Genomic DNA, 144179 nt, shown 5'->3' with positions numbered 1-144179 from the left:
CTTTATATCCATTAGTATTTAATCCTCGCAGCAACGTTAGGAGTTGTGTGCTCTCACTGTTCCCGTTTTACAGATGAGGAAATTGAGGTGCAAGGTGTTAAATAACTTGTCCACTGTCACACAAGTCATAAGTGGCCAGTCCTGGGAGATCCCCGGGGCTGAACATCCTGAGATGTATATTTGTGTCCCCGTATTTTCACATCTCTGAAATTGCGATGTGTCTTTTAATGGACGGCATATCGTAACTAAAGAATCAGCATTTTTTTTTCTTGGTGGTATATAAAATAATAATGCATCTTAAAATTGATGACCCCCTACTTAGCATCAATGAAATATGAGACATGATTTCTTCTCGACCTGCCCCTCCCACTTCCCCTCACCAATTTTGAGATTTAAAAATGAGTCTCCCTTCTGGATGGAGGGGAACCTAGACCGGGATTCTATCAGTATTCCTTCCCCATCTCTCCAGCCCTCTGGGCAAAAATGCAGGAGATAAAGTGACCTAGTGAGGGTTCAAGACAGCAAGAATGGCTGTGGACTGTGCGCAAGATGGGGTGTTAGGGAGAGAGTGGAGCTGTGCCAGCCAGCATTTCGTGGAATCAGAGTCCTGGCTAGAGGTCCCTGCACACAGTGCCATTTGTGTCCTTGTGCTGAGAGCAGACCAGTCTCCAGTGTGCAGACACGCAACCGGGAAACGCAAATAGGAATTCGGGGGCAGCTGCAGAAGGCGTGTCTAAGGCTCTGCACTTACTGAACAAGACACGAATCTGTGTCCATTTCTTGGGGGGTAAATACTACCACATGTGCCTAAAACTCTCACATCATTTAGTCTGCGCTGACATGAATCCCCTTGGAAGAGTTAGCATTTGGTTAGGTAAACGTTTCCCCTCTCCCTCCCCTCTTCACCTCCCTCATTCTCCATCAATATCTTGCAGATGTTGGAACAAGCCGATGACTGTCTCGGTTCCCACACTGGAATGCCGGCCAGGGGAGAATGCAGGCGAGCTTTCTGGCCGCCTGCGACCCTCGGCTACGATGGGCCTCCTACATTCTCTTGCTTGTACATCAAGCCTTCGGCTGCTCACTGCCAAGTATTAAGTGCTTGTTCCACAAACCTGGTGTAGATTATCACTTTGCTGTATAGATGTATCTAATAGAATTAAATAGTTGGCTCCTGACCAGTAACAGATGTGCTACGTATAATGCAACAATAATGAGATTGAAACCACCATGTAATATCGAGGCAAGAGTGGAGGGCGACTTGCATTTCTCCAGTTTGGAAGCCGGCTTGAAGGAAAAAGAAACTGGAAGGAATGGCCATTTATTTGCACTGAGTGAGCCATCTCTGTGTGTTTCAGATTCCCCAAGGGGTGTCTTTCACGGCCCGGTCCGTGTCCGTGACAGGGGGCAAGAAGTTAAACAGTGGAAACGGGACTGGTTTGTGCTGGAGGCGGACTGATCCACCTTGTTGACATCCTACCTATCCCCCGCCCCCCCCCCCAACCTGGTGCTGTCTGGTTTGGGGACCCAGTAATGAGACCATAATGAAATACAGTCATGCAGGCTGCTCCGAATGAGAAGTAACCAATGAAACCAGAGCTCAGGAGGCCAGCCACGTAGGTAGGGAGAAGACAGAAGTGCAGACAAGGACAAAAGAGCCCTCAGTGATCCCAGGCGGGGTCTCCAGTGCCCTCTCCTGACGGTTGTGCAGTTCTAGAACCCCAGAATCAGGATAGGCTGGTCCCTGGGGATATCTCCAAGCGTGGACAATTCTGGTTCCTGGGACTGCTAATCAGAAGACCCAGAAGGGAGGATGCCTCCACAGCAAGGGTAGCCAAGCTCAACCCTGGAGGTCAAAGGGTAATCACAGGGGTGGGATTCCTGCTATACAGTGGTGCTTAATGTGAATTCAGAGCTGGGGCTTTTCTGAGTGTTTTGGTCTGTCGCGGTGCCTTCTGCTCGCCTTTTCCCCCCACTGCCCCCCTTTCTCTACTCTTCAGTATTAATGTCTCTATCAGTTAGTTATTGCTGAGTAACAACAACAACAATAACAAAAAAAAAAAAAACCCAAGGCTTAATATATGGTTTGTTTTTTTCCCCTCAGGGCCTAAGGGTCAGTTCAGCTGACCTAAGCAGCCTCCACTGAGCTTGGCTGGGCTTGCTCGTGTGTCGGCAGTCAGTGGCAGAGTGGCAGAGGACTGGCTGGCCGAGGATGGCTTTAGGTTCTCACAGCTCTTATAGTCCTTCGATAGGCTAGCCTCACCATGCTCTTACGACAGAGTGGCAATGGAGAGGGAGCCCAATTATGCAAGACGGTTGTGGATGTAGATCTGTGCTTTCAAACCTCTATTTGTACCACATCACTAGGATCCCATTAGCCAAGTAAGTCTTATGGCTAAGCCATAATCTGAGTGAGAAGGGACTACAGAGTTACAGGGCAAAGCACACAGTGAGGGAAGCCATGATCTGGGGCCATCAATGCAACCCACCTACTCTAGTATCCTTGTAATTTCCCAGAGGTTGCCTACAGATTAGGAACAGTTAACGGAACAGGTCAACGACATGCCCTAGAAACCCAAGTCCTCCTTCAGTCCATCCCAAGAAATGGTTGAGAGGGAGGTGGGCCAGTTTCCAGTTGTCCCCACGTAGACTTTCATCTTCTATCTTACTGCAGGCTGACTTTGGGATTGCCTGCTTCTCCCTTTCTCTTTTGCCCTCCAAAGTACACATATACTCCCATGGGGAGACCCGGGTCCAATTTCTGGGGACCCTTCCTGCCATAGTCCTCAGCCCCTAAAAGAATGGTAAGGCACAGAAAGGCTGGGTGTGAGAGCCCAGCACACAACCTCAGAGTTGGAGTAACAACAGAAGAAAGATCGAGATGGAACAGACTCGATACAGAGAGGCATTCACATAAGACCGGGTTTCCCTCATGCCCTGGACCCAAGGGCACAACTGAGGCCAACACACATGGGGGTAAAGAGGCCCACTTTGTCAGGTGAACGAAACCGAGTGTAGCATAGCTGAGAATTCCTAACAGTACCAAACCATCAGGCTAGAAAAGCAAAAGAAAATCTGCTGGGCACGTAATAATTGCTCAATGGATATCTGAGGACTGACTGGCTAGGAAACTATTCTAAGAAACCAACAGAATCTCAAACAAAGATTTAGGAACAGGGAGAATCACTGAGGCATATTTGTAAGAGTGGAAACAAACCAAATGTTCAACAATAGGGAGATGATTAAATAATTTATGGCACATCTATATAATGGCATAGGATGCAGTTATTTAAAATGTTTTAAATTAAATATTTATGACCGGAGGAGAGGTTCACCATGTAATTTGAAGTGAAAAAGCAGGTTGCAAAACTCTATGCAATATGATCCCAAGTAGGCATAAAGTAAGTGTGGTTTTAACAGTGGTTTATGGGAGATTTTTGTATCTTTACGCTTTCTATGTTTTCCAGGTTTTCCATAGTGAGTCTGCATTCCCTTTATGACTCTTAGTACAACTGAAGTTCTGAAAAGAATGCAGATCTTAATTCTGAAACGGGGACCAAAATGTTCACTTCCTGTTCATTTTCAGGCATCCCTTATATTCTCTCATATATGCTTCCGTATTTTCACTGGTAGCATTTACCACATGTTATATGTACTTGGCGGTCTTTCACTTCTCTTCCCCCACAAAATGTAGACTACCGGAGGACAGGAACTTTGACGGCTCGTTCACTGATGTGGCCCTAGCAGTCACCACAGCTTTACAGACACCAGGCCCTCAAGAAATATTTGTGGAATGAATGAACGAATGAACAAACGAGCCAACGAATGAATGAACGAAAACAGTCAAAGGAATTTCCATTCCCTTTTACTAAGTTAACTAAAATGTCCTGCAGCATCAGTATCAGGAGCAACTTGACTGATCCACAGAGAGAAATGTTCAGAGTAACTTTGATCTGCAAGTATTCCGTGCCTCCCATGGCTATAGATTGCCTACTGGGGACTTAACACGGTCCCAACTATGATGGTGGACAAGAAGGCAATACTTACCTAGACACAGCATATTGCAGGACAGGGCATTCATCATATCAAAGCAGGGGACTTGAGCACAAAACACAAAGAAAGGCTCAGTTGAACATGGCTGCCATTTTCTCCCTCGAGATGTACCTTCCCGGAGATCTTCAAGAACCAATACAGCGGTACTTGGTCTCCTCCACCATTTGGGGGTCGGCACCAGCAACCACACCCATGTCCTCCCCACCCATCCCCTTGAAGGGAATGATGCATGTTCCAGAACCCCACTCTGCCACATGGAACTCATGTGGCATCTCAGCCAGTGTCTTGTCTCACATACACGTCTGAGCAGTAACGATGCTGTTAGTCAACAGTTAGAGTAGTTATTCCTTTGTATTCTTCATCTCTGTCTGTGGCACTCTCCTCAGACACATCAAGATAACCCTTTTTTGCTGCATTTTTCTTCTTGTCTCTTCTCTGTTTTCTCCTAGGTCCTATTTTGAGTCCACCCCTCCCCCTTAAAAAGTCTCAGAAACCACCTCAAGCAAATGAGTATTGTCAGCAAGAGGTGAGTGGAGGTGGTGGGAGAGAAGCGACCAGCAAAATTAGCCATAAAGAGGACATTCCTGCGTAAGGTCCTTGAAACTGTTCCCAAGACTACATTGGAATATTTTCACCCTTCTTTAATTAAACCTACCCTTCTGCACCTGCCAGTGCTTGAGATAAAGAAAAACAGTGTTTTCATCACTTACTGATCTTATTGGTTTCCTGTTTCACTAAAAGTGAAGCTTGCCACTATTTTTTAAGACCCAAACATGCAGTATTTCACTTTCCACTAGCAATGGCTACTGTTTATTGAACTTACTGTTACCCAGCAGGTGAGCTAAGGACTGAATCTACCCGAATTATTTAATAACCTCAACATGAACTAGCCCCATTATTATTCATTTTACCCATTGTTACTCAGTATTACTCATTATTCACTTTCCAGACAGGGAAACTGAGGGTCAGAGAGCTAAGTAACTTGCCCATGGTCATCCAGTTAACCTCTACTTAGATGGATCTGGAAGAATAACCATTACTCATAACATTATTTCTATAAGGAAATATCTATTCCAGTTCCCAAGGACCAACCCAGACACACACACACGCGCACACACACACACACACACACACACACACACACCAGGAACACAACCTGCTTCTGCTCTTTAGAGGAGGGAAGGGTCATTGTGCGCAAAACTTTTGTCATTGTGGAAGATTCCAATTCAAGTGGCTTCTGGCGATACAGCAATAGATCTACTTCTGGATAGATGCAAGTTCTTGTCCCTTCCCAGCCAGAATGATTGGTCCACAAGCTGAACCTGTCATTTAAGCTGGACCAATCAGGTCTTCTCCTAGAATTTAAAAATTGTCACTGCTGGAGGGGGTACTGGATGGCTCAGTCAGTTAAGCCTCCTACTCTTGATTTCAGCTCAGGTCATGATCTCACGGTTCCTGAGTTTGAGCCCCGTGTCCAGTTTCAGGCTGACAGTGTGGAGACTGCTTGGGATTCTCTCTCTCTCTCTCTCTCTCTCTCTCTCTCCCTCTCTCTCTGCCCCCCCCCCAAATAAATAAATAAACTTTAAAAATTGTAACTGGGAGGAAGCCCTACTTGGCCATCGCTGAAAGGCTATGGATATGGGGTGGCTGAAGACTGCCTATTTGTAGAACAGCCTATTTACAGGAGGATAGGAGGAGGCCAAGAAGAGAGAAGCAGAAACTAGCAGTGTTGGAGAGGCAGGAGAGAAGGAGACTGAACCCAGCTGTCCCCAAGCTCTTCCAGTTTCGTGAGCTGCCCCCTTAACCGCTTCCTTCTCCTTACAACTGAAAAAGCGGAGCAGGGACAGGTCAGATGTTCCCAGGAGGTTATGCACTGAGCTAGCTCCAGAGCCTGGAGCACAAGTCCCCGGCTCCCAGGCCAGTCAGTGCACCTGAGGACACCCGTGTGTCTGGGGGACTGAGGGCAGGAACAAGCCGAGGGTTGAGAAGAGACGAGGGGAGATTGCTCCGTGCTTTTGGCCATGCCCACGGCCTAGTCATCCAGGGTAAGCGCATGCCCCAGCTCCGGGCCTCCGTGCCTGGCTGGCTCAACGGCAACCCAGTTGATGGCCTCATTAACTGGATCCACCTGTGGGCACTTTATTTAATTATCTCAACTGGAACAGAGTCAAGACGCTGGAGCTAATGTCCTTCCGCTTTCTGAGAGCTAATTATCACCTGTGGCTTGGCCCCAGGCGCAGGTGCAAGGGGTTACCAATAGCACCGTAACTGTGTTGACGGGAGTCGAGAGCATTCCCTCTCATTTTGGTGGGAAAGGGGAGTTAAACATGACAGAAGGTCAGAAAGCATCTGGTCCGCTGCCTGCCTCCAGAGACTAGAGCCCTGTGCCCTGGGTCGTCTATTTCCATCACCAGCCCGGGCCTAAGGGGGTGTCCGGGATCCTGGCACCAGAAAACAATAGCTACATCTTATGAAGCACTGATAGGATTGCAAGCGTTCCCAACAGCTTTGAGGGTATTTTCACCTGCACCTCTGCCTGGGGTGGGTCTGTTGGCACAGAGGTTACGTGACTCGCCTGGTGCTTCTCGGGCAGCTGGGCTAGGATTCAAACTTCAGTCCAGTCGGTGGTGTAGCCAGAACGTTCCCTCGTCCCCTCTGCCTCAAGCTGGGTAACTGGTTACCTACTGTGTGCCAAGCACCGTGATCAGTTTGGGAAATAGAAAGATATTTACCTTCTACATATATCCATTTCCTTCCAGGAGTTCACCCTCAAGTCTTTTTGGTATTGAAATATTTACACTATCCTGACACCGTAAGAGGAAGGTGCCACAAAAGCACATCGAATGGGGAATCAAAAGGTACAGATTGGGGGCGCCCGGGTGGCTCGCTCGGTTAAGAGCCCGACGTTGGTTCAGGTCATGATCTCGCGGTCTGTGAGTTCTAGCCCTGCATCAGGTTCTGTGCTGACAGCTAGGAGCCTGGAGCCTGCTTCCTTTCTGTGTCTCCCTCTCTCTGTGCCCCTCCCCCACTCACACTGTCTCTCTCTCTCTCTCTCTCTCTCTCTCAAAAATAAATAAACATCAAAAAAAAATTTTTTTTAAGGCAAAGATTTGATTTTCCGCTCCACCCCTCCCTAAATGTATGATTTTCCATACGTTTCTTATCCTTTTCTCACCCTGGCCTCCCCATCATGGAACACGGAGCACGGAACTTGTCTTTTCCACCCTGTTTCACGGGGTTGCCAGGAGCGCAAGTCGGATGACACATGTAAAAACTGTTTACAAACGCACGGCTTTGTTTGTTGTAGAAACTATTATTATTGGATGGACTCCAAGATTGACTTTACTCCTCAAGGAGACGGAGGCTTGATTACAGCATAATTCACAAGTGAGAGGTCTCGGCTCGTGAAGTGGGGGCCCGAAATTGGAATGAGGTCCCTGCTCCGGAATTCTTCCTTCTGCCTCACACGGATCCAATGGTAAGCACGAAAGGGTACCTCTGTGCCTTTAAATTGACCCGCCGGTTAAAAGTAATAAACCAAAATCATAATTTGCTTACAGACACTCTGGAACTGGAATGGAAGAGGATTTCTTCCCGTCTTGGCCTAGGAGATTGTTTTAGGGGAAATTTTGGTCTTGTTAAACAGTAGCATGTGTCATTGTTGTTATTTGCTTCTTCCTTTGTCATAAATCAGGAGGGTATGGGGGAGGGGCTGCCCTATAGGCAAAAAAGTACGATTGCCTTTACTAGGCCGACTTGCCAGGTGACCTCAGACAGAGCTACAAGCGTCGAGTGCCTGTTTTTCTGAAAACGTTCTTGATGTAAATGCCTAAGGAGGTTCCTCAGCGTCAGACCATCCACTCACAGGATGACCAATGCCTCCCAGTTTGACTGGACAGCCCTGGTTTTAGCTTTGGAAAGCCCCGCTCCCCAGGACCCCCTTCAATCCTGGGCACCCTGGGACAGGTGGCCACTGTACCTACACTTCACATTCAACCGTCTGGGGCAGACAGCACACAGTGGGGCCCAGTTGGCTCTGGTACCCAACAAGGGCCGCGCCTCTTCTCCATCCTGTGGGGCAAGTGGTATAACTTCTCCGAGTCCTCGACTCTCCATCTACAGAAGGGGACAGCGGCAGAACCTGCCTCCTAGATCACTGTAGAGAAAAAAACGAACATACGTGGCAAGTGCTCCATAGAGCGCAGGCGCACGGAACAGTTGTCCCTGATTCTTATTACTGCCTGGGGCTGGCCGGAAGAAACTTCCGGTCAAGTCCAGGGGACAGGACAAATATCCCAACAGGTAGCTGGATTTCTTCCTCCTCTTCCCTTTGTACCTCCCTTTCTGGTTTTACGTCCCCATCTACCCCCCGACTCTGCCCCTCTGTTACTTGTTGCCTCAATAGAGATTCGTGGTGCTGGGTCTCTCGCAGTACGTTATTCACCTCTTGGCAGGGCATGCCGCGCTCGTAAGAATTAACATTTGGGTTTTATTTACTGGCTTACAAAGTGCCAGAATTGCATCGGGGATTCAGTTGCACAAACTCTCTTGATGGGAAATCAGTGACAAATTGAGAAGAAGGGGGTCTCGAGGATCAAACAGCAAACCCTTCCCAATCCTTGTTTGAAAACTCAGCCCGGGCTGATTTATTGCCGTTCCCAAAGAGGTGTGGGGGAGGGACGAAGTCTCTCTCTGGAGTCTTCTTGAACAGTTAGGCCCGTTCCCGGTCTTACATGAGATTAGTCACAGGATATTTCATTTTAAATCCAATGGAATGTTTTCCCAAATCAGACAAGACTCTTTCAGTGTTTATGGCTGGTTCGCTGGAATTCTCTTTGGCTCCAGGAGGGATTTGAAAATTAGATACATTTCCTTTTGGTGACCTGGGGCTGAGCTGGAGGGAGATCAGGCCTTAGGCTGGGGCCAGCGGTGACTTGTCAGTCTTGTTCCAAGAGGTCTCTCCCATTGGCCAGCCTTCCCAAGCACCTGCGGCCCACCGTATGGCCAAGCCAGGCGCCTCATCCCTACAGGCCCTCTTTCCCCTACCGGGCCCCCTGGTATACCATGGAGACATAACACAAATGTTTTGCAAAATTAAAAAAGGTGGGGTGAGCTCGATCCATTTGGCGGTGAGAAGGCTCACGTGGGACTTCTTTTCGTTTCAGAACTTTCTTTTTGCCTGCATGGTAGGGAAAAATATAGAATTCTTATCAAAGTAACTACGGTCAGACGCTGCAGAATTAGTCTGATATGGTAGGTTGCTATTTCGCTTGTTCTGAACACACATGAAGAGATGAAAAGAACAACAGTCACAGAGAAATGATGGAGACGAGATTATGAAGAAATAGCAAGAAACAGGGGTAATTGCTTCAAACTAATGCTCTGTTCTCCAAAGGCTGCAGTGGCTTCCCTGGAGACTGATGAAAGTCTAAAGGTGTGTTTTTCCCATTTTATAATTTCAAGTGAGTTCTATTTTAATTGATCACTTCTGCCTCTTCCCTTACGCACTTTTATCTGTGGATCATAGAACCACCTCGAATGAGAAACAATTCAGCTAGTGGCACAGAATCTGAAGCCAGACGACTTGAATCCAAATCTAGCTTCAGCCACTTAGCTGAAGTAATGTGAAGGGCTTCTACATTTCTGCTCTACATTTCTGCTTCCCTGGCCACAAAATGTATATAACGCTGAGACCCACCTCACAGGGCTGTTGAGAAGAGTAAATAAAGTATATAAATGTCTCAGACGTGGCCCTGATGTACAGAAAGCTCTGGAACAGTGCTTGCTCTTATCAAACCTGACTTAATCCAGAAGCCTGGTATCGCCACAACTTGTGTCTCCCACAGGGCTCCATCCACACAAGAACCAGAATCCCTACAAGCACCGCCCAGGCTGTAAGATAGGCAGGGATTGGGTCGAGCCGAGTATTTTTCCTTTGGGAAGGACCCAAGCCCCGATGAAGCCAACTGGAGGTACAAGCACAGAAATAAATTTCTGGTTCTGTTTTATCAAGTATGTCCATTAGGACATGCTAGAGCATAAATAACAGAAAACTCCACATACACAGACCTACACACTGAGGAGTATAGTCATATCCCAAGTGCAGAAAGTCCAGAGGGAGATGAGCTTCCAAGTTGGTTCTGGCTGATCAGCTGGATCAAGGACCCAATGTTCTTCCTTTCCTTCCACGTGGCATCTCTGGAGTTGGCATCATCCTGAGGCAGGCTTCCCTTGTGGTTATAACATGGCTGGTCACGGCGTCAGGGTAGTGCAGTGTTTCTCTGCTGTGTCCATCAGGAGATAACATAGGGAGACGTTCTCTGGATGCTCTCCATTAAGAAACAAGACAGACTTTCTCAGAAGCCTCCAGCCTACCTCTTCTCATATTGTGTTATCCTCCATTGAGTCCCATGCTTGTTCCTGAACCTCTCATCGGCTAGAAGGATGGGCTTACCCCAACAGCTGTAGTAAAATCAAAAAGAGCACTTCTATGACTCAATTAGGGGAGAAGCAGAAAGACGCTGACGAGGTGGCCCAATTGTCCACCATTCTGTAGTTTCGGTGCCCTTCACATTACATTAGATGGTAATGTTCAGGGACGTATGACTTTCTAGGAGTTCCAGAAAGTTCCATGATGTCAGTTAATTCCATAAACCACACCGCATGGTGAAATTGCTAAGAAGGGAATTCTGAAGATAAGATTTTCGAAGGTACGTGATGGTGAGCATTGGGTCCGTTGTCTGTCCTGTCCATACCAAAGCCCTCAGCTTTGACTTAACTATTGTTTTGGATCAGACAGAATATTCCAATGCCTTCCCCCAATTCTTCCTTCACAATGACCAGTGAGAACAGTAATCGCTTCTGCCTACTTCTCCACTGTATTCCATGTTGCCTGGCCAATAGTAACTTAATATTTATTGAATGCGTGAACCCTGCCTGCCCCCAAAATACTGGAGTTAGTCCTTTTTATTAACTGGTATTCATATTCTTTGCTCCTGTTGCTCTAAATGTTCTCTCTTTCTCTCTGCTCCCTGTGAGGCTTTGGTGACCTTGAAATGACCACTTCCCGGGGCGCCTGGGTGGTGCAGTCGGTTAAGCGTCCGACTTCAGCCAGGTCACAATCTCGCGGTCCGTGAGTTCGAGCCCCGCGTCAGGCTCTGGGCTGATGGCTCAGAGCCTGGAGCCTGTTTCCGATTCTGTGTCTCCCTCTCTCTCTGCCCCTCCCCCATTCATGCTCTGTCTCTCTCTGTCCCAAAAATAAATAAACGTTGAAAAAAAATTTTTTTTAAATAAAAAAAAAAAAATAAAAAAAAAGAAATGACCACTTCCTCCAGAAACAATAATAGCTTTCATTTGTTTACTGAGCACTTAAACTATGCACCCTGCCCCGTGCTAAGAACTTGATGGCTATTACCTCACTGAATGTTCACAAAATTCAGTAAGGTGGGTTTATAGGTGAAGAAAATACCTTACCAAAGGCCACATAATCCAGAAACAGAAACAGAATGGAGGGTCAAGCCCAGAGGGGCACCAGAGCCTGGCATGCCAAGCACTCTGTGTATGCCTTCCCAGACTTCTGCAGCCCTGGGGACACCTTTCCAGGGCTGGTGTCTTGGCTGTTCTCTCCTGTTGCTTTCCAGTGTCCGTGTGTAAATCTCACTTCCCCCATGCCATGTTATTCCCTGAAGCCCAGAGGGCTGTGTTTATCCTGCTGAGCCCCCAAAACTCATCCTAGCAGAGATATCTTGAGTAGATATCATTTGAATTGAATTGCATCTAGGGCCCTGGCCTCGGGATGGCCCAACTGCATTCTATATGTGGAGACTGCTGAGTGCCACCCCCCACCCCCCGGCTTAGCCTGTGTGTGTTCTATGTCTAGGCCAAGCCAGCTTACAGCAGGCCGCTGCCTCAGAAAATCACTGGAGAGCAAAACTCAGTGTCCATCTGGATAAAGCATGAAGTCAGCCAGTCCAGTCAGACTGGCTTGACTTGGTTTTCTTCCGTATAAGCGAGCTCAGCGACCCTGGCCTCCTGGCCTTGCTACAAACCTCTCTGCCTCATACGGTCCATTAAAGTATTTGTCTACGTGTGCATAGCTCGTCCAGGCTAGGGAGGGGCACCCAGGCTAGTGGGGAGCACCAAGGCACCGGACTCTTCCCCCTCCATTAAAAGACTACAGCAACTCTCGACCTCTGACTGGAGACGTAATGATGGAGCAATTTACAAGTGCTTGTTATGGGTCGTGTCTTTCGGGGCATGCTTTAAGAGCTTTCGGCTGGGCCACACATACACACACAATCTGCTCAACACAGCCCTGACCACTTGTTCCTAGAGCCCGGCCAAATTTAGGGCAAGTGTGTGGCCACTGGTCTCCTGGGCCAGCTATTGGAGATGCTGGCAGAGCTGGGGGCTGGCTGAGTCTTCGGGAAACCGAAAGGAATTGCTGACATCTGGATGCCGTGGGAGTGGGTTCCAAGTGCTGGATAATTAGTCACAGTCATGGGAGTAAAAAGCCGATAATGAGGGCAGGAGCAGAGAGAAAGCCTACCCGCTTCCTACCAGTCCTAAAGACTCAGAAGGCTGAAATCCCTCTGCCACCAAGGCAGAGTCCACAAGTTGTTGTGAATCAAGTTCTACCATTGAGATTGTGACGCTTTCCCTGGCTCTGTCTGGTAGCTCTCTATGCCACCTGCTGTCACCTCCTCTGTTTGCTGCTCTCTCTGATCTCATTCTTTGTCTTTCTCCCCTATTATTACGTGGGCAAAAGACCAAGGGAGCAACACCCCATTCTCTCCTGGCTCTGCACCCAGTTTTTTTCCTTCCTACACTAGATCTCCAGGCCTCGGGGAAATAAAGAGATAGGGAGACTCAGGACACAAAGGATAGAATTTCCTAAGGAGGTCAGGGAATCGCTCATATGTAGTCTTTGTTTGAGATAAAAAGGAAACAGAATGTTTTCTCTCATCACTAAGTTCAATACAAAGCAAGTTGGGAAGACAGGAAGATTTGATAAATGAAAAAACACAAAAGAAAACAGTTTGAATAAACCCAAGCTGCTGAGTGATCACAATAAATGTGAATGGATCAAAGCCATCATATTTAAGAATGAAGACTTCCAGACTGGATAATAAAAATACCCCAAACCAGCTTTTTAATACTTAGGAGCGGTACCTAAAATAAAATAACACAAGAAGAAGGTCTGGAAATTAAGGGGTGATAGAATAGGCTCCTAAACAATGGGGAAGTGTGGATGGAAAACAGAGAGACAGTGGCCACCAGACCTCTCCGTGCTCTCTGAGAAACAATATATTTAGAAAAAAAAAAAAAAAAAAATGCTGCCTGATTCTATCCTCAAAGTGAGCTTGAAGAAAAGCCTTTAGGGAAAATGGGTCCTACCGGCATCTCCAGGGCAGGCTCAACATTAACGTTTCTCCTCCATTTATCTCCCATCCCCTCCAATTTTAGAAGTCGGGAGAAGGACAGAGTCTCTTGAATGGGCCGTTCAATCTGTCTGTCTCCTCTCTGTTTCCAAAGAAAGGCAAAGATGTTAAACTAAAATCATGTTTAGAGAGGGAGGCCTGGGTGGCTCAGTCAGTTAAGTGTCCGACTTCGGCTCAGGTCATGATCTCACGCTTCATGAGTTTGAGCCCTGCATCAGGCTCTCTGCTGTCAGCGTAGAGCCCACTTCAGATCCTCTGTCCCCCTCTCTCCCTGCTCCTCCCCAGCTCGTTCACTCTCTCTCTCACTCAAAAATAAATAAAAATAAACATTAAAAAAAAATTTGTAGAGGTCTCCCCATGCTTCTTCCCAGTACTATTCCCAGAAAATAGCTTCTGGCTGGTCGGTGTAGATAATTCCCCAGGCAAAGAAGTCACATAAAGGCCATAGAGCCAATTTTGTGAGAGGACTAATAGGGCCACATATTGAAGCATCCAAGTGGTACCAGCACAAAGAAACATGGTGACGACCCAACAAGCCAATGTGTGTACATGCAGATATTCCATAGATGGGTCTCAAGGAGTTCAGAAAATCCCTTCCTATTATATGAAAATTATGAATCTAGGAGCCCTCCCCACCCCACGACCCAGGAACAGAATTCATAGCTTCCAGCACATTTCCAAATGGATTCATGTCTCCAAGTGTTTTAGAACCACGGTCTTGCCCAGTAATTTCAAAACATGTCAAGGCTTGAGGTCTCACTGCACTTTACAGAGCAGAGATGTCCCCAAAGTTGGTAAAACTAAGCACGGAACCAGCTCTCAAGGAGTAGGGGTTGAGGGGAAGTACAGTAGTGGGTTTGAGGAGGGTAGGGGTTCATGTAGGCCTCATAGGGAACTAAGAGTAAAATTCGTTTCTCACTGGTTCCCTTCCCCAGTCACTTCCTAATTCATGTATATGGGAAAGCATTTTCTAGAGCTAATCTCATTAACCTCGCCTCAAAAAAAAAAATGGATTCATCGGTGGAATAAATTTGGGAAATGCTACATAGGCTATCCTCCCCCATGAAGATTTGCAGTGCGTATCTTTATAATAAAGTTTCTGATATATCCTGTAGTAAAAAGAAACAATTTAATTTAATTTAAACAGTGTTTCCAGAAGTTATTTGAGCAGACTTTTCTCCTCCCCGGAACCCCTCTTAGCATAATGCCACTCGTTCAGGGTTCCACTGCTCACACTTTGGGAAGTGCAAGGGAAGTCAAGTCCAATGAGCCTCTTGGCACTCTGGGCTTACGCTCTGGCCCTTCCCCTTCCAGCCAAATGTGGTGCCCACTCTCATGCCCTCCCACCTTGACCTTTCCCACCTCTTGCTTCCACTGGCATTATACTTTTAGTATGCATAATACTTTTTTTAATTAAAAATTGTTTTTGTTTGTTTTTATTTATTTCTGAGAGAGAGACAGACGGCAAGTGGGGGTTGGGGGGGTTGCAGAGAGAGGGAGACACGGAATACAAAGCAGGCTCCAGGCTCTAAGCTGTCAGCGCCAAGCCCAACATGGGGCTTGAACTCAGACAGCGGGGTCATGACCTGAGCTGAAGTCGGACGCTTAACTGCCTGAGCCACCCAGGCGCCCCAACACTCGTAATACTTTTAGCACCCCTTTTAGGATTCTTCCCTGACCCTCTTGAAGGCCGCAGCTCTTACCCATGGGCAGCCCTAGCCCGCATCTCTCCTTTTTTTCACAAAGACTTTCCAGCAAAGAGCGGATGCAAAATAAAGTATGCTAGAATGGGAGGGAACAATACAACAGGGAGGGTAGCCCTCTGTGGCCATCCCCTGCTATCTTCCAGGCCCTCCGGGACAGACTGTGTCCTTGGATGTGAACATCTGACTTTTACTTTAACTCACGGAGCTGTCACCCAGCTTTCTCTCTGCATTTCTAGGCTGGAGGTGAACAGGAGGAGGGGGAAGAAAGAGAAAATAAAGCAAATTTAAGCAATGGATGTATCAAGTTCAGGCGCAAAGCACACTTGACCCAACCCTGCCTTGCTCTTGATATGGATTAACCTTTGCCTTCAGGATGAGGCTCCTCCATACCCAATCCCACCACTCATACCAGCTCCTGCAATGCACCCATAGTCTGGGCCACAGGGCAGTTAGTGTTCAGCACAGGCTGGACTCCAGTCATCCTCAGACAGTCAACAAAAGGGTGCACCGGGTACTGAACTTAGTAAAGTACTGGTGCCCTTGAAAAATTGTCTAGATCCCCAGCCAAACTCAGAATGAGTACTGAATACAGCGGACAGGTCTGTGGTTGACCAGATCTCCAAGTTCAGAAGCGCCCTTTGCTGCAGAAACCATAGCCACGTCTTCTTCCATGCTCTATGGCACAAAATTTTGTTCCTTGATCTCAGGATGGGAGGGTAGGCACTGACCCACACTCGAGTCCGTGGGAGTTTATTGTCTTGAGAAGACCCAGAGCAGCAGAGACTGGTCCTCATGCCTAGCCTGGCAAGCAGAAGAGAGCAAGAGGAGTGATACGCACTCGGGTTGGTGCCCTTCCTTCACCACTTGCAGGCTGTGCAACTTTAGGCAGGGTACTCAGCCTCTCTGTGCTTTAGCTGGTTCATCTGTGAAATGAAGATAGGAACTGCATCTATATCACAGGTTTATTGTAAGGACTACATGAAATATAAAACCCTTCATACAGACCACTTGTGAGTTAGCCATTGTCGTCATCATGGCCATCACTATTAACTGTATCGTGCCCCGGACTTGGGAGTCAGTGCGCCCGAGTTCTTGGCCCAGGTCTAAAACTAATGTACATCTTGGGCTTGGGACATTCTGGGCCTGCTTTTCCATTTGGAAAATGAGACTTCCATACTCCCTCCTCAGGAGAGTGCCCCAGGGCCCAAATGAAACGAGAAGTGTTGAGGTAGTTTGAACAACGAGAGACTCTAAGAGGTTGGGAGCAAGCAGGCAGTCACCACACGCAGCTTGGGTCATCCTTTATTCATCCTTTATTCATCCTCCGCAGCACCCCGGGACTTGACTGGCAACTCTTCCTTCTTGCTGGGACTCTCGACTCCGATCACTCGCACTGAAGTACCCAGTGTCGCTGCCAGGACTTTCTTTGCTGTGGCCCCAGCCTTTTAGGAATCCTCAGGAGACTCAAGAGTTGAAAACCAGGGGCACCGAGTGGCTTAGTCGCTTAAGCGTCCGACTCTTGGTTTTGGCTCAGATGGTCTCATGGTTTCGTGAGCACATCACGCTCTGTGCTGGCAGCATGGAGCCTGCTTGGGAGTCCCTCTCTCCCTCTCTCTCTGCCCCTCCCACACTTGCACTGTCTCTGTCTCTCTCAAAAATAAATAAACTTAAAAAAAAAAAAAAAGAAAGAAAGGGTTGACAACATTCTTCCAGAATCTCGGAAGACCTCACTGACTTTGTTGACTTCCCGTCTGGCCGGACACCAAGGTCTTTTGAGTAACTCCCAAAATGGACCTTTGGAGCAAGGCTTACGCAAGAAGGAAAAAAATGCTTCCTCTGACAAGACTTATTACTACTGTCATTACTATTATTCTTAGCCAGTATTATTGTGGTTATGGTCCTGATGGCAAGCACTTACTGTAAGCCAGGCACTGTACTGAGAGCAGACCGGTTAGACATTCATTCCTGACAGAAGCCTATGAGGGACGTGCTGGCATTACCCCATTTTACAGATGGTGAAGATAAAGGCCAACCTACTCCTGGCCCCACAACAACTCACATCACAAGGCAGGGGAAAAGTGGCCAGAGTCAGGGAAGGAGAAAATAGCCCCCTCTGACACCGACATCTTCCTCTGGAAGGTGCTCGCCCTGGGAGCATGTCTCCTGTCTTCTGCTGTGTCCTTTGCATCTGGGTCTGAAGCCCATGGAAGGATTTGGGCTGAGCTGGTCATCTTGGCATCGTGGCACCACTTGGGCACCAGTCTCAGGTCTAACATTAGAAGACCGTCAAAATTACATTGCTTTTCATTATTTTCACTAGCCTTAGGATGCAGTATTGAGTTAATCATACTCGAGCTCATGACGCCTCATCATCATTGATAGATTGATTCATTCATTCATTTTACTTCTTTTTTAAAGAAAAAATTTGTAAGTTTCTTTATATATTTTGAGAGAGCAAGCATGCAAGTGAAGGAGGGACAGAGAGAGAAGGAGAGCGAATCACAAACAGGCTCTGCACTGTCAGCACGGAGCCTGAGGTGAGGCTTGAACTCATGACCCGTGAGATCATGACCTGAGCCGAAATCAAGTGTCGGATGCCCAACCAACTGAGCTACCCAGGTTCCCCCTTACTTCTTCCTCTTGATCCCTAGATTCCATTTCATTCCTCTCCTCTGTAGGCGCTCTTCTAATGTGTTTAGGGAAATCTTTTTGTTTTACATGTACGGCTGCTTTATGTGCACCTATTTTAATTTATGTAAATCATAGTGTCTTATCTACTTCCTTCTACTCCTCTTTTTTTTTTAACCCAGGATTGTGTTTTTAAGATCCACACACATCAATAGATGCATACGCACACTGACTCCATTCATTCCAACAACCGGGTAGCTTTCCAAGGGAAGGATGAGGCTAATAAGACAAAGGGCACGTAGGTTGTTTCAACGAGTCAGTGCCAAGTCTGAGGGAACAAAGGAGAAGGTTCTACCAAGAGAAGAAGCTCTATGCTCTCTCCGGCCAACACACTAAAGTCCAGAAGGGACTCCCCCAGACCCCACGTTCAACAACGTCAACCAGAAAAGGGAAAGGAGAATAGGGAGGGGTGGAAGTCAAGCACAGTGGATGCTGACCCAGTCCCTTCCTCTCTGACAAACCCGCGTTTTCTAGAATGTCTGTGGTGCCCCGCCTCGCACAACCCCACCCAGGCTGCAGTGCCAACAATATCAGGAGTGTATGTGTGGCCCCGTGCCTCCAGGCCACTTGTGTGTCAAGGCATGGGAGAGTTTTCCACGTGTCCTGGGCACAGCAGCCTGGCCTGAGGGGCTGCCGAAGCTGGGGGACGGGGGTCGTCAAATGTGACCCAGCCTTTGGCAGTTCTTTTTGTCCTCTCTCCATCTACACAGAACCAGAGGAATGGGCTGGCTTTTGAATAAATCAAAACCAGTTTCATTCTTTAAAATTGAAATTTCACAGGTCATCAGCCTAGCCTATGGCCCGCTGCCCTTGGAGAGGATGGAAAAATAATTGGAATCATATGAGCCAGTTTGATTAGAAAAGTGAACGTGGTTTGGAGCGAAGGCCTGGATTCCCTGTCCTCGGTGACTAACGTGACCTCCCCTTCCCTCAGCAGAAATTCTTTAGAGATAAAGTTGCTTCTTGCTCAGGGACATTATCCCCACTTACGAAGCGAGAGGTCACCTACCACTCCAGAGGTCAAGATGGTTCACCACCAGAACAGACAAAATTGGAAAGTGAAAAAGTCAACCCTATGACGGAGTGTTTCCAAACCTTTGACAGATGGCTGTCCCCTACCCTCTACCCTCTTCTCGCCCCACAGAAGTGACCAGTTGTTGGCTGTAGACACCAATGTAAACACACAACGTCATCGATGACCCCAAGGATTGGATTCGGCCATGACAAGCTACTTCATGTTTACAAAGCAGCTCCAGAAATGATAATATAGGAAAAGAGGGACAGACTGCATACAAGGTTCCTTGTTAGGCCTCTCTGACATTTTCTGGGAGATCTGACCAGTTCTTAATTTCGCGGCGACTACATCCAGTCAGGTTTGGCTGGAGGAAGCAATTAGTTTGCCATGTCCCACTTAACACATCAAGGAGTTAGGCGAACTCCCAGAAATCCAGATCCTACACTCTCTGGATATCTTAAGCTAACATGCAAAGCAATACGTTTCAGTGGTTAACGGATGAACATGGGTCTCCTCAATGGTATTGCCATCCAGAAGTTTTGGAAGTTACGCTTCAGGAGTTGAGTGACCCTTTAACTTCAGTGGTCTCTTCTAAGTTCTAAGACATCTTCCTCTCAGCTGGTCTCAAATCCCCAACGCTCCCATCCACCCTCCCTCTAAACCCAGGAATACGTCCATGTATTAGGACTTAGGGCTTGAGTGGCAATCTTCCTTCACTGACAAGAAAAGGTTCTCCAGTGAGGCTCTGCATCTGGTCACAAACACAAAAAAACCTCCCTTCGAACCAAAGAATCAAGTCGTGTCTTCTGTGAACACCTTGGAAGCCTAAAATCTTCCCGGTTCCAAAACTCAAGAGTGGGGAATTGGTGAGTGGCCACAGAATTGCCTCAAGCTGCCTGAGCTTTCCTGATAACCTGTTCTGACCCACAGACCAGTCCCACAGCCATATGGAATGCAGACCAGCCATGACCTCTACCGACGTGGACTTTCACAGCCAGGTGTCTCAGAGCCAGGAGTGGCTTAGGCCAGATGTGCATGCAAAATAGAGCTGGTAAAATACTGAAGGCTTTTTTTTTTTTTTTAATGCCTCTTGTTAAACATGTTTTCTCCAAGACCTCCAGCTATCTATTGCTTTTTTTTAGGCTTAGTGAGGTCAACTACCTTTCCCCCATAGACCTCCCCTGCAAATTGCTTTTCAATAATCCCAGCACAACCTGCTGGCAGCCGCATTCTACATAACAATGCGACTTGCAAATGCATCACCTGCAATTATAACTCCAGCTTTGATGTCAGACCAATTTAAAGATAGAGAATCTGGGTCTAATTAAGGCAGCTCAAGCTCAGGCTGATAAGGGCCACCTTCATTACAGCTCAAGTGAGCTGAAAGCAGTCCCAAAGACTCAGGAATTGGTTGGGAATATGTTCCTAGCATTTCAAAGCACATTTTATTGTAAATCAGGATGCCTCCCCCATTTACTTCCGTGTAAGGTGTACTCCTTGGCGGGGAGTTTTTCCCTCCCTACTTTGGTCTACACCTGCAAAACAATTTCTTAACATTTGAAAGAGCCCATGACAAAGGGTGGTCCTGTATTCAAATGTGTTCACTCTGGGTCAATATCCATGGTGTCACCCTTACTTAAAACCCTCCAGTGGCTTCCCATTGCTTCCGAGCAAAACCCCACGTCTTTGCCACGGTCCCCAAGGCCCTGCGGGGACCGGCCCCATCTGCAGGTCCAGCCTTATCGTATTGCCCCCTCCCCTTGGAGCAGGATTCAGCCCCCAAGCCTTATTTCTGTCCCTTGACCCCATGGAACTATTCCCACCCCACGGTATTTGCATGGGCTGTTCCTTCTGCTTGGGACAGCAGAGCAGACACAAGCACTTCTTCATCTTTCTGCTGTTTGCATAACTGGCTCGGCTCATTGTCTCAGACCCAATTCCACCTCTAGGGGAGATCTTCCTTGCCCACTCTACTTACAGTAAGCCGTCCCCTTCCCCGGGTCTTCCTCTTCCATTCATTCACGTATATTTTCATTCCAATGCTGATGGCTCCTCTCTCTGAGTCAAGTTCCATGAGAAGCTCCTGGGAACCTGGTACAGCACTAGTAGAAACTCAATGAAAAAAAAAAAATCTGAAATGACAAAATTGACAAAAGGCCAGTGGCCCCTGGTCAATGGGCTAGTACGTAATGCTACGGTCTCCATGGCTGCACGGATCCTGGGGTTTTGAAGGGAGGAGGCTCAGATGTCCCTTGCCAGGTAAAAACTCCCTCTCGAAGGTCATAAATGAGGGTCCCCCGCCTCTGCGGGGACACCTCTGACGACATGTAGTCTCATTGTGGGCCATAGGAGCCCGTTTTCTACAAAGCTGCTCTGAATCTCCATGAAAAAAAACCCTCTAGAATGGACATTGCTCACAAGCACTTATTACAGTGATAACTTGCCTGCACCAAAACCTCCTGGCAGTAAGCAGGATGCGGGGGTGGGGGGGGGGAAAGGCTGTGGGTGGTGTGGGGGTGTCATCATTTTGGTTCCTGGCTCTTTCCACGCAAAGAACCTTAAGGCCAAATTTAGAACCGTAAACGAAGAACTTGGTGCTGGCGATCTCGAACATTTACTGAGCACATAGCAGGTGCCACATTCTATGCTTAGTGCTATAAGCATTTGTATCACTTAATCCTCATGCGCACCCTAGGAGGCGGGTACTAGTATTATTCCCATTTTATAGGTAGGGAAATGGCGCTCAGAGAGGTGAGGTAACTTGCCCCAGGTCACACAGCTAGCCCAGGAGTAGCCCAAGCCCAGTTCTGCCTCCATTTCCCAACCCACCCATCCCATTTTGCCCCATTTTCAGTCTAAAGACCTTGGAAGCCAGGCCTCGCTCTCCATCCGTGTCAGAAGGAAGCTTCCAGAGCCAAAGCAGAGGTTTCTGCAAAGTTGTGGACATGCAATTAATTTGCAGGCATGAGGCAGTTCAGTGCCCTCCTACCGGCGCTGTGAGCACTAATGAAGGAAGTCGGAGAGGGGAGGCAATGGTCAGGAAGAGCCAGCTGGGCCTGGGCTCGGCCTGGGAGCCCGGTGCCTGCCCCCGCCCGGCGTGCAGCGTAAATGATTTCACACTTCGGTGGTCCAATTGGGCGTTTCTCTGCTTAAAAATCACTGGGATAAAATGTTTCCTTCTCTATAGTCAGGGCATGTTCTTGGCCCTTCAGGGGGCCTTTGAAAAGGGCCGGTTTTGTATTTAAGAGTAAAGCATCGCTATCAAGAATTTTTAATATATTCGCCGGCAACTGAGAGATGACACCCGCCTCAGAACCTCCGGAAAGAGATGCCTCTGAGGGGATTTGGAGGCATCCTAGGGAGGGGGAAGGTCCGGTTCAGGCTCTTGGTGGAGGAGGGGCCACTCTGGGGCGGGGAGGGACGTCAGAGGTGGGGAAGGGAGGCCTAATGTTCAGAAAAGTAGGAGGAGGGCAGGGCCCTGGGCAGCAGGGCTCCAAGGGGTCCTCATGGGGTCCCTGTGCAACAGGAAGCCAAGCAGGGGAAGGCCGCGTGGCCCACTGTCTAGAGGGCCTCCAGGGTCCATATAGTGCCCTGAGCAGAGACGGTGCTTCTCTTCAGCTCTAGCACCTAAGCACCCTCAGGGCTCCCTACCTACCTTAGAAAATGTCTCTGCAGGTTCTGACGCAAGAAAACAGTATGGACTCCAAGGCAACACCAGAATCTCTACATAGTAGGGCTTAGGGGTAGTTAGATACGACTGCAGGGGGTGGGAGGCATTGTTTGGGGGTAGGGTAGAAAGGCCCATGTGTTGGGGGTAGGGTAGAGAGGCTGGAATTAGGCTTGGCTTCGCCAGGGCCACAAGGGGTCGGGCTCCTCCCTGAAGCATTTTCTTCATGACCCTTGATAGGAAGGGGCCAGTGTGGCTATTCCTGTGAAGTCGTTGCCTCTTGGTGAGGGGAGCAGGGAAGGGAGAGAGGGAGGGAGAAAGGGAGGAGAGGGAGAGAAGAGATCTAGAGAAATCCATGGCATTATCCTTCAGGGAACTCAGACACTAACCTACCTGTGTATAGCTAGAATAGACAATTCAGGCAAATAGCTGATCAATTAATGGAGAAGCCCAGACCTAGTCAAAATACTTGTTTTCCTGGAGAATCTAATCAATTCAATCAAGGAGATTGATTCTTTGTCCCTCAAGGGCCATGGAAAGTAGCTTCCTATGTGTGTCTGTTTCCGGAAGTACCCCCACCCCTGCCCCAACCATTGTCAGCAAAAGAAGCACACCATTTCCCTCACATTGAAAGTAAGGGCAGTTATCTTTTCTTTTTTTAAGGGTAAAACTTAGAAAAGAGAGAGATAAAGCCCACTAGAGTGCCACTGACCACCTCTGCTCCTTAAATTCTTTCTAGGTCAGGAAAGAAACCTCTGGAACCCAGTCCTCTGCATGCTCAGAGGAGTTAATTTCCTGATTACAGGTCTCACGCAGTGATCTGAACCTAAAATAGTAACTGCTGATCTTGAAGTCAATCACTGAATTGACTGTCATCTTTATTAAGAAGAAAACAGTGGTAATTTCAGATTTCAATAGAGTTTTTGAAGATGAAAATAGGACTTATGGTAGTTTAGAAAGATGGCAAAGTCTAAGAAAAGGCAAACATTCAACTGTGTAGTGAATTTTTCAAATGAATGGCTCATGCATTTGTATAAAAAGCAACAACTTAATAATACAGGTGAATAATTATAAGTAAATAAATAAGACAGGAAGTAGAGGAAATCGTCCATTTCCCAAAGATGGCAGACATGATGCGGGCATGGGGTGGGGTTGTACCTACACCTACAAAGTAAAACCAAGGAGATAACTATCTGTGTGGCCAGATCCCATTCCCCCCAGTATTTAGATAATTGGAGCTACGTTTCCTAAACGGGGTGGGGTGGGGAGAGGCGGCCTCAGAGGATTATTGACAAAGGCCTTCCATGCACTGGAAGATCACTTCAAGATTTCTAATGCCTCCTTCCAGAAGATCATTAGTGAGCCTTCAGTATACTCAGTATTCTCAAAGTAGGAGAGAGAGAGGGGAGCCAAGTCGATACCATGGTGCCCACTTATTTCCACATAGAAACTTTACAAATACCAACCACGTTGGACACTATTGCACTCCAGTCAAGGCCTTCTTCCGGAACATGAAGAATGGAGCCCACAAAGCCTGTCTGACATTCGGAATCTGCACAGAAGCCAATCTTCCTGAGCAGGAAGCAGAACACAGCTTTCCTTAAGGTCCAGTGATGTCTGCCCAACGAGGGGACCCACTCCCACAGGGCTGAAGCACTCTTACCAGACGTGTGGTGTCATGGAGCCCAAACCCCTCACTGGGCAGAAGGTTCACTCTGTTTGGTGACATTGGGCACTATGTTCACTGAGAATTTGAAAACACCCAGTTGTCCTCTATCCTGACGCTGAGGTGGCCCTCCACGGTGTGATTGCTGAGTTGCCCTAAGCTCACTGCCCTGCACACGAGTCTGGGCCTCAGTTTCCCCGTCTCTCAGGTACATTTAGATGAAAGTTTCCAAGGTATCCCCAGAATTTCCCTTCTAGCAAACCGTATTCGATCTGTAGGGTTTTTCTAATAAATTATCACAAATTGGGTGGTTTAAGACAACAGAGGGGTGCCCCGGTGGCTCAGTTGATTACGTGTCAGAGTTTGGCTCAGGTCATGAACTCAAGGTTCATGAGTTCAAGCCCCCTGTCAGGCTCTGTGCTGGCAGCTCAGAGCCTGGAGCCTGCTTCGGATTCTGTGTCTCCCTCTCTCTCTGCCCCTCCCCCACTCGTGCTCTGTCTCTCTCTGTCTCTCAAAAATGAATAAACATTAAAAAATGTTTTTAAAAAACAACAAATGTTATTTGCTCACAATTCTGGAGACCACAAGTCCAAAATCAAAGTGTGGGCAAGGCCATGCTTTCTCTGAAGGCTTCAAGGGAGAATCTTTGCTTGCCGCTTCCTAGCTTCTGGTGATTGCGGGAACCCTCGGCATTCCTTGGCTTATGCATGTCTCCAGCCTCTGCTTCTGTCCTCACACATCCTTCTTCCCTTGTCTGTCCGTGTCAGTCCAAATTTTCCTCTTCTTTTTTAAAAAAAAATTTTTTTCAACATTTATTTATTTTTGGGACAGAGAGAGACAGAGCATGAACGGGGGAGGGGCAGAGAGAGAGGGAGACACAGAATCGGAAACAGGCTCCAGGCTCTGAGCCATCAGCCCAGAGCCCGACGCGGGGCTCGAACTCCCGGACCGCGAGATCGTGACCTGGCTGAAGTCGGACGCTTAACCGACTGCGCCACCCAGGCGCCCCATAAATTTTCCTCTTCTTGTGAGGGCACCAGTGATTGGAACAGGGTCACCCTAATCTTATGTTGATGGTATCTGGAAAGACCCTACTTCCAAATAAGGTGACCTTCAGGGTGGTACCGCATCTTTTGGGGGGATCCCCAAGCCACGCCAGAGACCATATGTTTTCTTTCCATTCTGTTGCATTGGGGATTAACTTGGCATTTATGTTGGCTCCCAGGTGACCACGAGGAATGTTAAGCTCACGCATTCTGTCTTCTAGGCCAAGGGAAAAGTTAAGCCACTTCCGCGGGGATTCAGGACAGCTACCAAGATCAGAAGGTAACTCGAGACAAAATTCCCCCTCGCCACCTTTCTGGAATCTTCTTCAGCCCTCCACTTTGCGAGATGAGAAGTGACTTGAGTTTGCACGGATAGCTACAACTGAAGAGGCAGCAGAGCCCCAGTGGCTCAGGACGCTGTGCTTTCCAGCGCTGGCTTCGCCTCCTTCCGGCAGCGTGACTTTCAGCACAGGACGCCATCCCCCAACGCAGGGGATGACAAAGATAGAACAGGACTTGACTCAGCGGGTTAGAGTGAAGGCCAGATAAGCTCATCAACAATAAATGCCATTGTTGATGCCCCTACAAGTCAGTAAGGGTCGGATCAAGTTTAGTGACCGTCACTGGCAGACCTCTGCTTGTCTGGGAGGGCACACTGTTGGATCTGGGAGCGTGGGTCAGCAGATTTCCCCAAAGGTGCCAGGTTGGACTGATGTTATGACCCAGAGATCCACCTGAGTAGGATCTGTTACCAGTAAGAATTCTGAATGCTTAACGACAGTTAATGAACCCCGGCCACGTGTCGCAGCTGTTGCCGAATGCTTTACGCTCCTCCTCTTCGTACACAACGAGCCTAAAAGGCAGGGCCTCGTGGTTATCCCCATCCTACAGATGAGGAAACTGAGGCCCAAGCATTTTGGCAATTTGCGCAGGTCACACGGCCAGCCCCACAGCACCAGGCTTCAAACCCGGACAACGTGAACTCTTAATCCCTAAATTCTGCCCCGGTGCGACTCCCACCCCAGGACTGTCTTCTGGAGAAGAACTGGGTCTGGAACGGAGCAATCCTGCCTCGGGCTTCAGGAGACAAGCAGACCAAGCTTAGAGCGCGGACCCCCGGCGGGACCCAGCCCCATACACACGCCGGGGGGAGAAAAACCCTCACGCACGGCCTGGTGTTCACTCCTAGCTGGCAGCTTCCTCTCCAGCCTCTGGGTCCACGGACCTCCCTCCCTGATCCCTCTTTCTCACAGTTCTCTGCCGGGGGGAGAAGCCACGATCACTCCCGGACACCCTCACGCCACAGGCTGGGGAGCACCTGGGAGCAAAGAGAAACACAGGAGTGCCAGCTCCCACCCTGGAGGCCGGATTTCTCCCCATTCCCAGGCAGAAACACCGGGGGTGTAAGCGGAGCCTCCTGGGGTCCCCCAGAAGCACAACCTCTGGCACCACTGGGTGGTCACCCTTCTCCATGAGGCAGCCGCAAAGCCGAGGCGGGGGGAGGGGGGTGCTGGGGGAAGGGGGTCACCAGGTTGCAGCCCAGAGCCACCGCCGCCCCTGACTGCCCACCCTCCCCGGCCCCAGCGTCCTCACGCATCCGTTTCCTTCCTGCCTGGCTGAAAGCTCTGACTTACCTCCACCCAAGTGCCCAAGGTGACGTGAGGCAGGAAATCTGTTCCCAGAGCAGCGGGGAGGAGCACCTCGTCCATCAAGAAGCTGGCCTTTTGCCCAGAATGGTGACTGTTATCCTGCTGCCTGGGCGAGTTCGCAAGCCGTCCTCGAGGGTCAGTTTCTTCATCTGTTAAATGGGTAGAATACCATCCTCGCTGTGCGAGAAGCAAAAAGATTCGAAGAACACCCCTAAAGCACGCAGGGCAAAGCCCACCACGAGCACTGGATGCTGTTCGCATCCCCCTCATCAGAAAAGGAATGTGCGCGAATCCGGAAAGGGCACTTCGCCGCTGCAGTTTTGGGAAAAGGGGTGGAAAACGGGAGAAGGATGCTTTCCCATGACTCGTGCCTTCCTGGTCTGGGCTCTGCCAGAAAGGGAAGGGAAGAGCGGAGCGTCTGGATGGGGAACAGAAGCTGGCGATGGCGAGCGCTAGAGGCTACAAAAGAGAAACCGACCTTCCCCAAGGCCTGGCTAGTGCTGGGCTGGACGCTGAAGTGTCCCCTACCGTTCCCCAGGAGGGCAGGGAAGGTTTCTGTCACCTTGCAGGAGAGAAAGCTGAGATTTGGTGATAGCGAGAGACGTACCCCAAGCCCCTCACCTGGCCAGGCGGTTGCCTTGAGATCTGAATGCCCCTCTGACCGGCCTCCTCCCTGTGATCAGGCGTTTCACACCACGAGGTGGACACAAGGCTCGTCGGGCGAATAGCTACCTCCTTGACATAAGCATCAATAAAGGCAAGAACTGGAAAGTGCCTCCATCACTTAGCCCAAGGCCCCTGTTGTAACTGAGGACACCAAGCTCAGAGAGGTTAAGTAACCTGCCCAAAGATGCACAGAGAGAGCTGGTGACCGATTGAGGACATCATGCTGAGTCTCTTCAGAATGGCCTCTGGACTCTTCCTGCTCGGAAATACGGACCTGGATTTGGAAGGAAAAGAGGTCTTTAAAATGCGCAGGAAGAAAGTTCCAAGGGTCTCTTGGTGAGAAGTTTGGGTGAGCTGTCCCTTCCAGACTCGTTTTCCATGGCACATCGGGGAGCACGCCCGCCCACAGAGCGCCTTCCTCCCGCTGCTCCCCAGGGATCACACAGCCCACTCTGACAGGGAATTTTGTTTCCTCGTCTCGATCCTTTCTGAGAAGGATCAGACACCTCACTTTCAGGATGCGTGGACCATTGCTGAAAGGGTAATAGAGACCCCTGAAAATGTAATTTTTCAAGAATCATTTGTATCTTGAAAATACACTTTGTGTCAAGAGGCTGCGTCATTTGAAAGAACACTCTTGCCAATCTTTGAAAGGATTTTGGTACCTGTTGTTGAGAGCCGTGTCCAGTGAAAGGGGCTGGGTTAAATGCTCCTTATTAAGCTAACCCTAAGACCCCAGCCCTGGTCTGCATAGGTGCCTTCAACATGAGTCATTATTACCACAATGACAATGGTATTATTCATAATAATAACTAGTTATCGGGGCGCCTGGGTGGCTCAGTCGGTTGAGCGACCGACTTCGGCTCAGGTCATGATCTCGCGGTTTGCGAGTTCGAGCCCCGCATCGGGCTCTGTGCTGATGGCTCAGAGCCTGGAGCCTGCTTTAGATTCTGTGTCTCCCTCTCTCTCTGCCCCTCCCCCGCTCATACTCTGTCTCTCTGTCTCAGAAAGAAATAAACATTAAAGAAATTAAAAAATAATAACTATTTATTGAGGGCTTATTTATGTGTCAGGAATGGTATGAAGTATGTCACAATTTCCTCTCTGTCTCCCATGCACTGGCAGACTCCCCACCGCTTGATAGTGTAGTTAACATCACCACCTGACAAGTGAGAAAACTGAGGATCAGGGACGCCAAGTAATTTTCCCAAGGACACAGAAGTTTAGGAGCTAGGTTTTGAACCTGTGGCATCTGCCAGCAAGCTGCACCCTTACCCATGAAGGCATTGATTAGAAGACCCCATAGTTCCATAGGAGCATCAGAGGCAGACATATCTGCCTATTTCCTATCTCTCACTGGCCACTCCTTTCTACCTGGTGTGGCCAGTTGTCTGCTCTTACCTGTGAGTTCAGGCCTATCACAAAGCCTTCCTGTATTCAGTCAAAAGACATCACCACGTGCTGACTATCTAACAAGGAGACGGGCACCATCCAATGCTTTACGGACCCACGGATGAAGAAGGTGATGTTCTGCTTTCAGGGGTCCCATTGTCTACCAGGTGACCCAGGTCAGAAACAGGCAAATGATGGTCCCGAATGACCGTAGAACAAATGGGGCCAAGTAGGGAGCAGCTCGCCGAGTAGAGCATCGACACCTAAGCTCTAGCAGCTGTGGAGGGTAGAAGGGAGTTTACCGGACACAGAGGGGAGAGCATTTCATGCAGAAGAAGGTACAATGGCACAGGGGCACAAAAAGGACCAGGTGGGACTGAAAACTGAGAAGAGTGGCTTGGATTTCAGGCATGACCTGACTTTGGTACATTCAGGGCTCGCAGCCCCCTGGCCATGCTGTCCCCTTGGCTGGGATCTCTTCCGGACAGGGAGCCGGCTCTTCCATAGATTCAAGTGTGCCTGTTGGCTTGACTGTTGCCCAGGCACCAAGATTCTGAGCCACAGCATCTCTTGACTGTTATACGACCAGGCTCCAAAGCTTGGAGGGCCGAGATGGCTTGGGATCCACTTTAGGATCCCTACACCCCAGCACCAGGCTGGACACACAATAGGTGCTTATAAATAATGGCAATAAAGAAGTCCTATCCCTCCTGGTTTCTACTGGGTCCTCTGAGGACAGTGCCCTTGTGTCTGGAGCATCCTCAGGACCGCTCCCCAGACTAAGGGCTCCGGAGCTCCACCTCTAGCTAGAGTCCACTTCTCGCAAAGTTCTTCTTCTGCGGCCCTCCGTCACCTGCCCTGGCCTCCTGCTCACAGCTGTCCAGGTTCACTGTCCCTACAGCCCTGGATTTCTGAGTCAATGCCCCCTGGATGGGAAGGGAAGGCCACTCTTACCGCCTAATATTTCATAGCAGGCTTCAAGGGATCCAGACACCCTTGGCATTGCATACAATTTTTTGGTGCATGTGTGTATGTGTGTTTTTATGGAACTAGTTCAGTACGGTGGTTGAGGGGTCAGGCTTTGGAGCCAGGCCACCTGTCTAAATCCTGACTTTACTACTCACTAAATGTGATGGGTTGGTTGCGTTTGGGGTGGGGGGAGAAACCATGTAGAAGTCCTAAGCCCAGTACCTCAAAATGTGACCTTATTTGGAAACAGAGCCCTTGAAGTTGTAATAGTTAAGATGATGTCATTATGTGGGCCCTAGCCCAGTATGACTGGCATCCTCGTAAGAAGTAGGGGAAGAGAGGCATAGAATGACAACACACACACACACAGAGAAGAATGCCACGTGACAACAGGGGCAGAAGCTGAAGTAATTCAGCCGGGAACCAAGAAAAGCCAAGAATTGCCAGCAGCACCAGAAGCTAAGAGCAAGCCATGGAACAGATTCTCCCTTAGAGCCTCTGAGAGAGCACGGCCCCGCCATGGACGCTTTGATCTCAGACTTCCAGCCTCCAGAGCTGTGAGAGAACAAATTTCTGTTGTTTTACGTCACTCAGTTATAGGTTGTTATGGCAGCGCAAGAAATTAATGCACTAAGTATAGCTGTGGCCAAGTTCACTGAACTTCCTGTGCCTCAGTATTTGCACTTGGCAATAGTAAGTCGTATCTGCCTTCTAGGGTTGTTCACAGATCAGACAGTCCATGGAGGCACTTAGCATAGTGCTTGGCACATAAGAAGTGCTCGGGAAAGGTTGCCAGCATTCTTACTTTTTTCTTTCTTTCTTTTTTTTAATATGGAGAGAAACCATGGATTTCATTTGATTCTCTCACTCTCTTTAAGTTTGTTTCTTTATTTTGAGAGAAACAGAGAAGAGGAGGGGCAGAGAGAGAAGGGGACAGAGGATCCAAAGCAGGCTCTGTGCTGACAGCAGACAGCCTGATGCGGGGCTCGAACTCACGAACCATGAGATCATGGCCTGAGCTGAAGTCAGATGCTTAACCAACTGAGCCACCCAGGTGCCCCTCAATAGATTCTCAAAGGGGTTACGTCACAAAGAAAGAGTTAAGAAGCACTTTCCATCTACAGGTGACTGCAGCCGAGGATGGGGTCCCTCCACCTTCTTCCAACACCCTCACCCCGTCATATGTGTGTGGGGTCCTGCCCCGCCACAGGAGAAAGGTGCTGAAATCCCTGTGCACCTGCTCTCTGCTGGAGTGACACTGCTCCTCGTGATTCACACATACCGTCTCATTGTGCGCTTATAGCCACTCCAAGTGGCAAGAAAGATCATCCCCATTTTACACACGAAGAAACCAAAGAATCGATTACTCTTGCCCCCTCTTGTTAGAAATATCACGTATCACTGGCCCAGCTAGGGACACATCTCAGGAGACCACAACCCTTGGCTGATCTGACCCAGGGGGTGGACAGTATTGGGGATCTCAGAATCACAAAATCTTGGGAACGAGTCCTCAGCAAAGGTCACAGCTTGGCCAAAAAGAGGTGCTAATTTGGTGTCCAATAGAGAGTCAAAAAGGCTTAGGAGATGGAGGTAGAATGGAGTTATCCTCTGGCTTTTCGAGTGATAATGGAAAATTATGTCACAGCCCACCAAGTTAAAGACTGTTCCTACTAATTCTGCTGTGCCTGTGGGCTTCTCCATTTCCATCTGCAGCCACTCGGCCGATGGTACTAATGAGTGGGTAGGTTCCATGCTATGTATGAGGAGGCAGACACCGTGTCGCCCAGGCATTTCCTTTTTGGCTTCTGCTGCTAAAAACGTCCAGCCCAGGTCATTGCTCAAGTCCGAAAATCTACTCAGCCATGTTCCTCAAAGCCACGACTCTTTTTTCTACCTCCATGAAATGATCTTTGCTTCCTTTTATTTGGCTGAGCACAGCGCTTTCTTGCCTGAACTTCATAGAGCCATCTAGGGAATAGCTGGGAGTAAACTCCAAATGCACAGTGACAATGAGACAGATCATTTGCTTAAAGTCTCCAAGAGATTGGCAGGAAAATGGGTTTTCCTGGATGGCAGAGACATACCTGGAGGAGACAGACAGGGCACAGGAAGCATGATAGGATAGAAGGCATCTGGCCAAGTGGCGTTTCCTCCACCCCCACCCCATAGATAGGTGTGTGTGCCAAGACTGGTGGCCTGGTATGCTTGGAGCTTGGCAAGAATCACTGATTCTTTCTCTAAGTTGGTTCAATCCTTCTGACTGATCTTGTGGGTTGGTTCAGTCCCCCCAAAGTCAAAACTTATTTTCAACTTTTCATTAAAAACGGCCACAACCACTTTCCTCTCTAATGTCTTAATTATCTGCGCAAGGAAATAACCACACCTGTGGGGGGTATACTTACGCACATGGGCAGCACCCTCGTGTGTAGATTCGAGTGGATCACAATGGAGACGTGACTGAATTTTTTTTAAACATGGCGGGAAATCTGGTCTTGTTCTTGGGATGGAAGAATGAATTTAAATACGAATCATCCAAACTGGGTCTCGAACTGGGTTGAGGTCACAACATGGGTGCCTCCCCTTGTCCCTGTACCTGCCCCACCTGTGTTGATTTGGACCCCGATCTTGAACTGCCTATGGTTTGGATTCTGATAGTTTGGGGTCACGTTTTCTAGGGAAAAAAAAAAAGGTCTTGAGAAGAAATGCTCTGGGAGATGGCATTTGGGCTCCCTCCCAGATGTGTCTGTCCAGAGTTCGTTCAGCCCTTCCTTCCTGCATGTGCGGTAACACACCAGATGTGAGCAGAGACCCGGTCCCCATCCGGAAAGCACGCTGACATCAGTGATCTCCTCAGTGGTGGTAGAAGAGGGTTACAGAGAGCTCACCCAGCTTCCCCAGATAGCCCAGCATCCCCGCGCAGCCAAGCCCAATGCAGGCCAAGCAGTGAGCCAAGAGCAAGGCCTGCCCCAACACCTCTGAATGGTGATCGCCAGAGTACTCTGAGACTCAGCTTGGCAGAGAGAGAGGTGTGAAGCCATATTCTCTGAGCTGGATATTTTATTTTATTTTATTTTATTGTATTTTATTATTTTATTTTATTTTCATTTTATTTTTTTAACATTTATTTAATATTGAGAGACAGAGAGAGACAGAGAATGAGCAGGGGAGGGACAGAGGAAGGGGAGACACAGAATCTGAAGCCGGCTGAGCTGTCAGCACAGAGCCGGACGCAGGGCTCGAACTCATAAGCCACGAGATCATGACCTGAACCGAAGTCGGACCTTTAACCGACTGAGCCACCCAGAGGCCCCTCACCTGGATATTTTAAAAACAAGAAAATTCTCTGGACGCTTTGGACCCCTTTCTAGTGTGGCTCATATCTCAGGTTGCGGGTCTCTCTTCACAGCTGTAGTTTGAATGTTTCTGTGTCCCTATCATTCATTATGTCAAAACCCTAACCCCCAAGGGGATGGTATTAGGGGTATAGTATTAGGGCGGAGCCTCGTGAATGGGATTAGTGCCCTTGTAAAAGAGGCTCCAGAGAGTTCCCCCAGCCTCTTCCCTGCACGGTGAGAAGTCTGCGGTCCGGGAGAGGGCCCTCACCTGACCATCCTGGCACCCTGGTCTCAGACTTCCGGCCTCCAGAAGGTGAGCAATAAATTTCCGTTGTTTATAAGCCACCCAGCCCGTCGTATCTTGTAATAGCCCAAATGGACTGAGACATTTATCATTGGCCCACCGAGTTATCACTTCCTACCGTGAGCTGGTCACCAAGCCAGGGAGTGGATTCACCTCGCCGTCTTCTCATGCACTTGCAACTTAAAAAAAAAAAAAAAAAGAAAAAAAGCCAACAGCATTTATAATAAACTTTAAGAGGCTGAAAGACATAGATCCATTGACCAGATCTCCCATCTCTGATGCACTCAAGAGCTGTGCCGAGAAGCACCAGCTCCCCACAAATCCAGTACCCACACACGAAAACTGAGCTTCCAAGTGCCAAAGTAAGAAAGGGCCTGAGCACCAATCTTTCCCCAAACGGGATGTTTCATTCTCCCCTGGCTTCATTCTAGACGTTTGGAAATAGAATGACGATGATCTTTTTTCTTCTTTACAACCAAGCGGCCACAACCACTTCCCCACAGCCCCCTAGCCATCTATCCAAAACGCACCGTCTAAATATTTACCATAGCGTAACACGGGGTCGGCTTGAGTTCATTCGTGTTTCTGATTATCCCCGGCATGTGATGTGAGGAATGCCCCAGATACTGTAAATATTTACAGACTGCTCAGATCGGTGAGTCTGGCCATGGCTCCAAATGGCTCACCCTTACTCTCTCCCACAGGCAGGACTGGCACCAGGGCACATACGTCGAGTGAAAACCCGCAGGAACATGCGAAAGCTGAGCCTGCAGGTTGGGAAAGCCGCTCACAGAAGGCACAGCTAAGCAGAGGTGCCCTGAGCTTTGTGTTTCCATAATGGAAGCACCTTTAATTATTCATAAACATGAGGGTTTAACACTATTTATAGTATTAAAGTTAATGATTTATTTAGTATAGTTTCTCCAAAAGAGTTCAAGATAACCTTTATCATGCTCATTAAGCAGCAACTTATAATAATTAGTACTTGTTCCTTTGCTGTCTTCCTGGCTGGACCATAGATGTCCCAAGGGCAGAGCCAGTATCTGACTGGTTTGCTGCTTCGTCGGTGCTTAGAACACAGTCTCTTACATAGTAGGTGCTTAATCCATATTTATAGATTGAACACATCAATTGAGACCTTTGCTTTTCATTTGACTTTCAGAGATGTACAGGCAAGATATTATTTTGAGGTTTGAGCTCAACTAGGTTAAGCTCCTAAATTTGAGCTATTACCTTAAGTTTCTCTGAATGGTAGACTTTGGGGTCCTCTAATGAGCCCTGAGCAGAGAATTAGGGCAGCCTGGTGCCCTTTCTGCCACTAACCAGCTGTGTGCTTTGAACAAGCACTTACTGAGAGCATTGATCAAGAGTTCTTTGCCTGGGAGGGGGGGGGCGTCTTTGAATCCCCTAGAGGTCCATGGCCGGACTTCAGGGGCTATAAAACCCCTGAAATCGTATTCACAAATGTGCATGACCCAAATGTACACTTCTGTTTGATGAGAAAGAGTCCGTAGCTTCAACCAGATTCTCTAAGGGCGCCACACTTAAAGTTAAGAACCTCTCTCTTTGTTTCTTTAATAATTGAGGATGGTGGTGGGACAGATCAAATCAAGCCTGCCTGACCCATAAATTGGGGTTGCCCTGTATCGTGCTCTCCTACTCCTAGCCCTAGACATCCCCTCTAGGGGTTCTGCTGGCCAGGACTGAGGACCCACCAACTGGCTCATCACCATGGGCCCATCCAGCTCCATGTACAAGCTAGTGCTGGGCCTTTCCCTTCTCATCTTAAATAGAGTTCCCAACATTGAATAACCCTTATTTGTTAGATGAGAAAATAGTAAGTCTCTTCTCTCCACACCTGCCTACAATGCTGTGGGATGTTTTTGAGAAAAGAAACATGGGTATCTTTCTAGGATGATGAAGCTGGTGAGTCCAGAGTCTACTATTTCATTCTGTGGAGAGCAGCAGTGAGTGGAGTGGAGCCTTGGATCCTTGCAGCCCAGAATCCCAGCCAGGAATTAGGTGTTGGGGGTGAGAGGTTGGGAGGAACCAATTAGCCCCACTGATATTCAGTCATTCACATATCTGCCCTTGAAGTCCACACTTCCCCATTTCGAAGATGCATTTAAAAATGCAATGATATTGAGGCACCCGGGTGGCTCAGTCAGGTGAGTGTCCAACTCTTGATTTTGGCTCAGGTCATGATCCCAGGGTTGTGGGATGGAGGCTCTGGTGCCGAGCACGGACCCTGCTTGGGATTCTCTCTCTCTCTCTCTCTCTCTCTCTCTCTCTCTCTCGATCTGTCCCTCTCCCTCACTTGCATGCACACACACACTCTCTCTCTACAACAAAAATAAAAAATAAAAACATATAAAAATGCAGTGATATTACTAGGGATGGTGGAGTTTGGGACTGGTGATGCATTTTGAAGGTTATCAGCTAACACTCTAAGTAAGTTGTCACTTGGGCAAGCCCAGGAAAATCTAGTACTTTTAGGAGGGTGAGTCATTTGACTTCTGTGGGCTTGTGTTTTCTCATCTGAAAAATGATATGGTTGGGCCATATCAAACACACAGGCCTCAACTCCAATGTAATTCTAGTTGCCTAGACCCGTGTTTCTGAAACTATTCTGTATACAGGTCATCTAGGGATCTCTGTTAAATTCAGATGCTGGGGTGGGGCGTGAGGTTCCAAGTTTCTGTCACATTCCCAGATGAGGCCACGGAACACTTTGGGGAGCAAGGTTCTAAACCGCTCTACTGGAAAGATTTTTGAGGTTAGCCAGGTCCCATGAGGAAAGAGAAGCATGACTGATTAGTGATGCCTGCCCAGGAAATGAAGGAGGCGGAACATGGCTCTGGAATTACCATCCTGATTAGATGCTTCTTAAGGGAACTTCAAAACCTAACGCCGTCATTGCCAAAGTTGATCTCTTGACCAACAGCAAGTGTATCACCTAGGAACTTGAGAGAGGGCCAAATTCTTGGGCCACACGCCGTGTCTACTGAGTCAGAAGCAGGCTCCAATCATCTGGAATTTGGCATGCCCTCCAGGTGATTCTGGCACACCAGGTATGAGAACCAGTGATCCAATATGTAAGTCTTCTACAGAATCGGTGGCTATCCACCGAGGTCAGGAATGAACACAAGTTCAGTGTGAGAGGTAGGGTGTCCCAAGGGAGGAAACAAGTCCAGATCGTAGATCCAGATAACACCCCTCCCAACGTACCCTCTTTTTCAAGTGCAGACTTCTTATGAAACATCATTACATCAAATACACTTCACACTGCTTTGGTCTCCTCCAATTAAATGTATCATCCCACCCACAAAATGTACATCTGGTTCATGTCTTTAAAAACTGATCATAATGTAACAAAGTAGTGTGATCTACCTGTCGCTTCCACAGCTTTGAGAAGCGGGCCAGATGAGCCTTGAATGAGATTCCATTTTGTTCACAGCTGGTACATGAACTGAGTCTCAAGCTTGACCAACGGTTTTTTCTGGATCGGACTATTTCTGTATTGCTTAGCCATTTTAAACAGCAGGCCCTAGAGAGAGTTAGATGCTGAGACGTCCAGGTCAAAGTAGAATCTTAGCCCAAGGGAAGTTAACAATGACAGTTCAACTGCCAGTGACTCCTTCAAATAAAGGAAAAATCATCTACACACTGGAAAGTGGGCATGGGCTCTCTCCTTCTACTCCATCTCCACAACTCTGGGAAAAGTCCTAAAACTCAAGTAAAACAACACTCAGGTGTGAAACAGATTATGGTTCACAGCTGGAGGCAAAGAAGTTGCAATTCCATGCAATTACACCAATTTAATTGGGTGTGAAAAACATCTTAGGTCCCAACAGTAGTTCTCTGGCCAGACAGCAGTCTGTAATGAAGAGAAGTGGCACCTCCATTTGTTAGGACTTGTGATTCAGGGCCGAGGAGAGAAAGCCCGACACACTGCTTGGCGTGCCCCAAGGTGGGCGCCATCTTGACTTTGGCGATGAACTTGATGTCTGGCTTGAATGTTGAGGCTCTTCTCTAGGGACTGCAAGAGCACAGTGTGAGGGTGGGGTCTGCACATGCTTTCAGTCCATGGGCTAGTAGGAAAAGCCCTGTATTTGGACTCTCCCATTCACTTCTTACAAATCTAAAAACAAACGCCAAATGCATGAAAAATTTGGCAGAAGCTGAACGTCCAACTCTTGGAGGAAGTCTGAGATACTTACAACACTATCACGGCAACAACCGCAACCTGTATAAATTTTCATGAAGAACTTCTGGTGACGTGGTGAAATGGTGAAATATAAAGCTATGCTCTCAATAACGGTCCAAAAAGCATGAAAAGCAGTGAACATTTAAAAGTGATTTTGAATGCTTTTTATCGTGCTTTATTGTACTTAGTAAAACTCCCACAACTTCATATATTATTTTGATACACATAAATGAAAACAATTCAATAAAAATTTTTGCTTTTACTCAGAAGTGCTGCCTTAATCTGACTGCTCTGTTTTCTGTCACTGGCTTGCACATTTTTTCTACTCGTTTGCTCCAGGCCATTTTTCGTCCCCTGGAAAACTGCTTGCTCCTCTCTCTTTATCCAGACCTTCACCCTGTTGGGTTCCCTGTTCATCCAGGGAACTGACTGGGGCCATTCCACTCATAGAATATTCCCTCTTCTGAATACCTATACCACTGTTTCATATACACCAGTTGTGAAGGCTTGGAATGTGAGAGATCTTCATTGTCAGCGTGTTATCCCCATGCCTAGGCCACACCCCAGACTAATGATTTCAGAATCTCTGAGGTAGAGCCCAACCCTTGGTATTTTTTTTTTTTTTTATGTTTTATTTTGTATTTGAGAGAGAGAGAGAGACAGACAGAGGCGGAGCATGAGCAGGGGAAGGGCAGAGAGATGGAGACAAAATCTGAAGCAGGTTCCAGGCTCTGAGCTGTCAGGCACAGAGCCTGACGCAGGGCTCGAACCCATGAGCAGTGAGACCATGGCCTGAGCCGAAGTCAGACGCTAACCGACTGAGCCACCCAGGCGCCCCAACCATTGGTATTTTTTAAAGCTTACAAGACAGAGATGATTCCTATGTGTCGCCAAGGACTGGAAATCACTGGTCAGAAGTCAAAAACCACCTCCTATATATACAGCAACAATTTGGCCAATTCTAATTCAAGCCTCTGTCCAGTTGATCCTACATAAACCATTCAAGCTTCACAGAAATACTGGTGTTCCGGTGTTGAGCTAATATTATTATTACCATATTAATTGTGTGTCAGAGAGGCACTTGGATGCCAGAGTCACATCACATTTTTGTTTGTTTGCTTGTTCAGAAACATTTGTTTTGAGTTCCAAAAGGATTGTCAGATTTCATAAACAAAAGTATGGGATGCCTAATTAAATTCGCATTTCAGATAAACAATGAATCGTTTTTGAAGGATAAGTATATCCCAAATATATCATGGGGCATATTCATCTTAAAATTGTATTCATTGTTTATCCAAAATACAGATTTAACTGGGTATCTGTATTTTATCAGGCAATCTCTGGTTCAAGAAATAAGAGTTTTTGTACCTGAGGACTTTGCTTTCCTGTAGTGTTAGCATCATGGAGCCTTCACAGAATCCAGGCTGAACCCACCATGTGACTGAATTACTGACTGCAGAATAGACTCATCCCAGATTCAACTGGGAGAAAGGCCCTACCTTCCAGGCTGTGTCACCGAGGGCACTTACTCGTTAGTAACATTTTACTTGCAAAAGTATAGATGATACCAAAGTACAAATTTTGCTTCCAATTCGCACCTGGAGTTTGAGAATCACTGGTCTACACTGGGTGGCAGCTCAAAGTACAAGGTTCTGAAATGAGAGTTCTGGGTGTGGCTGTCACCTCTCCCTGCTGATGTATATTTTGAGGCAAATTAATGAACTTCCGTGAGCCTCAGCTTTCTCATCTGTAAAATGGGGCAAGTAACATACTTTAACCTAACTGATTAGTTTTAAGATTAAATGAGATCATGTTTCAAAGCTGTTGGCATAGTGCTTGAGTCGTTATTATCATTAATATAAAAGGAACATTCTGTTCCACTTCAGCCAATAAAAATACTGACGGGCTTACTGCTGCCCTAGCCCAGCTACCCTTCTGGTCCTGATCCTGCCACTCATGATATAAACAGACAATAATGACTGGGAAGGAGCAGGAGAAAAGCCTGCTGCACGAACAGAGGGCAAGATAATTCTAGAATTTAAGACTGAAGGTTGCTTAAATAAGGTAGATCTCAGTTGGTGGAATTTTATGCAAATTACAAGCAAGTAGCTGGCCTTTGTAGGTTTGTGCCCCTGAGTGTGGTCACCAGCACATCCGAATAGGAACGAGTGGCCAAGGTCACGGCTAACACTGGGGTCTTTGATCGGCCCTGAGTGCTGGAACCAAGGACCAACGCATCTCCTGTGTGTCACTCCTTCAAATTCCTGCAGGTCAAAAACCATGTTTCTCTCTCAGCGATTGTTTCTACCCTGGGGCAATTCAGGATCACCTCGTCTGATGCTACCCACAGCCACCCCTTCCGGAAGAGCGAGACACTAACCAGATTTGATTTTTCGGGTTTTCAAAACCAAGCTTGAAAAATATCACCTGGGACAGCCCGAAAAAGAACGCCTGCCTGCCTGCTCCCCAGTAGTCCACAAAGAAGACACGTCAGCCGCCAATCACTGTCAACTTTCTGCTTAGACCATGACAAGTGTCTGAGTGGGGAGGAGATGAAGACCATGTGACTAGGACATCCTTCCTGCACACATCCCAAGAGGGGACTGAAAATGGGGCCTAAAGGGGAGAGGGGACAGGAAGGAGTCAGGAGCCCAGCATCTGGCAGTCATTCGTCCAAGACCAGGCTCTGCCCCATTAACGTCAGATTATTGGGAGCTCTCTGGACATGTCTGGGGGAGAGAGTAGAGCGAAGGAAGGCTAGCTCCACCCCAACGTGAGCAAACCACTCAACCTTCCCGAGTCCCAAGATCCTCTTCTGTGAAATAGGAGTGGTATCTTTGCTCTCCTTACAGCAGGTAAGAGGTTAAGAGGAGGTCACTAATGTGCAAGGTCTTGGCAAATTGTAAAGGTCTGAAATGTTCTGCGTGTTACTATTAGTGCGTCCCTTTGTCCACTGGGACAATGAATCCACCCAGATGTTGAAACAGCCAAAGCTGTGAGGAGCACCATGATCTCTGCTCTCCTCAGCCCAAACCAGGAAAGCAGCTCATGAGCCCATGATAAACAGTTGTTTCCAACCTGTTCTGTTTCCCCACCGTGTACCTGAGTTCTTTTCCAGCGTCTGTCCTATATCAGGGAAGGTTAAGCTGGTGAACCAATGGCTCGTAGGTGGTCAGGCTAAGGACAAGACTGGGCTAGAGACTCACGACAAGCTAGGTGTGGAAAGCCATTGCGTTCGTTAAGGCCCAGCTCAGAAACGGAGTTGACCTCACTGGGCTTCTCACTCGATGCACACCCAAACGAGGTGACAACACACTGCAGAGGACAGGGGACTGGCCTTGTGGTTTCCCATCTGGTCTCGTTTGGCTTTGGGGGCTCGGTGCCTCTGACAGACACATGGAGAACAGTCCTGTCATCTTGAATCAGACAGCCGGCCTCTGTGCACGAATACGTGTGAGATTTCACACATGTTTGCTGGGGGACAGAGGCCACGGAGCAGGAGAGGAGGTATATTTACGTTCTCTGCGAGTGTTTAGACTTTTAGAGAAAAAAAAAAAAAATAGACATTTCACAGGGAATGTTATAAACCAAGGTCAGCTCTCCCCCTGCGTGGTATTGAAGAAACGTGAACAATCTGAAGCAGGAGAAAAACCTGCTTCTGACCTGCTGGGATTGGGACTACCCACCTGATTCATTCAGGAGATTCACTTTCCTTATTCACTCTGCCTGCTATCCTCTCACAACAAGACTCAAGGGCAGGATGATATTCGTAGGTTTTAACAAGAATCTGTTTGGGGTGATTTGGAGTCTATACCCCACATGCAAAGGACCAAAAAGTGACCGACTTTGAAAACCAGAGGTGAGTGTTAAAAAATATGGGCAATTTTACTTTCTTGTGTTATTTGACTTTTCACAATAAGCATGAATAACTTAGCAAAGGCAAATAACATAACGGTTAAAAAAGGAGCCATCATAAGGACGGCCATGGACACAGAGCCACACTGCTAATGCAGCTGGAGATGGGGCATGCGGACGAGAGCCGGCGTAGGTAGCTTGGTGGGAAGAGCCGCCACCATCCCCCACCCACCCCCAACTCTGATGGGAATGACTCCTCTCATTTAGCATGATTCTTCTCAGACGACCCAGCCAAGCATGGCCATCTTTATGATGCTGTGAAATTAGCTAAGTAAGAGGCACTTGTGAACACGCTAGAACGTGCTAAAGTTGACCAGACAGTTCCGTGTACAGTTCCATTTAGTCACCACAACAACCCTGTGGGGTGACGATTATTATCCCCCTTTAGAAGGGATGAAACTGAGACTTGGAGAAATTCAAGTGTTTCCTGTTCCCAAAGCTGAGAGGGGAGGAGCCGGGACTCCTGAGTCCACATCTCCCCTTCTTAGACTTGGCCGGAGGCCAGAAGAACCGAGTGATGAGGCTGGCAGGTGCGGGTGCTAGCTGTCTCGGTCCAAGTCCTAGCTCCCACACTCACTTGCTTTGCTGACTTGGGAGCGAGATATTTCACTTCTCCGACTCTCAGTTTTCTTATCTGTAAAATGGAGGTGATAACAGTAGGACTCACTTGGCAAGGTTGTCATGGAGACTGAATGGACAACACATGTAAAGCACTTAGCTCCGTGCAGGTCATGCAACATATACCAGCTACCTGAACTTGGGAATCAGTGAGGATCAACGCCTTCACATTATGTTTTCCATTCTACTGACATTTCCTGGTATACCTTGTCTTCCAACCATCTTTATAACCCAACAGTCACCACACCAATGGAAAGTTCTCTCCAGACTAAAACCCATTTCCCAGGGCTTAGAAGTTGTGGCCAGACCTGTTTTATCGCGACAAAGTAAAAAAATCTCTTCCAATGCATCTTCTGGGTTTCTTGGGAAGTAAACAATGACCTATGAACTCCTTCAGACCTGCCCAAGGCTCCCACTGAAGTGAATAAAGGAGTCGGCCTCTTCCTTGTGGCAATGTAGATATATGTTTTTGGGTGGAATAAAACATTACTTAAAATAATTTAATCCCTGGGGGAAAGGTATACAAAAACTCTACCAGGAGACACTCTCCGTGACCAAGGTTTATGCCTACAGGGTGGGAGTAAGGCTGGTAACCTGTAGTGCTTGGGCATTTCAGCAATGTTTGAACTTCTTACCACAGATATGTAATCAGAAATTACAAGATGGCGCCCTACCAAGGCTGGCGAGGGGGTGCACCTTGTAGAAACTCCCCCCGGGCCCATCTCAATAGGGAAACTCTGGCTTTTTCCTTAAAATCCAGCTAAATGACCACTTCTGCTAGAAAATACTTCCAGTGGAATCCATTGTCTCTTTGTTGACTCAACAGCATCTGCACGTACCCGTGTTGCAGGACTTTCTTAATTCAGTCTTCCATTTGTTCATCCACTCGGCACATGCACTATGGACAAGGCCCTGAGGGAGGCTCTGGTCGGCAAAGGCCAACCAGACAGGGGAGGTACCTGTTTACACGGATCATGTTCTGGAAGGGGTGAGGGACAGGAACCCCCCCCCAGCCCTGGACTCGTTAGCTGTCTGCAGGGCTCTGATGGAGAGAGGACACTCTCGAGAGACCTGATGTAGGCCCAGAGGCCCGGGAGGCTTTCTCTGTGCTAGTGACCTTTCAGCTGGGAGCTGAGAGATAGGAAGAAGCATTAACTAGGTGAAGGAGTTGGAGGAAGACCAGTGGGCTTTGGGCTGAGTGCCCGGAAGGGCATTGATATGAGAAGGAACAGAGCTCACCAGGGAGAAGAGAGTAGATCCAAGCTCGCTCATGCCTCAGAGACCGGAGGAAGGACGGAGACGAGATCAAAGAAGCAGGCAGGGGCCGGATCACAGGATGCTTTGCAGAATATGGGATTTTCAACTGTACCCTAAGAATAGCCAAAAGCCACTGAGAGATTTATCCCAGGGACCCCATTGGTTTTCTTGTCTGTCCTCGCCCACTTCCACTTTGACACCCCAGCTCCCTGCTCAGTGCCCAGCACTTAATGGGAGCCTGATAATTACCGGTTGGAGGGCTGAACCCAGACACCCTAAGGAGCAGGAATCTTCAGGCGAAGAACATGACCGCACATCCTACCTCTCTCCTGCTCTCTTGGTCTTCCCCGGTCGGGGCCAGCAGGTTGCTAAGTGTGAAATCCATACAAAGAAGGAGCCATTAGCAATGAGATGCAGAACGAAGCCATTTATCCCACCTCCCAGCCCATCCAAAATGTTCACAACTGGCATCCGATATCATCATCCTGACCAACGAGACCAACAAACCCAAACTGGAGAATCGGGAAGGGCAAAGCATTTCTCGAAGGCTGTACTGCAAAGCTGTCGTTGCTCTGAGAGTCACGTCGCGGCCAGTTGTCAAGGACCGACTACTCCATCCTCTGGCCTAAAATACGTATTTAGAGGCTTAATTATGTGAATTTGCTTTCCTTTGGCTCAAAGAGAGTAGGCGTGGGGACATTTTTTAATGTGGCACTAAAATGAAAGTATACTGAAACCATCCTGACCTCAAACTGGATGTTAAAGCAGTTGGATTCCTCAGCGGCAACTGAACACTTTTTATAGAACGGGAAGTCAATTGAGAAATCATAAAAAATTGGAGTTGGACAGGACCTCTGCGCTCACGGGGGCCAGGTCCCAGGAGCTGCCGCAGAATTGTTCCCTGCGGTGAAGGGTCTAATGTTTTGTCCACTCAAGTTTTAAATATCTCTCCAATAGCTCGCCCCCGGGGGACGCCTCTCCACAGGGCAATAGATCTTGCTGTCAGGACTTTTTTCCTGCTATTCAACCTCACTTTTCCTTTCCTCCACTTCATCCCATTTGTCTTTGGCAATGATTTAGACGAGAAGTGTGCTGACGGTTTGAAAACAAAAAGCCCTGTCTTTGCCTTCAGCTGCATTTTTTCCGGACCCCTCTCCCTATGGAAACTTCGGGATCTGGGAGGAAGGGAGGAAAGCAAACAAGCTGAGATTGGTTCTGGAAGAAGCCATTCCAAAGGGCCAAACCCGAAGCGGACAGGCCTCCAGGCGGGCGTGAAGAGAGAGGCACGAATGCCTCGGGAGGGCACAGGTCACCCAGGGCCTGACCCTTAAAGGCAGAGGGGATAGTCACCGAGTTTTCTGGACAGCCCAGAGTTGAACAGCCTCTCGGCGTCAAGGCTGGGACAGAAGGTGGCAGCAGAGTATCAGGCTCTGTGGGGCTGAGTGGTCCCTGCGACTGCCGTGAAGTCCCAACTACTCCGCATCCAAACTCTGGAGAGCGTGTTTCACGGGGCCAGCGTGGCCACGCGTCCGGAGGCCGGGAGTGAGCTTCGAATCAAGGCTCTGGCCGGTCTGCTAAGACAAATCCCAAACGGTCAGGAGTCTGTGAAGACAGTCCGTTTTCTTCCGAAGAACTTCCTGCAACCAGAGCTGACTCCAAAGTCACTTCTGCCCTAAACACGCATGTTGATCCAGGCCGCTCTAAACGCAACAATTTATTGCCTGGCCTGTGCATATGTTGGTGTGTTGGCTAAAGAAATTTGGGATTAATGCATTTTTTGTTCTTTCTTCTTCCTAGCCCTGAGCTGTTTCTTTTCTGCATTTGTCTCTGGTTTTCCGGTTTCCCTTCACTCAGTTTCTTACTGACTTGGTCATGTTTGCATGCGGTCCTTTGGAAGCAGAGATCTAGAGAGTGAGCCTTTCTGACTTCAGGCTGGACTCCTGCTGGGGAACCAATTAAATGTACTACCCACCAGGGAGAGTGTGATATTTTTTATTACTTTCTAATTTCGGGCCCTGAAATGGCTTCAGTGATCAGAACATTCTTCTGCTTAAGAACCTAAAGAAGCCAGTGGAATGACGCTTTTGATTTGTATTTTATTTATAACAGTCCATACTGGCCATGAGTACTCCAAGGGTTTCCATGGGGCCTCAGATCCTTGAAGTGGGGAAAAGGCAGGACAGAGCAAACAGCAACAAAAATGTCCCCCTCCCTCGCCTTATCGTACTGGAAACTGCCAGCTACTTTGGAAAGTCTTTCTTTGAGAAGTCAGTGAACTGAGAAAAAAAGGATAGAATTAGAACAAAACCATTTCACTGGATTCCAAATCTATTTAAACTACAATAGTGAAGCAAAGCCATGCCTCTCTCTCATTACCGATGGCCTGATCGCAGGGCCTCCTAAATGCTCGTTAAGGCAAAAAGGAAGAGTTGTGTTTTATTTCTAAAAACATTCACAGGAACCCCCACCCAAGGTTCTCTTGCTGCTTGTTTTGTGCCTCTTTCTTTTCTTTAAAGAGTTAACATGAAACAGAAAGTCTTGAAAAAGAGGTGGGGATAGGGGTCTAAATACGTTCTAATGAGGAAGAAGGAAATAAAAGTCCAATTCTCCCTGAAAGTCTGAATTTCTGTTTATTTATCTTTGCAACAAGGAAGGATGCCTTAAAATCCAGAATTGCTCTTGGATAAAACCAAATACTAACAACCCAGCAAAACAGCTGAAAGCCCAAATTACGAGCTCTTCCAAATCCTTTCCACTTGCCACGGGGGTCTTGGGTGAGATTTTTTTTTCTTTTTTCTTGTTCTTTCCTTTTTTCTTTTTTCTTTTTTCCCCACTTGCTTGCTTAGCCAGGAGGTAATTCTGAATGTTTATCTGAAGTATCTCCCTGATATTCTGAGGGGACTTCTCTCAAGCAAAACCTGCCCTGAATGGTCTTGTTTTATTCCCATTAAATAATGCTCCGTGTTGAGTCTTTCACTAGCGAAGGGTTTCTTTGGGTGAGACTGACGACAGAAACTGACATATATAACCGTGCCTGGCGTCCACGTCTGCAAAACGTGATTCAAAAATTAACATTTATAATTTTATAATCAGCTGGCTACCATGCTCGTCATTATATGATGCTCTGTTAAAATTATCTTTCCTACTTTTAAATAGAAGTCCCACAAGAGCAGAAATGTTTATCTTTATTGTTTATAGCCCTGGTAAGTACCACTTTATCACAGGATTTAAAATTCAACAATGTAATTTAGCAGACAGTATTTATTTATTTAAAGAAAGAGTATGTTTCTTCAGTTTGTCTAATTTTAAAATCACAAACCAAACCACCTCTCTTCCTTTCTTTCTCCCTTACGTACATTCATTTTAAAACACAGCAACTTATATGTTGTTGGGTTTTAAAAGTCCAAAAAATCAATTCCCTTTCAGAAATAAATATTTATAGATTATTTAAGATGACCAACTTCCTTGACATGCCTTTAGGAAAAATACTCTGTATAACTTTGACTAAAAAGGCAATGTTCCAGGGGTTCCTGGGTCGCTCAGTTGGTTAAGCGTCCGACTTCAGCTCAGGTCATGATCTCACGGTTCATGGGTTCGAGTCCCGCATCGGGCTCTGTGCTGACAGCTCAGATCCTGGAGCCTGCTTTGGTTTCTGTGTCTCCCTCGATCTCTGCCCCTTCACTGTTTGAGCTCTGTCTCTGTCTCTCTCTCTCAAAAATAAATAAACATTAAAAAAAAAAAAAGGCAATGTTCCAGATCAAAATCGAGTCAAGACCTATACTGGCAAAGGGAATCGAACCAATTACACAACAAATAGAAGCACAAATGCATGAATCGAGGGATACACAGACAGACATAAAGCAGCATCAAAATACTCCAAGCATCCAGTTCACCGAGGCAGTCAATTACCTGGACAACTGTCTCTATTCTCCATGAGACTCTTGCCTGCAACTAAGTCAACACTCATCGGGTAACCTCTTGCCTCCTGCAAGAAACAACAGATTGTCAGCCTCTGGGAAGTAGCATTATTTCAATCAACCAATTTGGCATGTGGTGTTTTACAGTTTCTAAAATTAACATAGAATCCAAACAAACACACGGCTGGTGTGGAACCATATGCAAAGGATGCTGTCGCCTGTTTGCCTCGAATCTGTTCATTATCAAAATTAGCTGCCTTGTTTGTCCTACTCCCGTTTTTGAAGGCACACTATCAATTAGCCAACCTGTCATTACGCGCTGGCAATGACCAACTTTTCCAGGATTCTGGTTTTAAATACAGGATTTGACAGGAGTCCCAACACTGGGGGAAGAAGAGGCAGGGGAGGAGGCAGAAGTGTTGGCGAAGGTCAAGGAGACCCACAGGTAGGTAGGTCCAGAGTTACTCGTGGCCACTCTTGATTGCTGAAGCAAGAGCTGTGCCTGGAAACAGGGCCTGTCTGTTGCCTTGCACCGAACAAAGCTAAGATTTTCCAGGTTTCGGCAAGGAATTGTCCTCACAATATCTGCATGAATGACAAAGCTGATTACCAAGCAGGTGTCGGCCGCTCTTTCCCTCCTGTTTGCTCAGGGCGCATCGATGTTTAAGTCATCAGTCCCGTGGTGTTTGTCTCCTTTTCCAACCCATCTCATTTGGAGGCTAAAAAGGAACGGGGGTTTCTTTGTTAGTCACTTTGATTTTACACCGTTTCAGCGAATAGATAGATCCATGGAATCCCGAAGAGAATGTTGACAGAACTGACGTGGGGAAGGAAGGAAAGAGGAAGAAGGGAGAAGGCAAGACAGATGATAAAAACAAACAAATAAACAAGCGAACAAAAAAATACACGAGCCAACGAATAGTTAACAATGCGTTTTTCCCCAAAAGATTTCTGTCCACCTAAACTGAAACTGTTTCCTGGGGGTGAACTATCTTCGGGAAACACATCCCGGAAGGCCTTCGCAGGAAGCGAGTTCAATGTCCAAAGGAGCCAGAGCAGATTCTTAAAATTCCGTCTTTTGCGCCCTGATTTTCCACTTGGACACACTTATTAAAAATTTCCTCTATCACCCTTACCATACACAATTTTCCAAGGCAAAGAATGACTTTTTAGAGTCTCTGTGCGCCCATAAAATTCTGTCTCAGAGATTTTATTAATAATCATAAAAACATCAGTATCCATCAGGATCACTTGGGAAAGGGAGAGCAATTTTTCCTACAAGCATGTTCAAATCGTCTGAGTCCCGTGTTAAAATAAAAAGGGGGTTAACTCGTGACTGATGATGGATTGACCTTCCTGCTTCCCTACTGTTCTGCGTCGGGGACACACCGGCCGGAAGCTAACGCGAACTGCTTGGAAGCAGCTTCACGTAGGGGGGAAGGGTTCCCCACGTCACGGCTGCAGGTTGTGCATTTATCCATGACATGGGGGGCGAGGGAGGGACTAGGGGTTCAGCACTACATATTTTTTAATGGCATGAGGATATGTTTCTCAGGACTCTGGGAAGTCAGTTAAGAGCAACCAAAATAGCAAACGGTGAAATGATCCCTGCAAAGGGATATGTAGGGTGGTCTCCTTGGCTCGCCTTTCAGAGGAGGCTGGTCGTGTGATTGCGAACCTTCTTCCCCAAAGGCCCTCTTTTTCCTTTTCTTTTTCTTTTTTTCCACAACATACCCTCAGCCCTGCAGTCAGGCAAAATTCTGATCAGAGGAATTCAACACTTTAAGAACCAAGTATTTGTGAGGGGTTGTGAGCGATGGGGTATATAGCTTGATGCAATGGTCCCACCAATAGGGCAGCTACTGGGAAGCCATCAAATGATCCAGTAATCCACCAACATGCAGGCAGCGTGGGGTGGCTTTGAGGGCATGAGCTCTGGAGTGGGACAGCTTGAACTCTCCATCAGTTCTGTGACTGGCAGACCTCAACCTCTCTGCACCTCAGTTTCCTCGTGCACAAAAAGTAGGGTGATGATATTTACTCCAGCAGACTGTTAGGCTTTCGGGAACCCATGCGTAGAAAGCACTCGACACAGTGCCTGGTGTCTAGGAGGCCCTCGGCTTATGCTCGTGTCTTCTCTTAATCACAGCCAAGAAGTGTTTGGTAATGACTTCCTGTAACAAAAAAGGTTCGCTAAACTGGCTGGACAGCAACGTCGACTGAAGAGACACATATTCCCACGTACTTTCAGGGATGAGACCCAGAAGTCTCCCACAGGTGGGTCTAACTGCAGCCCGATACTCCGTCCCATCACTACCACAGATGATGAAGAAGCATTAAGGGCAGCCCCGTCTCCAATGGGGTTATGGTCTGGTTGTGAAGGCCAATGCATCGGACGTATCAGCACAATCTCTTCATGAGTAATACGAGATAGTAGAACTGAGGAGTACCTTGTGTGGCATTATCGAGAGGCTCTGAAAGTCTTCAGAGAAAGGAGAATCCCAGTAATTGGAGTACACCAGAACGACTCGTGGATATTATGAGTTCTGTGGTGGTTGGGATTCACAAAAATTGCGAAATTTGGCACGCGTGTGCATGACTGTCCCAAACACTTTACTTACAGTATCTCGTGTAGTCCTCACCACCCCCCTTGAGGTACCATCTTCATTTTCTAGATGGAGGAGGAAACAGAAGTCCAGAGACATTAAACCCCTTGCCCTTGGTTACCCAGTGTCTTAGACTGAATGTTTGTGTCCCCAGATCCCCAAAGTTCGCATACTGAAACCCGAGCCCCAATGTGATGATACTTTGGAGACGGAGTCTTTGGAAGGTAATTAGGTTTAAATGAGGTCTTGAGGGAGGTGCTCATGACAGGATTAGTGCCTTCATAAAAAGAGGAAGATCTCCCTCCCTCCCTCCCCCCCCCTTCTCTCTCCACACACACATACACACACACACACACACACACACACACGAAAGATTACGTGAGGACACAACAAAATGGCAGCCACCTGCAAGCCAGAGCTTGCAGAGCTCTCACCAGAACCTGAATCTTCATGCACCTTAACCTTAAACTCTCTGCCTCCAGAACTGTGAGAAGTATGTTTGTTGTTTAAGCCGCCCAGTCTGTGGTATTTTGTTATAGCAGCCTGAGCTGACTGAGACACCCAGCTAGTGAGTGACAGACAGTTGATTCAGCCCCTGGCTCCAGGGCTCATGTTCTTACAGATGCTATTTTAATTCAACATGCTTTGGTTTGACACTTGCTCCATTTCTACAACCATCTGGATCTTATGGCTCAGACTTGGGAGAGAAAAGTAGGAAGGACCAAGAACCACTCCTACCTTTTGAAAACCAACCCTCTCTGAGTAAACAAGCATTCTGGATTCCCTCATTTACTCATGTACAGAGAGACTGGTGGGGGGGGGCAGATATGAGAGAAGGAAGAAAAGAGGAGAGCAGAAGAGAAGAGTTGATTTTCACAGCCCAGCTTCCAGAAGAAGAGGAAACACAGAACCTGAAGACGAGAAGGGGTGGGGCTGAGGATGCTTAGGAAGTAGACATTCCTTGTTTTGCCAATCATTGTCCTGGATTCTGGTTAAGCCAATTGTTATCAACTCAGTTTAAGCCAGGGTTCTCAGTCTTGACACTATAGACATTTGGGGACCCATAACTCTTTGTTACGGAGGTCTCCCATGTAATGCAGATGTTTAACAACACCCCTGGCTTCTACCCACCGGATGCCAGGGGTACCCTTCCCCCAGATGTGACAACCAAAAATGTCTCCAGGGACTGCCAAATGTCCCCTGGGGGGCAAAATCGCCCCTATTTGAGAACCATGGCTTAAGATAAATGAAATATGTTCTTAAAAATTATGCAATACTTTTCCCAGGAAAAGCTTCCACATTTTCCTGTGTCCCTTGAGCCACGATCACAAGGTGAGCTAAGCAAGTATATTCATTTGACAAGCAACTACCATACAAGTCTGATTATAAGGCAACATGTTTCCCTGACAACTGTTCCATAGAACAGAAGCTCTTGCAAAGTTCCCTCATTCTTGACACTTTCTCAATTACTTTTTTTTGAACATCAAGGAAGCATTTGGAGGAAGACATCAGCCTGAAGTGACCTCAGCTGGTGCTGGTTGGTGAGGGAGAGAAGACTGGAGGCCTACAGATGTCACCTGATAACATCAGGGGGAAAAGAGAGGTAAAAATATTTAACACAGATTTTGTTGTTATTTCTGAAGATATGACTTCATCATTAAAAATACTGAAGATATTTTAAGCAAGCCTTTTAAAATTCACTTTTTAAAAAAAAGCACATTGCCAGTGGTGACCTTGTGGAGATCATAAATATCCACCCACAAGACAAACGTAAAAACCTCTTGAGGCTTGGAATAAAATTTTCAGTTACAGCATCTTACCTGGATTCAAAGTGCTGTGTCTTGAACAATTTAGAAGTGGGGGTGATACGCAGTGTTAGATTATTCAAAAACGGCCTTAGTGATGACAAAGGCAAATGATAAAGGCGCCTGGGAAGAGTCTGAATGCAATTATTTTAAGAAAAAAAAAACACAAGAAAAAGGTTGGGGAGAATGATATTTCTAAATATAACTATTACTACTTTATATAAGATGCAAGTAAATTGATCCATTCAGTATGGAAGTAAACATTGTACTATTTCATAAAAGGGCCTATATTCAAGTAGGCTTTCTCTGTGGAAAGTGAGACATTGCCTTCCACTTGGCTTTGCCTTATTATAGTCAGGTATGTGCTCCCTCAAAGCGCCTACTGTTTTCAAGACTGTGCGTCACTGTGGGTAGTGCACGGAGCACACATCTCTGGCCCTTGGAGGGTCTGTGATCTCTGCGGGAAGATCAGACAGAAGCCATGGAAGTGGCTTCCACATAATTCACTGTAATTTGGCTGTGAGTGGTTGGGAGGATGAACTGAGAGGAGGAGGCAGAACCTCTGCCTCCATAGGACCTTCTTGAAACTCAAATCAGATGTAGCACCTCCTGCTGGAGGAGTAAAGATCAACATCCTTAATGTGGGTTCCGGGGCCACCATAGTCTGGACGTCTCCCTCCTGCCGTTCCTCTCTCCATCTTCAACCTTCCTGTTGCCAACCCCAACCCTGGCCATGACTCAGAGGCCCTCACCCCCATCTCCAGCTTCAGCTGACCACCTGCTACCCACCCCTCCCCGGGCCGGCAACTTGCCTTCGCTCCTGCCCTTCTCTTTGTCTTTGCGACACGTTCTCTCCTCTCCCCTTCCCTCACAAGCTTCCTCCCAATCCTTAGCCTTCAGCTCGGTCTGCACATCCCCTGGGTAGCCTTCCTGGATGCCCAGTTTGGGCCAGCTTCCTTTGCTTTGCTCTCACCGAACTGTGATCCCTCCTTTGAAAGTATGTCTCTCCATTTATGCTCATGGATCCACAGTGTCACTGTTGATTGATATATATCTCTCCTTTTATGCTATAAGCCCAGAGAGAGCAGAACCTTCATTCTTTTCCACTCGTCAGTGCATCCCCAGGGCTGGCCCAAAGTGGGTACTCAGTAAACAGTTGTAAATGAGTAACTAAATATGTATCTGCTACAGCCTTTAACCCTAGGCCTATTATCACTACCCATATACAATAACTAAGATCTATGGGCATTACTATAAGTCAACCATTTTATGTGTGTTATCTCATCTAATCCTCACAAAATCCTGTAACATAGGTCCTGTTGTTATTATCAGTCCTGTTTTCCATGTGAGGAAGCTGGGGCTTCAAAGAGAAGTTCAGTAATTTGGTCAAGGTTGCAGGCACAGCTACTGTGTGAAGATGGGATTTGATCCCGGTCTGTCTGACTCCAGAGCACTACCACTATTGTTATTATATCGTATTGTATTATATTGTACTGTGTTGTATTATATTACGTTACGCATCATATATCATATCATGTTATAATCCCATCTCTGATGCTCATTTGGAGTCTACCCATATGATCTGCCGAGAGATCTAATGCCTTTAAGGAGCCCTCGGCCATGCCTTTCATCTTGGCCCCTGAAATTATTTTTAGCTGGTCCCCATCATTTGGTGATAGATATCCCGACTGATTGAGTCATTCTTACTATTTACAAATGTATCAGTCTATCGTGGTTATATCACTCCCTCCTTGAGACTGAATTAGAAGGTCCCTTCAGGGGGTCAGAAAATGCATCTTTTCTTACTATCTGATTCATGACATCTGGCAAATGTCAGACATACTGGGTTTTCACCTATCACTCCTTTGTTGGCTGATGGCATTATGAGGATTTCCTTAGAAGCAACAACACAGAATGGAAGCATAAACTAGATATTGTATACCTTTGATGTTATTGCCTTCCCTAGCATTTTACCAACATGTTGTCTCTAGTGGATACTGTTTATTTTAATATCTCACGCACATCAACCCTTTAGCAAATATCTGTTGGGGGAGGGGGACCAGTTGCTGGCCAGATCCCCCACATCCCTCCAACCCACCTTCTGGTTATGGAAAGAGACACTCGTACAGATGGTCCTCATTCCTGCCCTCTGTCTCAGGTATCTGAGTGACTTCCTTAACTTTCTCAGACCACCGGGTGACTCTGTACGAAGCCTTTCTTTCATTAACACGACTAAAACCACCAAGTTACCAGAACACATTAGCCTTTCAACCCTACTCTCAGATGTCTCCCCAAGACATAAGGGACGCCCAGGAACAGGCATCTGTGGAACTACAGAGGTTTTATGTGAGATCAAAATAGCAGCAGAACTTAATTGTGAAACAATGGATCGAGAGAGGAAGATTCAGATAGGAAATGGCAAATATTCAATAAAGAGCATGATTAGAGTTCTCCGGCAGGGAATACCCACAGCTATCTTTATTCTAACTTAAATTAAGCAGAAGCTCTAACAACAAGGATAAAATGAAATAATGGATGCATTATTTCTAGTGGGACTTGCATTGCTATTTGGCATAATGATTTGTGATATTGGACCCATCGGATAAGAAGCTTCTTCAGAGGGAAAAAAAAATAACAGTTTGTCTCCTTGAGAACAGAGAACAAAGGGCTTCGGTGGTCTCCAGAAGCTCACCCATCATTAGGAGGAGAAAGAATCTGTCCATTAGCAAGAAATCCTCCTAGAAGTCTTGAATATCTCCCCAGATAATCCCTCAGTGGACTTCAAATGCCCACAAGGAGGAAGATACAGAAGCCACAGGCCTTGCAGCAGATGTAAGAAAGAAGATGTAGTTTAGAGATGATGCAAGCCAAAGAAAGGCTCTCTCCACCTTTGCTCTATGGTGACTGTGTGTGTGTGTGTGTGTGTGTGTGTGTGTGTGTGTGTACATGAGCACGCATGTGCACCGGAACTATAAAATACGGAAAGGCAGCATATTCCCAAGTTTGCTACCTTGTATGCCCTCTAGTTTAAAGGACGAGGTTTGGCTGAGACTGATAGGAAACCCAAACAAGACAGATGTTTGTCTCTCTGCCTCAAGGAAGTCCCTGAGCAGTCCTGGCTGGCACAGCTGCCTACAGTCAGCAGAGTCTCAGACTCCATCATAACCTCCGCTCTGCCATCATGAACGTGTGGTTTGTACTGGTTCAGGATGGTTATTTCATCTCTAAACATCATGTCCAATCTGCCATGAAAGGGAAGGAGATAGCATCGCTCCTCCTGGTAAAGACCCCTCCCTGGAATTTGTATACACCACCTCTGTTTATATCCCATTGGCTGGAGCTGAGTCACATGGGCTTAGCTGAGAAGTCACAAGGGAAGCTGGGAAATAGCGTCTTTATTCTGGAAGAGCATATCCCCCAGGAAGCATCAAAGGGCTCTACTGCTGTCGAAGAAAGGGAACAGAAAGACTGGGGAGCAGCCAGCAGTCTCCGCAACATTCTCCAAGGTATCACAGCTTTGGGGATTTCTTTCCAGGCCACCCCGCTCCCTTCCACCCGTAGGACTTGACCCATGCAGCTGTGGTCGTAGTGGGGATCCAGATTGCCTGGCGGCAGGGGATGGGACCAAGAGTTTATAGGAAACTGAAGCTGGATAAATTATATGCTCTCTCTCAGGAAATGGCAATTAGGATGCAGCAATTGTCATTAGTCTTTCAAACTGGACTCCTTGTGGTACCATCTGGTGTGGTTATCCTCTGCCAAGTTTGTCCAGAAGCAGAGAACTGGTCTGCAGAACCTCAGAGAGAAGCAGAGACAAGATACCATGGAAGCCTGGACCAGAGAAAGTCTGAAAGAGTAGTGTCCCTGATACCTGATGTCTTTCTGGTTCTGGGGCTCAGCTGCCTTGCCTTCTCTGGGGTTGCATAAGAAACTCCCATGTCCTTATTGAAGGCCTCCACTTAGGGCTTGGTGTAGTTTGAGCGGGTTTCTCTCCCTTGCAGCCAGAGCAACCTTGACAATGACAATGTCTCTATGTGGCTGTGGGTCTGACGAGGGGACACCAGTCAGCTGAATGGTCCCCTCCCTCTGGCTTCCTGGACAGGGACAAAGCACATCCCTCTCCCTAAGAACTGTGACCTCTGGGACCAGAAACCCATTAAGTTGATTCACTTTTAGAGTCTAAACTGTTCTCCTTCCTTTGCAACACATTTTCTTTAGACCTTGGACGACCTGGAGACACCACACTGTAAAAGGAAGGACTATTGTTGGAAATATTGGGTAGCAAGGCAGGGGTTGGGAAACACATTTTAGGACCTGTGGGCCATCCGCTGGCCTTCAGATCTCCACTAGATGTAATGTTATCCATTTGGCTTAGGTAGAAGACCAGACCTGGGAACTCCCAATATTATCACAAGCCTGGTGGTAAACAAATCTCACCCTTCTGACTGTATCTCATATAAACAATTCCCATCCAAAGAACAAGGGACAGGAACTGGAATACTAGACATTACAGCTATAACCAAGGGTTTTCTCCTTTGCGTATTTCCAATTTCTAACACTTGGAAAAGCTACCAGATGAATGATGCTGATTAATAGCTTGTCTGTCTAAACAAGCCTCCCAAACATACTCATCTAGCTTGATCTCTCACCTCTCTGGGCCTCAGTTTCCTCTTTTGTGAAACAAACGGTTGGTATTAGAACCCTGTTCCGACTCAGAGGCTGTAGGAGTCTCCACTCACAGAGAAAGCGGGATCAGAAACCCAGTGGTTTCTGAAGATAGAAGGAGAGAGTTCAAATGTTGGCTCTGCTTAGTAGCTACTGGCACCTGGGAAATATACCACTAACCCTAAATCTCACTTTCTAATCTGTAAATGAGGAATGGGGATGGGGACAGAGCGCCTTCGTGCTGGGGTCTCCTGGGGCTCAATGGTCATATTAAGCGCTTAGCACAGTGTGCTTGACGCATGGGGTATGTGCAATGGGTATGAGTCATCGCAGCACTGATGACCTCCAGTCTCCCTGAAATGCATCCATCCTGCAGATTATCACCTCCCCCCAACCCCACGTGACACGTACATAGACTGACTTGTCATATTTGATAAATGTTGCTTTTATTAATTAACTCTGTGAGGGAAAAGCTAAAGGGAAGGGAGGCAGGGCGTAGAGGGGAGGGTGCTTGAGCTGTGAAAAATTCCTGACTTACTTTCCAAATAATCTGGCTTAGCAAAAAAAAAAAAAAAAAAGAAGAAGAAGAAGAAGAAGAAAGAAAAGAAAAGAAAAGAAAAGAAAAGAAAAGAAAAGAAGAAAAGAAAAGAAAAGTGGGGGGAATCCCTTCCCAAGCACACATTCTGTTAATTTTCAAACCCAAATGTGCATTTCAATGGAAATTTAATCCATATGTTTCCAATTCTTTTGTGCTTAACCTATCAAAGCACTGTTTGAAAATAATTATTTGATGTCCAATAAACAGCCTTTCCTGTTGATTTTCCCATGCAACCACCTGGGTGATAGTTACCTGAAAGCCAAATGGCCCCAGATGAGACTCAAGGTACGTTCTGCACAGCGTGAGCTGTGGACGGAGCAACCGACCTTGTGACTGTCCCCTCCTGCTAGAGATGACAGGATCGGGGGTGTTAGCCGGCGGGGGTGGCTATCCATGGCGTCCCGGCCATCTCTCAATGCAGCCTGACTTAAAAGGATGAGCTTAACTCTCACTAAAAAAGAGGGTCAATCTCTCTCATTGGAATTTGCACGAGGTGAGACAGAATGAAGGTGCCAGTGGGCTGGGGGTCCTCAAACTGCATGGTCATGTAAGCCCTGGGGTAGGGCCATTATGGGCTGTTTTAAGGTCTTCCCGCAGAGGTAGACCCTTGAGTTTACTCGAGAGGCAATCCCAACAAGCACTGGTCAGGGAACGGGGAAGCGAAGGGGAGGGAGCAAGCCAGTCAAACACATTTCCAGAGGGGGCAATTGGAGTTTCATCTTGCTGGGGAACTCAGCTGTGTGCCTCAGAGTCATCTTGGCCAAGAGGAGAGGGAGCCAACTCCTGGTCATTGGTTGAGGACGGCTCCCTGCTCCCAGGGGCGTGGACTCCCTAGTACCGTTGATCTGCCCTGCAACAAAGGGTTGTAGGTGCTGGCGGCGAAGACGTGTCCTGTTGTGCCCAGAGGTGAGGAGCGCCGAGGGCATTCATGTGGGGCAGGTGGCGTCACTGCACGGGCCTCCGTGCGAGCTGAAGCAACGACAGTGAGGCAGACAGATGGGTCGGCAATAGAACAGAACAGGTGCAGCGAGAACGAGCCGGAGCAAGAGCACTTACCTCCCCGACTTGCCTCAGTTCCTCTCCACTTGAGACGTGGCCGTTCCACCTTTCCTAGATTCCCACAAGAGCCGTATCTTTTCAACGACCCGCCCCATTTCCTTGAGCTGCTTTGAGTGAATTGTTGTTTCCTGTCCAAGAAAGAAAGAACCCTCCCGTTCTTCCAGCACTGCAACTACAGAGACATGGTGCCTTCGAGAATCTCTCTCAGCTCTCTCCTCATCTCCTTACAGCAGCCAAGGGTTATTTTGGTAGCAAGCAACAGAAACTCACACCAATGAACTTAACAAGGAAAGACTGAATCTACTGGAAAGATTTGAGACAGGAAAGGAAAGCCACAGCATCTGGCCAGCGACGGACAGGAACTAGGTATTAGGTCTCTGTGGAGGGAGCCTCTGGATCATCTCACGTGGGGATTGGCACCATGCAGGAGTGCTAGCCTTTTCTTTCATCCTTGCCATTCAGACAAAATTCAGAGGTGGTGGGGCCAGCTTAGCCAAACTTAGGTCATACAACCTCTACTTGGCTGTATTGGGCAATGAGAGAAAATGCCTACAGAGGACTCTGCGGAGTGAGAATTCTTAGAAGACAATGTCGTGAAGGAGGAATGAGTGCAGGCTAGGGGGGAGCACACACGCACACGCACATACACACACACACACACACACACACACTATACCTATGGATTCAGGAAGACTACTTACTATTCAATGAGGGGATAGGAGATTATAACGCAAGGTAGGGAGTGCTGCAGTAGAGGTCTCTACATTCAAGGAACGCTGGGAGGCCAAAGGAAGGAGTAGCTGGGGCCACAGGAAAGGCAGAAAGGTTTTGCTGAGACCCGTCTTCAATATTCAATGGGTGACTGTTATATGAGGCGTTGTGTCCACTGTGACGTTTAAGCAGAGTCTGGAAAGAGAAGCAAGAGTTCCACAGTGGAACCGAAGTGTGGAAGGAAGCGTTGCAGGTAGGAAGAATGGGTGTAAAAACGTGGAGGTGTGAGACAGCAAAAGCAGGGAGCCAGGCTGTGGGAGAGGCTGGTGGAAACAGTGGGGGAAGCAGACAGATCTTAGGGATCTCAGGCCAGGACATCACAACAAGCTTTCCGTGCCAAATTTACAAAACTGGATCTATCCAAAGGCAGTTGGTCAGACAAAAATGATCTGTGATGCATCATAAGACCGAACTCTATTGTGGTAAAGCATATTGTGGGAGGGGCAGTACAACTGTGGCCAGAAGGTCAGTTAGATGCCTCATGCGCTGCCTCAGGGCTTAGAGAGGGAGAGGTGACAATTATGAGAGACATTTGGAGGGCAGAATTGCAGAACCTGGTCGTCAGCTTCTAGGGGTGGGCAGACAAAAGAGTATAAACAGAGAAAGCTCGTACAGTGACCATATTCAGCAGTAATTACAAGGCTTTTCCTCTCCTCCCATCATGGAAATGGGAAGGTCTAGTCCATACGTTCTTCCAGAGATGCAGTGGTCATCCATAGAACCCCAACCTGGTTTTCAGACCTCAGCTAGGGAGTAAAGTAAGCCAGGAGGGCGTCAGGGAGAGGAAGGAGGGGAGCAGGGTCCAGATGGGCTGACTGTGGAAGTGTTTATCCCCTCCGTGACTGCTTTCCGAACTCCCTGACTTTCCGTTCAGGACCTTTCAAAGACTGATGCCAACCTGATGCGTCAGCCTTACCTCCTACCCCTGTCCTATACACGCACTGTACTGAAAACTAGATTCATTGCTTTCCACCTGCACACCTTTGTTCAGGCCATCCGGAAAGCCTTCCATGGCTTCCAAGTTCCAACACCACCTGCCTCTCCCATGAAGCCAGGCAGATAGCCCCCAGGAAATAAAAGGCCTCTCGGAAACACGATCTTGGCTCTTTTTCTGAGCAGCCTGGGAGCGAGGGTGAAACAGGAAGAGGTCTCTGCTTCCCGGGCCATCTCCCACTTGCAGAGGCCTAGGAAGCAGGAAGCTGGAGACACAGCAGGAGACACATGCTGGGAAAGCCTCCATTCCAAGTGCCAGGAGAGAAAATCTGATCGCCCTCTACCTGGCCCTGCGTGGACAAAGAGGCATCTAGAGGGAGGAGCCCATGCCCTCAGCTTCCACATGACAAGTGGGCACCTGGACTTTCACCTTTGCCTAGATTTCACATAATGGCAGATGGAGAAAGGGGGTAATTCCCCATAAGAAACTCAAGGTGCTGTAGGCAACCAGAAAGCAAATGCCTCCTGCAGTGGGGAACGAGCCAGAGGTTAGGTCTGACCAGAGGGCTTCAGGGGGCCAGTAAAACCACTTCCTGGCCACATCTCACTAAGAAGCCGGGCACGATGGCTGCATTGCAGGAGGCTCTGAGGCCCCCTTCAGGGCTGGAGTGGAGCTGGGAAGCAGGTTTTTCTTGTAAGTTTCCAGTCTTGCTGCGGGCAGCAGACGTGAATGGCTTATACTGATTGGGATCTTTCCTTGGGAGATCACACAGATGGCTTTTTCTTTCTCAGTATAGGATATTCAGAGTAAGAGGGAAGTAGAATTGAATGCGGAAGCAAAGGTCGCAGAGTGCAGACTCCTAGTCTTGTCTTTCACCCTCCGGTTCTGTGGCTTAAGGCAAATCTCTCAGTTTCCTCCTGTGTAAAATAGGCAATGCCAAATCCCTCACCTGATTCATCAGTTGGCAAGGAGAGAAACAAGTCACAGCTGTAAATGTGGCTGAAAACACAGCATGGCAATCGATCTGGCTATCACTATCAGAGGCACCCCATGAACAATGATCCAAATTTGTGTGTGGTCGTAGCCAACCTCTCCCTGCAATTCGCTTGCAAAAAAGATGCGTGTATATGCATGCCTATATACTCGTACACACAGACACACATGCATATGTCATGGAGACTTTTGCACAACCCCTGACATTCTTGGGTTTCATCTGAAAAGAATCCAGCCCTCTAAATATCTCCCTGGTGACATGATCCGTTCAGGAGGAGGGCTGAGAGTTTTATCACTCTTCCTGTAGCAACGTAAGTTTCTCTGGGCCTCTCCCAAGTCAAGTAAAACAGTCAGAGTTAAACGCTGGCTCAGCATTTCAGTTTTTGCGAGGACATGTGCCAGCGTGATATGGATCAAGAACCCAGGGGAGTTTTCAAACCAATAATGCAAATGAAAATAAAATAAGTTTGGGCAAGCAGCCTGCAATGTTAATACTACATTCAGGGTTATGAGCTACCTTTCCCTGAAAATTATTGCCCCGAGAGGTACTTGCTGGAAAACCAAAAATTGCTCCCTTAACTTGGAGGTTTTAATCCTTGAGCTTGAAATCTACCAGATGCCAACATATTCAGTGGGTTTCTTCCAACCTTTATTTGGATGTTAATTGCAACCCTCCTTGTTTTTATCACACATTCCCTTCCATATTTCCACGACTCCACTACTCTGCTTCCCTGGCATAGATTCGAACGTCCTGGGTAGAAACAGTTGTTCTCTGTCAGTCGTTGCTAAACATGTTGGAACTCCTTCCAGATTGTAAAATCTCATCTTGCTCCCAACTCTGGCCCACCCTTCTGGTTGCAGCAGTTATAAAGCAGGTTTTGTGAAGGCCAGTAGGCAAAGATGAGTAATTAGGCCCTAAATCTATTGAATTTAAAAGTTCTCTTGGCCTGAAAAGTGAAAAATAATTAATTTTGTGTTGTAAAAGAGGAGGGGATGCCATGTGTCGCTGTGAGGCCCCCCGAGCGGGCTCATCCCCTTTAGATGGAGATCACTGTCTGATTATTATTCCCTTATAAGTGGGGTGGGGGTGGGGGTATACACCCTGGGGCTCAGGGAACCAGTCAGGTAGGGTCTAGACAAAGAAAGAGATTGGGGTGCTTGGCATGGTCCAAGGGGGTACAGGGCAGAAAAATGGACTCCAGTGGAGATGGGAGGAGAGGGTCCACTTCTCCTCTGCTGGGGGAGCACACGGGTGACTTTACAAGGAGCCTGCATGAAGGAGGTGAGAGTACATGTCTGCCTTCCCCCAGATGAATTTCTTTTTCTTGGTTCTACCTGAGAGCCGAGGATGCTATCAGGAAGAACCACAGTCTGAAGGGAGGAGCTTCGGAAGCCGTTCGGCAGATTGGAGGAAAACCAACGTACTGATTGGACCAAACTGGCCTGTCAACAGGAGTTGAGTTCTCAGGGGAGCCTAGGGGCTGCGCACCCTCACGGAGTCCAGGGGTGGCACACTGGTCTCCCACCGAGGCAAGAAAATTGTGCCAACCCCATGCAAGTTCCCTGAAATGAGCCACAGACATTGTGCCCCATGCGACACCGCTGTGGTATAGAGTTTGGGATAGCTGCCTTTTCTGGCGTCACTGGTACCCGCATCTCCCACCTACTGCATCAGCTCTGGCAAGTTCCTCCATCCTCCACTTTACAATGGGGTTGATGATGGCACCTACTGCAAAGGATAGTTTAAGGACTAAATGATATATGTGAAATGCTTAGGACAACACCTGATCTCACAGCTCCAAGTTGCAAAACTTGATTCCTGAGAGAAAACCAAAACAGAGGATGGACAGGGGTCCTGTCCTCTGATGAGACCCACCAGCACCACATCCTGTTTATCTGTTGTTCCCTCCTGTCCCCTACTTACCTTCGTTCTTGTTCTAGACCTCTTACTAGTTGTACGAGAAGAGTTGTTGTGTCGGCTTTTCCTGCAAGGTGATTCGTCCAAAAAGCGTAAGTGGAAGATGATATATGACAATAGCTCATGGATATATTAAGCATAAACAAAGCAATTTCCTTACGGAATCCACACCGTTTAATGTGGGCTAACATGTGTCCAGCACTTCCCAGATATCACTTCGTTTTATCCTTTAAAAACTTTGCAGGGTAAATATTATTCCTGCTTGTCACAGAGAGAATCCCTTGAGCGTGGACTGGATTTACTGACTTATCTCTAGCGAATGGAATATAGCGGGAATGATGAGAAGCCCCTTCCAACATTAGGTTATAAAAAGGCTCTTGCATATGCCCTCTCCCACGTCCACACTGCTAGCTCTAAGAGGAGTCAGCCGCCAGACTGGAAAGTGTCCTGCGGAAAGATCTGCATGGTAAACAACTGAGAGGGGCTTCTGCAGTCCGCAGGGAATCCAGACTCTCAGCCCAACAGCCCATGAGAAACCGAACACAGTCAAGTCCACACAAATGACTTAGGTTAGAAGTCATTCTAATGAAATGAAAAGGTTAGAAGTGGATCCTCCCCTGATCCTCAGGCCTTCGGGGGAGAGTGCAGTCCTGGGTGACAGCTTGGCTTCCAACTTCATGACAGATCATAATTCAGGGGCTTCTAGCTGAGCTGCACTGAGATTCCTGACCCACAGAAATTGTAAGGTGATAAATGTTTGCTGTTTAAGACTGCTGAGTTTTGAGGTTGTTTGTTGTGCAGTGTTAGAGAATTGAAACAGCCATTTAAAAAAATTTTTTTTAATGTTTGTTTATTTTTGACAGAGAGAGAGACAGAACATGAGCAGGGGAGGGGCACAGAGAGGGAGACACAGAATCCGAAGTAGGCTCCAGGCTCTGAGCTGTCAGCACAGAGCTCAATGTGGGGCTTGAACTCACGAACCACGAGATCATGACCCGAGCCAAAGTCGGACGCTCAACCGACTGAGCCACCCAGGCGCCCCACGAGGATGTCTAAAGTTCAAAACTCTAATTAGAGTCCTTTCTTATGGCAGGCATAATTTCATTGCGTTCTGGGCCTCACCCTCACCCTCACCGCTGGTTCAGGAGAATAACGAAAGTGCTACGGAATCTGGCTTAACCTTGAGGGGTATACACCTGTCACGGGTCAACGTCCCTTCAGAACACCAGCTGGCCAGCTGGTATGTCCCCACTTGTATGCTCTCTGGACGCACAGATACAACTGCTAAGAGCACTGATGAGTATTACCGCCTGAAATTAACCATGGCTCTTGGGTAAAACTGGGAAGACAGATTGTGGCCGCGTTCGCCATCATGTCCCTCAGCGCCACTGAGGTCCCACTGGCACCTGGTGCTGATGCAAGCATTTGGCCCTGCTGAAAATTTCAGTTCCCTGAGATTCTCTCAGGCCGGGCCATACGATACTGTTTTCTGGGCCCGCCAGATTCTTCTACCGAGTCACGTTTCTTCATGTTCTTTATCTTTCACCTTTAGACACCACTGCCCCTGGGACATGCTTCCTGACCACTGAGCCCAGGTCTGAATTGGGTGCTCATCCAAGATTCTCCAACGGTGCCACTTCTCACATGGCATGATATTGTCCGGTTATGAACCTCTTTCCCTCGCTAGACGTACACTGCAAGATAAGCCATCTGGTCTCTTTGGCCACTGTTGCATCTTCAGTGCTTAGCACCGTGTCTAGCACCTCATAATTGAATAATAAATATTTGTTAAGCGAATGAATGCTTTGGACTCTTCAAGGCAAAAATCTGCGTCCAGAATTTACCGAGCATCTGACTCTCAAAACCTCAGAAAACGGCAACCTGGATGAAGAATGTAGGCACTAAAAGGAAGGTGGAATGCCAAAGAACATACATATTCCAAGGAAAGTGGAAGAATGAGACAGCTGTCCAGATAATGGAAGCCATCAGATGCACTTGGGCTATAAGTCGCTGATTAATTCGGCCAAGAGTGTTCAGTTGGCCTAAATTATCTGGAAAATTCCTCCTTTTGCTTTGGTCCAGAAACTCTTTTCTCTCCTTGACACCTGGATAGTTGGCAAAGCTTGTCACTACCCCCCAGAGACTGTGGATGGCTTCCAAAGCACTGACCTACCTACCTCTTACCCGGTTTTGTGTCTCTTAGTTCCGGTAGGGTCCTGGGTTCAGGGTTTCAGAACTGTTTAAGAGCGACTTTCTGTTTTGACTCATCTTGCCACTGAACTTCAGTGAGCTTCAGTGTTTGGTATTTTCTTTTGCATGTTATTCTGGCTTTGAGAATGTTGATGGCAAACTTTAGAAATATGGTGGAAGGAAAAACTTTAACACATCTTCAGAAAAAAATCTCATTGAAGTTTTATATCTCGGCTTTTGCAGTTATCTTAAACTACTAAACTGTTCACAAGAGCTGCCGGAGATGTTGCCATTCCCCCGTCCATCTCCACAGAAAGAAAATCTTCTGAACAAAAAGGCATTAAAAACTCAAATTGAAAAACTGGTTGATCTAATCAACAAGGCGAATAATAGGATGGATGCCACCTGTATCGATTAGCTTTTGCTGTAGAACAAGCCACCCACGACAAGTGGCTCACATCAACAACCACGTTTTATTTAGGTTCCAATTCTATGGGTTGGCTGGGTGGTCTTCTGCTCCCGGCTCCTGGGCACTCCCCTGTATCATGATAGGTCAGCTAGTGGTTGAGACGATCTAGACTGGCTTCCCTTACATGTCCGACAGTCTACAAGCTGTCCGCTGGGTCACTGTGATTCTCCATGTGGCCTCACGGTCCAACAGGCTGGTTCGGATTCAGCTGCAAAGCAGTCCCTGGGATCCAAGCCCGGCGAGAGAAAGAAAACTCTGGTGGACAATTTTCAAGTCTCCGCTTGCTTCGTTCACATTTGCCAATGTCCCAAGCCACACAGCCAACCAAAATTCAAGGGGTGGCCAAAGAGACTCTACCTCTTAATGGGATGCCTGCAACACCACAAGAGTGGATGCAGAGAGGGGAAGGCTTTGTGGCCACTCTGACGTTCTTTCATCGTAGCGTTTCCACGCGACTTACCCAGTCAGGTCCTCGTGGTGGCTCACTGAGGGAGCATCCATTTCCATTTGATGGATGAAGCCACTGAGGCACAGGGAGGTAAAGCAGCAGGTTCACGGTTCTACCACGAACAGAGCGGGGACTTGTACTTGGTTCTGCATTGCTCTGAAGACTGCGGTCCTAACCATTGTGCTTTGCACCTAACACGGTACCGGCTGTTAACAGGTTGCGAATCTGAATGTGAGGCTATTTTCTTTCCGTGTGTTTAGGTGGCAGCTTCAGTCTGTGTTTATCAAATGTTTTCAAGATATTTTGCAAAGATTATTTTCATTACCAGTTCAATAAAACCTCAAGTCCCAGATGCGGTTAGTCAAGCTCTCTTCTCCTGAACTTTCAAACCCTGAGGCACTTTATGGTCAGGCAGCCTCAACCCCCGCCCGCCCCCACCCCCAACTCCTTAGTGACATTCCTTCCTGCTTATAAACAAAAAATATCCTCTTTTTGGAAGCCATGAAATTCTGCGGCAGGTTCCACCCTTGAAAGAGACGAGGCTCGGAACCTCTGGGCTCATTCCCAGCCCAGGCCTCCTCTCAAGACCAAGGGGGGAGTTCAGGGCCACATCCGGGGATGTTGCCTCAGTGCATAGATAAGAGGTGGTCATGAGAGGCTTTCACGTTTCGGACAAATTATGAACCATAAAGAAATGAAACCAGAGCCACAGTGAGCCGTGCCTCCAGCGCTACTCTCTGGCCAGTCTCTACAACGTCAGATTTTCTCCATTTCTCACTTCTCCTCCGGCCTCTTCCATGCCCTTGCTTTCCACCCCTTCCACGTCCATTTCTTGGGATCCAAACATCCTTTCCTCTCCTCTCCATACCCTTCTTTGGCTGAGGAATGCCATTTAGCAGTAGAAACGAGCCCAAAAGATGCCTTCAGCTGCACTTTGAGAAGACGGACGACCCAGGAGGTGAATTACAGCCACTTGATGAATCTGGTACCCGTTTATTTTGAGGGGAAAGAAGCACATTATTTTTTTTTTTACTTACATCTATTCTAATTCTCCTCTGAAGTTTCCCATCGAGTAGGAATGAATTTATCTTCATTTGACAATTTTATGACCCAAATCAGCCAGTTCTGTCCATTTATCTGATTTAAAACGCAACCAAAGGACTGGGCTGCTTTCACAGAAATCCAAGCATGACCAGCAGTGTTCATTATCAACACAGATTTTTCATAACTTGTGAGTTTCCCAGCGTGGCTATTGGGGCCTGCTGGTTAAGCTTACCTCTTGAATGACCATTATTCAGCAATAGCAAATGATTCAGTAATGAAAACAGGGGCCTGATTTTTTTTTTCTTTTTAAAGATTTATTAAAGCACCTCAGAGGCTGTTTTTTATAAAAAACTCAGCCCTTAGAGTGGCTGACCTTAAAAATCTGTTTATCTAAGCTATATTCCCCCCAAACGCTGACCAACATGATAAATAATTTATTTAATGTTTCCTTAAATATTATTTTGTTTGGTTTAAACCCAAAGTAGAAACTCCTTCTCCCCGAAAGGAACACTGTCTCATTTTTGTATACAATGGAAACATTTGGGGACAAATAAAAGAAATAAAATATTTTTCACAAAATTTGGCTTACTGAGCGAATGCTGGCTAATCTAGGGGCTGTGGAATAAATGTGGTGATGTTAGGGTAGTTAAATTAGAAGCTGGGACTTTGAGTGAAGGTTATATACTTATTTTGAGCATTTCCTTATGCCCATAAGAAAATAAATATCCACAAATAAACACAGCCAGTAGGGCACAAAGGGGTAATCAATAGAAAAATGGTCCCCACCCAAGCCACAAGCAACACAGGGGCTGTGTTCATCTTGACAAGAATTCTTTCCCGGAGCTTTCGGTAAATCTAGAGCTCTGCCATATTGTAACCGTCCTTTGAGGAGAATCTGTTAAAGGTTCCCATTTCCCTTGCACAATTGTCCCTCAATCCACAGGACCAGTAATCCCAGAATTCCTACCCCCGGGCTATAGAAGCTGGCCCTGATGCAGGCTAGACAATCAGATTCTACTCCCTGAAACTCTGTGACTGGTTACATCACACATGGGCTCAACCTGAGCTGATTATAATCTTTGGCGTTTCTTTTTAAATTAAAAAGAAAAAAAAACAGGAGAAGAAGGGGCCTCCCTCTTTGAGCCATGGAACTGGAAGCAAAGCAGAGGCTGCCCAAGAAGGAGAGGGAAAGGAGGCCATGGGAAAAGCAGAGCTAGACGGTGGGAACGGTGATTTCTGATGACGACGCTACGTTAAGTTCCCAAAGCCTGACCATAAATTCCCCTCTCGCTCTCAGAGGCTGGCTGGAATCAGGACTGCCATGCTACTTCTAATACCCAAGAGTCTCGAATAATCCAGTGAATCAAGGATGAGACACAAGGGGCCCTCGGGGGATGTTTGTTTATTTGTTTGTCTGGCCTTAGTTTTCTCTTAGTAACTTAGATTTATGTCTATCTGCAATCCCAGCATATCATTCTGCTCATCTTTTTTTTCTTCTTCTTTTTTGATGGAAAGTTCCCTATAGAAACAGGATGGCAGGATGCCTAGTCAGATGCTTGCAGGGAAGAGTATGATGAATACATCCTAAACAAGCGAGTCCCTAAAAATACTCTTGCTGATTTTAGAACGTATCTTCGGATTAACATTAAACACGAGCGTGTTGCTCAATGACCTGGGAATCCTTACACTTTAAATATAATTATGAAACATGTCTGTGAGGGCTTATCTCCGGTCCAGCGAAAGACATCCTTGTCACCTTAAAACAGTCACCCTTTGAGTGATTGCTAGGTGCCACGTATTGTGTGGAGTGCTTTACATGTACAGCCTTATTATAACCACCCACAATCCTGTCTGGCCGCTACCCCCTAGGGTACCGTCCAACTTCACAGATAGAGAAAAGACACTCAGAGTGGTCCAGACATTTGTTCAAGGTCACACGGTTTATGAGTTGTAGAGGCTGGATGAGGTTCTGGGTCTAAGGAGCCCCAGCCTTCCTAAACCCTGGCCACTGTGAAGAGAAAGTAAACAGCAGAGGAAGAGCCACAGAAGAGACCAGCTCTGTCACACGAGATCCAGGAGGGGCTATTACGAAGAGTCATCAGTGAGCAACAAACACCGAACGTGAGGTCAGACTATTCCAGGCTGCTACCCTGGTTCTGCTGTTTTCTTCCCACGTACTTTTAGATGCATCTTTTCATCTCACCAAACCTCAGTGTCCACGGCTGTGAAGCAGGCTGATAATACTGCAACACAGAGTCTCCAGATACGATCCCGCCATCTGCAGAGGCAAATGCCACTCCTGGCGTCAAGAGGGAGGGTCCATTTGCCTCTCCTCGAATACCGGCTGGCCTCAGCACTTGTTGGGGCCGACGGGATGGGAAGGAAGTGATGTTGTGGAACTTCTGAGCCCAGGCCCGTAAGCTTCTGCTGCTTCCCTCTGGGGGCCCAGACCCCATGCTGTAAGGAAGTCGAGGCTCGACTGGCACACAATTAGGGGGCCTGGAGGATGAGCAGACATCTTGAATGTTCAAGCCCTGACCAAGCTCCCAGTGACGTGCAGCCTCGTGAAAAGCTCTAAGCAAGACCGGAAGAAAAATCGGCTCAGCCCAGGCACAAAACCGTGAGAGATAATGAATATTGTCATCTTAAGCCGTGACCCTGCAAGCTGATAACTTATGCAGCAACAGATACCTAACATGCTTATTTCACTGGGGGGTTGGGGGGATTAAATGGGCTCATATATTTATGTTTTTTAAGGTTTATTTATTTTGAGAGAGAGAGAGAGAGAGAGAGAGAGGGCAGGGGCGGAGCACAGATGAGGGAGAGAGGGAGAACCCCAAGCGGGTCCTGCACCGTCAGAACTCATGAACCATGAGATCGTGACCTGAGTCGAAGTCAAGGGTCAGACGCTCAACTGACTGAGCCACCCAGGCGCCCCTGGGCTCATGCATTTAAGAAGAGCATGAAGAACAGTGCTTGGCATTCATGCATTTCCCGGGCAAGGACTTTGTGCCAACACCGTTCTAGGCAACTGGGATACTGAGGAGAGCCAGACAGAGCCCCGCCCTCTCGGAGCTCACAATGTAGGAGGAGGAACAGTAAACGGCAACAAGAAACAATCCCAGTGCTGACTGCTGCTCTACAGAGTTGCCTATAGCAACTGTCTGTGCCTGCCGCTGATGACCCTCGGGTCGGGTGACCCTCGGGTCAGGCCTCCAGACGTCAGATGGCCGTGAAGCAGGGGAGGAGGCAGAGCCCGAGAGGCAGAAGACCTGTATCGCATGGTGGGGTGGGAGGCCTGCACCGACAGCTGTCCGAGTGACGCGAGGAAGTGAGCCACGCCCTCGTGGTTCGCCCACGATCCCTACAGCACCCACCCCTCCGTGGATTTTAATCGCTTGTCATCTGCCTACCCTCACCCACCGCAAGCTCTCGGGGGCACCCAGAGGTGTTTCTCACTCGGGTTCTCTGCGGTTGGGGCAGTGGTTGGCACCCAGCAGGTGTCCAGGGAACATTCTTGGAAACCGCGTGAATTCAGGTCCTGACCACACACTGCCCAACAGTGGGGCAAAAGTCACCGAGCTAAGAAGCGGCCCCCAAACACAGCAGCCACCCTCTGCAGGAGACACCCACAACACAGTCCGGCTCCTCGCTTCGCAGATAAGCCTGTGGGCCCCTGGGCTGTCGCGTGACCCCCCCACACACGCAGCCTGAGGAAGCCCTGCGTTACTGGGGCCCGGACGCTGGGGACAGCCCCGGTCCCCATTCCCAGGAGGAAAACGCTTACCTACACCTCCCTTGAACTGATCCCCTGCAGAAACTGCTAAAGTACAGAGGGCCCCTAGACCGTCTCCTCCTTCACCCAGCAGCCACACTGAAAGTTCCAGAGAGGACTCGTCGGGAAGGAAGGTTGATGGAGGGGAGGTTTCTGCCCGGCACCCCCCACCCCACCTCATCTGCCCCTGGAAACTGTGCTGCGGTACAGCGGGCCTCCTCAAAAACACCAAGTTCAGTTTCAAAGACAACACCTTGGTTGTGTGCCCCCCACAGGCCCATGGGCTGTGCCTCATCCCCCCCTCTTCCCCCCACCCTCCTCTTTATCCTCCCAGGACCTGATAGCAGGAGGGCGCCTCGTCCTCGGAGCGCCCCCACATTCCACAAAGGGGGCCTTGCTGTTTGCCACTCTGGGAGAGAAAGCCCATCACGGGCCTTCCCGATGGAGCTCGCTCTCTCTCTCTCTCTCTCTCTCTCTCTCTCTCTCCGCCTCTCCTCCAGCTGCTCCTGGTTCAAGCCGCTGCCTGCCCTGGCTAATAATGCCTTGTCACGCAGCGACAGAATTATGGTCTCACACTGGCTTCACATGTCACAAATAATTGTGCTCCTTGCACATCATATTGAAGTTGTCAGGACTCTCTTACGCCTATAATTTGTGTGAGTTGATCATACTTTGGTAAATCAGCAGGTCATGACCTGTGCCCTTTAGCCCCAGTGGCTGGCTGAGAGCGACCTACAAATCTCGTGACAGGGACAACAGAGAGGGTATGAACTGTTCAATTGCTCGTGTCTATCACCCGCCACGGAGAAGTGCTCTCGCCTTTTGCCGTCACTTTAAATGGACCAGCGCGGCACCCCATGACATCCTGCCTTTGTTTCTTCACATCTGTTTCTCCCCCTTAGGTTATTTTGAGCACTTTTGGATATTCCTCTTTTTTTTCTTTACCACAAGACCTTTTGGTGCCAAACCCAACTGTCTTTTCTTCCATGTGTTTTAAATAAATAATAATAAGAAAAAAACCTCTGGCATTTGTGATAAAGTCAGCAGACCTCACTCTGTGTCCAGCCCAACTGAATAGTGTTTCCCTCTCGTTCTAGCAACGGTTAAATCCCTCTGGCAGCTTTATGGGCTCCTTTGCTAACACTTTATTGGGTACCACGTTCACAAATAGTGTTCCTGAGCCTTTGTTTTCATTAAGGTACAACATGTACCATCAAGTTGCATTTAATTCACTGCTTCTATATTTTATACACTGTATCACTGACCGAGACCTTCTGTATCTAATACTGAAAAGAGAGTAATAAAGTTTAAAATGCTTTTACTACCCAATATCTTCAATAATTGACTTCTAAAAAAAAAAAAAAAAAAAAAAACCAGTGAAAAAGAAGTAAGACGACCAAGTTCTGGCCAGACTGATGTTCTGCAGATACACTGGAGTGAGGTCAAGAATAAAGTGGTTTTATGTGCATCTGTTTCCAGGAAAGCTGTGGTATGTAAGTTAGGTGCTTAGAGAGCTGCTAACTCTCTCCTTGGGTTCAAGACAGAGAAGATGATGGGAGTGTGCATGTGGATATCCACTCCAGTTGCTTCTTTGGCCATTCTTTGGCAAAGCTACTCCACCCCCACAGAAAAGTACACTAATCCGGCAGGTCCAGAGGCAGATGGCAACATCCAACGTCCCATCCTTCGATGCCAGAGTGTGTGGACCATGCCATCTGTTGGTACAACGGCAGGTGTAGGGCGATGGGTAAAATGGAAACCAAATGAGCCAAGCCCTCACTCCACCCCGTACAAGGCACGTGCATTTAATTTCTAAAGGCATCAACCGAGGGGACGTGAACCAAGAAGGGTAATTAGCAGCACACACAACCAACACCAAGTTCGAAGGGGGACACGAAGCCAGGTCGTTCCACTGTTTTGGAACAAGTGGCTGTCTGATTCATAGGCACAGACCGGGACTGATTCTAGGCACTAAAAGATATTTCACTTTTGACTCAATTTACAGACTGCTAGTCACCAGTGTAGGGCAGGGAGTGGGACAAGAAGCGGGGTGGAGGAAGGAAATGTAGAGGCCAGGTCACAACTGTAAACCTGCAAAAAAAAAAAAAAAAAAAAAAACCCATCTTCAAAGCTAATTCAGTGCAAATGTAGACGGTCATGGCTTCTACATTTACCTTTTAGCTCTGTTCGCTGAAAGAATTCAGTGGAAAGGCGGACAGGGTTTCAAACCACTGCACCACCTCTAACCAGCCTGGTGACCTTGACAAATGACAGCCACTCTCTGGGTCTCAGTCTCCTCATCTATACGGGATTTGGCATGTAGTGGGCGGTGAGCATATCTTGATTTTGTCTCAGTCTGGATTCTCATTTGTGAGCAAAGTAGCCCAATGGCTAACTGAAGCAGAAAAGGAATTTAAAAGGAAGATGTCACATGGCTTACAGAGTCTACAGGAAGCCTGGAGAGCTGAGATGGAAAATGACCCCGAACCAAGAGAGCTGCAGGGCAACAAACACAGTTGAGGTCATGCCTTGGGCGTTGTCTGGTTACGATGCTATCCTCGACACCACGACCACCGGCCATTTGGTGCCACCACCCAACTCCAGACTTCTCTATGAGCCTCTGCTTTGTCCCTTCCAGATTCAAAGTCCCTGGCAGCATCTTTGAATGGCCAACCCCAACATGGCCATGCCTAAGCTGTTAGAAGTCAGAAGGAGAAAACAGACTTAGAAACTTGGAAGATGTTCACCATAGCTCCGGAAAATCCTTGACCAAGTATTCTCTTCATTCTTGTTCACTATACCGAGCTCGGGGAGAGTGGCGTTCAGGTTCCAGGTTTTCCTCACAACCACTTTAATATAGTATATTTTTTGTAACCTCTTCAGCTTGTCCAAAGCCACATAAAGACAAAGTGACAATGTTTGGAAGGAAAACCCACACATCTCTGATTCCTGTTGTGTCCACACTAGTGCACATGGAGTGACTATGGAAAAATTCCAGAAGAAAGTGTGGGACGATGGCTCCCCACTGAAGCTGCAAACGCTGGCTACCAAGTGCAAAGTCACTTTTGACTTCCGAATCCGTCGCCGGTGAGACACAGTTTTACAGAAGTGCCTCAGCTGGAGAAGCAAAATGGCACCTTGGCCAAGTCTACAGATAGGGAGAGGATGCCAAAAGTACCCTCAAAAAACTGGAAGATTCAGTTATAAACTCCATTTTGAGCAGTTATGTTCTAGGCATTAGGCTAAGTGCTTTTGTGGCATTATTCTACTTAACGGTCAAAATACATCAGCAAGGTATTTATTATTATCCTTATTTGACAGATCTGGAAATCAAGGTTCAGAGGCTAAGAGCATGCGGAATAACATAGACATGGCACAAAACCTGGGCCTCAGAGCTTTGGCTTCAAAGCAGCACATGCCCACAGACGTCGTTGAGTAGTGGCAGGGTGTAAGAAGGACACCGGAATCTCAGGGTGTGACAGCACGGGGACTTAAGAAATTCCTGACGATCTCCTAATCTCAAAACCAGTATTGTTTGGACTGAGCAATCAAGGGACAAAAAGCCAAGGAAGATTTCATGATCTGGAAACTCTCAGTCCCTTTAATATGAAAATGCTCGACATAAAGTATTAAAGATGTAAGGATTCCTAGGTTGCAGGCTGCCAAGGGAGATTAAGAGCTTCTTTCCCCAAATGAAGTGCATAGTGTATCCATTACGGGGCATGGAGATTTCTCCTCCCTCCCCCCCACCCTCTCCACTTAATAGGCAAAATGCTAGAAACTTTGAAGAAATGTTTTCTTTGTTCTTCAAGTTCCAAGATTAATTAGGTATAAGCCATGTTTCAAAATGTTTCGTCATTTATTTGTAATTCTCCCCAGAGCATGTATAGTAACTTGGCTCAGAAAGCATAGATCACATTGCAAATACTACTCACACGCTGAAACTTTTTGTTTCCTTCTCTCCCCCTCTCTGCTTTCCCCTATGACACTGGAGTTGAAGAACAAAGCCGGATTTCAATCCGAGAGCACGCCCCACTCTGTATGGATCTCCCTGGCCCGTCTGTAACCTCCGGAAGAGGGACTGCAACTGGAAATGGCCAAGGGGGGCAGCCTGGGACCCACACGTGGATGGAGGCTTTGGGGTTGCTTCAGTCCCTGGTCAAGTAAAGATGGGCATTTGCTTTTAGACCACCTTTATCTCTCTATCTCCATCCATGCCACCCCACCCTCCTTCCCGGGAGTAGCTCCCAAGTAAAAACTAGCGAGCAGTGTTAGTACAGTGGTAAACTGTGAGGGCCTGACTCAGCTCTTGGAGCTTTGTTTCTCCTATCTGTAAAATGGGGACAATAATAGCCTGTGAGATGCATTAGGGCAATCCTCGGATTGAATACGGCTTCGTGCGGTACTCCATTTAGAGCATGCTTTCTTTGAATATTTCCTGTTGCTTTTATTACTGTCAGTTTGGCTCAACTCCCCACGCCAAACATGCACACGTGCCCACACACCCCCCCTCGCCCCCAGGGCTGTTCCTTCCTCCTCCTGTCAGGATCCCTCACCTGCAGCCTCTCACTTTGAGGCAGCCCCTCACTTTGGAGTACCTTCGTCGCCACATTTTTTGCTTCCCTTCACTCTTACCGAAGCAAATACTCCTCTTCCAAAGCTCAGATCCAAAGTCGTCGCCTCCTCCTAGAAGCCTGCACTAGTAGTCCCAAGAAGTACCAATTATTTGCCCTGTGCTCACTGTCCTCACTTTGCAGACTATTAGAACTAGTTGAACAGTTTGGTCGCCCTTATGGGCAGGGTGCGGCCAAGGGTGACGCATGGGCTGGATAAACTTCACCTGCCTGGAGTTTCGAAGTATGTTACACTTGGGGCACCCGGGTGGGTCTGTTGGTTAAGCGTCCGAATTCAGCTCAGGTCACGATCTCGCGGTTCATGGGTTTGAGCCATCGCCCTACCCATTGAAAAAATGGAGGGGTGCCTGGGTGGCTCAGTCGGTTGAGCGTCCGACTCCAGCTCAGGTCGTGATCTCATGGTTCATAGGTTCAAGCCCCGCATCAGGCTCTGGGCTGACAGCTCGGATTCTGTGTCTCCCTCTCTCTCTGCCTCTTGCCCGCTCACGCTCTGTCTCTTTCTGTCTCTCTCCCAAAAATAAACATTTAAAAAAAATTTTTTTAAGTATGTTTCACTGACCCACTCGGTGCATTAGTTTCCTAGGACTGACATACAAAAAGTGCCACAATCTGAGTGGCTTACACCACAGACATTTATTGCCTCACAGTCCTGGAGGTTTGAAGTCCGAGATCAAGGTCTCAGCTGGGTGGGCTCCTTCAGGGCTCCAAGAAAATCTGTTTCCGGCTTTGCCGCTAGCTTCAGATGCTCTGTTGCCAATCTTTGGCATTCCTTGATTTGTGGAGCATCACCCTGATTTCTGCCTTCATCCTCACATGGCGTTCTCCCTGTGCATGTCTGTCTCCATGTCCAAATTTGCTCTTTTTATAAGGACACGTTACATTGGTTTAGGGCCCACCCTAATGACGTCATTTTTTTTAAATGTTTACTTATTTTATTTTGAGAGAGAAAGACTGCACGCATGAACAGAATAGGGGCACAGAGAGAGAGAGAGAGAGACAGACAGAGAGACAGAGAGAGAGGGGGAGAGACAGAATCCCAAGCAGGCTCTGCATTGTCAGCGCAAAGCCCGACACGGGGCTCGATCTCATGGACCACGTGATCACAACCTGAGCCGAAATCAAGAGTCAGACGTTTAACCAACTCAGCCCCCCAGGCTCCCATTTTAAAAAAAGTTGTTTAAATTTATTTTACCTAATGACTTCATCTTAACTTGACAATCTATAAAGACCCTCTTTCCAAATAAGGTCACATTCACAAGTGCTGGGGGGGGGGTCAGGACCTCAACATCTTTGGGTAGACACAACTCAACCTATAGCACGGCGAGGTAACAGCTCTGAGGCTATATTTGAAGTCAGAGGATAAGTCAGGGCCGCATGGGTTTATTCCTCGCCTAATTATAGCAAGGGCAGGGTGCTGAGTAGTCTGAGCAGGTCTCACCATAGTAACACCTGAGCCTGTATTTCTCCTCAGACTCAGGCTGGTGGTTCTCACCCTGCCTGCTACAATAGAATTACCTGGGAATCCTAAGGACAAGACAAATAAAACAAGACAAAAACTACCACTTCCGGAGGTGGGGGAAGACAGAGTCGATCTGTCTTCAAGCATCATCATTTTAGGTACAGCCAGGGCTGGGAACCTCTGTACTAGACTAAACATACGAGCAACCGATGTGGTTTTTCCCTGGTCCAGCCTGAGAGGCATTTCTTGCTTGGGGGCTGACAATGTACTCAGGATGTTTAAATGACTCTTGAAAAATTAAACTGACCTCTTACGTAGAATTTTATGAAGAATATAGAACGTTAAACTTCTCCAGATGGTTGACATTAAGGAGGAAAGACTCTCCTTTGAAACAGGCAGCCATTGCCTTATTGTTAGACTAGTTCTGATGGTACCGACTCCTGACCAAGGGGAGAAGTGTAGGCTAAGTTTTTAGTCGCACACGGTAAGTACTCTGAGATCCAGGAGGGAAAGGTTTTGTAAGTGAAGACACCATTGTTGGCTACTCCCGTGGTGGCCGGAATGATATTCCAGATTAATACTCGATCTGGCTGGCTGGTTCACCAGGGACGTGGTAGAATCGATGCCTGGCCTTTCGACTGGAGAAACGAGCTGGTGTATGAGGGTATGCAGACAGCTGGAGAAAAATGAACAATTTGCTGGCCAGGCTTTTGGTAGAAAAGATCGCAAGAGCACTGATAGTGATAATAATATTACTAATAATAGCTAACACTGATATGAGTACATTTGCCCCTGATGGTTATAGTACGAACGCCTGTATCATTAACTTTTCAGGCCAATTTTCTAACGGCCAAAATTCCGTTTTGAATATACGGCTACTCGAATGCCTACCTTCTTCCCTGTGTCTTAGAGATACGAACACAAGGAAGATTCTTTGGAAGTTGAAGGCATCTTTATCTGGCACAGGTCATTGAAGAGTCTAGCAGGACAAAAGATGCCCAAATGGGTGTGTCAGTCTTTGGTGAGCTGAGGGCCAGATGCCGGAGCACAAGTTGCGAGAAACAGCAAAATAACGGGCGTGTAGGCCTATAAAAGGACTGGGAAATTACTCATTCTGATCAAATTCCTTTTTCTTGTTTCAGAGGGAATTGCGGGAGGAGGAGGAGAGGGAAATGGTATAGTCCGTGAGGACTGGCTGCATGGTTAGTTGCAGAAGGTACAAATCCCAGAGATGTAAACGATGCCTAGGGTAGCGCTGTCTTCACCAGAATGCATAGAATAGCACAAATGATCTTTCGTCATTTCCACAAGTTTGCCCTCAATTTGATTACACCGGTCCCAGCAGATCGCGCCCAGCAGAAAGGGGAGGAAGGTACAAACTTTGCCTGGGTCACGTGAGTGACGGTCAGGTTAGGGACCGAGGAGCCCTCTTCTGCCAAGAAGTTGATCTCCAGTATTTATTTGGGTGCAAACCAAAGTAGAATAATGGGGAAGGAGGTCCTTCATGTAAAAGAAACTCAAAAGCTTTACAGACTGAATTAGGTGTAATCCTTATGGGATCCCTAACAGCTCATAAATAACTTTTAATGAGATTTCCAGCAAGTCAAATAGCACGTGGGGGAAAAAGTATTCTTTTTTATTTTTGTTATTTTGTTTTCAATAAAGCACATACTTCATATTGTTGTTTTCCCAACCCGTAACCGAAAGAAGGGAAACCATTTCAATAAGAAGAGATTAGTACTGAAAATATTTAATTAACTGATAGGGACAGGAAACGCTTGAATATGTCATTGAAAACTCTTGACATTGACCACTAATCTATGGAAACTCATAGAGCGGAGTCTAAAGCATGTTCCGGAGTTAAGCAGAGAAATAAATCAAGGTTTGCAAATGTCATTTAAGTTTTCACCTGTCCCACGATTCAAAATTATTGGCTTCCCAATGAAAAGCATATGTTGTGTCCCTTGCCTGGGGAGTAGTAATGAAGTGAGGCAGACACTCTCCAGCTCTCCCTCCCATCGTGCCCCTCTTGATTTCCCATCGAGTGAAAATAATTACTGTATCCTTAAGGGAGCGCTTCCCTGGCTTCCCTGCGTCTGGTCTCCCGATAAGCACTGCCATGCTGGCTCCTCTAGCCCTGCCCCTCTTCCTTGAGGGACCACGGTTTGATTTATGAGAAAATAGTTGGCAAATTGCAGTGTCCGTCTTGATGGATGACATCATTTGGACCATTTTGCCGATCACGTATGACTACCTTTTTTTGTTTAGCCTCGTCGCAATTGATCCGCAGCTCCAACAGCCGAAGACGGCGGGGGGGGGGGGGGGGGAATAGCAATCGCCTTTTTCTTGGAGAGGCCACCAAGCAGAAAGGGCTCTGGCCTTTTGTTCCCTTGAAACCCACAAGTGGTGTTTGGACCCTTTACAAAGAGCGCTCATGGATGGTATCTTCGATGATCCGAAGACTTAGAGGAAGGCAACACAGGCAGAGTTCCCCTCATTCAGAAGAAGGAAAAAAAGTGAAATTCCGGAGAGACGGAGTGCTTTGCCCAAGGTCACACAGTCAGTCAACTGTGGGGTTCAAATCTGGGTCTTTGGACCCCAGAGCAAGTGCCCACTTCTCCTTCTGTTGCTTCTAGGTGGAGGGGGATGTACGTTTAATGACAGAATCGAACTTCCTCTGTACTAGTCGCTTCTATTCCACCTTCTCGGGCACAGTTACCGCTGTGGCCCTGACTCATCCCCACACCTCTGATGTCTCCTTCCCATCTCTCCTCCTGGCTACCACCAGCCTTAGAGTTCTACAGACCAAATCTGGTGTGTGGCCGCAACTACTTAACAATGTTACATGTCTCCCCTGTCCCCCTGCTTGTCTCTCAAAACTTTCCATTTTATCCCCTCTAACAGGAAAGTTATGGCGGTGTGGGGTGGAGTCCAAACTTCCGTGAAATATCGAGCTTCATCTTAAACTTTAATGTGGATTTTTTACTCTACTCAATATATTCTTAGGTGTTTGTTTGGTCTCGTTTTCATTTAGAAACGGAGTATTTCTCTAAACTTCTTTGAGTACAATCAATGCCCAGGAAAGCTACCTCATCTTTAGCCTGCACCTTTGTGCACTCCCTAGTGTGCCCCCTAGTTTGAGGAGCTAGGTCCCAGGGGATCAAGTCCAGAGCGTGGCGTAGACTAACAGGTTCTTGTAGAGCTGGTCCTCCCTCCTCTGCCTCATTTCTACCACTCACCCCCCAACTCCCTCCCACTAAAGGCACCCCAAACCTCCATACATCAGTGACTTTGCACATACTGTTCCCTCAGCCTGCAAGTCTCTTCTCCCTTCACCTCCAGCATGCATGGTTTGCATCCCTGGGACGTGGCTGTGGTTCTATCCCCTGCACCCCATTCATGGTAGCAATTAATCCTTTGGGTGCTAATCACTTAATGGGCATGTCTGTCTTTGCCATCAAACTAAGCTGCCCGTTATCTTCACCGTCCCATACCAGTGCCCTGTAGACCTGGCACAGATGAGGCAGTAGGTAAATACCGGTAAAAGGAAGTAACACATTTTCACTAGGAAATTTTGTTTTCTGAAGCTAGCCTAATCGCTTGTATCGTATAGCTTCTAAGAGCTTCCACGCATTCAAAAAAAAATAAAACTCCAGGGAGCATCTCTTATGTATGCCAGGCGCACGATCTAATTTAATGTTTGTATTCATGCCACGAAGCACACACAGTCGCTCTGACTTCCCTCAGCCCCTTGACATGACTTAAAGGTAAAGTCCAGGCACTGGACTTGGACTTCTGGGCTCCACAGGCCCCCTCCCTGACAGCTCTGTATGACCTCAGCTTCTTCATCTGTAGAAGGGGATGATAAGGTACAAATGGGAGGCAGCATCCTGAGGTGGTGACGAGCAGGGGCTCCAGGAATAACAGCCTAGGTCACGGATCAGCGAACTACAGCACATGAGCCAAATCCAGCCCCCCGTATCGTTTTGTGTGGCAGAGAGTGATGTTTATCACTTTAAACGCGCCAAAAAACCAAAAGAGTAATGATACGCTGCGACACACGAACATTAAATAAAATTCCAATGTAGATGTTGACCAATAAAGTTTTATTGGAACACAGCCCTGCTCGTACGTTTCTATGTTGTCTGTCACTGCTTTTGTACGACACCGGCGGTGTTGAGCAGCTGTTCACAGAGACTGGTCAGCCCGCCAACCCCCAAAATACTGGCTTTCTGACCCTCTACAGAAGTGGGCTAATCCCTGACCTGGGTTCAAATCCCAGCTCTGCCCATTACCAGCTCTGCGACCAGTTTTCTCTATTGCAAATTGGAGATCATTTTCAAAAAGTGGAGATAGTAATTGTGTCTGCTTCCCAGGGCCTCAGGAGATTAATAAAGTGGTTGGTAAGGGCCCAGTAAATGTTAGCTAATATTACTAAGCTACCTTCCCCGAGGACTAGAATTTGCCAAGTAGCAGAGCGGGGGGAGAAGGGCGTGCTAGTGCCAGCTGTGTGTGGAGCTCCAACTTGACCGATTCAGAGAGGCTGAGGTGAGATGTAAGCCAAGCTGAGTAGAAGGAAGAAGCCAAGGGCCTAGGTACAGGCGCCCAGGGGATCCCCCGTGAGCACCCTTCCAAACGGCCTGCACACAACCAAGGCCGGATCACAACGTGAAGAGTTCCACATTGGGTTTAGATGGGACCAGCTCAGAAGCCGGTGAAAACCAAGCAAGGGGTAGAAGTAAAGGGTTCTGGAAGATTCCTCAGGTCTCAGACAGCATTCCACTCAAGGGCTGGCTTAAAGGGATAGGCGTGCCATTCCCATCTACTGATGAGGAGACAGAAGCTCCAGGTGGGCCAAGGGCTTGCCCAAGACAATACAATTTGGAAATGACTATATCCAAAATGCCCTACGCCCAGCCCAGGGCTTTTCCCTCTGCTTCACTCTGCCAACTTTCCTACTCAATGTCTCAGTTTCAATCCTTCGGTGGCCCTTCTGAACACCATCAGTACTAAGGGAAACGAGCTGGTCTCTGTTGTGTTGTTTTGTCTTTTCCAAGAACAGAGAAGAGTGATTTTTTTTTAAACCATCAAGCAAGAATTAAGGGTGTTTTCTCCCTCCCAGCAGTTAGATTCCTTGCTGCTGGATGCAGTGGGCACCTGTTCTGCCGACTCAGCTATGTAGCCAGGCCTCTGATGGGAGCTCTCGCCTACGTCTCCTTCACATAGTTCAATGACAATGACAACCCTGCAGATGGCAAATTGTTCGTGACATTAGAGCAGTAAGGATCCAAGACCCATTGAAAGAAGTTAGGGGTGGAGCACCTGGGGGGCTCAGTCGGTTACGCACCCAACTTCCGCTCAGGCCATGATCTCACAGTTCACAGGTTCAAGCCCCGCTTCAGGCTCTGCACTGACAGCTCAGATCCTGGAGCCTGATTCGGATTCTGTGTCTCCCTCTCTCTCTACCCCTCCCCTACTCGTACTCTCTCTCTCAAAAATAAACATTAAAAACATTAAAAAAAAAAAAAAGAAGAAGAAGAAGAAGGAGTTAGGGGAAAAGAAGGCTAAGAAAAGCAACAAGTAATTCAAGGATCTAGGCTAAACATAAACCTATAAATCTCAACAGACACTTGATAAAAAATGTCTTTACAATGTCTACATGTCTTTGAAAGAAAGTTCCAGATCCGAAGCTCCTCTTATTTATTATTCCTAACAAATGTGACTGCCGAAGAAGCCTAGGTTCAGAAAGGCATCCTCCAAGGGCAGGGCGGAGACAATTATGCTTCAGAGCCTGGAGACCCAGAATGTTTTGCTGCTCAGTCGAAAGTGGGGATTCTTGTTTATTTGACAATTTTTCTTCCTTGGACATTGTATTTAAACAAGTGTCTCCTTTTGGTCCAGTGTTTCTTCAAATTTATTTATAGAAGAACTTTTCCTTCCCCCCGTCTAATCTGTTTTTCATATTTTGGTGAAAGGGATAATATATAAAATTTTACAAGGGTTTAGCTTTCTTTATATTTCCTAAATGTCAGCATCTGGTGTTCCCATTAAGCAAGTGATGTCCATTCACAGACTGGCTCCATCTTTAATTCATGCTAAAGAGCAGTGCAGAAATTTAAAGAATACACCGCCTTCCTATGTCTTTGGGGAAGCTTCTTTTTTAAAAAAAAAAATCTATCTAGCATTCTTTGGTTAGTTTCATTCTGCTCATATCTTTGATTTTCAAGGTTTCCCCTTTAAATCTCTTTTCCCAAATGACAAAATACGGAGCATTATTATTTTCTGAGTTCTGCCAAAAGCATGCTTTTTTATGCTGTAAGTTTCTCACTAGAACGCACTGAAATTTTAGGCTTTAGGGCTGAGGAAAGAGGGAGAGCTAGCAAGCAGAATGCACACAGAGTTTCTCATTACGCATTACAATGACCCTCGAAATACTATACTCCTGCTGAGAGCGCCTAAGATTTGGTAAGACTTTAGAAAGCTCCAATTTGAGTTTATAATCTCCTAAAAGTGATATAAATCCAAAGGTTTGCTTGGTTCCTGTGATGTCACCAATACATTTAATTATGTGAGAGAAACGTTTGGATAGCATCATGGAAAACATACACACGCAAGTGCACACACACGTACGCAAGATGCAATAGTTCAACCACGGGCCAACGGATTAATGCCAATTTCGGAATCGTCACCTAAAAAAGTCTTGTCTACAAATCTTTTATAACGTTGGGGTGCCTGGGAAGCTCAGTCGGTTGAGTGTCTGACTTCGGCTCAGGTCACGACCCTACGGTTTGTGAGTTCTAGCCCCGCATTGGGCTCACGGCTGTCGGCACAGAGCCCGCTTTGGATCCTCTGTCCCTGACTCTCTCTGCCCCTCCCCTGCTCATGCTCCCTTTCTCTCTCTCAAAAATAAATAAACATTTAAAAAATCCTTTATAATGCTTTCATTATTGTTGTTGGTAATAATAATAATGGTTTGAAACAAAATTATAGTTTGGGCAAAAAATAGTGTTGTCCCTCATTTGCCGAGACCGTCCCCTCGAACAAGGCTTTGTTGGGCAGTTTGCATTTTTTTAATATGTGGGCACAACAAATTTCTCCTTAAAGTCCTCTGCACATTACAATCACTTATATATAGAAATCCATTTAAATTGACAAGCTGATGAATGGCCTGTCCGGGTAATATAAATGACGGTGGGTAAACATATTGGGTGCAATGTATTTTAATGATGTCTAAACAGTCAGATGTTAGTACACCTAGCTGGGAAAGGTCTGTTGAAATTGAACCTGCTTGTTTTCTTCAAGTTTGTTCCTAGTAATTTATGAGTTTGAATGTGGTCTGCAAGTTTGTGTTTCCTCTGGTTTGCCCTCCTTTGGAGTTGAGTTGGGGCTCTGCTCCATTAGGCTGGCAAATGAGATGCCTTGAATTTAAGTAGTTCCTGGGAGTGGAGTTGCTTACACACAATTAGTCCCCAAAATCAGAGTGAATCACTCATTCCTCTGCAACCTCACACGGCCCTGGGGGTTCTGGTTCTAGAAAGAGTGTAGAGCAGTGCGTGGGTTGGTAGATGGGCTGGAAATCATGTGAGGTAACATCAAATACGTAGCATCATTTATGTTGTATCTTAGCCCAAAGTGTGTAATTGAGCCCATCGGGTTTTTTTTTTTAATGTTTATTTATTTTTGAGAGAGACAGAGTGTGAATGGGGGAGGGGCAGAGAGAGAGAGAGAGAGGGAGACACGGAATCCAAAACAGGCTCCAGGCTCTGAGCTATCAGCCCTGAGCCCAACGTGGGGCTCGAACTCACGAGCTGTGAGATCATGACCTGAGCCGAAGTCAGTTGCTCAACCGACTGAGCCACCCAGGCGCCCCAAGAGCCCATCAGGTTTTAGATAGTGGATCCAGCTTATCAGAAATAGGGGCGGTACAGCAGCAACAGAAACACCACTCCAAGGAAACAACCAGACAAACCGAAGACAGCAGGGCATGTCCCAGAGCCTCTGGCCTGACCTCTTCACCAAGTCGGTGGCATAGAGAAGAGATCCGAAGGCCATCGCGAGTGCACGCAACGTATTGGTATTATTGGTAGTATTGGTTTATACTGCAGTTTGGACAGGCACCTGTAATGGATATTTTGGCTCCAGTTGGGGGAAATTAAATATGGTCCGGCTTTTAGGAGAGAGAAAATTTTACTAAAGTGGAAGGGTAGAGTTGACCAAAAAAGTAAGTTACAAAAGAGGATGTGCAGTATGATCTCATGTTGGCTAAAATTTTAAAAATAAAAATAAAAATGTGAGTGTGTGCACACGCGTGTGTGTGGGTGCGTAAAGATCGGGAAGGGTATGCACACATATACTAAATTGCACTGGTGACTTTGGGGGTGTGTGTGTATTAGTTTTCTGTCACTGCTATAACAAATTACCACAAACTTAGTGGCTTAAAACAACACAAATGTATTATAGTTCTGGAAGTCAGAAGTGTGAAAACAGGTGTGTGAAAACAAGAAGCCAGAGGGTGAAGAAAGGTGGTTCGGTGGGTTAAACGTCCGACTCCTGATTTTGCCTTAGGTCATGATCTCACAGTTCGTGAGTTCGAGCCCCACATCGGGCTCTACTCTGACAGTGCAGAGCTTGCTTGGGATTCTTTGTCTCCTTCTCTCTCTCTGCCCCTCCCTACTCATGCTCTCTCTCTCTCTCTCTCTCAAAATAAATAAACTCTAAGGAAAAAAAATAGTGTGAAAACAGTCTCACTGGGCTAAAATCAAAGTCTCCTTCTGGAAGTTCTGGGGAAGAATCCACCGTCTTGCTTTTTCCAGCTTCGAAGGGCGGCCCGCATTCCTTGGTTCTTGGCCCCACATCGCTCCGGCCTCTGCTTCCTTGTCACAGTGCCCTCTCTGATTCTGGCCATTCTGCGTCCCTCTTAAAGTGACCCTCATGACGATATCTAATCCACCAGATGATCCAGGATAACGTCCCGTCTCAAGATCTTTAACTTAACTGTATTTGCCAAGTCCCTCTTACTGTGGAAGGCAACACATCCACAGCTTCCGGGGAACAGGACGTAGGTATCTTTGGGGAAGAGGAAAGAACTGTTCGGCTTATCACAGGGGGTGACTTCTTTATCTCTTTGTTTTTACGTGTAATTTCCAATTTTATACAGAACACATGGCCTGGTTCTTTAATATTAACATCAAAACGGTATCTAATTTTTCTTGCTTGGGAGCCCTACGGTCCAGTTCTTGGTGAGCCTCCCCTTGCAGAGGATAAAGAGGTGATGACGAGCCAACTCCACGGGGCTGGGGCGGGATGGCAGAGGTACTGCTGATTCCTTCCAGATCCAGGATCGGACATCAGCACAGCTCACTCCACACTGAAAGGGTCCCATTCAACACGAGCATCCCCAATGCCAGGCACCATCATCGCTCGAGGTCCCCACGTGTGCCACACCCTGTGCTCAGAGAAGGACCTCAAACCCCGAAGTACACATCTGGCCCCTATTTCACAGAAGAGGACAACGGAGCTCAGAAAGGCTAAGGAACTTGCCCAAGGCCACAGTTTGTTACGCAGTGAAGTTCTAAACCCAGCGCCTGGGCTCTTAACCCCCACGCATATTTTCTCGCTGAAAAGACCTGAAATGGTCAATTCGTTTCTCTGTAACCATGAGCAGGGAAAGTGCCTGTCTTGGAGTTAAAACTGAAGAGAGTGTATACTGGGAGAGGCCTTCTCTGTCGCCAAGTCGAAGCTTCCCATTGTACAGAGGAGCAAACTGGGGCCCAAGTCAGTGCGGCCAGTCAGTGCGAGGGCCAGGAAAAGAACTCAAGGATCCTGGCTTCCTGCCTGCCTGGGGCTCTTTCTACTAAACTCTAGGCCTCCATTTTTGCCCATATAACTTCATTTTTATATTCACCTGCCTATAAAAAATAATCTTTTGTCCCAAAAGTAAGAGATAAAGAGAAATGAGATAGCTGGGATTGTAGCAGTGCTCGCAACTGGGGTGTTAAGCTCCTCGCTCCAGGAAAGTCAGCTCAGATGAAGTCGATCCTGTGCTCACCTCCGTTTAGTGGGTGAACCCAGTTGAAAAGAAGACAACATTTACACGGGAGCCAGATCCCTGGATGCCACACCGGTTCTGACACCTTCTACCCCAAAGAAGGCCCCAGTGGTTTCCCAGGGGACCACACCGCACCAAGGTCCTTCACCACAGGCCATTTCTGCCCTATCTTTCATTTCTTCTAATCTGGAGAAGCCCCAGAGGGCAGGCAGTTTGGCACACAGGTCAGGGGAAAGGCCTGGGTTTGGAGCAGTTTGCTTAGTTCCTTGATGACTGTCTAGTCGCTTCTGGTTTATCTCACTGGGTTACTGCCCCAAACTCTGACAGCATGAGCCCTGTGACTCACTTGGTATAAAGATGCCCTTTGGAGATCAGATGAGACTTCCCTTCAGCGGGACATGGTGTCTGCTCAAGTTTTCACATGGGCCCCTCTACTCCTCAGCCTAGCTTGGGCCTTCAGTATGAATCTCTAAAATACACTATAGCAAAACAACAACAAAACCCGATTTGTCTCCCTGCCTCCAGCCTCCTCTCACCCTCCATCTGACCTGTCCATAATGGGCCAGAACATCATCCAGAAGACTAATCTCGACCAAGAGTCCCTCCTTCCAAAGCTCTCAATGGCTCCCTCTTGCCCGCAGGATAGACTAACTGCATTTCTGTGCCCCCAGCCCAGGCCACATCATGGTGGGTCAGCTCATTTTCTCTGCAGGGACATCATCAGTGTGGCTTCTGACGGTCGGTCAGGGTCCTGAGATGGTATTGTAGATCCTGATGGCATCTGACTTGAAGGTCTCAGTGCCACTGAAAATAGCCCGAGTCTGCACCTACTGTCCTGATGGAGGTGAGTTCAATGACTCATTCTCCTGAGGTTCCTAACACCCTTAGCACAAAGACACCAAGGCCTTGGCTGTTTGGTGCCTTCTCCAGCTTCTCCAGAGCCCGTGTGCCTGGGAACTTCAGGACAAGATTTTGGAAGTGGAGTGACAAGACTAAATGAGACTCCCATGCCTTCCCCAGCGCTGGCCCATCGGCCCTTGCTCCCGGCTCGCACTCTCTCTTTCTTGGGACACATTGTAACCAGGCAGCTCCCGGATTCCTCAGAAAACAGATCGTGGGGGGGAGCAGTGCACAGCCTCTCCCACAAGCCTGGATGTGCCTGAATCTTAGAGCAAATACATTCTGACGTATTCCTTTCCACGGTGTGAGGAAAGTAGGAGGAGATAGTTCCAGGAGCGATTTCGCTGACAATAATATGACTAAACGACATGGCTTCAGGACACCCTGGGAAAGTAAATCCTTTCTTCCAGGCCACACTTCAGTGTTGCAAGCATTTTTGATGCTTGCCCATTTGTAGCGGGTAAGCAGGTGTTAAAGGTATGAAACAGATGTGTGGGCAAAAGCTTGAAGTTGAGAAGCTTCTTTCAAATAATGTCATGATACTTTGCAAATCTGGAAAAGTCATCCCCTGTGCCATTTTCAGGACCTGCAGGGTTTTGCAAAGATGTGGCTTAGCAAATGCTCTCCTGCATTTTGCACACGAGGGAGAATAAGAAATCTTCCAAGGTGTCCTAGAACCCAGGTCCCTCACCTCCCTTGCCACCACACCTCCTCTCTGCCCTCACGGTCTGTTCCCAGCAAGCAAGTCCATGCGGCCCGTTTTGTCACGTAGCATGCTTTACAGATGAGGCTACAGAAATCAGCGCTTGGCGAAAAGTCCTTCTTTTCCGATATTTTATGTGGAAAAAGAAAAAAAAAAAAAAGGAGAAAAACATATCCAGATCTATTTTTTTTTTTTTTTTTTTTTAAATCACTTACAATCAGCTGGAAGGTATTCGGTGAACTTTGTTTTACAGCGTTTTGTGGCCAGTTACAAATTTGGGTCATGCCCTGCAATCAATCTCTGCCGGGAACTTTCACTGCGGCCATCAGGGGAATTAGAAATAAAATGTTAGAGGCAGCATCAGGAATGCGCAGATGAACCAAGGAAACTTGTGACCGGCTTTCTGGATGCAGGATAAAAGAACAGCTGGACAATTCCAGCACAAGCCCAGGACCAGGTTCCCATCCAGTGTCGCTCACGATTCAACCCGGAGTGCGTTTCCCTACATCACTGATGGCACGGAGGTTTACCTGACTTAAGGACCGAGTCCCAATCATCTCGCCACAATTATTTTCTTGGCTGCAAGGTGCATGAAAAATGGTTACAACATGAAACTGTACTGTGACTAAGAAAACAGGGGGAACGGCCAAGTCTCGAAAATGTCCTCTGTCTTATGAGCAAGCGAAACGCCCTCTTTGCCGGGGACGCTGAGCAAATTTCGAAAGGAATTCATGCAATCCCCACCCACCTCACCCCCCACCCCCCCACGCACACACTCAAAATCTGGTGAAGGAAAGTGTCTCTCTTTAATAAACATTCCTTTTTGTAAGGAACCTGACTTTCATCTCCAAACACCAAGCCGGGGGAGAGACTGGGAGTGTTGTTTTTGTCTTCTTTGGAGGACCACAGAGATCTTTCCAGCTGTTCCCAGAAGCAAGCTAGAAAGGCTGGAGATCCTTCCCTCCTCTACAGTGTCTCTTTGAGTGGATCGCACAGCAACAAAACTGAAGATTGCATTCAAGCAACTGCTAAGATTTCCTCAGGACCTAAATGGAGAGGCTCAGCCCCCACCCCAAGCCCCCAAATCCCAAGGAAGAAATTTTGACTCTAAATACGGAAATCCTTAGCACCATCCCATTTAGGTAGCAAGCGCTCTGATTTTTTTTTTATTTTTTAGAGAGAAATTAAACTATAACACTAGTGGAAATCCTGATCTGGACTCCTATCTTTGATCCCCCCCCAGAGGTCCTGGTTAGACAATAATGTAATAGCCCCCTAACCACAAGAAATAGTTACCATTTATTGAGCACTTATATCTGCTAGGCTATGAGTTAAGTGCTTTGCATGAAATACCTCACTTAGTCTTTACAAGAACTTCAGCCTTTACAAGAAACTAAAGCTCAGAGAGGTTAAGAAACTTGCCAAGGTCACACAGCAGTTAAGTCATAGAGGATAGAAGTGTTCATGAAGGACTGTACTCACTTCTCAGTTCCATCCCGGAATAACTTCATCTTGGAAGTTACATATGAATATTCTTCATCCTGGAAGAATAGTCACATTCTTCCAGGGAGATTCCTGCCTGCAGCCTCTAGAAACGCCATCTCTCTTCCCTCTCTCCCTCCTCCTCCCCATTCCCACACAGCCAAGTGGGGGGAGCCGGGCTGGGTTACACGATGCTCCTTCAGAGCCCAGGTAGAGAAATCAATCCGCCTTTTGCTTGACCCAAGCCTTCTGATTAGAAAGTCAAGCCATCGTCCTTCTGGAGCAAAGATTCCTCTTCTAAACCTAAGTGGAACTCACTCAGTCTTTCTGAAATAAGACTAGCTTCTGAACAAAAAACGGTTTTGATTAGAAATGAAGGCTGTTAGCCAGTGAGATGTGGGATTTGAGGCTCCACCGAAAGGGTACAGGAGGTCTGAGGCCACCGTACTGATTAGCAGGGCTAAAGAAAATAGAGTGTCACGCTCTGTTGATGCCCCTGGGCAATGCCATTCCTGCCCTCCCTGGCGACCGTTTCATTTAATTATTTTAAAGCAGAGTTTTATGGACTATTTGCCAGACGTCATGTTTGCTGGGGGCACCTCAAGTTTCAGACATTTACAGGAGTTGACCCTAGTTAAGATTCTGTTTCTTGCAAACGCCTTCAGTTGGGGGACGAAGGTGTGGGATGGGAGAACTGAGCAGCCCCCAAGAGAGGGGCACCGAACACATCCTTCTTCTAGAAGACATTGAGAACGTCTTAGAAAACCTTCAAAAAGGGGAGAGACATCTGCAAACAGAGACTTTCTAGTACTGGCAGATCCTGTCACTGAAATGTAGCAGTCCCTCTAGACAGCACCTGCAAGATAAACATTCAGGGAAATTATAGACAAGTTCCTCCATCAGAGAGCCTGGCATTGCCTTCCTGTCCTCAACTGAGAAGGAGCCCAATTTTCTGGCATTTGAGAAGAAGTAATATTTAAAGATTTAGGGAAAATTAGTGAAATGCACCTTGATTATAAACACATGTACCCATTTCATTTGGCTATTTTAAAATGTGGGTTTTTAACCAGCTGCCATTAATAGCAAATACGCTGCTTGTCTGTTTCTCCCTCTCCTTGTTATAGACACGGACGAGGGAACGAAATATTTAGCCATTGTGAATTTCTTTCCAGAGCAGGAAGAATTACTGACTATAAATTGTATCTTCCTATCTCACGAAACAAATGAAACCTTCTAAATTAAATAAAAGGAAAATTAACAATCAGGATTAGGTAAAAAGCATTACATTTCCTTGGGGCTCGAGTTACAAAGATATGTTTTTGTAAAAGAAAGCAAGGTCAGTTAGCACTATTAAACTTGTATATTGTTTTATACTAAAGTCCTTTCAGTGGCCTCTCTGAGGGACCCTTTAGTTTGTATTACACGCTAATAAACTCCAGGTGCACAGGACAAACTGAATAATCAGAACCCGATGGCCCAAACTAGTTAAAAAATAATGTGGTACATTCCTGGTTCTCTGCATTTAATTTATTGTTAATCATTGTTATTACTTACATTTATTGGGTAGTTTTTCCAGATTTATTAGGCACTACATTTAACAGTGTTATCGCTTGTAACTGACCATCAGTGGAATCGAAAACATATTTTTGTAAAGACTCTTAGCCTAATTAGTAGGTTGTTTCCCTTTGAGACTAAACAGACCCCCAAAATGACTGCGTTATGTTCCCCTCGAGTGCGAGGGAAACTCTGGTACAAAAACCCATTTTTGCTAAAACCACCTGTTGGGTGATAAGGGAAGGGGTATCATCCTGGGGATGCTGAGGTGACCTTTCCATTCAAAGCAGGAAAACGTTGGGATTCTATCTATTCTACAGGCCAGAGGCAGTCTCCTGTCTCAGGGGAGTGAGCGGCCTCCTGTAGGCATGACTTCCAGGATGCCAAGAAGGACAGGTGGGGAACCTGGGATTCCACTACCCAGAAGCCAACCTTTGAGTAAACGGGTGAAGTGATCCTTTGACTAAAATTCACACTCAGGTACAAGTGACTGACCAGTCTCCCAGCCTGTCTTAAGAGTTGTTTTGAAAAGGGGGTGGGAGAGGAAGCAGAACAGCAGAAGGAGAAAGAGTAGGAAGAGGAAGAACCGAAGAGGAGCCTTCTTGTCCCTCCTTGTCCCGTTTTCGCTGGTCCTGGTCTTGCCAGGGAGCAAGGGCTCTCACTTGGAATGGGGCGAAGCAATGGCTCGGCACAGAAGATCTGCCCCCCGGGCACCGGGTCGTCCCGTTGGCTCCAGATGCTGCATGAAGGCGAACTTGAGTGAGGCCCCGCCTTGGAGATCGGGAGGTGGCCCCAGCACTCGCTCCAGCCCTTAGCGAGCCCTAAATGCTTAATGTGCGGTACACTCCTTCCTTGCTGAATTGCCCGCCGAATGAATGCCGGTTCCTATCACATCTCGTGGCTTTCAGTTGGAGCCCAAAGGCCACGGGAGTGGGAGGCACGAGTCTTAGGCTGTAGTGCGCTTTCTGCTGAGTGACCTTGGGCACGTCTCTGTTCCTCCCGTGACATGTGGTATGCTCCTCTGTTAGGGGAGATGGCACGGAGGCTGACTGTTTGCACTAAGGGCCCCAAGTCCTCACCACCATCACCCCGAATCCGTCTTCTTTGCCAAGTGACTTTGCAATTTCTCTCACCAAAGAGACCAGAGTCCGTGTCCCCGTTCCCTGAATCTGGGCCAGTCTTATGACTCGCCTAACCGGTAGAATGCCCCAGAAGTGACAACGTGCCAGTTCCAAGTGGAGCCTTGGGAAGCTCTGGGGTTTCCTTGTGCTCTCTAACCCAGCATCTTGGGGGACGAGAGACACATGGAGCAAGGCCAAGTCCCCCTGGGCTCCCTAGTCAACTACCAGCCAACCCTTAGACGTGTGGTAAGTCCAGCCAAGATCGGCAGTGCTGCAGAGCCCAGACGTAAGAGCGGTAAGTGCTCGTTACTGTGTGCTGCTAAAGGTCCTAACTATTTGTCATTTAGCATTATTGCGACAATACGTGCCTAAAAGATGGCGCTGCTAGAGGCTTCCTAAGGTCCGGTCCAGTCCAAACTCTACCAGCTACTTAGAACCTAATCCAGCCCTAATTGTACCCCTACCCCTGCCATGAGACACTGGTGACTCTTTTTTACTGCCCTGGGCCTATTTTAAATAGAGAATGATAATCCTCATCCCTCCGTATCTCATAGGGTGGGCCCCTCACAGGGTATTTTCAAGGACAGATTTAATACTCAATATGGAATCACTTTGAACCATTCAAAAGGCAGACACTTAGTTAATTCTCAGCCATAATAATGCTACGTCTTCTTCGGGATCTCATTAGAAAGCCCCCTAAGGGGACATCACTTAGAAGATAAGCAAAAAAATCAAGTCGACGTTCTTTAAAAACCCATTTGGCTTTCTTACAAGGTATTCACATTAAATGCCCTAAATTAATATTTTTGTTTCGAGCCACGGTATTGCAGCCCCTTTTGATGCCTCTGCAGGTACTTCCTCGCTAATTTTATGTTTTTGATCCAAGTCATTTTGACCCACAGTGTAACTACATGCAGCTAAAGGAGGATTGAAGACAAATTGGAGGGGCAGTGAAACGGAAGAGGCAGGAAAGAAAAGAGGTCATTCTATTCGTTCATCTGTCCTTTCAATGAATACCTAACAAGTGTCGATGATGTCACGGGGCCATATTTGACCCAGGGGGTTCGTGGTAACAAAAAATGGTCCAGGCTTTGCCCTCATAAGGGTTGGGGATACATGTTAGAGGAGAGAAAAACATTAAGCAATTAATTACAAAAATGTTAGCCTAGCTATCCGTTTGAAACCTGACAAATGCATCAAGCATTTATCCTCCTTTTCCAATACAAACTGTGCCTTGGAGTAACTAAACAGAAGTTGAGGGCAAGTTTCCCATTTTAGAAATATTCTCGCTAGTAAATGAAGAAAGAAAAATAGAGTGTCGCCATTTCACCAACCTTGCAATAAATGAATAGAGCTAGATGTTGAGCATCAAAGAACCAACACAAAAGAGAGAGACAACCAGACATTATATGCCTCCTGATGGAAGAAGATATCACCTCTTATATAGTCTTGCCGGTCCCCTCACCCTGGGGGGGAAAAAAATTGACCCTTAATCCAATCAAGCCTTAAAAGCCAACTCTCAGTTACAGGAGATTCAGGGGACAGAGGAACATGTTCAACGGCACCAAGGGGATGCAGTCAGCAAAATCTAGACTGTGGGAAACTCACAGAACTGAGTTTGTTCACAAATAAACGACAAGGAGGAAAAAGACACAGAGGACGAAGCTGTTGACAAACAAAAACTTAAAAGACATATCAAAACGAGACAAAAAGGAGGTTCTGGGGATGTACGTTCCAGTATTAAAACAAAGGAGGAAGCTCATAAAACAAAGAAGAGATGAACATAAATGCCAGGAGAGTGGTGACTTTTGGAGGGGGGCACCCTCTGGACAGCTTCAGGGCCTATTGGCAAAATTCTATTTCTCGAGCTGAAGAGTGGTGTCAATGTTATTTGCTTTATAATAAGCCATGAAGCCACACTTTTTAATGTAGTTTTCTGTTATCTGTTAGATTTCACAGGAAAAAAAAGTTTTAACATACTTCACTGCATACATTTTAAAATACCACAATTGACATAAATGCTTCTAAGGAGAAGTTTCAAGCACTGAAAGGGTTTAAGAAAGGCTTTCCTGAGTCTGGGGGAGACGGCTAACTAAGGAGATGAAATAAGAGCTCCAGGCAGAGGGAATGGCATGAGCAAAGGCCCTGCGGTGGGAAGAGGCGCTGATAATCACAGCGTCTGCCATAGAACCTGGAGATGAATGGTAGGTCTTCCAATAAATTCTTATCACATACAGGTGGATAAATGAGACTGGGGTTCACTCACTGGGTGCGCTCACTGCCATTGCTGTCGTAACAGTTTACCACAAACTTAATTGCTTAAAACAACACAAATGTATTATCTTACAGTTCTGGAGATTAGAAGTTCAACACAGGCTGGGGCGCCTGAGTAGCTCAGTTAGTTATGCGTCCGACTTCGACTCAGGACATGATCTCATGGGTTTGAACCCCGCATCAGGCTCTGTGCCGACAGCTCGGAGCCTGGAGCCTGCTTTGGATTCTGTGTCTCTCTCTCTCTCTGTCTGCCCCTTCCCCGCTCACACCCTGTCTCTCTCTCTCTCTCTCTCTCTCTCTCAAAAATAAATAAACTTTAATTAAAACAATTTTTAAAAAGAAGTTCAGCATGGGTTTCATGGAGCTAAAAGTCAAGATGTTGGCAGCACTGAATTCTCTGGAAGCTCTAGGGAAGAATCCATTTCCTTGCCTTTTCAGCTTCTAGAGGCTGCTCACAGTCCTTGGCCTTGACCCTCTTCAAAACCAACAATGAAGGATTGAGTTTTTCTCAGACCACATTGGAGGAGAGGACCTTCTCTGCCTTCCTCTTCTACTTTTAACAGAATTTCTGATTACATTGGGTCCACCCAGATAACTCAGGATAATCTCCTTTAACATCAGCCAGATGAGCAAACGTAATTCCATCTGGAACTTCAAGTCCTTGAGGTCATGTAGCATAACATAACCACAGATCCTGGGGATTAGGACTTGGACCTAATTTTGGGGCCCGTTATTCAGCCTACCACAATGAGCAAACATTTACTGAGCAACTACTATGTGCCAGACCCTGTCTGGGTGCTAAGGATATAGGACAGGATGAACAGATGATGTTCTTGAGCTTAGAGAGCTTGCAACCCACGGGGGGAGAGGGCGTATAAACAGGCAAACAAATACACAAATAGTCCCAATTGGCTTGAAATGAAAATGGGAAGGAGAGGGAGAAAACTGGTAATGCTGCTGCCTTCAAAGATACTACTGATTAATTTTTCTACTTCCCAACAGCTAGAATTAAAGCTCAGCATCTCCATTTATCTGACCCACAACTTTACTCTATTTTGAATTGGTTTCTGTATTTCAAAAAAAAAAACACCTAAGAATTGAGTTAGTTGTTTTTTGGGTTTTTTTTTTTTTTTTTAAGTCTCCCTGTACTTATCTCTGGAATCCAATTTGGACTGATTTTTTTAAAAATATTCTAAAGCATTCCCAATATAAAACTTCTCTGCTTCTGGCTTCCAAGGGAAATTTATTATTTGAGGGCAGACTTTGAAACATGTCACTCTTTGCCAGCGCGCCTCAGGGTACAAGTACAATAAATAAAGGGTATATTGAAATAGAATATTTCAAATAACTAGCAGCATCATTAAAATATCAAATTAAATGAACAGAAAACAAACAGATTCTAGTTTCCTCGTATAATCAGATATTCCTCGTTAAGGACTCTCGCGTGGATTGTAATACCCGCAATGCCAGCTGTAGCTCCCCGGTTAAGTACTTGTTTATGCCCCCCCAAAAAAAACCAATGGAGGAAAAGAGAGCATACACCTCAGCCCCACCAGACACCCCAAAGTTACCTTGGTTTGTCCAAGGCTTTATAAGATCTCTGAAGGCAGAGGTAGGTCATCAGTCCAAATCCAAAATCAGGGCTCTGTTAGCATAGCCAACAACCATCAGTATTTTCTGGCCTCTTTGAAGAAGAGAAATGCCTCCCACATAGTGCCTAGAGTTCAGAGACTCAGTGGTGCTCTTGGCATTTGGGGGCGGGATGGTTCATCTATGCGCGCCAACCCTCTCCCCACATACACACATGACACGTTGTCGCTGGGTCAAGCAAAAATGCCTCCAAACGTCTCCAAATTCTCTCCTGGGGTGGAAGAGGCTAACCCGTTTCCAACAAAAGACCCTCCCAGTAGCCACAGTCCAAGGTGAATTCTCCTTGCCTCTAGAATAGCTGTAGTATGTTCTGCTCATGAGAGACCAGGCATTATCACCACCGTAGGCTGTCGGCATGGTGTGGATGCACCCAGCTGCCTGGAGTTGGATGTCTGTCCAGCTGCGATGATACCTCTATCCCAGCCTTGAGGATAGACAAGGGATCTCAGCCAATAGCCCAAGGGGAACCGGATGTGAGATGCGTAGGGGCACAGGCCAGGGGTCAAAGACCTGGGTTTCAATCCGGGTTCTGCCACTCCCTTGCTGTGTGACCTTGAACGGTTACTTTACCTCTCTAAGCCTCAGTGTTGTCCTCTAAAAGTGGAGTAAAATCTTCATTGGACCTCGTAGGTCATGAAAAGGCTAAATGAAATAATATATGTAAAGCACCTAGAGCCATTCCTGAACACTTGACATTCACTCACTGAAAACTGGCGATCCTTGCTGCTTTCATTGTCCGTGATAATGAAAATGAAATAGTTCTTCAAAAAATGACATCTTAGGCAATTTTCTGTTTATTTTATACACATGAGATGCTCAAAATGTGTGTGTCTGTGTGTGTGTGTGTGTGTGTGTGTTTCTCGGTCTTCCTGTCTTCCTGGGAAGGAAATCATATCTGTGTCTCAATTCACTGCTTCTTATAGTTTACTGGAAATTTATTCTCCTGCTGATAGAACATGACACCAAAAGGATCGTGTATCATGGGCTCAAGGAAAGCAGTGTCCCAAAGGTGGCAGCAGAGCCTGGAGACCCGATCCACACTCGAGATTCCGTGTGGTCCCTCGAATCTCTGTTAATGGGGACACCATCCTCCCTCTTGCTCAAGCCAGAAGCATGGATCTCATTCTTGATTTTTCTTTTGCCCTTTCTCCCCCTCCACACCCCAAATCCAACCCATCACCAGGTGCTATCTCCCAAACAGATCTTGAATCGCTCAACCGTTCTCCCATTCCATGGCCACTACCCTGTTCCAAACCGCCACCATTTCTCACCTAGAATTTTGCAGCATTTTTTTTTTTTTTATTGATCCACTCTTGCTCTCTAACCCATTCCCCCATAAAGCACCCAGAATACTCCTTTTTAAAATCAGATCAGGCCCTTCATTCTCCTACTTAAAAATCCTCCATGGGGCGGCGGAGTGGCTCAGTTGGTTAAGCGTGCTACTTTGGCTCAGGTCATGATCTCACAGTTCATGAGTTCAAGCCCCACTTGGGGCTCTGTGCTGATGGCTCAGAGCCTGGAGCCTGCTTCGGATTCTGTGTCTGCCTCTCTCTCTGCCCCTTCCCTGCTCTCTCTCTCTCTCTCTCTCTCAAAAATAAATAAACATTAAAAAAAAAATCTTCCAGTGCCTCGTCACTGCCCTTAGAATAGAATCTCTAGTCCCAGTGTCCTCTAGACCGTGTCCACCTGTCTGGACCCCATCATCATATACCATGCCCCTGCCATGCTTAGTCTGTTCCAGCCACTCTTTCTTTTTTGATCCTTGAACAAACTAAGCTCTTTCTCTCCTTTTGGGCCAATGCTTGCTATTCCGAATGCCTGGAACATTCTGCACCCAGATCTTTACATGCCTGGCTCCTTTGTATCACTGGGATCTCAACTCAGATGTCACCTCCTCAGAATGGCTTGTTCTCTGCTATCTTCCCAGCACCCAACAGGATGTCTGGCACGCGGTAAGCCCTCCATGGATGTTTATGGAAGAGTGAATGAGTAAAAAACCAAAACAACTGGACGGTTTTATACGGGCTGACAACCACACCCTCAGTAAAGGGTGACAACAATCCTTCTTTCTATGAGGCTCTTCATGCAGTTTAAGGAGAGCTCAATCCACCCCCCCCCCCCGCCAAAAAAAACACAACACCCAGCCCACAATGCCAGCGAAAACCAGAAAACATGACTCCTCAGAAAAACAATGAGTGGAGAGTCATACTTCTCCAAGCAGATGAGGATCCGTGCCAAATGCCTCAGATAGCTTTCAGAGTTAAGAAACCACACTGTTGACAACAGCCAAAGAAAATGCTGCAGCTCATACCAAAAGAGTATCTGCAGCTTGGGCTGACATTTCAGCACAAATTGGATTACTTTGCCCTTCCTGGAAATGCATGATCTGGTCACATAATGGGACACTATTCAATTAGCAAGGTTCCTGGTTGTTCCGAAAAGTATAGGACAAGTGGTTGCCTTTTAGAGGGAGCTTTGTGACACAAAGGAATCTGGCTCCTGCTGCCCACATTCACCCTAAGCTCTTCTGTCCCAGAAAAGCAATCAAATGACATTCTTGACAAGTGGACAGAAACTCTTATCTCTTGGTCGGCGTATCATCTCCCCCAGGAGGGATTTCCTGGGAGGTCTATTTGAGACCAGAGTGTTTCTCACCAGAAGTACACAATAGGCATTTAATCAATTTTGTTATTTTAATCTCAATCTTAATAAATGGCATCCGCATAGAGGTAACCATTGAAGACATGGGACAGGATCAGGTGGTGGTAGGAGGAAGAAACGTCAGGGGAGGTGGAGGGTACATGGGGTGGGGGTGGGGCTGGTGGGCAGGAGGCAGCAAAGAAGACAAAAGAGGCAAAAATAAAAGTGGGGGGGGGGGTGCTCCTGGGTGGCTCAGTCGGTTAAGCGTCCGACTCTTGGTTTCAGCTCAAGTCATGATCTCACAGTTTCAGGAGTTTGAGCCCCAGGCCAGGCTGTGTACTGACTCTACAGAGTCTGTTCGGGATGCTTTCTCTCTCTCTCTCTCTCTCTCTCTCTCTCTCTCTGCCCCTCCCCTGCTCGCACTCTCTTTGTGTCTCTCAAAATAAATAAACTTAAAAAAAAAAAAAAAAGAGTGGGGCAAAAGACTTTAAAGACTTGACCCCAAACCCCAGCAGGTCATGGTTTTCCTAGTGTCCCCCTTTCCCCCACCAGCACTAAGCCATAAGCTCTTTAAAAGCCAAACGATACATAATTCACCTGTCTTTTCCTTATGCAGGGTCCAGCTCTAGCCCTGACGAATGAATTCGAAATCTGAAGAATGGAGACAAGAATGTAACCCTCTCTGAACTTCGGATCGCACTGACTCAGTCCCACAGCCAGCAGAATATCAAAAGCATGAAAACAACCAGCGCGGAGGGGCCGTGTGCTGGCACCGTTTCCATCCTGTTCGTCCTGGGGTGGGGGCTTGGGGGGAGGGGAGGTCTGAGGCCTGGAATGCTCAGCGTGTCCCAGTTTGCCTGAGACTGTCCTGGTTTTAAAAGTAAAAGCCCCATGTCCCAGGAACCCCCTCGGTCGCCCTAAACAGAGCTTTCAGCAAGTATTTGTTGAATGATTGAAAGATGTGACTACCTCACAGAGCTGTTGGAGGATCAAAGAAATTATGTCTATAAAAACGCCGTAAGAATTCTAAACTGCATCCAATTGGAAAGTATCACCCCGTGTCAAGTGTGATTAGTGTGGGGTTTTGTGCTGATTGACAAGAAGCAGCAGCTTCTGCATCTGACTTTGAGTGCCGGGTGCACCTGTGCCCTGGTCCTCGGCTTCTCTTCCCGGCAGAGTTGGGCAGAAGGTGGGAAGGTGGGAGGTTGCAGGCTGTGGTCCTGGGACCGCACGTCAAACCCCGCCCATGTCAAACTTTCTTTTCTGATCCACAGAGCAGATGCCACCAGCTCCGTCCACTGGGAAGTGGGGTGAGGAGCAGAGCTGACCGGTAAATCAAAGACCTCCTGCCAACATCCTCAGACCTCAGTCGCCTCCACTGCCACCACCATGAGGCAAATCTCTACAGATGCCCGTTTCCTTGTCTTGGTAATAGGCATTATGCAGGTAGGAGAAGCCCCAAGGTGAATGAGACTTTTTCACACAATAGAGACAGGTGGGTGGGAGAGAAGTGATACAGGTCAGGGAGAAGCCACCGATGCAAGGATGGGGTGCAACACAGGAGCAGAGACCATTTTCATGAAGACTTAATGTGGGTAGGATGCCTTCATTTACCCCCTCGCTGTCCCTTCACAAAGGCCCTTCTGCAAAGATTTTACTCTGTGAGGTCTTTGGATTCAAAATCATGCTCCTTTTGAATATGCCTAACCAGCATTAAGTACAGCAAAATGGGGCTCAATTTGACTTGAGAGGCACTTCCCTTATACCTGGCCAGTGAGAGACAGAGCTGGGATTTGTCCTCGAATAGATGACAAGGCTGTGGCTGAAAGGGGGGAGAGAAAGAGAGAGAGAGAGAGAGAGAGAGAGAGACAGGAAGACAGAGACAGAGAGAGAGAGAGAGAGAGAGAGAAACCCCAAGGATTGGGTCCGCGTGTGCCCGTAGTGGGAACTGAGAAAGGTCGAAGCTTTCCGGTGGAACCAGAGCATTACACCTTGACCTTGGCCAGCTTGCCATTGGCATGTGTATGTCCACCAAATCTAATCCCCAAGTGTTGTTTTCTTGCCCCCCATAAACCATCTGAGCACCCTCATGTAGACACAGAAATTGCCTGAAAGCCATCCACACGCCTAATAGCAGGGCCTTTCAATAGCATAGTGGCTGAAATTCTGAGTGCCTTTGTGTTCCATAACATTCCAAAGGCTCCAAGAACATTATCTTACTGTTTGTGACCATAACCCAACAAAGGAGGCTGATAGAATCATCCCCATTCAGCTGATGAAGAACATGAACCAAGAAGAAATCAGTCTGCAGTGACCCAGCTGGCCTGAGCAAAGCTGATACGAAATCCTAGCCTCCTGGTGGCCCCTTTCTGCAAACCAATGCCTCTTACTTCCAGATAGACGAAACAGAGGCAAAGGGCACAGCCACAGAGCCTGGGAATTTGGCTGTGCACTCGGAGCCGACCTCAGTTTAAGACTGACACAGATTCTGGATCTGAGTAAGGTCTGCTCCAAGCAGGCCCTGTGGGCTTGTGCATATGGCCTCGGGGCTTGATTTCTCCCACGAGTTTAATCAGAGATTTCCTTCAATTCTTTCTACTGCAGCCTTTGAGTGTGAAGATAAGAATCTAGACATTTCAGAGGGTTACTTGTGAACTGTCAGCAGGGTCCTTTAGACCGTTCTGTGAAAAGGCCCAAAATACCTTACCAAAATACCCAAAGTTCCTCAGGGACAGGAGAATCAAAAGAGTGACAACCAGCCCACTGAGAAGTCCTGATGAAAACCGCTAGGTCATATTTTTCTATAAGCATTGTCACCTACTTGAAAGTCTGAGTCATTTTGCCGGTCCCAGGGAGGGTGGATGAGTCACATTGATGAGAAGGATACTTTTTTCTTTAACCTAGTTCTCGAACCTTTTACATGAGCACTCTTGGTCTGCCCTGCTCCTAAAATATCCAGATGGGTTGTATAAGATCCAGTATCATGACTGTTTGTGCAAGGTCACTCCTTGTATTTGTGAATTTGAGTCTTTTATTGCTCAGAAAGAATGTTCTCATTTATATATATAAAAAAATTCAACCCAAGTTATAATAGCAAAAATAATTTTATATCCTCCCACAGAGCTGGAAACTTAAACTCAGTTATGGAGGAATGGGGCCTCAGGATCAGAACTGCAAATGACTAGTTTAGTTTCCCAGCCCAAATTAAGTAAAGAGCTGGAGGAAGAAATAGGAAAAAATGAATGGGATTTAAGACTTTCTATCGTTTCCAGAAAACAAGTCACCCAAGTGATTTAGGCTAGGGTTGTGCTTTCTCAAATTTTATTTCTTATTGAAGATGGCTTTTGGAATTTGTTGACACAGTTAAGAAGAGAAGCCCCAAATTCCTTTCCTTTTTATTAAACTCAAGCACCAACAGAAGGAGGAGTGACAAAGCACAAGAGGTAGTAGAATCTGCCTTGTGAAGGTCATCCTGGGTTGCCTGGTGCTTTGACATTAGGGTGATTCAATCTGAGATGCTGACTGGGGAATATTTAGCAGCTTGATAGCCACTGACAGTCATCATTCCTTCTACACTGAAATCCTTAACCCATCCATGTTGAACTCTCAGAGTTTACCAAGGTGCCCAAAATTCTGTAACAAGAATATATTTTAAGGCTTTAATATGTCTTTAAAATAGCTTTGTTCTTTTAATAAGGACAAAATAGGGTGAGGAATTGGGGTAGTATCTGTATAATTCTTAAAGTCTTCCCATTTGGAATGGAGGGTTGGACCACCTGATCTGGATTACCCAATCAGTGAGCTACACTGATTGTATGTGTCAGCTTTTGCTGGAGTAACAAATATCCCTAATGTCTCGGTGATTTCAATAACTTTTATTTGCTGCTCAGGGACAGTGAGAGCTTTGGATCAGCTGTGGCTTTGCTGACGTCTGCTGGGCTTTGCTGTAAAGAGCTTAACTCAGCAATTTGTGCCTTCTCATTCAAGTCCTTATGGTGAAGAACAAATTCTCAAAAGGACAAGTCTCTGTCTCTGTCTCTATGCTGTATATAAATACATAGTATATTTAAGAATTCTCGGGGCGCCTGGGTGGCACAGTCGGTTAAGCGTCCGACTTCAGCCAGGTCACGATCTCGCGGTCCGGGAGTTCGAGCCCCGCGTCAGGCTCTGGGCTGATGGCTCAGAGCCTGGAGCCTGTTTCCGATTCTGTGTCTCCCTCTCTCTCTGCCCCTCCCCCGTTCATGCTCTGTCTCTCTCTGTCCCAAAAAATAAATAAAAAACGTTGAAAAAAAAATTTAAAAAAAAAAAGCATTCTATATGTTATATAATACATTATATATGTTATATATTTTTTAAATATTTATAATATTTAATATCTCCTGGTGTGTGTGTAATATATATATATATTATAGAAGAGAAAAAGAGAGAGATTATCTATTTGTCTATCCAACTATCATCTATCTATCTATCTATCATCTATCTATCTATCTATCTCCTGTTGATTCTATTTCTTTGGAGAACCTTGACAAATAGTGGTTCGCTGCAATTCTGAAATCTGTCTCGGCAAATCTGAGAAGCCCTACAGGGAGGGTCAGGAACGCTCTTCCATTAGACCTTGGTCATGACTCCTGGAAGAAGTTCCATAGCCTATTGTTCTCCATGGCTTCTGACCACACTCTCCAGGAAGCCCTTCCTTTTCCATTACCCTTCCTTTTCCATGGCATTGGAAATGCCCATCCTGGTGGTTGAACAACTTTCTCTGCATGCTTTTCTAGCCCATAACCAGTGAAGACCCAAGGTTTATTTTACATCTTGAACAATCACTGTCTCTTTGTTCAGTGTGGTGGCACTTTTGGAAATAGAGCTCTCTCAGAAACTCTGTTAGGGTGTGTGTGTGTGTGTGTGTGTGTGTGTGTGTGTGTATGTTTAATCAATCCGATTTCTGGAAGCTCCATCGGCCAATAGCAGCATGCACAATCTTTTTCCAGACCTGCCTCATTCTATAGACTTAATTACAGGTGCTCTAAACTCATCAGGCCTTTGTGGGAGTACCTTAGGACACTTTAACCCAAAATATTTCCACGTACACAAGGTCTTAAAGGGGGAGGCATACACCATTCGGAGGTCATAGCAAATGCATGATGGCCAAGCTCCCGTTTTGGTGTTTGTCCAGGGCTGTGTCTTAATTCAAAACTATTTTGCTGTCTGGAGCTACAACCTTTAGTTCTGCAGGTCTGCGAATGTCTGGATTCTCCCTTGTTCCTTTTGCCCCTGCAGGGAGGGAGGGCGTTGTTAGAGATGGCCTCTACGGCAGGTGGCCGCCGGAAGTCGAGTCCTGCAGGGTAAGGAGTTCAGCAGCTGGAGGCAGGAGGAGGGCGGGCATCTCTGCAGAGAGACTCCCTGGAGAAGGCAGGAGCAGGTGGCCAGGAGGGCAGTGCGGCTCAGGCAGGGCACACGGGAACCGAGTGGAAGGACAGAAGAGGCTGAGCATCCATCCAGAGGGTGTTTGGCAAGATCAGGAGGGACCTCATGCATCAGAGTGTGAGCTCTATGCAGAGAGCACCTAAGGCTCACTTTCCTCATCTGTGTTGCACAGTCAGACCTGACTCAGCGTGGGCTGCCTTTCCCTTGCACAGGCCGCACACACAGGCTAGAGCCACGCCTCATCACAGCTGTACAGGGCCTTACCATTCTCTTTGCAAACCCTGAAAACAAAGCACGTGAAGCTGGCTGGACAGGACAGTCTGCTGTGGCAGGCAGTAAGAAAGGACAATCTTTCCTCTAAGGACAAGCAAACCAAGGCCCCCAAGGTGGCTTGCTGCTCATTCTTATGTTTTCCCAAAACTGCACTTTGCTCTAAAAACTTCCCTCTTCCTTAGGCACTTCCAAGAGCCCAGAATTCAGACCAGCAGGCGCAGGCAGGCTGCCCATCAGCTCACGGAATAATAAACCGCGAGATGGCATCTGTAAGCAATCGGCCCAGCTTCTCAGCTCTGACTTGAGTGTCAGGGACGGGCTGTTTCTAACGCATCCTGGGGGTCAGGAGCTGCGTGAGGCGGTCGTGTCTTGTTCCTTTCTTCATTTATTTGTGTTTCTTCTTCCACTTCATGCCTGCCGGCCTCGGGGGACAATGTCCAGGCCTGCTTCCTGGTCCCGGTCTCAGCGAGACAGACCCAAACATAGAACTGAGTACGAGGGCAAGGTCAGCTCCTGGGTCCTACCGGGGTACTGGTCTCAGCTCTGCTGCATCCTCGAGGTGCTTCCCAAGGAAACCCACTTAAACCTCTCGTGAGAAAATTGACGGGTGTGGCCTTCACACCCCCCAGAAACGCCGAGATGTATAAGTCTGTTTCTTTCATCATGTTTCTGCTGATGTCCACTCAGCATTTTTAAGAATGGCCCAGAACCACCTGTAGCGTTGGAGAAGATAAATATACTCAAGTCCACCCCTCGTCCCAGGTTCTGTCTTGTATTTAGAAAGAGCAGCTCTTGAGTTGTGGGGATGTCAGCACAGAGCAACAGCACGGAGGTACCAGAACGCTGGCATGGTGGGCATGCACTTGGACTGGCAAGAACCCTAATAGGGCAACCCTAATACGTCATCCAGAGAACCTCATAAAATAAAAGCGTTTAGTAACTTTCTTTGCCAGATACAACCACATATGCATCTGGAAACTCTCACGGAGACAAAAATATGTATCACAGAGCATAAATATCTCTACCAAAAACAACAACGACGACAACAACAAAAAAAACCCCTGAAAACATGAGTTCAAAATAACGAAGCCTCTGCCAGATTTTCTGGAGACATGCTATCAGCTTGTTTGTAGCAGCTAGGGTCGGTTCAACATTTAACATAATGTGAATTATTGTCACAACTAAAGTGAAACTTTAAGTCTCTATCCTCTTCCCCTGGAATGACACCTGCAAATGTTACAAGAGGCAGGCTCTGTCTGAAAACAGCACCATGGCAGAAATGGGATTCTAGGGTCCCCACCTGTGAAAGTGAAGGCAATTTCAGACCTGGTTTTCAGGATGCTGTCTTTTAGGAGAAGGTGTCAAAACACAAACTGCTAATTCATTTCATTTTTATTGACAGATAAATAACTCGGTCTTCGGAGTTTTTCTTGACTTTAGCAAAGTGCGGAATGTTTGTGTCATTAATATATTTTCCCTTAATCGCTGCCTTCCTTTTACATCATCAGGTGAAAAAATAAAAACCGTTTACACCCTCGTGGGAAGGGAAACTTCTGGTGGAATCGGGGAGCTGTCTACATTTCCTCTCATTACCACCCCCTCCCTGCCATCCTGGGAGGATGGACAGCGAAAACTAGTAATAACTCAGCGTCTCAGGTTCCACCTAGAAGCGTCCAGGGAGCAAGGATGCTGAGTGAGATTGAGTGGCAAATGTCACTGACTTAATTTCACTTTCTTAACTTGCTGTTTTGAAAAACATCTTCGTGTGTGACCTGGGGGAGGGAAAGGCGAAATGAAAACAGATAGTCACAGAGAAGCCGCTGTGAGTTTTTAAAATACACACACTCGCAGTTGGTGGTAAGGAACCTCTGGCTTTCACGGGGCGGGGGGGGGGGGGGGTTGTCAGCCTGGCATCGCTGGATACCATCCGTCTTGATACAAGTGTTCCACTTCTGCGTCTTCCACCAACGAACCACGCGGCTGTGGCTGGGGGTATGAGTAAAACAAACCCTCGACGACCTCGCGAGGGACAAGCAGGCTGGCACAAAGTAATCTTTGGCTGCCGTGAAGCTACCCCGAGCCCATGGCACCTCCACAGCTCTCCTGAATGCACCAGAAGACGTCCTGCAAATGGCATGGGCCACGCCCCCTGCTGTGGGTTAAAATGGGTCCACACAGTCTTTGAGAGGTGCAGTCTGGTGCCCCTCCCCCTAAATAAGGCCTGGCTTTGGTGATGCCGTGACTTCCAAGGCTAGATCATAAGAAGGTATGCAGTTTCTGCAGGCTGCCTTTCAAGATGTTTGTTTTTGGAGCCCAGCTACCATGCGGTGAGGAAGCCTGGGCCATCTGGGGAGGCCACGTGTGGCTGTTCCAGCTGACCTCCCCAGATGAGGTTCCAGCTGGCTGTCAGAACGCCCCACTAGATGCCTATGGGGGTGGGGGCAGGGAAGCCTTCCTTTCTGGATGACTCCAGCCCAGCCACTGGAAAGGCATGAAGACCTCAAGTGAGAATGTGTTAACTGAGCCATGTCAGCCCTCAGAACGTTTAGGGATCATCAGACTAAAAGAATTGTTGTTTTCAGCCACTGAGTCCTGGGATGGTTTGCCACATGGCAATAGAAAGTTATAATCTAGAATGCCAGACTGCCTTCTCCAACAGTATCTCCCATCCCAAGTTGTCTTCTACGATGTGACCTTGGCGTTCTTCCCAGCAAGAGCTGGGGGTTATGTCCCCTACGCCCTCGAGCCTGGGCAGGTTGTGGCTTGCTTGTAACCTATAGAATGACGTTCTGAGCCTAGGTCAAAAAAGGCAACACAGTTTCCTCTTTATTCCTTGAGACATCCCCTTTTGGAGCCATCAAGGTCTGGCTACCTTGAGGCCACCATGCCGTGAGGAAGCACCTGTCAGTATAGGTATTTCCATCAGGGACTCTAGCTGAAGGTTCAAACAACAGCTAGCTTCCAAAGTCAGAACCGTGGAGGAGCCATCTTCTAAATCCAGCCCGGTCGAACCTGCAGACGGGGTGCTCTGAGAAACAAGACACCAAGATGGGGTCAAATGGCAAGACATTCGTTAGGGGAGCTGTCTGTGGGAGAGAATGGAAAGGAAGCCGGAAGAGATTGGGGAAGCTATCAGACCACAGTGGGAAGAAGTTAGTTAGTTGGCCAGTTGGTTAGTTAGTTAGTCGGTTAATTAGTTAGTTGGTTAGTCAGTTGGTTAGTATGGTAGCGTCTTAGACTACTGTGTAGGCTAAGGAAAACATGGCAAGGCCAGTGAGAATCCTCCAGCCAAAGTTACCCATCACAGGAGTTCTGACTGCCCCAGGAACATTCCTGCCTTAATGCCCCTGTTGCATCACGGGCTGGGAGTGGTCGGTCAGAATCATGCCTTCGGCACAAACACGGCAATGGATTTAAGAGCACAGCAGCTTCTGATCTCAAGTTCATTCAACTTGACTGAAGCAAGGACAAGCCTGCGTTCAGAACCAAGGTACTCTCACAACCTATGGGCTGCCCATAACTGGTGCTTGGGTGTGACTGTATGAGGTGAAAGAGGGAGCACCCAGAAGCCATTTTGAGACGTCATCTATGACACTTCTCTTCCCAGGATTGAGATGGGTTTCTGACATCTTCCTATGTTCCATTTGTCTGAATCCTTATGCCCTTGGTGATCCAGAGGGGTGGCATCCTATCGCAGGACTGGGTTCCAAATGGCTCTCTAGCAGAGCTCCCCTTCTCAGACTGACCACAGAAGGCACCAAGATCACTCTAATCCAAGACCTGAAGGAGCATCCACGAGCGGAGACAAGAAGGCCAATTGACTGCTGATGAGCGGAGCTGCACGTGGGAAACAGACCATGTCGTACGCTCAGACTCAGAAAGCAAGGAGAGGCATAATCCTTACAGGAAGGACTCGGGGCTAAGCAGGAGGTGTCGGTACAATACCATGAACAGCTTGGGACATCTCTCCCATGCTTCAGTGGGAATAGGGTGAGTGGGCTTATCTGGAAAGCTTCTGTTACAGAGTCAAGAACAACTTTCCTTTGCAAATGGCTTCAAGACTGGAAGCAAAATAGGCCACAGGACACAGGAAGTAGTAGCCTTTAAATGTGAACTGTATAACTCGACCAAAATGAAATGATCCTAGACTTTAAGAATAGTAGGTAAGGGGCGCCTGGGTGGCTCAGTTGGTTGAGCATCCAACTGTGGTTCAGCTCATGATCTCACGGTTCGTGAGTTCGAGCCCCACATGTAGCTCACTATCAGCACAGCCTGCTTCAGATCCTCTGTCCCCTTCTCTCTCTGCAACTCCCCCATGCACTCAAGCGTGCGCTCTCTCTCTCTCTCAAAACTAAATAAATCATTAAAAAAGAGAGAGAGAGAGAATAGTAGGTAATATGCTGTGGCACCTGGGTGGCTCAGTCAGTTAAGCATCTGACTTCGGCTTACGTCACGATCTCGCAGTGCATGAGTTTGAGCCCCGCATCGGGCTCTCTACTGTCCACACAGAGCCCGCTTTGGATCCTCTGTCCCCCTCTCTCTCTGCCTATCCTCTGCTCCTTCTCTCTGTCTCTGTCTCTCTCAAAATAAATAAACTTTAAAAAAAATTTTTTAAAGAGTGATAGATAATATCCTGACAATTTGTGAACAGCTTTAATTGTGTATGTAGACAGCTATTTATGGTAAGCACATGTACACACACACACACACACACATACACACACACCCAAAATAATATAATAATCCAGAATTGTATGTTGTTAACTTTCAGGAAAGAAAGTAGGTGAGCTAGATCCTTCTACATTCTAAATTTTCAATTATGGTTGTACCACACGGCCTGAGTTGTTTCCTTTTTTGATTTGGCTGCCAGGAAACTCAGAACTAAATTGACAACTTATTACAGCAACCATATACGACCTTACAGTCTGACTTTTTAAGTTTCATTCCTTTGCTTCCTCATCCACTACCTGCTCCCACCACAGCCGACCTGTCTGGTTCTCATGTACATTTGCCTTAGTCCTCATGGCTTTTTTTCCATTCCCATCCTTCTCTCACTGGCAATTTTTGTTTAATTACGTGTTTTGGTGCATGTACTTCTTGTAGAACATCTCAAATGCATTCTGAAACGACAGTATGAACAGTGCACCAGGAGAAACTAGACTTTGGTATTTTTGTGTGCTGCATACCAAATGCTTTATATGCATCATGAACACTAGTAGAAACAGGTGTCATCATCACCATTTTATGGATGAGGAAATTGAAGGATAAGGAGCCACTCATGCAATGTCTGGTCAAGTTTGGCTTTTGACGGCCTTGCACCTGAGCTGGTGTTGTTCCTACCCACCGGGCTGTTGGCCTTGATAGAGTAGATGGGGAGTCAGGCAGCAGAACACACACACACACACACACACACACACACACACACACACACTATATATATATACTACATGCTCCTCTGATGCAGATAACTCAGGGCATGACCTCGCCTGCTATGTCTCCAGACTTGAAAACAGGCAGGGTGGCACGTAGGATACCAGTGAAGAGCGTGATCTGTGGAAGACAAGAAGCCCAGGGAGGCTCTTTGCAAAGGCCCAGCTGGGCCAAATGCTGTGGCCCCCCTTGACCCTGCGGGGCTTCTCTCTGTGCGTTCGTACAGCTCCCCACGCTGTAGATGAGGGCCGTGACACCGCTGCGGGGTGGAGAACAACCCGACCCTGTGCCCCCTGAAGTCGTGGCCATGAGCAAAGCCCGTTCTGCAAGGTGAAGAGCAGGGCCGGGATGGGATACGTTGATCACACCGAGCCAGTTGCGAGCTCAAAAGTCCATATCTACTTGGCATGCGGCAGTGTCCTCATGCACGCTGGGAGTTCACCTCCTTGAGAACGTGCTTTTCCTTTTTCTTATAGATGATCAAGTCGGGAAAGGGGAGAGGAGACGCTGAGTGGACCCAACAATATTGGAAGCTCTTACTTTATTTCCAAGTAGTAGCATTTTGAACGCTTGTATAAGAGTTTCAGAGCCAGGGCGCCTGGGTGGCTCAGTTGGTTATGCGTCCGACTTTGGCTCAGGTCATGATTTCACCATTCGTGGGTTTGAGCCCCGCGTCAAGAGCTCTGTGCTGACAGCTCTTCGGATTCTGTGTCTTCCTCTCTCTCTGCCCCTCCCCCACTCGTGCTCTGTCTCTCTCTCAAAAATAAATAAACATTAAAAAAAAAAAAAGAATTTCAGAGCAGTAATGTGTGGGCTAGAAGCTAAGATGTGTAGTGTACATACTGTGCACTCAGTACTGTGCTGAACCCTTATCAGGTGAGTATTTGATTTGCTGCCCAGCGCCTATCAGAGGATCACTAACTTCCTCCTCGTGTTTTGGGGGGAACCCTCAGCATAACATATCACTTCCAGCCTCCTGATGGCTCATGTCCTCTCCAAGGGAGAAAGAACTACTTAGCGGATGGGGGCTGGGGGCGAAAGCATGTGTGGCTTCGCCCCTTCCCCTGCCTCTCTTTGGGATCCACCTGCTTGCAGAGAGCCTCGCTTCAACTCTGCCCTTCCATTCCCTAAGTTTACCCGCTAGGCTCTGCTTTGGGGGGAACACTAAGTCAAGGTGCGCTTTGGACCTCAGGCTTGCTTGCCTGTGTCTAAGAGGTGAGTCTGTCTGCATCTGGGTTTCACCACTTACCAGCTCACTGTTGCCAGCTTACCATGGACCCAAGTCACATCCTCCAACCTCCCTATGAAGGTAATAAAGATGGTGTTTTCATCTCCTTCTGCCCACTCCTGTCTCTATTTCTCAATTGATGTCAAACTCAATTAGTGCCAAATTTCCTGTGTGGCCTCGGGCAACTTCTTAAATCTCTCTGAGCTCCTCCATTCTGCAAATACTAAGCATCTATTCTATGCGATTTGTGGGAAATAGAGCATTCTTTAAGGACCCATCACCTAGTGGGAGAGTCACACATAGAAAACAATATACCGTGGGAGGATGGGAGTGCTGGGATGGATTAGTGATGTCTGCCCTGGGCATGGACTATGAAAGTGGTAGATGTTATCCCTGCTCCATGGGATAAGAAGGTTTAAATGGAGCATCTGTTTCCTGGGTTCTATTACATCTGGTGGCAAGACCTCCCTACCTCTTGCTCAGTGTAATTTAATTCAACAGACATGTGTTTGTTACTTTCTGTGTGCCAGGCATTTACATTAAAAAATTCCTTAATGTCTATGACATGCCCATCCGCCCATTATGAACATCAGTCTTGGCTCATTTGAGAGATGCTTTTTGGCAAATTCCACTATGAACTCCCTATACAGGGCAAAGGCACATGTCATATTTCAACGTCTAAAACTTCGACACAGAGACCAATGGCAGCACATGACAATACGGAACATTAATTTCTCCCTGTGACTGTTGACCCTACGTGCAAATCAGAATTAGTAAAGGTGTAGCCGAGAAGCACCCTCACAATGATCCCATGACTTCAGCCAACGCTTGCCATATATGAAGCTAAGTTTTACCACCCTGTTTTGCTGAGTCTTTACCACTACCCACGAGGCAACCTCCATTGCCATCCCCATCATTCCCATTACAAAGGTGAGGAGATTAAAACTTAGAACAGTTAGGGGTCTGCCTAATGTCCCAGGACTGCAAGTGACAGAGCTGAGCCTTGAAACCTAGGTCTGTGTAACTTCAGAATCCATAACCATCTCTCTCACCCAGTCCTTCACTGGGCAACAACAACAAAAGCTTCTGGGCTAGATCTCTCCTTCTGAAAAGTTCTCAACATCACACTCACTGAATCCCAGTATCCCCAGTTTGAGTGAGCTATTACCACCGGGTGACCCTGGGCCAATCAACACCCTCATGGGCCCTGGTCTCCATATCTGGAAATGTGGGCATTCAACTTGAGGATGGGGAGGTTCCTCGGCTCAAAACAAAATCCTGTGATGTAGATTTCAAAATCCAGATGGTGGAGTCCTAAGAAAATTCATGTGTAATATATCTGTGTCACATATTAATTTATTAACACTCCCTCATTGATAATTAGGTAATTGTTTTCTCCCTGTGCCCAGTGGGGAGATGGTCCTCTTTCCAGATCATTGACAGTAAAGACTGAAGGCATCGTATCTTCAAGCTGCCATGCCAAGCTGCTGCCTCCATCACTAACACATCCTACAAGCAGCGTTTGGCACCTGTGCGTTGAGGACCCGGGGCTGGATTACATTTCTAAGTCAAATGCAGTAAAGTTCACATTCAGAACGATTTCACCATAATCCAGTAGTACCTTAATGGGCCTTTAAGCCTCAAGCCACATTTTAACCCATGAATTCTCAGGGAGAGCTTGGTCATATCATTTTTCAATAGAGACATTTCATGGTTTATTGATTTTATCCAAGAATTTTAAAAGGCACTTACAGAAAAAAGGAGTTTGGCTTAACTTGTAAAACTAAATGGATCTTGAGCCCTAGATTTAAAGGAGTCTTGGTTGCTAAACACAACAGTAAATGAAGTGCACATAAACAACTGGGCCCGTGTGAACAATGAAAATTGTTTCCTTTACAGAAGATCACAACAGCTACACGTAGCTGCAGACAAGAGTATTTCTCCTTCATGCTTAGCGAGCCTGCAGGAGGGACCGTGACGTAGGCTTTGCAGCTTTTGGCCAAAGCGCACAAATTGATTCTGAAATGTCCAGCACTAAGTAACAGACCATACGTGCATTAATGGACATGTTGGGTCTTGAGCTAGAAGGTAGTTCTCACTGTTTTGAATTTAGAAAGAAGAAGAAAGCAAAGAGTGGGGGTTGGGATGCAAGTAAGAAAGAAAAGAAGAAATGGAAGGAAGCACTGTATTCATGGGTGGAGATGGGTTGGTTCATGGGCTTTAGTCTGTCCAGCGTGTTTGCTTTGGGTATCTCGGCAATGGCTCTGTTTGGACGTTTCTCGATGAGCTGAAGGAAGGCAGAGCGCCCCCACCAAGGTAAGGTGGTGATAGGTTGCTGGACCATTGGCCTTGGAAGACATCTGCAGCTTGAGCCGTCTTTATTTAGAGCTGAGAAAACTAAGGCAACTGAAGACCAAGAGGCAAAGGAATTGTCTGAGCCACTCAGCTTGGGCGTAGTACATCTGGTACAGAACACTCAGCTGCCTTTTCTCAGGCTGCCACCCGTTTCATCCCACCCGAGGTCGTCCCACGATGCGCCCACAGCCATCTTCTCCTACGACAACCACCTCAGGTCACTGTTCACGTGTGAAAGGTCAACATAGACGAGACTTCAGACCCTAACGGTAAGATGAACTGAATTGAGATTAGAATCAGAACCACGTCACCCACTTACGTCCGATAGCTACCAGCTATCAGCTGGTGCCAGCAAGGTGCTCTTTATAGCAGAGTAAATGAAGGTCGGCATCACATCATGTGATCAGAATCATCAAATATTTGCGAGCACCTGCCACGTGCCATGGGGAGAGAGATAGAAAGAGGAGAAGGAAAGCAGAAGGGAGGAAAAGAAGACATATTGAAAGGTGCCAGGGCTGTTTGGCCACCAGAGTTCAAACCCACAGAGGCCCACGATGAACACAGCACACGAGCGATGTATATTCCCATCTCCTGACAACCATAGAAAAAAACAGCAGAGGAAAAGCCCCCAGAACCTCAGCCGATGGATGACGGTGTGCAACACTCTATCCTCATTCAGAGATGGTTCAGAGCCCCCAGACGCTCTCCGTCCTTCTCCACTCTGGTCTACGGGAGGGCTGCTTCCCTTACCCTAGACTCCCCGTTGGGTCTGGACAATGGAAGTAGGAGACTGGAGGGCATGAGAAAAGGGAGATCCTGGTGTTTATTCCTCTACTCTTTACTCATCACCTGTGGATTGTCAGCTGATGGCTTTCTTTCTGGAGGGCCTTGGTTCCTGCCAGGCAGCCCTGTCCTACCTTCTCCTCCAAATCCTAACATCGTTCTCCCTCTACTCCTACAGGCCAAGCAGTAGTCACGACTCCCACTGTTGCAAGCACTGGGCGCTTCTCCATCCCTTATTGGCGTCCTCACCCCTGCTGGAAACTTCTATCAATACTACCTTCATTAACCTTTCCTTGCTACCCCCTTTGAATGGGCCATCTATTTCCTCCCCGCAGCCTGATCCAAAGGGCAGTTATTTCGTGTCTCTGAGACTCTGTGTTCCCCATTTAGGTAGCATCACCAGTGCGAAATTCTTGCGGAAAAATAAAGCCAGCAAAGTGCTTCACAAGAAAGCCCACCGTCTACTCACAATATCCAAAAAAGTAGACACAATCCAAGCGTCCATCAACGGGTGATGGAGAAACAAATTGTGGCGTGCACACACAAAGGAACATTATTCAACCGTAAACAGGGATGCAGTACTGCAACGGCGGATAGACCGTGAAACCATCATGCTAAGTGAAAGAGGCCAGACGCGTACGCATGTTGGGGGATTCCATTTACACGAACTACTCAGAACCGAGAAGCCCATAGCGGCGGAAAGCTGACTGGTGGTCGTCAGGAGCCGGGGGAGGGAGAGATGTGGAGAAGGTGCTTAACAAATGAGGGCTTCCACTTACCAGCGTCGCGAATGTTTTGGAACCGGTTAGAAGCGGTGGTGGCACAACTGAGTGAACATACTAAACACCATGCCCTCATTCCCTTTAAAATGGTTAACGGTATGGTATACGAATTTCACCCGAATACATTACGTTTTCTTAACTGGAACATACATATCTAAAAAGAGTCTTTGCTGTTTATCTGAAATTCAAACTCCACTGGGCGTTTGTGTTTTATGGGTGTGCACACGGCGCTGCCACGCTATGAGGTATGACGTCCCCACGCGACAGGCGAGTTGCGTATGTAGCCCTGAAAAGCCAGTAACCTTTCAATAGGGCTTAGAACAATCTTTGCCTTCGATCACGAAAATAAAAAGAGTCAGCAAAATAGAATTTCTGGCAAAGAGAGCTACCATCCCAGAGGAGAAGACGTGTGTACAAAACGAGTGAGCCCCTTTAAAGGCTATTCATAAACTCAGATTCATCTTTCCAGCTGGTGTATTTTTTTGTCATTGTTCCAGGAGAGATATTTGGAGGTTGATCTTAGGGGATCCCTGGGGTAGCCCACACCGTGAACCCTGAGCCTTCCTTCAGCCGGCCCCGCACACACATCCCTGCCAAGTCACCCCCAGCTACCATTTTGTAGCTGCAAGGATGTCACGTGCTACTGGAGCCCTGCCCCTGGGGAAAGAGCCAATAGAGCAGGGCCGTCTGGCTGGCTCTGTCAGTGGAGCATGTGACTTTCAATCTCAGAGTCATGGGTTCAAGCCCCACATGGGGCATAGAGATTACCTTTAAGAAAAGATTTTTTAAAAAGAGTCAATAGAGCAAAGGCAGAAAAGATATTTAAAAACACAGCTGGTGGGGGGGGGTGGATTCCCAAGGGGCGCTGTGGAACAGGGTATTCCAACCTCATTCAAACCTTACTGTATTAGTTTCCTGCAGCTGCTGTAACAAATGATCACACCCTGGTTAGCTTAGAACAGCAAAATTTTTTATCTCACAGCAAATTGAGGCTAGAAGTCCAAAATCACAGTGTAGACAAGGTCATTTGCTCTCTGATGGCTCTAGGGGGGCACCCTTCCTTGCCCCTTCCTAGCTCCTGGCTCTTGCCAACAATGCTGGCCTTCCTTGTGGTGGCACCAAGCTAATCTCTGCCTCTATCATCACATGCTGTTCTCCCTATGTACCTTTGCATCATTTCTGTGTGTGTGTGTGTGTGTGTGTGTGTGTGTGTCTTTTTGTCTGTCTCTGTGTCCTGTCTCTTCTTACTACTCACATTGGATTAGGGACCCACCCTACTCCAACATTGTCATCTTACCTACTTGAATGTATCGCCACTGTGTTTCCACATAAAGTCACATTCTGGGGGAGGTTACGAATTCTTGGGGGATAATCTTCAATCCACTACAATCACTTTCAGAATAATTATAGCAGAATCCTAACAGTACTCACTCTGAGTCAGGCACTGCTTAATGTGCTGTATACACACTGAGTCATGTAATCCTTGGAGTGACTCTAAGAAGTAGGTATTACTATAATCTCCACCCAACATATGAGGAATTGGGCTACAGAGAGGCTAAGCAACTTGCTCAAGGTTATACAGCTAATAAGTAATAGAGTAAGGATTTGAACGCAGGTGGAAACTTCTAGAGTCTGTCCTCTCAACATTATACTGGATTGTCTCTCAGAAAGGTGGGATGGTCAGCTGCTTAAAACCTACCTTCCCACAGAGACAAGGAACCTCATAATAAAAATAGTAGCAACCAAAAGCACAATAAGAAAAGCTAACCTGAGAAGTGCTTTGAGGGTAGGCGGTAGACCCCATCAATATCTTCGCCTTTACAGAGGAGGGAATGAAGACCTGAAGACAGTGATTGCACATGGTAACACAGATAGCAAACTCTAGAGCAGATTTGTCAAGGGCATGCATGATTACTATTTTATGTTGGTGGCCAAATCCTCCCATCCACGTTGGGAATTTAGAGATATCTTAATGTGCCTCCAGAAATCCCATTTGCAATGGATCTGCCAAGGCTTCTGGGGAAACAAACACATCCTCCTGATTTGTAGCATGTATTGACTTCCGTGGTATAAAAACTCTCACCATGGCCAATTTCAAGCCCCAGTATGACGTCACCAAGTTAAGAGCGGGGCAGAGGTGGGCACAATCAGTTCTTGAGAGCCTGTCGACCTGTCGACCTAGCTCACTCACACCACCACCCCAGGGATCATGGGTAAAAGATCGATGTGGACTTTTGAAAGCAAACAAAGTTCCTGATCTCCTGGATCAAAACTCAGAAACAAAGATTCCCGTAGCTTTTAGAGGTGCAGTCCGAGTGAGTAGGGTCAGAGAGGCAATCTCCTAGGCATGCTTGGTATAGTTCCAGGAAGTCCATAACACTTATAAGAATTAACAGGTACTGGGGCACCTGGGTGGCTCAGTCAGTCAGTTGAGCATCTGACTTTGGCTCAGGTCATGATCTCACGGTTTGTGAGTTCGAGCCCCGCGTCGGGCTCTGTGCTGACAGCTGGGAGCCTGGAGCCTGCTTTGGATTCTGTGTCTCCCTCTCTCTCTGCCCCTCCCCCCTCTCACAAATAAATAAACGTTAAAAAAAACTTTTTTAAATAAGAGAAAGAATTAACAGGTATTACTTTCGCTTAATATGTGAGAGATGCTTAATAATTAATCACAATTAAATTATTCTGAGGTCATTAAAAGAGAACTTTGCATTTACATGAAACCTTCCCATCAACTGTAATGGTTAAGTTTTAGGATATTCCAGCCTTCCAAATTAGATAGTAAGGATTGACCCTCTCTGAACAGTTGAGGAAACCGAGGCAAAGAGACAAGTGACTTGACCTAAGTTTGTGCATCAGAGCCAGCCTTGAAGCCAGGTCATCTGAACCAAAGCTTGGGATCCACAAAACCAGCTTTCTGGGCTTGAGGGTGATGCAGGTGAGGGCCCGGAGCAAATCTGGCTTGGGAGGGTGGTGTTGCTCTCTGCAGGGGTGGGGGTGGGACGGACAAGACTCCCCAGGCCGGCAGAGGGAGCCGGGCCCCCAGGCGTCCTGGAGGTGAGGTGCTCCCCAGGCACAAGGACTTCAAGGAAAGGTGTGGGTGGATGAGTCAGGCAATGGCTGATCTAAGAAGCTGAGGTCCTGAGAGGGGCTACCAGCCCAGATCTCACCTAACATGAATCTGAAAATCCAGAAAACCAAAACTTAGGTGAAAGTCTGGAGGGAAATGAATGAATATCTGTGTTCTGACCTCTGCCCTTCGCTGCCCATGTCACCTGGACGTGTCTCCTCATTTTGCAAGCAGAGAACAAAGGTGGGGTGACTGCACATGTCATAGAATGGTAGATAGGATAGTTCCGTGAACCCTTCACCCGGCTTCCCCCAATGGCGACATCTCTGTATAACTAGTACAATATCAAAACCAGAAACTTGACATGGGTATAAACCTGTCAACTAGACTACAAACCTTGTTCAGTACTGATCAGTTTTCTTAAGCACTCCTGCATGTTGGGGGGAGAAGGATGTAGTTCAATACAATGTGATCCCTCATCTAGATTCATACAGCCACCACCAAATAGGATCCAGGCTATTCCATCACCACAAAGAAACTCCCTCATGCAACCCTTTGTAGACTCACCCCCACCCCCACTCCTGTCCCTGTGTCCTGGCAACCATCGACCTGTTCTCCGTCTCCAGAGTTTTGTCATTTTGTGTATGTAACGTAAATGGAATCCTCCAGCATGCAATCTTTTGAGATTGGCTTTTTTCACTAAGCAAAATGCCCTTATCCATGTTGTTACATGTTGAGCTGAAGTGTGTCCCCGTCAAATTCACATGGTGAGGCCCTAACCCCCAACACTCCAGAATGTGACCTTATTTGGATGTAGGGTTGCTGTGGATATTAAGATTAGGTCCTACTGGAGTAGGGTGGGCCCCTCATTCAATATGACTGATGTCCTTATGAAAAGGAGAAAGTTAGACACGGATACATACATGGGGAGAACACCATAAAGGATTGGAGCCAAGCCCAGGAACTGCCAGGAAGTAGGAGACAGGTGAGAACAGTTCCTTCCTTAGCACCTTCAGAAGGAGAACGTCCCTATCAACGCCTTGATCTCAGACGTCCAGTCTCCAGAGCTGTAAGGCCCTAGATTTCTGTTGTTAAACTACTCAGTCCTGTGGTACTTTATTACAGCAACCCCAACAAGACTAATACATTGTATATCTCAAAAGTTTGTTCCTTTTCATTGCTGAGGAGCGTTCTGCTGTGTGGATGTAAGAGAGAGCATTTAACCATTGACCCATTGGAGGGCATTTGGATTGTTTCTAGTCTCAGGCGATTATTGACTAAAAGCTGATAAGTTCAGGGACAGGTTTTTGTCTAAACCGAAGTTTTTGGTTCTCTGGGATGAATATCCAAGAGTATAACTTCTGGGTTGAGAGGCAAATGTAGGTTTACTTGACAAGAAATTGCCAATGGTCCCATATCGTTCATTTTTGTGGTGTGGTTGACTCCCTGCAGCCTCTGAGAAGCACTCCTTCCGTTTTTAAAGGTTGCAATGGACTCTTGGAGGGAAGGGGGAGGAGGGGGAGGTTGGCGTCACAGCCAGAAGGCAGGCAAACATGACAGAAACATGGCATTCTGCTAAGTTATGCCGCTGACAATGGAGACATGGATTAACCAAAAGAGCCATAGTCAAGCTTGGTCAGCAGAATGAATTCAACAAACCAGGACTGGGATGGAGCCTCGTTCCCCAATCCTCTCAATCTGAGCCACACACACGTACACAAACAATCTCCATGCTACCTAGCATGACTAGGAGGGCCAGGAATCGTGAGACATGCACAATCCACAACAGCCAATAAACCCCAAATTATAAGCATTGGGCTCTGGAGTGTGTGAAATGACCGTGGTCGCTTCTTAATTTCTTCTTACTTAGGGTGTTATTGTCTGGAACATGAGTAGGCAGCTTGGAGATAGGGCTGAGATGAAAACTTAATTCCAGGCAAACCAGAAAGTGAACACAAGACTCAGAATCACCTTTTGATGGTTTGAGCTCCTGGACGTGGACTATGACAGTTGGGTTAGTCACAAAAACGCGAAGCGTTTTATTGGATTATCTGGATCATCTGTCTGGTTGAACCCACTTACTCAGGGATAGCCCATCTCTCACACTCCCTTCTTTTGAGGGAACACATCCACTCCCACCAGCGTTCCTTGTCAACCCATCATTTTTCTTCACCCTCGCCTTTCGAAACAACAAAGCCTGCGGAACTCAGGCCGGGCCTTGATTAAGGGCTGTGGGCAAGTCCATTGCCTTCGTTGTCTCTTCTCAACGGAGAGCTTTTAAGGCCCAAATGAGGACTGATTTTGCATTTAATCTCATCACAAAACTCCTCTCAGTGAAGTGAGTAGACCTCCCTTGCTCGACCCTTAGAGGAGAAATTTTTATTGATTTAAAACATCCAACAAATGTTTTACCCCCTGACTTGTCTATTGTAAGTTTTAGCTTGGGCACAGGATGATATTTAGCTTTCCAACATTGATGTTCTCTGCCTTTCTAGTGTCCACATGAGAGATGGGGAGCTCAGGGCTAAACCAAACAGGAATCATCACTGTAACGTTAGTCTGCGAAGACACATCTCCAAGATCACAAACTAGAAACAGAACAGAATAGAGACGGCTAGTCATCTGAAGATCCATTTACCCCTGAGCTTTCTCTGAAAACGGGAGCCACCTTGACTACATTTCCCAGACTGCCCTGCCTCTAGGGGTGGTCACATGACTGAGTGCTGACCAATGGCATGCGAGCAGAGACGATGTCCGTGACTTCCACGCCACAGCCTTAAAAGAAAAGAGTGTGTGTTCCTCTGTCTATCTTACCTCATCGAAATTTGACATGACAGAGGGCCATTTTGGAGCATGCATTCAAGAACAACTCCTCAGGGACGGTGGAGAAACAAGAGGTCAAGATTCTGAGGCCTTACCTCTATGGAGCCATCTCATCAACCAGCTGCTTGCTCTTGGGCAACCTCTTGAAAGTGAAATTCATGTCCATCTTTCTTGCTTCTTCCAATGTTATTGGTATTCCGCTAATACATGGAATAAACCCAAGGAAGGGAGCCAGTCGATGTATGAGCTGTATGAGGAAGAAGCAGGAGGACAGAGAAATAAGGGTCTACCATTGGAAGAGCAAGTACTGGAGAGTGGCACAACCCATTCTGCGGGCTGGCTCACTATTACCGAAGCACGTAGTGGCACTCAACTAACGTTTGTTGCTAGGAAGGTCTCTCCTAGCGGTCATGCCCACCATGCAAATACAACATCCTCTTTCTTACTTCCTGACCTTTGCGCATGCTTTCCCTTCAGCCCAGAATCCCCCCTCACCCCCACCATCTCCAACACCTGGATAAATTCTACTCCTCTTTCAGATTTCTACGGGTATAATGCTTTCGCAGGGAGAGGCTTCCTCGAGGTGAGGCTCCCCTCCTCTCCCCTGTCTGTCCACCTGCCTGCTCATTTTTCTGGCTCTCCCTCCAACTGAGAATTGTAGGAGGGCAGGGCCCACACCTGACTGTTAGCCACTGTATCCCCAAGGCTAGCCGCCAGGCTGCCCACAGGATACCAGAGACCCTGAAAGAGTCACAAGGCCAGAAGCGGGCTTTCAAGAGGTGTAGGTCAAACACCTGTCACCTGAGAACTGGGGAGGCTTCAGCTGGAACCAAACCCCCCTGGGAACCCGTGCCTCCTGAGGAGACCCAGACAAGTGCCCAAATGCCTGTCTCTGGGGGAACCAACTGGGTGAATCCCATCTGCCAGCAGGGCTTGCCGACCACTTACAATCCTACAGCCGTGTCCTCTGTCGACTCCTCCTTCATTCAGGTGGGTGAGTCGGGGATTTGTTTTTCTCTGTTTCTCTCTCACTTTCCACCCTGGGTTTTAGGTTTCCAAGTGTTATTCCGCAGCTGGGCTCCAAGCACAGCTCTCTGGCCATCCCCGCTCCAGGTCATCTGGGCCCCACAGGCGTGCCTGCCCCGGGAGCAGGCAGGACCGAGGGACACCTGCGGCGCCAAATAAAAGCTCCATATTTACCACCAGGCCTCCTTGCCTCCGATTTCTCTGTATCTTATCAAGGCTCAAGCCATTGCCTCCAAAGCCACACGAAGCGTTCGAAACAGCGACAACACGGCAGGAATGAAAAGAGCTAAACCGCAAACCTCTGGCGCACACAGCCTCTCAGGCCCCTGCTTTCTTCCGGGAGCGGACCACGTGACCCCGGGAGCAGACCACGTGACCCCGGGAGCAGGTTGGGGAGGCTCGCCAGCGAGCGGCCATCCAACTTCCGCTCAGGTCGTGATCTCGCGGTTCGTGGGTTCCAGCTCGGCATCGGGCTCCGCGAAGACAGCTCAGAGCCCGGAGCCTGCTTTGGATTCTATGTCTCCTTCTCTCTCTCTCTCTCTCTGCCCCTCCTCCATTTGCCCTCTCTCTCAAAAATAAACAGTAAACTTAAAAAAAAAAAAAAAAAGAAAGAAAAAGGAAAAGAAACCAGCCTGCTTTCCTCCAGCACCAGGTCACCCTGTGGCCGGTACTCCTCCCAGGAGTAAGGGGACACATCCAGGCTGCCAGGTCCGCAGGCCTGTGACCTGCACGTGACCCAAGGCTCACAGGGACCTTTGCTGGGTTTAACTCTCTGCTGTGGTGGTCTTGAATTCTTAATGACTTCTGAACAAAAGCCCACCTTTCCATTTTGCCTCGGACACTGCAAAGTAGGTTGCCTGGGCTGTCCTTTGGCTTCCCCTCTTGGGGACCACAGCCCGCCTTCCCGCATGCCAGGCTCAAGAGCTTCCCAGGGCCACAAGGACCGTGGATTCAGAATATTGGAACTGGAAAAGGGTCCTGGGACAGGGTGAGGTAGGACAAAAGTCCAAGCTGGGTTTGAATCCCACCCTGCAATTTATTAGCCTTAGGTCAATTATCACACATCTCTGAGCCTCAGTTTCCTCATTTGTAAAATAAGGGAAGTAATACCTTACCTCATAAAGCGGCTGGGAGCAGCAAAGAAAGTAATTTATTAGAACAAGGTGCTTGGAAGAGACTGGGGCTCTAAATATTTGGGGTTGGAAAGCGTCCATTTTGGGAATTTCAGACAGTCTCTGTAGTTTATGAAGGGGAAAAATGAATTTGTCTTTGGAACAGACAGTCCCTTTGTTTAAGGAAGGGCCACATCGCTGAGCCTCTTTGGTCCTACTGGTAAGGCCAGTTCTCATCCTAATGTATACCATTTACAAATGTCAGCTGGAGACTCTCCAGATGAATCCCAAAGTTAGAAATTCTTTTTCTGTAAAACTTGGAACTTCAGTGTCCAAGACTTGAAAAAAAATCCCTGTATATTCTTGGGAGATTAGTTTGTTTTTTTGACCAAAAATGAGCTCACAAGTGATCGAGTGCCAAGATCTACCCCCGCAAGAAGGGAGAGGCAGTCTTGGCCCCCAAAGCTGGTCCCAGGCCATTGAGTTGCTCCTGTGGGGCTATTTATGCTGAAGAAGCCAGACCCGGCGAATCCGGAAAGGTCGGTGATGATCGTGATTGGCTCAGACAGCAACCTGACAGGTGGGAATGGGCATTTCTTCCAGAGGTGATGGCAGTTCCCACCGTCAGGCTTCCTGGGAGTTGGGCTGAATCCTGGCGAAGGGATGAGGTGCATTTCAAGCTAGAAGGGATGAAGTTCTTCCCCTCCCTGAGAGTGGCCTGAATCCCCCAGCAGAAATGTTCTCAGGATGCCTTTTGGGTCCTCTAGCCTCATGAAGTCCCAGTAGAAGGTACACCAGGCCAAGCTTTGTCTTTTTGTTAAGTTCTGTTGTCCACAAACATTCCATCAAAACAAAAATTATGTCGTACAACTTAAATATATACAATTTGTGTTTGTCAGTCCTAACTCAATAAAGCTGGAGGGGGGTGCAGTAAATATCATCTCCATTCTCTTTTAGCTATGCTTTGGGGACAGAAGGAAGAAATTCACATCCATGTTAGGGATAAAGATATACAAGGGTGAGTGTCAACACGATGACAAGAGATTCCCATCTGAGCTCAAAAGAAGCAATCACGCAGAACAAGGAGGCTGGGAGGGATGGCAACCCACCACCTTGGATGGACTTCTGGAATGCACACACGTTCCTCAGGGTTCCCAGAAATACCCGAGAGAACTTCCTTGAAGAATGGCCTTCCTTTATCCTATGAGCTGCGGGTGGGGATTATCATATTGTGCCCCCAGAGAACTGAACAGGTACAGGAGTGGGGGTGTGGAGGTCAATTGGTTTCCATATGTAAACTGGTTACATCTGACATTTAATGACCAATATAATAACAATTAGTATTATTTCACAGTTGGGGAAAGTAAGACCCAGAAAGCTGAACCAATCTTTCCAAATATTCGTGATTTCTTTTCCAGCTATGTCCCCTGACTAGAGGACATAGTCCACAGCTCCAGAAGGCACAGCTCTGTCCACAGCTCCAGAAGGCACAGCTGTGACGTCTTCATGGGATCATTTCCCCTGATCACAGGGGATCAGACCAGGAGCTAACACCTGAGCCAAGTTAAACCAATCAGATTCTCTTTCCTCGGGGTTTAAACAAGGTGATCATTGGTCTCGACTGTGCCAAGGGGCTAGGAGGAGCGGAGAGTGTCAAGTGTGGAATCATGACCAAGGTCAGCCAAAGCCATGGGCAAATGAAATAAGGCGGAGCAGAAAGAAGGCCAGGCAGGCCAATTCTTGTGTGGGGAGATGAGCTGAGCAGGTGATCTGAGGAGCTGTAGGGACAGCTGTCCTAGGGGCCCGGGAGAGGGGGTGACTTCCCACTTACCGTGAGGCCAGGCTGAACTTCCTGCAACTGAGTCCCAAGAGCAGCCCCTGGATACTCCTAATAGGATCCCTGCTTTTTATGTGAACTAAAGTGATTGTTTTCCCTAAAACCAGCCATCCCTGGGCCCACGTCACCAGAGAAGACCAAGCTTGGGGCTTTTTCTATGGTACCACAACACTGGCTTCATCCCTTGGAGTAGGGCAGGTTTCTTTGGTATTGACTCAGTCCGTGGAGGTATTTTATCGTGAAAATGTGATTTTTCTTATATCCTCACAAAGTCATGGATGGGACTTGATGCCCAGAAATGGCCCAAGGCTCTATCTGGAGATCTCTAAGGAGGGATGGTCACATGACACCTGAATGCCATCGGCGGACACCCAGCCAAGGCAGTGGCTAACGCCAGCTCAGAGACCAAAGGGGCCTTTGTCTGTGGCCTGGCAGGGCTCCCTGTTCTGGACCCGGCACTCAGGTTGCAGATCCTGGCATGAGGTGATTCCCAGAAAATGGTGAGACTCCAGCCTACGGTGGCCAAGTTCCACGTATTATTTCCCTGCTTGGAAACAAACAACAAATAACTGGGCAGGCAGAGACACAGGGGAACTTCCCACCATCGGTGAGAAAGCTGGGACCCATTCCGTCTGGGGCTGTCTATACGGAACAATCCACATAACCTCTCCGCGGGCCCACGGGTTCGCTGCTGTGCATTTGGGACCCTCGATCAAAGAGAAACTTCCTCAAAATAACAACAATAGTTAACGACTGACTTTCTGTTAGTACCACACGCCCTTTGCATACATTCTCTTCTGCCTCCAGAATCCGCATAGAAAATGGGCGGCATCCCTGCATCTTGTAGGTGAGCAAGTGTAGTCGCAGAGAGGGTAACATTTTTCACCCCATGTCACGGTGCTGGGAGGCCACTCCACTCTGCCACTACCAAAAGCTAACGTTTCTTGAGTTCATAAACTTTGCCCTGGACGCTTTGTCTCAATTTCTTCATTCCCTCTCATGAACAGCCCTATGGGAGACTTAGACTATTAAATGCATAAAGAAACAGAGAAAGTCTAAGTCATTTGCCTAAATGGGTGGTAGAGTTGAGCGCTCTCAGGTCCTGAGGAAACCAGCCCCGTTTCCAGAAACTTTGGGGACTGCGTCGTCAAATCAAGTGCCTTTGTGATCCCACAACAGCGGATCTGTGATGTGTTGGCCAGTTCTCACTTCCCGCCCCCTTGAAATGAAGAGGGGACATGTGGCCCGCGGGCAGTTTTCTTGGATGGACCCTGGGAGGTCTGCCTGCAGGAGGTTTCCAGGGCAGCGCTCCGATCCATGCTGGGAGGGGTGTGAGGGGGGCAGGGGGCAGCGGGGCAGAGGGAGAGGTCGAGCTGTGGTGCCGCCACAACAGAGGCTTCTGCTGATCCCACAGTGAGCTCTGGAGCTGGACGGCCCCCAGGGTCATTCTGAATCCAGGCAGGAGGCTGAGGTTCCTTCCCGCACCACCCCTACCCCCCCGCCCCCCGCACCATATCATGGACCAGCCATCACATGCAGAATGCCACGGGGATGGGGCACACAGTCCAACAAGGCAGCTCCCTTTGGCTGAGGGCAGTTCTCGGTTGTGAGCCTCCAACAGCCGACAGCGCCAGCCGCTAAGTGAATAGGCACCCCAGTTCTGAAGAGGGTTCCGGGGTGCACCATGACATCCACTATCAATATCCTTTTGGGATGTGCCCGGTGCAAGTTCATGCAGGGGCGGGCCCACGAACACACATACCCCCTAGTCCTGCCCGAGCTCCTGGAGCCCCACCCCATCCCCCCCCAAATTAAAATTTGCAAGAAAGCACTGTTAGATATCACCCTCCAAAACAAAAAGAGACAACTCCCCAAAACTCTTGCTCTTCCAATAGCTAAAGTAGAAAGAATGAAAGAGCAGGAGTCCCCTGAATTTGCGATGGCTTTGGCTGCCCTCGCCACCGTGATGATGGATTACGTTGTTGTTCAATTACATAATAGATGGTTGCCTAATTCGTCCAACTGTATATAGATTTTTTTTTAAATCCATTTCCCCCATAAACAAGTGCATAATTTTAACCAGCAAACCACTCAAAATCTTAACCCCGAGCCACCTTATTTGCATTTTTTCCCGACAGAGCTTACATTTTTTATTTCTTTAATTGGGCAATTTTGAGCATGAAGCCTGACCACCAGCCGTGCCGGGTGATAACATCCTTACTCCATAGCCATATTCACCCTTCTCTCCCCATTTCCAGAATTAAAGGAATGTTTAATGGCCCGCGGCCCCTTCCAGACTTAAAAGAAGGTTAAAAAAGATTTGGGGCTCCGTCTATTGGGTCCAAAGAGGATACAAATGAGAGTACAGGTCCCCTGAGACCCTCCTCATTTTTGGCATCACAAATAGTTGCCATAAAGGTGGGGCTCTTACGCATCCACAGGCTTCCTTGCTGGAAGTTCTGAGAGCCTCTGAAAACTCTAAGAATCTCAAGAAAAACAAAGGACAAAGGGGAAATTCACGTATCTCCCCTCTCCTTCGTGCGACTACTCATCTTACAAAAACGGGCAACTGTGACCCAACGTTTCCAGGCCCAACTTGGTCCGTTTCCACCCTGACCTGGTGATAAATTAACACGGACGCCTTCGTGAGAACAAGCACAGGCGGCCGATTTGCAATGCGCCAGTTCGAAAACCTCCCCAAACGATTCTCTGCGTGTTCGTGTTTTTCTGAACAGCTGCTCTGTGTGTTTGTTTTTGCTTTTATGATTATTGCTGTCGTTCCTTCTCATCTTCCATGTTCCTGAAGAACCCTTCTCCTCCAGAGCAAGGTCGCCGGGGTTCTTTAATGCCAGGCTAGCTTTGCCCTTAACTTGCAGCCATGGTACCATTCGAGATCAAAGGGGCAAGGCGGGATTAATGGGAAAGAATTGCCGTCGCTTTGTAAGAATTTCTGGATGTTAACCATCTCTGACCGTGTGTCAACTCCTTCCAACTTCATTCATCAGTAGGCTCTCTTGAAACCTCATGGATCCCCTGGCCTATAATCTTCTTTTGTTTCTGTAATGAGATGAAGGGAAATAAAGTTCCACTGAAACAAGTTCCAATTAATTATGCCTCTGAGTAAATCTTTTGGATCACGATAAGTGGCTCACAGTAAGAAGGGCCAGCTCTCCTGGAATATATGTGTGTGCACGCTCGCTTTTGTTTCTTGTTTCTTTATAGGAAGTAGGGGAAATCAGGCGACATTTCAAAACTCAAAAATTGATTGCAGTTAAATACTTTGGGGGATGAGCCATGATTTGGAAGACGAGACAGTTCTGCCTTCAAACCTTCTGGAAACATTCTTTGGCCAGGAGGAACTGGACTCGTGTTGTTCCTGTTAAATCTAAATCCTATGAAATTATCTGAACTTCTCTACCTGTAGAGATTTCTGGCAGGGAGGTGGGTTGGGGGCAGGGGATGGGAGAGTAAGTTGAAACAGCAATTGTGTTTCTTGAAGTCAAATAAAAGTTTTATTATAAGTTTGGATTTTTGCAAGGGGGAAGGTTAACAATTTGTTTTCAAAGTCATTTGATGGCTTTGGATAAAAGTTTATGTGAGTTTCTAAACCGGGATATTATTGGCCACCAAGTAATGATCTGAGGTTTACGGAAGTTTCATATACAGAGATTATATTCGAAACCAGCAGTGGAAGGTGGTGCTTGGCCAGTTGAGTGGTAGTTCTCAATGAAAGGGAGGCCAGAATAAAAAGAAAAGAGAGCTCTGGGGAACATGGTTATTTAAAAGGAGACGGGGAATAGACCCCGGGACGGGTCATCAAGACATAGTAACCATCCTGTATTGAGCATGTAGTATGTTTCAGGGATAGCATTAAGAATTTCTCAAGCGTAGGGGTGTCCCAGTGGCTCAAGTAGGTTAAGCCTCCGACTTTGGCTCAGGTCACGATCTCACGGCTCGTGAGTTCGAGCCCCGCGTCGGGCTCTGTGCTGACAGCTCAGAGCCTGGAGCCTGCTTTGGATTCTGTGTCTCCCTCTCTCTCTCTGGCTCTCCCCTGCCTCACACTCTGTCTCTGTCTCTCTCAAAAATAAAATTTAAAAATATTAAAGAATATAATATTAATATTAAAATAAAAAAAAAAGAACTCAAACATTGACTAGACTCATTTTTTAGACAGTGAGACCAAGCCCAAGGTCAAATACTAGCAAACGAAGGAGCCAGGATTTAAAACCAGGCTGCACAGCACAATCTTGACCCCCTGGACTGGACTGCAGGCTGGGGAGAAGGAAATTCCACAGGAACCTGGGGAAGGGGACGAAAAGGCAGAAGTTTCAGTGATGTGAAAATGGCATCTGGTCTGAAATATGCAGAATAAGAGGTTTGAAGAACCAAGACTGAATTTGGCAACTAGGAGATCTTGATGGTTAATCTCATGTGTCAAGTGGATTGGGTGATAGAGTGCCCAGATATTTGATCAGACATGATTCTGGGTGTTTCAGGGGCGGGGAAGGTGAGATTAACATTTACATCAGGAGCCAGAAGAATCCTGTTGCCCTCCCTAAAATGGGTGGGCCTCGTTCGATCAGTTGAAGGCCTGAGTAGAAGAAAACAAACTGACCCTCCTCCAAATCGGAGAGTGTTTAAAATTTATGTATGCACGGCAAGGTTCACTGAATTGAAAAGCGAAAGGGGGACCCACTTACCCCCCCCTCAGGTCATTTATTCATGTATAGACTGAAGATTTTCCAAGAGATCTGTAGACTCCTGAGATCCCACGTACCTGAAAAAGCGACAAGACTTGGTATGAATGTAATTGCCACACGTCAAGCACCTGCTGTGAGTCAGGCACTTCGCTGACACATAAAGGGACTAACGGAACAGAGATACAGCCTCTGCCCTCATGCGGCTCCCGATCTTGTGTGAGAAGGGAAAATGCATATGCAAATGGCTGTAATGCACGTCAGCCTTAGAGCCCCCTTTGAGAGAAGGGCCCTGTTACAGGGGAGCCGTGTTGGGTCTGAGGGGGAGGCAGAGGAATCCAGGGTCGGTCAAGTTCTCACCGGGCACCAAGAACCGTATCTCATCTACCCTTCTCGACAATTCCCTGAAGATATTCTACCCACCATGCTTTGAGACAAGAAAACAGGGGTCCAGAGGAAGACCTTCTCACCCGGTCTTGTCTGCTCTACTGTTCTTATTCTTTCTATGTTCCGGTGCATCACAGGGTGATACCACCACTCCCTGGAAATAGATGTTTTATTCTAAAAAAGGGTCCCATGATCGAAGATGTGAGGTAAGTGATAATCCTCTTTCGGGGAGTGATTCAACACATTAGCACATTAAAGGCTCTGAGAAGTCCCGCAGTAAGACCCTTGCAAAGAGCATTCTCCACATTTACCTGACCGCTGAGCCGTTTTCTCACGTGCCATCTGCAGATCCTTTTGGAAGCAGGGAACCTTACGCTGTGTTACAGCGCTTCCTTCTGAGCAGCAGAGGGGGCATATGACAGCAGCACGGTGGAGGGGAGCCCAGGGAGCTTTGGCAGGTGTGGGAGAGGGAACAGGTTATCATTATCCTGAATAGCTGGAGCGTTCCAGCCAGCCTGCGAAGCACCCTAAGCGAAGCCCCCTCGCCCCCCACGCAAGCGCTGAGGTACCGCATCTCCCTGCGGCTGCGGTGATGCTGAAACACAGGAGGCCATGGAAAGAGCCCAAGTGACAGCCAAGCCAGTGACAAGTTAATTTCCCCAGTGAGGATTTGAGCCCGTGTGGCCCAAACAGGCGCACAATTTGCCTAATTTTCCCTCAAGGGACACGTGTTCTCTCCTCAAGAAAGCCGCTAAGGAGTTTGTCACTCTCACTTGTAAACAACCGTGGATAATGTCTTCCCATGATCTCTCTGCAGTGCTGGCCTTTGGATGCTCATTTAACCTAAATTGCTGACAGCTTCGCCGGGTCCCTGGAGGCCTACACCCGCTGGAGAGGCAGCCCTCCCTCAACCCCTCTACATCCTAGCTCGCCGAGGCCCTGGGTAGAGGGCAAGCGGAGGGAGCCACGGATTCGGGGACTCATCACCCCCTAGGAATCGTCCATGGATTCAGGAAAAGGCTCCTAGGAAAAAAAGGGCCACTGGCCCAGCAAAACTAGGAGAAGTCTGTCAGCAGGTGCACCTCACACATTTATTCTTATCATTCATGCACTTGGGAGTCCGCCCTGGGTTTGAATCCCGCCCCTGACCCGTACTAGCTGCGGGACTTCTGACAAGGGACACAACCTCTCCCAGTCCGGCATCCTTAGCCACAAACAGGAATGGAGTAAAGTAAGAGGACCGTCGTGAAGTACCAGGAACACAGCCTGGGAAATGGGAGGTCTCCACCACAGCACTGCTCATGTTGATGACTGAGACACAGACCCTGATCTGAGATCCCTGTGGCTGGGAATGAAATGAAACAAACACAGCCCGGAACCTTCCAGAACCCCCAGGACTCACCGCAGAGGAGTCCTAAGAAGAAAGACCCAGGGCACCAGCACAGACAAGAGGACGCTTCCAGGGGACTTGCAGTCTTGAAATAAGAGCATGATCAAGCAGGAAGGAAGGAGAAGGGAAGAGCATGAGCAAAGGGCCAGAGGCCAGCCCGGCGACGTGCACGTCCGCTGGCCCAGAGGGGAGGACCCCCGGCCGGACACCAGAGGACCGGGGGCAGGGAGACGAGGAGGGAGCAGGGCGGGACCATCGTGAGAAGTGTGGAAAGCTGACGCCACAAGACACGGAGCCCTCAAAGGCTCCTGAGCCCTGACAGGGGATTGGTCACCGGAAGAGAGGTCCCGGGCCTGTGTGTAAATGGCATGAGTGGAGGAGGGGGGACACCTGGGGACAAGAGAGAGCAGGCACAAGGCCAAATCACAGCAGATCTCGCCTGAAATTTATGGAAGCTCTTCTGAGAAGAAGCATCAAAAACCGAACAAACATATACACAAGTCTCCAGCACTCCTCCCCTTGACCACTGACTGTGATCCTTCCAGGCAGTGAGGGGAGGGCGCCGGGACGAGGGAAGGAGAGTGGGGAAAAAGCCACCCCGGCCTTATGCGCAATGACTGAACTGGATTAATGCATTACTTGCCCAGTGAAAAATTAATTGAAAAAAAAAAATTCCTAAGAAATCCACCTTCCCAGCATCCTAAAAGAGGATGCTCCTTAGGGAATCGTGTTTGATTTCTGCAGGGAGGTTTCCGCAAATGAGCCAAATGAAACACCAAGGTCTCTGGGAGACTTTCTTTCCGAGGCCCGAAAGCTGCCTCCGCACCTCTCCTCCGTGGCCTGGCCTAACCAGCGAGACGCCTTTCCGAACGCTTGCTGTGAGCGAACCAACAAGGGGGCAAAGCCAGCGGTCTCCTCGGTCTGTTAGCTCAGGACTTATCGACTGCTTCTCTGAGGTTCAGTTCTCCCTGCCTGCCTCCTCAGAAGCCACCTTGCCTTCGAGATACCGCTTTCTCTGTGCTGTGAACGCTTCCAACCGAAACTAGCACAGTGGCAAGCTTCCCACTGGAGATGAAGTTTCCTGGTGCCTCTTTGGCGTCTGGTGGAGACAGGGGCGTGCCAAAGCCGGAACCTAGAAAACCAGTCAGAGTCCCATTTGACACTCTTGTCCCTCGCTGCCTTGTCAAAGGTCCCTTCTGTCCCCTACCATCGTCGGGAGAAAAAAGACAGAAGGCTGTGCTAGCTGGGCAGTGATCAGTGGCACAGAAGGCGCCAAGGGAGGGGAAAATATGCAGCATTAATATTTAATGCCCCTTTTCCATTTTCCCCTAATAAGCTGAGCGCTACGGCGGGGAAAGCTGATTTATTTTGTCAGCAGTGGAAATATTTCAAGTATGATGCATGTCACTGGGTCACACAGAACCCATCACACAAAAACACACACTGCAGAAGCATCCAAGGGAAGAATCTTCCGGACTTGATCTCAAAGCCTTGAGGCTTCTGGAAGGTTTCAGGAAGCACTGGTGGCAGAGCCGGCCGTGGGGCAGGCGTTCGGGCCACATGTCTGCCCTCCAGTTGATGGGAGGAACAAGGTGGAAGGAGCTAAGGCTTCGGAGGCAAAGCACACGGGCAGGCTGCCCTTGACCCCGGCCCTTGTCCGTATTCGTGGCGCCGACGGCTTCCTCTTATGAGCACCTGCAACTTTCTGTCTGAGGGTTTCTCCCGCCACCGGGGCTTGTCCTGCCCAATTACAGGGCAGGCTGGGAGAGCCAGGGGGCTAATGCTTTGGAGCTAGCCCCAGACTGGTATCAGACGGGAGTCGCTGGATAAAGGGTAGAGCTTCTCCTCCCCTCCGAGACGGGCTCGACACCCTCGCTCAGCGGCCCCCAGTCAGACCCAAGTCCGGTTGCCTGTGGCACCGCCCGCTACCACACTGGTGCTGGCGCCTTCCCCTCCCCATCCCGCCTCCTCTCTCTTCCCAGGTCTTTCCAGAAGCACTTGCACGCAATTGTTGTCCTCCAGAAGCTCGCACGCAATTGTTGTCTTGGGGGTCTGCCGGGCGATCGGTCCCACTCTCGATTTTCCCGTGGATAAAACTGGTGACAGCGGCCACCCTCCTGCTGGCGGTTTTGAGAGCCAAATGAAATAACCCGTATGATGGCACCGGCGTGGTGGGAAGTCCATAAGGAACGACTCATTGTGTCTAAGGAGAGCGTGGGTTCTTTGCAAGCCAGGCACCAAACCCTGATTTTATTTTTCTTTTTATTCAGGTTCTAGTCAGTCAACATCCGGTGCAATATTGGTTTCAGGACTAGAATTCAGTGATTCGTCACTTACATACAACGCCCAGGGCTCATCACAGGCGCCCTCCCCAATGCCCATCACCCACCCACCTCCCCTCCGGCAACCCTCAGTGTTTCTCTAGTTAAGCGTCTCTTATGGTTTGTTTCCCTCCTCTTCCCCTTCATTGGCTTGTCTGTTTGGTTTCTTAAATTCCACATGTGAGTGAAATCATATGGTATTTGTCTTTCTCTGACTGGTTTTACTTAGCATAATACACTCTAGCTGTAACCACGTCGATGCAAATGTCAAGATTTCATTCTTTTGATGGCTGAGTAATATTCCATTGTATGTGTATGCCACGCCTTCATTACCCACCATCAGTCAGTAGACATTTGGGCTCTCTCCGTAGTTTGGCTATTGTTGGTAATGCTTCCGTAAACATCGGGGTGCATGTAGCCCTCCCAATCTGTGTGTTCGTATCCTTTGCAAACCCTGATTTCAGACACCAAATAAGTTCTTCCTCTCCCCTGATGGGAATCTTAATTTAGTAGAACTCTGGTGGCATCCTTCATATTTTCCACACCATGTGCAGTTAGTACCCTGATGAGAAACAAGACAATTAGAGGAAGTGCTAAGGAGATGATGGTAGAAAGAGCATCCGCCTGTAGGTTGAGTAATGGGCTGAGCGGTAGCCTCCCAGAAGGATGTGTCCAACTCAACCCCCCATCTCAGTGATTGTGACCTTATTTGGGAAAAGGGTCTTAGCAGATATAATTAAGTTAAAGAGTTCAGGTTGAGATCATCCTGGGTTAACTGGGTGGACCTGAAGTCCAATGACAAGTATCCTTACAAAAAGGGGAGAAAATACGAAGAGAAGGAACACAGAGGAGGAGGCCAGGCCACGTGGGGATGGAAGCAGGCAAATTGGACAGATGCTACCATAAGCCAGGGGACTCCTGGAGCCACCGACAGCCGGAGGAAGCAAGGATGTCTTCTCCTTTAGAGGCTTCAGAGGGAACAGGGTGGGCTTGGTCTCCAGAGCTGTGAACAAATTTCTGTTGTTTTAAGCCACAAAACCTGTTACAGCAGGTCTTAGAAACTAACACAGAGTATGAGACTGGGTCCTGCCTCCACTACTGGACCTTGACCACTACTGAGTCTCAATTTCCTCATTGCTGAAGCAGGAGTTTGGGGATAGACAGCCTCCAAGATGCTTTCCTGAGCTAACGGTGTCTATAGATGTGCTTAATTTCACAGGCAACTTGGGCAGACAATAAATTTCTTGGAAGAGTGTCAGATTTGCTCATTGGTCAGGATGGGCTAACCGCTGTAAGAACTCAAAATCACGGTGGCTTGGTACACACAACTTCCTCCCACGCATCACAGTTCAGTAGTCATGCAGGGATCCAAGCTCCTGCCATCTTGTGGCTCCGCCCTCCTCCAAGCCCCACAGGGTTCTCCAGCCGGCACATGTGGGGAGGGACAGCTGGAGGACGACCTGTGAGAGTGTTTTGGTTTGGTTTGAGTTGTTTATTGGGTATAGTAGGTTGAATATTGTCCCCCCACCACCACCAAAAAAAAAAAAAGAAAGAAAGAAAGAAAAGAAATGTCCAAGTCCTAACCCCTGGTACCTGTGAACAGGACTGTATTTGGAAATAAAGTCTCGCAGATATAATTAAGATTCCTGGAATGAGATTATCCTGGATTTAGGTAATTGATGATTGATGTCCTTGTCTAGAAAAGAGGGAGGCTTAAGGCAGAGACACAAGGGGAGTCACACAAAGATGGAAGCTATGGCTTCTAGAAGCCAAAGACTGCCAAGGATTTCTGGAGCCAGCAGGCACCAGGAAAGGAGCAGGGAACAGATTCTCCCTCAGAGGCTCCAGAAGGAACAAACTGCTGACACCTTGGCTTTAGATTTCTGGCCTCCAGAACTGTGGGAAAATTAATTGCTGTTGTTTCAGCCGGCTATTTGTGGTCATTTGTAATGGCAGTCCCAGGAAACCCACACGTAGGGGGAGGCCAGCAAGCGGTGGGTATCACTCCTGCCCACGTCCATTGGCCTGAACTCGCTCCCGTGGCCCCATGGAGCTGCGAGCCCGGGAAGCAAAGCCTGGCTGTGTGCCAGGAAAGCACGTGTATTCATGAGCCCTACTGTGTCTGCCAAGTTCACAGAACCAACTGCCAAGACGCTGGGCAGCCAGAGCAAGCCAAAATCATGCCAAGATGCGAATGGTTAGGGCACAGCTGCTACAGCCACGGACACAGATGTCCTCTCTCGACACCTCTGTCTTCAACATCAGCTGCACCCCAGAATCACCAGAAGGGGTTGCCTTTAAAAAAACCAACTATCGGGGCGCCTGGGTGGCGCAGTCGGTTAAGCGTCCGACTTCAGCCAGGTCACGATCTCGCGGTCCGTGAGTTCAAGCCCCGCGTCGGGCTCTGGGCGGAAGGCTCGGAGCCTGGAGCCTGTTTCCGATTCTGTGTCTCCCTCTCTCTCTGCCCCTCCCCCGTTCATGCTCTGTCTCTCTCTGTCCCAAAAATAAATAAATGTTGAAAAAAAAAATTAAAAAAAAATAAAATAAAATGGTTTCTTGTAGGGGCGCCTGGGTGGCGCAGTCGGTTGAGCGACCGACTTCAGCCAGGTCACGATCTCGCGGTCCGGGAGTTCGAGCCCCGCGTCGGGCTCTGGGCTGATGGCTCGGAGCCTGGAGCCTGTTTCCGATTCTGTGTCTCCCGCTCTCTCTGCCCCTCGCCCGTTCATGCTCTGTCTCTCTCTGTCCCAAAAATAAATAAACGTTGAAAAAAAAAAATAAAAAAAAAAAAAAAAAAACCAACTATCGCTCTCTTTCCCCCGGGATTCCGATGTAATTGGTCTCAGGTGGGACCCAGACTTCAGTACTGTTTTTTAAAGCCCCCTAGGTGATTTGAAACTGAAGCCAGGATTGAGAATGACCATCCTGGGGCGCCTGGGTGGCTCAGTCGGTTGAGTGTCCGACTTCGGCTCAGGTCGTGATCTCACGCTCTGTGAGTCTGAGCCCCACACCAGGCTCCTCGCCGACGGTGCAGAGCCTGCTTGGGATTCTCTCTCTCTCTCCCTCTCTCTCTGTCCCCACCCCACACACTTGCATGTGCACTCTCTAGCTCTCGTCTCTCTCAAAATTAATAAATAAACTTAAAACAAGAATGACTGCCCTATACCATCTTAATAGCTGGTGGGGTTTTTTTTTTCTTTTTAACATTTATTTATTTATTTATTTTTTCAACGTTTATTTTTATTTTTGGGACAGAGGGAGACAGAGCATGAGGGGCAGAGAGAGAGGGAGACACAGAATCGGAAACAGGCTCCAGGCTCCGAGCCATCAGCCCAGAGCCTGACGCGGGGCTCGAACTCACGGACCGCGAGATCGTGACCTGGCTGAAGTCGGACGCTTAACCGACTGCGCCACCCAGGCGCCCCATAACATTTATTTATTTTTGAGAGATAGAGTGAGACAGACTCTGAGCGCAGGAAGGGCAGAGAGAGAAGGAGACACAGAATCTGAAGCAGAACACTTAACCGACTGAGCCACCCAGGCACCCCAAAAGCTGGTGTTTTTCAATAAATAATTTTCTCATAGATTATCTCATTTGAAACTCCCAACAGCCTTAGGAATGATGATGGACTTCTACCATTGGCTCCATTTCACAGATGAGGAAACTAAGTCCTCCTGGAGTTCAAAGGATTCTTTCATTCTACTCAGTTATCCAGAGCACAGCCGGGACGTGAACCCTGGGCTACATACAATGTTGAGTCTGAACCGGAACTCTTTTTGTAACAAGACGGGCAGCTATAAAACTTACTACCCCTTCTTAAAGAGGCCCTCACATGATGGAGAGGCATTAGTGAGCCCTAGATTCAAAGCAAAATGACTGTGCCCTTCTCTTAACATCAAATCTCTGACATCGAGAGATTTGTCCAGCCTGACATGACATGTGCCAGCCATTCTGCCTGTGACACACTCCAGGCACTGTGCCTGGGGCCCACAGTCTTTGTTTGCAAGGGCTAACAGAGATACTTGAGATCTGAACTACCATTGGCTCCAAAACACTAAAAGCAAAGTGCAAACTAAAGACAAGTAAATGCTTAATTGATATATACAAATGTCATTACTTGTTAACTGTAGAATGCATTTAAATTTTACAGCATTTGAATGCAATTTGTAGGTTAGATTTTCTTGCTTTGCCATGCACAATTAGCTGTGAAACCTGAAAAACCATGACTAATTACAAAATAAATGAGTTACTTGGAGCCATATCATTTCAAAAGCAGAATCACAAAGATCCTTTGAAGTTCCTTTATAGCAAAAAGTAAATGGCGCTATAATGTGAGTGCTTTTAACATTTTTGACATGATATAAGGTGGGACCATCAAAATCAGAGCGTGCCGAGAGCAACAGAAGACTGAAAATGGCCCTGGTTATATGTGACGCCATGGTACTCGTCTCCCCCATCCTGAAACACCTTGTCCAAGCCTGCCGGGGACAAGACTGGGATTGTCATGCCCATGGGCTCTGGCCTTGTCTGTCCCCAAACAGCATACCCCAGGGACCACCACGGCCCTTGGTGAGACAATAGAAAGATATAGTCAAAATAGGACTTCTTTATCTCTTTATCACAACTGACTAATGGAAATCCCCATTGGGCACTGATTTTTTTTTTTTTTTTTTGAACATGCCAAGTTCTTAAAGTTTTGTTAAAACAGAACAAGGTTTAGTCTTCTCATGGACTCTTCATGCTTTCCTGAATAGCCTTCCTACAAATTCCCTTGTGTTATTCACTGCCTGTGCTCCATTAGACCAAACTGGCCTCTTTCAGCATAGCCTGGGGACCTCTTTGATAAGTTTCTCCTTTTCTGTCCTTGGATAAATACTCTCCCTCTTTCTCTTCCTTTTTCCCCCTCTCCCTTCCTTCCTCCCTCCCTTCCTCCCTTCCTTCCTTCTTTCCTTCCTTCCTCTCTTCCTTCCTTCCTCCTTTCCTTCCTCCCTTCCTTCCTTCCTTCCTTCCTCCCTTCCTTCCTTCCTTCCTTCCTTCCTTCCTTCCTCCTTTCCTTCCTTCTTTCGTTCTTTCTGTCCATTGCCACCACACTCACCCTCTTAGGCTGGATACAGTGATAAGATACTGGGGACACATAATTTTAATAGGCGTGAGATCTGTCCTTAAGAAACTGAAATCTAGTAGAGAGAAGATGAGGAGAACAGATATATCAATAAATAATCAGAATTCAGAGACATGCAGATATACAAGTGGAACCACAGGTATATAGAAGAGGATATAGAAACAATAGAAAGAAGTTTTTAAAAGGCTTCCCTAAGAGAATTTTATGTCAAGGGATACGACATTATTCTGATTCCATGTTGTTTGAAGCTGATTTGGGGAGAAATTGAGGGGGACTAGGCACAAAATGCTGCTGTGTGGAATACTCGTGTAAGGCCCCTGGTCATTTTGTCAGGTTAGGAGACAAGATTTTATGATGTTACTCCAAATATTTTTATATAGGCCCTTTAATAAATTCTGCCAAGTACTGAACCCAAGGAAAGATTTGCCTTTCCAAGATTGATTTGGCATCAGATAATGAGAGTGAAGCAATTCAACAGATTTCCCTTATTGCCTTAGCTGCCAGGAAGCTCAGAGATAAATGCCATACCTATTAGCAGGGATTATCTCATCCTGAGTCTCTGGTGGAAGATATCCCTCGTGATAAAGACTGCTGGCCTCTAAATTCTTAGCATGGCCCAGTCCACTGGTTTTGTTTATGCCCTGCATAGTGATAAGGCTATATTACCTTTTTTTTAGAAAACAAAACAAAACACTTTTGAGAAATTTAATGACTGAACTATTATTAGTTCCATAAAGTCGAGGACTATATCTGTCTCATGTATCACGGTAATACCATTACGAGAGAGCATTTGGCAAAAGATCAGTGCTCAACGGATATTTATTGGGAGGCTAAGTGATGAATCAGTAAATGAGAGAACCATATATCTAAATGTATATGCACCTAATATGTCTCCTTGCCACCAGTCACCTCCTGCTCCTACCACCCAGTGATGTCAGAAATACCTCTCACGTTGTATCTCCCTCCTCCTTTGCCAACATGTGCACACTCCTGAGTTTCCCATGGTTCCCCTTTGCCTTTGTAGTTGAAGTTGTGAACGTCTATTATTTGTGGATCCACTCAGCATCCCTTTCCTTTGGGTACTGATCCCCCTTAACCAAGCATTTTCTGGCAGGGCTCTCAGGCTTACAGTTCTATTCCCGCCCCCGTAGCCCCGCCCCACTGTGATGGGGTGGTCCAGAACTCAGACTGGTCCCTTGGTGGGCTTATAATCCAAACATGGCTCACCAAAGTCCTTTGGGAAAATTTATATGGACACTGGGAGACAGAGGGTGTCCCTCAAGGTAGGACCAGTAAGAACCATGTAAGCCTGGTTCCTGAGGGCCATTCTCTCCAAAAGAAAGAATATTCCAGGGAATAAAGCCAACAAGAGAATGTAGGGCAAGAGATGGAGACCAGAGAGAGAGAGAGAGAGCCCTTGAGCAGCTGGCTGGATCCAGCTATGTCTGACTCCGTCTCAGTTTTGTCAGCTGATCTATTCCTGTTCTTGTTTAAACTACTTGGATTGAGGGGCGCCTGGGTGGCGCAGTCGGTTAAGCATCCGACTTCAGCCAGGTCACGATCTCGCGGTCCGTGAGTTCGAGCCCCGCGTCGGGCTCTGGGCTGATGGCTCAGAGCCTGGAGCCTGTTTCCGATTCTGTGTCTCCCTCTCTCTCTGCCCCTCCCCCATTCATGCTCTGTCTCTCTCTGTCCCAAAAATAAATAAATGTTAAAAAAAAAAAAATTAAAAAAAAAAAAATAAACTACTTGGATTGGGCATCTTATTCTTGCACCTTTAATAGTCCTACCTGAGGATATTATGTATAAATTCCTAACTCTTCTTTCTAATCTCTTAAAAATCTCTTAAAAATAAATCTATAAAATCTCTTATGGATACCCAGGGTATGGATAGGGATTGTACTCAGTGTGCAGATTGCTTTGGTTAGTATAGACATTTTAACAATGTTCTTCTAATCCATGAGCATGGAATGCTTTTCCATTTCTTTGTGAACTCTTCAATATCTTTCATAAGGGTTTTATAGTTTTCAGAGTATAGATTTTTACCTCTTTAATTGGGTTTATTCCTAGCTATCTTAATGTTTTGGGTGCAATTATAAATGGGGGTTGATTCCTTGATTTTTTTTTTCTGCTGCTTTGTTATTGGTGTATAGAAATGCAATAGATATCTGCACATTGATTTTATATCCTGCAATTTGCTGAAGTCATGTACTAGTTCTAGTAATTTTTTGATGGAGTCTTTTGGGTTGTCTACATAGAATATCATATCATCTGCAAATAGTTAAAGTTTGACTTCTTTCTTGCCAATTTGTATACCCTTTATTTCTTCTTGTCATCTGATCGCTGAGGCTAAGACTTCCAGCCCAGTGTTTATAGCAGTATTATCAACAATAGCCAAACTATGGAGGGAGCCCAAAGGTCCATCAACTGATGAATGGATACAGATGTGGTATATATATACAATGGAATGTTACTCAGTCATCAAAAGGAATGATATCTTGCCACGTACAGAGACGTGGATAGAGCTTGAATATATTACACCAGGCAAAATAAGTCAATTAAAGAAAGACAAATACCATAGGATTTCACTTATATATGGAATTTAAGAAACCAAACAAATGAACATATGGGAAGAGGTGGAAAAAGGAAAGAGAGGGAAATAAATCACAAGAGGCTCTTGATGATAGAGAACAATCTGAAGGTTGATGGAGGGAGGTGGGTGGGAGATGGGCTAGATGGGTGACGGGTACAAAGGAGGGCACTTGTGATGAGCACTGGGTGTTGTATGTAGGTGATGAATCACTAAATTCTACTCCTGAAACCAATATTATACTATATGTTAACTAAAATTTAAATTAAAAAAATTTTCATTAAAAAGAAAGAAATTTGCAAGGTATTGTCATGAATAGGACCACAGTGTTAATCCTTGTGGTCTTGCTTCTCAAGTCATCTGGGTGAAGAATCTTTTTGTAATTTGTAATTCCATCTAGTCCATCAATTTTTTTAGTTCCACCTGTCCAACAAAGGCATTATATACAGAATGTTGAAATGACTCCCAGTCCTCAATAAGAAAAAGATTGAAAACCCAACAGAAACAGATAGAAAACCTGATAGGAACCCAGTAGAAAAGTGGGCAAAACACTTGAACAGCCGCTTTTAAAAAACAGGATAAACAAGAGGCCAATAAACATAAGCAAAGGAACTCAACTTCAGTAGTCATCAAGGAAATGCCAAAAAACAATCACAATAAAATATACAGTCCTGTTTGAATACACTAATGGCAAAGAGCAATTGAGTTTAATCACAGACCAACATGGCACCCTATCCCATGGCACATATCCATAGTTCATAACCACATGCAACTTTCCACTCAGGTCAACGATACCTGAATTGGTCAGTTCCTGTTCACCGAGACAAATCTTCTGATCACACACTCAGAATGAAATGCCACCTCGTCGTCAGAGTGCCATAGATGTGTCTAAATATTGACTCTCAAATTCTGTACCGCAGAACAGTACAAGGTCTTGGTTAACAGTGGTCCGCAGACCACACTTTGAGTAGTGCGGACCTATAACTAATGCTGCCGGGATTCAGGCGGCCCGAGCTGGAAAAGGCTGGTAAGCAGACTCCTTTGCAGAACGAAGCCTCAGCCACGTTTAATTTAGCAAGATGGACTGCACATTAACCAAGACGTTCCCTAAATGGATAAAGAGAAGAACTTTATGCCAGTATTGCTGAGAAAACTAAATGGTGATGGCTGTGAATGTGAGCAAATGTAGGAGAAGCCTGAAGTGTATACCCGAGGATGACTTTGTACACTCATGGAAATAGGAGGTGATGTCCGGAAATAATAGCTCCGGGGGAAGTTGGCTGGAAAGAGGTCAGCTTCCGTACTGATATCTCTTCCCGCTACTCCAGATCTCTGAAAACAGCATAACTGGTCCCTAGAGAAGGGGTTTTTACACTGGGAAGATGTGTCTCCTCTCCCCAATGGTTGGGCAAATAATAATTTCCGTGCTCAGGTCACAAAGGTGTTTCTACAAAACTCAAGGGGTGCAGTCTCGGGGGGTGTTTGTCTTTTTAATTTCCAACTGCCTCCTCTGATCATCCTCCTCCCACTTCTTTCTTAGCCTCGTGATTCTCAAGCCTGGCTTCACAACAGAATCACCTAGAAAGCATCAATAAACACTAATGCCTGGACCCCACTCCCTGAGATTCTAGTTTATTTATCGACAGTGAGACCCAGATATTCATAATTTTTTAAATTTGTTTAATGTTTTATTTATTTTTGAGAGAGAGAGAGCAGAGACAGAGTTGGGGAGGGGCAGAGAGAGAGGGAGACATGGAATCTGAAGCAGGCTCCAGGCTCCAAGCTGTCAGCACAGAGCCTGACATGGGGCTTGAACCCATGAACTGTGAGATCAGGACCTGAGCCGAAGCTGGATGCTTAACTGACTGAGCCACCCGTGCATGCATCCCTTAATAATTTTTTTCAATCTCCCAGGAGAATACAATAAGTAGACCTGAGACCTCTGTCTTAGCCAAAAGAACTCACTTGTCCTTCTATGTGTAGTTGAGTGTAATCAACCCATCTGTCACCAGCATTTTCTGAACTCCTAATGTGTTCAGGGGCTGCAGGAGATGTGACAAAAACCTACTACGAGGTATTTACCCTGGATTCTCCAGAGTCATGTTCACAAAGGGCCGTCTCTGGACCTATGGCATCTCCATCAGCTGGGAGCTTGTTAGCAATGCAGATTCTCAGGCTTCACCCCAGATGGACGGAATCTGAAATCTGGGGAATCAGGGCCAAGAATTTGGGTTTTCATTTCCTAGAGGAAATTGTGTTTCCTCTAGAAGCAGAAAAATTCATAGAG

At 47.3% G+C, this 144179-nt stretch overlaps 2 long non-coding RNA genes across 2 annotated transcripts; one reads left to right on the top strand and one right to left on the bottom strand.

Annotated features, from left to right (window-relative positions):
- Window positions 1–47314: 47314 nt before the first annotated feature.
- Window positions 47315–122847, bottom strand: LOC121037242 (uncharacterized). The gene is made up of 3 exons (XR_005793670.1): window positions 122364–122847; window positions 121511–121662; window positions 47315–48229 (listed from the first exon to the last, which is right to left on the bottom strand). It is a non-coding gene; the product is annotated as an uncharacterized LOC121037242 (long non-coding RNA).
- LOC121037243 (uncharacterized) lies at window positions 67182–74971 on the top strand. Its single transcript, XR_005793671.1, has 2 exons — window positions 67182–68262; window positions 74780–74971. It is a non-coding gene; the product is annotated as an uncharacterized LOC121037243 (long non-coding RNA).
- Window positions 122848–144179: the final 21332 nt, after the last annotated feature.

Source organism: Herpailurus yagouaroundi, unplaced genomic scaffold (genome assembly GCF_014898765.1).
Source record: "Herpailurus yagouaroundi ecotype Mexico unplaced genomic scaffold, PumYag 163, whole genome shotgun sequence".
Taxonomy (NCBI): Eukaryota; Metazoa; Chordata; class Mammalia; order Carnivora; family Felidae; genus Herpailurus; species Herpailurus yagouaroundi.
Note: the sequence above shows the minus strand (reverse complement) of the source record. Positions and strands in the feature narration are given on the sequence as shown.